This window comes from Ranitomeya variabilis, chromosome 4 (genome assembly GCF_051348905.1).
Source record: "Ranitomeya variabilis isolate aRanVar5 chromosome 4, aRanVar5.hap1, whole genome shotgun sequence".
NCBI classification, from domain to species: Eukaryota; Metazoa; Chordata; class Amphibia; order Anura; family Dendrobatidae; genus Ranitomeya; species Ranitomeya variabilis.
The window spans coordinates 596311973-596456151 of NC_135235.1; the positions used below are offsets into that span (position 1 = coordinate 596311973).

The following is a 144179-nucleotide window of genomic DNA, read 5'->3' on the forward strand; positions in this document are numbered from 1 at the left end:
TTCTTGAATGTGGTTTTGATCACCTTGAGGGGTACATTTTTTAGAATGGTGTCACTTTTGGGTATCACCTATCATATAGACTCCTCAAAGTGACTTAAAATGTGATGTGGTCCCTAAAAGAAATGGTTTTGTAAATTTTGCTGGAAAAATAAAAAAATCGCTGGTCAACTTTTAACCCTTGTAAATTCCTAACGAAAAAAACATTGTTTCAAAAATTGTGCTGATGTAAAGTAGACATATGGGAAATGTTATTTATTAACTATTTTGTGTGACATATCTTTGTAATTTAAGGGCATGAAAATTCAAAGTTGGAAAATTGTGAAGCTTTCCAAATTTTCAACAAATTTCTGTTTTTTTCACAAATAAACGCAAGTCATACAGAAGAAATTTTACCACTATCATGAAATACAATACGTCATGAAAAAACAAACTCAGAATCACCAGGATCCATTGAAGCATTCTAGAGTTAAAACCTCATAAAGTGACAGTGGTCAGAATTGTAAAAATTGGCCCTGTCATTAACGTGCAGACCACCCTCGGGGGTAAAGGGGTTAAGGGGAAATGTTTAAATGTTTTGAAGTTGCCAGTAAAAACCCAGATCTTAATCCAATGGAAAATTTGTGGTCTGACTTGATTGCTGTTCACTAAAGAAAATCATCTAACTTGAAGGAGCTAGAGCAGGTTTTGCCTTGAGGAATGGGCAAAAATCCCAGTGGAAAGCTCAAAGAGACTTGTCTAAAGCGACTTGCAGCTGTAATTGCTGCAAAAGGAGGCTGACTTTAGGGGGTGAATAATTATGCACACTGAAGTTTTCAGTTATTTTATCCTATTTGTTTGCTTCACAGTAAAAAGAAAACCAAATGGTCACAGTTGTAGGTATGCTGTTTACATGAACTGATGCAAACACTTAAAAAAAGGGGGGTAAATACTTTTACAAGTCACTGAATGTTTCTCGACATCATGCAGTCTGCATAGGCATATCGACAAGGTAACATCAGCTCACACTCCCAGCCAGGACCCCCATTTTCCTGTAGCATGGCGGACGCCATGTTATGCTCTGGCACTTTACAACTTTAGAGTCCCATTCTGCTGACTGGTGTGGGTTGCATCACATTCACTTGTAGGCCACAAGCTTCAGCTGCCTCCATGTATTTGTCCTCAAGAGCCGCCGCACACAATTCAAACCAGTACCCTATAGCAGAATTGAAATGTTGCATGACTCCCTGTGTCATCCGGTGTCCGTCGTCGCCGCCTCCAGGACTCTTTAATTGGGCCAGCACCAACTTCTTATGCTCCTTCTCCTTCTGGATGACCATCGCAACCTACTTAGCTTTAGCGGGGTCCAGGACTTGGGGCTACTCTACCTACACTCTGGGCAAGGGGCCGGGAGCTGTTTTCTGAGCTGGGACTGCTGCAAGCGGCTGAAGTGTACTTATTGCGAGAGCCATCACCATCACCTGCCGCGCTACCCGACAGAAGGGCTACGGCCATACCAACACGGCCTCTTCTGCCTGGAGGTCAGGTTTGGGCTCAGGGACTCGGTGGAGAACCTTGACCTTGGAGTTTCAGGCGCCATCCTCCCGGATGCATTTCCTGCTCCAGTGGCTTTACTTTTCTCTGTCATTCAGCTCATCAGAGCCCTCTACGGAGAGCCGAGTTGTAGAATCACTCCATTGCCTCCTGCTTACGATGCTCTTTGCTCACTAACAATGTTCCAAGGGTATATTCTTTCATGGCTCCCCCCCTTCCTGGGTGGAGCTATTTCCGGCTCACCTGCCCATTTTTCTGGCAGTCTCTACCAGTTTTCCATTGCCTTGCTTCAACGGGAAGAGTTTCTTATTGTTCTTCTGCGCCCATTAGGGTTGTGCAGCACTCAGAGGCATATCTAGGGGGGCAGCCGGGGCATGTGCCCTGGGCGCAGCCGGCAGGGGGTGCAATCGGGCTGCCTATTACGGTGGTGTGAAGCGTCTCCCCCGGCTGCTGCATTCTGCCGCCCCCCTGCACTAGAATTTGGCAGTTCTCTGAGCCAGCTGTCAAGCTGACAGCCGGCACAAAGAAGCTGCAGCGTGCCGGCTCCCAGTATTCTATTGTACTCACATCTTAGGCTAGGTTCACATCGCGTTAGTGCCATTCGTTTAACAGATCCATTAAACAGATGCGCTAATGCTGATGCCCAATATCTTTTTTTTTCTACAATCGCATGGTACCATTGCGTCGGCATGCGTTAGTAATGGAGGTCTATGCACAGCGAACGCGTCCGTTCGCTGTGCGTTAGACCTAATGTACCCGAAAACGCGGTAGGCCGCGTTCAAAGGTGCATCACAAAGTAATGGACCATTGCTAACGCATGCCGATTTTCACATGCGTTAGGATGCGTTACGATAATGGATGGCAATGGGTGCATTAACGGATCCGTTACATTGCACTAGTGCCGCTTAGTAAGGGATCCGTTAAACGGATGGCATTAACGCGATGTGAACCTAGCCTTAAAGACACGAACACAATTGAAGCTCTGACTGCCGGGTCAGCGTGACACCAGCAGCGTGATCATGTCATGTGATCACGCTGCTGACGTCACTTGCCAGCGCTCAGAGGCTCAGATTGGTGGTAACTGGTAAGTGCTCCATGTTAGTGGAGCTGAAGTCACAGAAGATTGAGGTAAGCTATTTACTGTTTGTGGGGGGTATTTGCTGTGTGTGGGGGTATTGCTGTGTGTGGGAGGTATTGCTGCGTGTGGGGGGGTATTACTGTGTGGATGGGTATTACTGTGTGTGGTGGGTATTGCTGTGTGGTGGGTATTGCTGTTTGTGAGAGGGTATTACTGTGCAAGGGGGTATTGCTGTGTGTATGGGGGGTATTGATGTGTGCGTGTGGGGGTATTGCTGTGTACGGGTGGGGGTATCGCTGTGTGCGTGTGAGGATATTGCTGTGTGCGTGTGGGGATATTACTGTGTGTGGGGGGTACTGCTGTGTCAGGGGTTACTGCTGTGTGTGGGGGGTATTGCTGTGTGTGGGGGTTATTGCTGTGTGTGTGGGGTATTACTGCGTGTGGGGGAATTACTGCGTGTGGGGGTATTGCTGTGTGTGTGTGGGGAGGTATGGCTGTGTGCATGGGGGGTATTGTGTGTGTATGGGGGTATTACTGTGTGTAGGGGTATTTACTGTGGAGTGGTGGTGTAACTGTGTGTATATTTACTGTGTGGAAGGGCATTACTGTGTGTATTTACTGTGTGGGGGTATTACTGTGTGTATTTACTGCGGGGGTATTACTGTATGTATTTACTGCATGGGGGTATTACTGTGTGTATTTGCTGCATGGGGGTATTACTGTGTGTATTTACTGTGTGGGGGGTATTACTGTGGGTGTATTTACTGTGTGGGGATTATTACTGTGTGTATATTTACTGTGTGTGGGGTATTACTGCGTGTATTTACTGTTGGGGGTATTGCTGTGTGTGTTTGTGGGGGTATTAAAGTGTGGGGCTAGTACTGTGTGTATTTACTGCATGGGGGTATTACTGTGTGTATTTACTGTGTGGGGGTATTACTGTGGGTGTATTTACTGTGTGGGGATTATTACTGTGTGTATATTTACTGTGTGGGGGTATTACCGCGTGTATTTACTGTGGGGGGTATTGCTGTGTGTGTGGGGGAGTATTAAAGTGTGGGGGGTAGTACTGTGTCTATTTACTGTGTGAGGGGTATTACTGTATTTACTGTGTGGGGCGTATTACTGTGTGTATTTACTGTGAGGGGTATTACTGTCTGTTTCTGGGGGGTATTTACTGTTTATGGAGGGTATTACTGTGTGTGGGGAGACTTACTGTAATGGGCCTGGGGAAGATTTACTTTGATGGGGGCATTTAGTGTAACAGGCCTGTGGGAGACTTATTGTGATGGGGTATTTATTGTAAGGTACCTGGGGAACATTTACTGTGATGGGGGTATTTAGTGTAGCAGGGCTGGAGGACATTTAGGGTGAGGATGATTTGAGGGCACAAGTTTGGGGAGCAAAGAAGGGACATGTGCAGAAAAAATATGGGGAGCCGGTGAAATTTGAAGACACAATATGAGAAGGAAGGGGTGAGATGAGGGGCATGTCAGGGCGCAGACACAATATGAGGAATGGGGGTATGTATGCGGACACAGTGTGAGGAGTGAGGGTGATGGGATGAGTGCAGACACAGTATGGGGAGTCAGAGGGATGTGTGAGGAGGCAGTATGGAACTTAAGAGGGCAAATGTATGAGGGAGGGGGAAATGTGTGAGGAGACTATTTAGAGAAATAGTGCAAGGAGACAGTATAGGGGAAAAAGTGAGTGGGCACAGAATAGAGACTTAGTAGTGTTTGGGGTGACATGGGGGGACAGTGTTAGGACACAGCATACCAAGGAGGGGGGAGTGTGGTGAGGGGACATATTATAGAGACTGAGCTCTATAGAGGACCCAGTGTGAAGAGAGGGCCCAGTATGGAAAGGACAGGGCAGTGTGGAGGGCATGCACCATTAGAGACACCGCGTGGGAGTAATAGTTTGTGCAGGGAATGTACTGAGGAGCAATTATTTATTTAGTGGCTCAGTGTAGGGCAGATATTTTTATTTGTAATGACACTGCTATCTTTAAGGGCATCGTGTGAGGATGTGCTGCAGAGGACCAGAGAAGATGGAAGTCTGCAGAGACGGGCTGTGGATGAGAAAACTCATCATGGGTTCTGGACAAGATGAAGAAAAGAAACCAAACAACTCCAGAAGCAACATGATCTATCAGGTGCCCGGATGTAAATGTATTTTTGTGATGCTGACTAATTCTCATATTTTTATTTGTTAGGACCATTAACCCCTTCACCCCCAAGGGTGGTTTGCACGTTAATGACCGGGCCAATTTTTACAATTCTGACCACTGTCCCTTTATGAGGTTATAACTCTGGAACGCTTCAACGGATCTTGGCGATTCTGACATTGTTTTCTCGTGACATATTGTACTTCATGATAGTGGTAAAATTTATTTGATATAACTTGCGTTTATTTGTGAAAAAAACGAATATTTGGTGAAAATTTTGAAAATTTCGCAATTTTCCAACTTTGAATTTTTATGCCCTTAAATCACAGAGATATGTCACGCAAAATACTTAATAAGTAACATTTCCCACATGTCTACTTTACATCAGCACAATTTTGGAACCAAAATTTTTTTTTGTGACGGAGTTATAAGGGTTAAAAGTTGACCAGCAATTTCTCATTTTTACAACACCATTTTTTTTTAGGGACCACATCTCATTTGAAGTCATTTTGAGGGGTCTATATGATAGAAAATACCCAAGTGTGACACCATTCTAAAAACTGCACCCCTCAAGGTACTCAAAACCACTTTCAAGAAGTTTATTAACCCTTCAGGTGTTTCACAGGAATTTTTGGAATGTTTAAATAAAAATGAACATTTAACTTTTTTTCACACAAAATTTATTTCAGCTCCAATTTGTTTTATTTTACCAAGGGTAACAGGAGAAAATAGACCCCAAAATTTGTTGTACAATTTGTCCTGAGTACGCTAATACCCCATATGTGGGGGTAAACCACTGTTTGGGCGCATGGCAGAGCTCGGAAGGAAAGGAGCGCCATTTGACTTTTCAATGCAAAATTGACTGGAATTGAGATGGGACGCCATGTTGCATTTGGAGAGCCCCTGATGTGCCTAAACATTGAAACCCCCCACAAATGACACCATTTTGGAAAGTAGACCCCCTAAGGAACTTATCTAGATGTGTGGTGAGCACTTTGACCCAACAAGTGCTTCACAGAAGTTTATAATGCAGAGCCGTAAAAATAAAAAATCATATTTTTTCACAAAAATGATCTTTTCACCCCCAATTTTTTATTTTCCCAAGGGTAAGAGAAGAAATTGGACCCCAAAAATTGTTGTGCAATTTGTCCTGAGTACGCTGATACCCCATATGTGGGTGTAAACCATTGTTTGGGCGCAGGGCAGAGCTCGGAAGGGAAGGAGCGCCATTTGACTTTTCAATGCAAAATTGACAGGAATTGAGATGGGATGCCATGTTGCATTTGGAGAGCCCCTGATGTGCCTAAACATTGAAACCCCCCACAAGTGACACCATTTTGGAAAGTAGACCCCCTAAGGAACTTATCTAGATGTGTGGTGAGCACTTTGACCCAACAAGTGCTTCACAGAAGTTTATAATGCAGAGCCGTAAAAATAAAAAATCATATTTTTTCACAAAAATGATATTTTCGCCCCCATTTTTTTATTTCCTCAAGGGTAAGAGAAGAAATTAGACACAAAAGTTGTTGTGCAATTTGTCCTGAGTACAACGATACCCCATATGTGGGGGTAAACCACTGTTTGGGCGCATAGCAGAGCTCGGAAGGCAAGGAGCGCTATTTTACTTTTCAATGCAAAATTGACTGGAATTAAGATGGGATGCCATGTTGCGTTTGGAGAGCCTCTGATGTGCCTAAACATTAAAAACCCCCACAAGTGACACCATTTTGGAAAGTAGACCCCCTAAGGAACTTATCTAGATGTGTTTTGAGAGCTTTGAACCCCCAAGTGTTTCACTACAGTTTATAACGCAGAGCCGTGAAAATAAAAATTCTTTTTTTTTTTCACAAAAATGATTTTTTAGCCCCCAGTTTTGTATTTTCACAAGGGTATCAGGATAAATTGGACCCCAAAAGTTGTTGTCCAATTTGTCCTGAGTACGCTGATACCCCATATGTGGGGGGAACCACTGTTTGGGCGCATGACAGAGCTCGGAAGGGAAGGAGCACCATTTGGAATGCAGACTTAAATGGATTGGTCTGCAGGCGTCACGTTGCATTTGCAGAGCCCCTGATGTACCCAAACAGTACAAACCCCCCACAAGTGACCCCATATTGGAAACTAGACCCCCCAAGGAACTTATCTAGATGTGTTTTGAGAGCTTTGAACCCCCAAGTGTTTCACTACAGTTTATAACGCAGAGCCGTGAAAATAAAAATTCTCTTTTTTTTTTTCACAAAAATGATTTTTTAGCCCCCAGTTTTGTATTTTCACAAGGGTATCAGGATAAATTGGACCCCAAAAGTTGTTTTCCAATTTGTCCTGAGTACGCTGATACTCCATATGTGGGGGGGAACCACTGTTTGGGCGCATGACAGAGCTCGGAAGGGAAGGAGCGCCATTTGGAATGCAGACTTAAATGGATTGGTCTGCAGGCGTCACGTTGCATTTGCAGAGCCCCTGATGTACCCAAACAGTACAAACCCCCCACAAGTGACCCCATATTGGAAACTAGACCCCCCAAGGAACTTATCTAGATGTGTTTTGAGAGCTTTGAACCCCCAAGTGTTTCACTACAGTTTATAACGCAGAGCCGTGAAAATAAAAATTATTTTTTTTTTTCACAAAAATTATTTTTTAGCCCCTAGTTTTATATTTTCACAAGGGTATCAGGATAAATTGGACCCCAAAAGTTATTGTCCAATTTGTCCTGAGTACGCTGATACCCCATATGTGGGGGGGAACCACTGTTTGGGCGCATGACAGAGCTCGGAAGGGAAGGAGCACCATTTGGAATGCAGACTTAAATGGATTGGTCTGCAGGCGTCACGTTGCATTTGCAGAGCCCCTGATGTACCCAAACAGTACAAACCCCCCACAAGTGACCCCATATTGGAAACTAGACCCCCCCAAGGAACTTATCTAGATGTGTTTTGAGAGCTTTGAACCCCCAAGTGTTTCACTACAGTTTATAACGCAGAGCCGTGAAAATAAAAATTCTTTTTTTTCTCACAAAAATGATTTTTTAGCCCCCAGTTTTGTATTTTCACAAGGGTATCAGGATAAATTGGACCCCAAAAGTTGTTGTCCAATTTGTCCTGAGTACGCTGATACTCCATATGTGGGGGGGAACCACTGTTTGGGCGCATGACAGAGCTCGGAAGGGAAGGAGCGCCATTTGGAATGCAGACTTAAATGGATTGGTCTGCAGGCGTCACGTTGCATTTGCAGAGCCCCTGATGTACCCAAACAGTACAAACCCCCCACAAGTGACCCCATATTGGAAACTAGACCCCCCAAGGAACTTATCTAGATGTGTTTTGAGAGCTTTGAACTCCCAAGTGTTTCACTACAGTTTATAACGCAGAGCCGTGAAAATAAAAATTATTTTTTTTTTTTCACAAAAATGATTTTTTAGTCCCCAGTTTTGTATATTCACAAGGGTATCAGGATAAATTGGACCCCAAAAGTTGTTGTCCAATTTGTCCTGAGTACGCTGATACTCCATATGTGGGGGGGAACCACTGTTTGGGCGCATGACAGAGCTCGGAAGGGAAGGAGCGCCATTTGGAATGCAGACTTAAATGGATTGGTCTGCAGGCGTCACGTTGCATTTGCAGAGCCCCTGATGTACCCAAACAGTACAAACCCCCCACAAGTGACCCCATATCGGAAACTAGACCCCCCAAGTCAGGGCTGCCACTAGAAATTTCGGGGCCCCATACTGGCAAAATTTCCGGGGCCCCCTTGAGACTCCACCCAGGCTCCACCCCAGCCCCGCCTCCACGCTCCACCCCTCAAACTGTCCACAGTCCCACCGCTCTCTCTTGGAATATCTCCACTTCTCACCTATCACACATTGACAGTTCCCATCACCAGATCACACATGTAGCCGGCAGCTTTTGTTTTGGCCAATAGATTTTTTTTAAGCCACCAAAATGACAAGGTAGACACTTTTGGCCGGGCCCTACTCTACTGTAACCTATTAAATATTTGTTAAAATATGCAGTACAATTTAGGTATATTTTTATTTTTCAATTTTTAAAATGACCTATAATACCACATACAAGGAACAAATACCACAGCACCATGACCAGACACCATATTATCACCACAGTGACCTATAATACTATCTACAAGGCACAAATACCGCCACACCATGACCAGATGACATATTACCACCACAGTGATCGAATAATATCAAATACAAGGAACAAATACCACAACATCATGACCAGACCACATATTACCAACACATAGTGACTGAATACTACAATACTGATCAATAATAAAAAAAAACACAATACTATCACCATAAGTGCCATTATACACAGGAGATCTGTACTTAGTATGCAGTGTCTGTGTACAGGTAATACAGTGATCACCAGTGACATTATACACAGGAGCTCTGTATATAGTCTATAGGTAATCCACTGATCACTGGTGATATTATACACAGGACCTCTGTATATAGTATACAGTGTATAGTCTCAGTGTATAGGTAACACTGACTCACCAGTGACGTCTCTAGGTGAAGTCCTTCATCTTTCATCCCGCACAGACCACCATCACTTCATGCAGCCAGGACTCGTTTCTGCAGGAAATAACAGTTATCTCGAGTTCCACTTGCAGAACACATTACTTAATTTTCCCAACTTCTACATTACACCACATGAAGAAGGCGACATAGTGTCACTCTACACAGTAATAGGACCGCCCCTCCATTTAAAACAGTGTACTCAAAAAATAAAATAAATACATCACTGCAGTAATAATATCCCTTAATTAACCCCTATGGTAATAATATTCGCCATCCTGGCCCCGTGTGTCTCATTACTGGGGTCAGCCATATGTTCTCCCATCCTGCCCTAATGAGTATCCATCCTGCCCCATATGATCTCCCCATCCTGCCCCATCTGTCTCCATTGCAGGGCCGCCATCAGGGCATTACAGCCGTGACTGGCGTATGGGGCCCGGTGGGCAGAGGGGGCCCGCATCGGGCCCCGTCTCATCTGCCCATCGGGCCCCTACCGGCAGCCGCAGGCTGAACCGGGCCCTTAGCTGCGGCCGGCGCTGCAGCGCTATTGAAGTGCGGGCCCGAGCCCGCACGTCAATAGTTAACAGCCGCCAGCCAATCTGAGGCTGGCAGCTGACGTCAGCCGCAGCGTGCATGTCGCCGGCGTCTGACGTCATTGTCAGTCGCCGGCGAGTGCACGCTGCAGCTGCGTGCAGAGAGCAGGAGCGCTGGAGGTAAGTAGAACTTTTTTTTTCTTTTTTAATTGAGAGCGGCGATCCGGGGGGGGGGGGGGCCCAGGGCAGAGCGCTGGACACAGGAGGGGGCAGAGCGCTGGACACAGGAGGGGGCAGAGCGCTGGACACAGGAGGGGGCAGAGCGCTGGACACAGGAGGGGGCAGAGCGCTGGACACAGGAGGGGGCAGAGCGCTGGACACAGGAGGGGGCAGAGCGCTGGACACAGGAGGGGGCAGAGCGCTGGACACAGGAGGGGGCAGAGCGCTGGACACAGGAGGGGGCAGAGCGCTGGACACAGGAGGGGGCAGGGCGCTGGACACAGGAGGGGGCAGAACGCTGGACACAGGAGGGGGCAGAACGCTGGACACAGGAGGGGGCAGAACGCTGGACACAGGAGGGGGCAGAACGCTGGACACAGGAGGGGGCAGAGCGCTGGACACAGGAGGGGGCAGAGCGCTGGACACAGGAGGGGGCAGAGCGCTGGACACAGGAGGGGGCAGAGCGCTGGACACAGGAGGGGGCAGAACGCTGGACACAGGAGGGGGCAGAACGCTGGACACAGGAGGGGGCAGAACGCTGGACACAGGAGGGGGAGGAACGCTGGACACAGGAGGGGGCAGAACGCTGGACACAGGAGGGCAGAACGCTGGACACAGGAGGGGGCAGAACGCTGGACACAGGAGGGGGCAGAACGCTGGACACAGGAGGGGGCAGAACGCTGGACACAGGAGGGGGCAGAACGCTGGACACAGGAGGGCAGAACGCTGGACACGGGGGGCAGAGCACTGGACACAGGAGGGGGCAGAACGCTGGACACAGGAGGGGGCAGAACGCTGGACACAGGAGGGGGCAGAACGCTGGACACAGGAGGGGGCAGAACGCTGGACACGGAGGGCAGAACGCTGGACACGGGGGGCAGAACGCTGGACACGGGGGGCAGAACGCTGGACACAGGAGGGGGCAGAGCGCTGGACACAGGAGGGGGCAGAGCACTGGACACAGGAGGGGGCAGAACGCTGGACACAGGAGGGGGGAGAACGCTGGACACAGGAGGGGGCAGAATGCTGGACACAGGAGGGGGCAGAACGCTGGACACAGGAGGGCAGAACGCTGGACACAGGAGGGGGCAGAGCGCTGGACACAGGAGGGGGCAGAGCGCTGGACACAGGAGGGCAGAACGCTGGACACGGGGGGCAGAACGCTGGACACGGGGGCAGAACGCTGGACACGGGGGCAGAACGCTGGACACAGGAGGGGGCAGAGCGCTGGACACAGGAGGGGGCAGAGCGCTGGACACAGGAGGGGGCAGAGCGCTGGACACAGGAGGGGGCAGAGCGCTGGACACAGGAGGGGGCAGAGCTCTGGACACAGGAGGGGGCAGAGCTCTGGACACAGGAGGGGGCAGAACGCTGGACACAGAAGGGCAGAAAGCTGGACACGGGCAGAACGCTGGACACAGGAGGGCAGAAAGCAGGACACGGGGGCAGAAACCTGGGCACGGGGGCAGAAAGCTGGACACGGGCAGAAAGCTGGACACGGGCAGAAAGCTGGACACGGGGGCAGAAAGCTGGACACGGGGGCAGAAAGCTGGACACGGGGGCAGAAAACTGGACACGGGGGCAGAAAACTGGACACAGGGGCAGAAAGCTGGACACAGGGGCAGAAAGCTGGACACAGGGGCAGAAAGCTGGACACAGGGGCAGAAAGCTGGGCACAGGGGCAGGAAGCTGGACACAGGGGCAGAAAGCTGGACACAGGGGCAGAAAACTGGACACGGGCAGAAAGCTGGACACAGGGGCAGAAAGCTGGACACAGGGGCAGAAAACTGGACACAGGGGCAGAAAACTGGACACAGGGGCAGAAAGCTGGACACAGGGGCAGAAAGCTGGACACAGGGGCAGAAAGCTGGACACGGGCAGAAAGCTGGACACGGGCAGAAAGCTGGACACAGGGGCAGAAAGCTGGACATGGGCAGAACACTGGACATTGGGGCAGAAAGCTGCACACGGGCAGAAAGCTGGGCACAGGGGCAGGAAGCTGGAGACGGGCAGAAAGCTGGACACGGGCAGAAAGCTGGACACAGGGGCAGAAAGCTGGACATGGGCAGAAAGCTGGGCACAGGGGCAGGAAGCTGGACACAGAGGCAGAAAGCTGGACACAGGGGCAGAAAACTGGACACGGGCAGAAAGCTGGACACAGGGGCAGAGAGCTGGACACAGGGGCAGAAAGCTGGACACAGGGGCAGAAAGCTGGACACAGGGGCAGAAAGCTGGGCACAGGGGCAGAAAGCTGGGCACAGGGGCAGAAAGCTGGACATGGGCAGAAAGCTGGACATGGGCAGAAAGCTGGACACAGGGGCAGAAAGCTGGACACAGGGGGGCAGAAAGGAGAAACAGGGCATGATTGGAGACACGGGGCAGGATGACAGACATGGCGGCATGACTGGAGACACTGGGGCATGACTGGAGACACTGGGGCAGGAATGGAAACAGATGGGGCAGAATTGAGACACAGGGGGCATGATTGCAGAAATGGGGGCCTGATTGGAGACGGGGCAGAATGGTGATACGGGCATGATTGGAGACACTGGAGGCAGGATTGGAGACAGATGGGGCAGGATCCTGGGGCAGGATGTGTCCAGCGCTCTGCCCCCTACTGTGTCCAGCGCTCTGCCCCCTCCTGTGTCCAGCGCTCTGCCCCCCCCCCCCCCCCGGATCGCCGCTCTCAATTAAAAAAGAAAAAAAAAGTTCTACTTACTTCCAGCGCTCCTGCTCTCTGCACGCAGCTGCAGCGTGCAATCGCCGGCGACTGACAATAACGTCAGACGCCGGCGACATGCACGCTGCGGCTGACGTCAGCTGCCAGCGTCAGATTGGCTGGCGGCTGTTAACTATTGACGTGCGGGCTCGGGCCCACACTTCAATAGCGCTGCAGCGCCGGCTAAGGGCCCGGTTCAGCCTGCGGCTGCCGGTAGGGGCCCGATGGGCAGATGAGACGGGGCCCGATGCGGGCCCCCTCTGCCCACCGGGCCCCATACGCCAGTCACGGCTGTAATGTCCTGATGGCGGCCCTGCCCCAAGTAACTTATCTAGATGTGTTGTGAGAACTTTGAACCCCCAAGTGTTTCACTACAGTTTACAACGCAGAGCTGTGAAAATAAAAAATCCTTTTTTTCCCACAAAACTTATTTTTTGGCCCCCAGTTTTGTATTTTCCCAAGGGTAGCAGGAGAAATTGGACCCCAAAAGATGATGTCCAATTTGTCCTGAGTACGCTGATACCCCATATGTTGGGGTAAACCCCTGTTTGGGCACACGGGAGAGCTCTGAAGGGAAGGAGCACTGTTTTCCTTTTTCAACGCAGAATTGGCTGGAATTCAGATCGGATGCCATGTCCCGTTTGGAGAGCCCCTGATGTGCCTAAACAGTGGAAACCCCCCAATTATAACTGAAACCCTAATCCAAACACACCCCTTACCCTAATCCCAACAGTAACCCTAACCACTCCTCTAACCCAGACACACCCAACCCTATTCCCAACCGTAAATGTAATCCAAACCCTAACCCTATCTTTAGCCCCAACCCTAACTGTAGCCCCAACCCTAGCCCCAACCCTAGCCCTAACCCTAGCAATAACCCTAGCCCTATCACTAGCCCTAACACTAGCCGTAACACTAGCCCTAACCCTAGCCCTAACCCTAGCCCCAACCCTAGCCCCAACCCTAGCCCTAACCCTAGCCCCAACCCTAGCCCCAACCCTAGCCCCAATCCTAGCCCTAACCCTAGCCCCAACCCTAGCCCTAACCCTAGCCCCAACCCTAGCCCTAACCCTAACCCTAGCCCCAACCCTAGCCCTAACCCTAACCCTAGCCCTAACTCTAGTCCTTACTCTAGCCCTAACCCTAACCCTAATGGAAAAATGAAAATAAATACATTTTTTAATTTTTTCTATTTTTCCCTAAGGGGGTGATGAAGGGGGGTTTGATTTACTTTTATAGCGTTTTTTAGCGGATTTTTATGATTGGCAGCCGTCACACACTGAAAGACGCTTTTCATTGCAAAAAATATTTTTTGCGTTACCACATTGTGAGAGCTATAATTTTTCCATATTTGAGTCCACAGAGTCATGTGAGATCTTGTTTTTTGCGGGACGAGTTGACGTTTTTATTGGTAACATTTTCGGACACGTGACAGTTTTTGATCGCTTTTTATTCCGATTTTTGTGAGGCAGAGTGATCAAAAACCAGCTATTCATGAATTTCTTTTGGGGGAGGCGTTTATACCGTTCCGCGTTTGGTAAAATTGATAAAGCAGTTTTATTCGTCGGGTCAGTACGATTACAGCGATACCTCATTTATATAATTTTTTTATGTTTTGGCGCTTTTATACGATAAAAACTATTTTATAGAAAAAATAATTATTTTGGTATCGCTTTATACTCAGGACTATAACTTTTTTATTTTTTTGCTGATGATGCTGTATGGTGGCTCGTTTTTTGCGGGACAAGATGACGTTTTCAGCGGTACCATGGTTATTTATATCAGTCTTTTTGATCGCATGTTATTCCACTTTTTGTTCGGCGGTATGATAATAAAGCGTTGTTTTTTGCCTCGTTTTTTTTTTTTTCTTACGGTGTTTACTGAAGGGGTTAACTAGTGGGGCAGTTTTATAGGTTGCGTCGTTACGGACGCGGCGATACTAAATATGTGTACTTTTATTGTTTTTTTTTTTTATTTAGCTAAAGAAATGTATTTATGGGAATAATAATTTTTTTTTTTTTTATTTACACACATGTGGAGAATTTTTTTTTAACTTTTTTACTTTGTCCCAGGGGGGGACATTACAGATCGTGGATCTGACAGTGTGCACAGCACTCTGTCAGATCTGCGATCTGCTGTGCAGGGCTGCAGGCTTACCAGCGCCTGCTCTGATCATATCGTGTTGCTCCGGGGGTCTCAGGGAAGCCCGCAGGGAGCCCCCTCCCTGCGCGATGCTTCCCTATACCGCCGGTACACCGCGATCATGTTTGATCGCGGTGTGCCGGGGGTTAATGTGCCGGGGGCGGTCCGTGACCGGTCCGTGACCGCTCCTGGCTCATAGTGCCGGATGTCAGCTGCGATAGGCAGCTGACACCCGGCCGCGATCGGCCGCGCTCCCCCCGTGAGCACGGCCGATCGCGTATGACGTACTATCCCGTCGGTGGTCATACGGGCCCACCCCACCTCGACGGGATAGTACGTCAGATGTCAGAAAGGGGTTAAAGGGGCTGTCCAAGTTTCTGATGAGTCTGCAGTAATTCTATGTGACTGCAGACTTCTGAATTCTCACAGTGTGCACTGTACACTGTCAGGATTCTCTTGTGCTGGCGATTTGCATACATGCAGTCAAGTGCCGACTAGACATGTGGGGTCTCACTCAACGAAATTGAATTGAGCGAGGCTGGACCACATCTAGTTGGAATGTTGCCAGAAATATACAAGTCTCATACTTGTGTAAGGGAGAATCCTAAAAGTGTACAGTCATGTGCTGTGAGAACTCAGAAGCTGCAGTCACTTATAATGACTAGAGACTTTAATCTCCAACCTTGACGGACCCTTTAATTATAAAATGAAGCCCTGTAGCTAATCTTAACAGCTTGTAATATACTCACTGTCAGGATTCAGCTGTGCAAGTTCCAACAGTCATCACATGGTCACGTCACACATGCGATTTTCATAGGTGATTTTCAGGTGACAACTAACTTGTCTTCCTGCTTCTGTTTTCACTGAACATTGAATTAGAAAGAGCAGCTCGTCGGCACGTGAGTGTACACATCTCATATGTGCTTGGGGGAGGTGCCAAAATTAGTTCTTGCCCCGGGTGCCAGAAAACCTAGATACACCTTACTACAAGCTGGCCTCCCTGGACAAGCCACTTCTTTGGCTGGATGGATTTTTTATGCTCCTTCACTTTGTTTACTCCAACGATAGGTGGGTCTGTCTTACCATTTTGCGCCACTCACCGCCATCTTGCAGTCAATGTTCGGCACCATCTTTGTTTTCACTTGATCCTTTCCCACATCTGTCAAGTTTTTTTGATGCATTGATTGATCCTGCTGACTACACCAATTGTAAAGTGCGCGAGAGTGATAGTCATGACTGAATTGCTGTCCGGTTACGCTTTGGCACTTTACAGACAAACGGTGTCCCAGTGTGATGTCTGGTGTGCGGTAGATCACACTCACTTGTAGGCCACAGGCCTCAGATTCCTTCCTCAGGAGCCGCCGCACACAATTCAGGGGACACCAAGTTCTTTACAACAGGCAGGTGTTTACTGGTCAGTCCAAATTCAACAGGTGTTGACATGTGGGATAGGGCACAGCATTTCACCCACACACATGGGGTATGCAAGACTACTTAAGGGTATGTGTCCACCTTCAGGATGGCCGGCGGTTTGGACGGAGCGGCAAACCCGCTCCGCCCTAAGCGCCGCCCCCTTCTGTGACGCGATGATGCCGGATGTGTTCATTGCACACATCCGGCATCATCGCACCCCACACATAGGGCCCTGTGTTTTACCTTGCGGCGGCGCAGCGTCGCCACAAGGTAAACGGACATGCTGCGATCTTAAAAGACGCGCCGCATGTCTGGAATCGCAGGGCCACCGGGTGCGTGTTACCACGCATAGTGGAGACGGGATTTGATAAAATCCCCTCCACTATGCTGTAACATCTGGACGCTGCGTGTTTGACACTGCGGCTCTGCGCAGCATCAAACACGCAGCGTTTCCTGAACGTGGAAACATGCCCTTAGGCTAGGTTCACACTGCGTTAGCAGCAGCCCGTTCAGCACATACGCTAACGGGCTGCTGTTAACGCAAGTGCCGACGTTACATCGCGCTAGCGCAGGTAGAGCATCTGCTAGCTCTATCTGTGCTAGCAGTGACGGACCCAGAAACGCTGCAGCTTGCGTCTCAGGGTCCGTCACTCAATGACGGCACATGGCTAGCGCACGCCCATTGTGGGCGTGCGCTAGCGATGCGTCAGACATTGCATTCAATGGCGGTGGTAACGGACTACGTTACACCGCGTTATGCCGCGGTGTAACGTAGTCCGTCTAATGCAATGTGAACCCAGCCTATGAAGGCTGTTCCACATTATTAAGCAGCCTACATTTTTTGCCAAAATGGGAAAGAAAAAGGATGTGTCGGCTGCTGAGAAGCAACAAATTGTGGAGTATTTAGGTCAAGGCATGACTGCAATCAACATTGCCAAGACACTTCATCGTGATCATCGCACAATCTAACAATCTAGAAGTATGTAGCTGATTCCCAGCACACACGTGTGCGTGCTGATAAGGAAAAATTGAGAACTCTTTCCAACAGGCAATTGCGTAAGGTTAAAAGAGCAGCTGCAAAAATGCCTTGTCATAGCAGCAGATAAGGTTTTGAAGCTGCTGGTGCCTCCAACCTCCCCAGAACAAGATGCAGAGTCCTTCAGAGGTTTGCAGCTGTGCGTAAGTCATCCTGCCGACCACCTCTATCCACTGCACACAAGCAGAAACGGCTCCAGTGGGCCAAACGATACATGAAGACTGACTTCCAAACTGTTTTGTTCACCGATGAGTGCCGTGCAACGCTCGATGGTCCAGATGGATGGAGTGGAGGATGGCTGGTTGATGGACACCCCATGAAAACACGGCTAAGGCGCCAACAAGGAGGAGGTGGAGTAATGTTTTGGGCTGGAATCATGGAGAGATTGTCGGCCCCTTTATGATCCCTGAAGGGGTAAAGATGAACTCCATAATCTATGTGGAGTTTCTAAAACAACACTTCCTGCCATGGTTCAAGAGGAAGAACCGTGCTTTCCGCAGCAAGATCATTTTCATGCATGATAATGCGCCGTCTCATGCTGCAAAAAACACATCTGCATCTCTGGCTGCTATGGGCATAAAAGAGGACAAACTTATGGTGTGACCACCATCTTTCCCTGACCTCAACCCCATTGAGAACCTCTGGAGCATCATCAAAAGGAGTGTCTATGATGGCGGGAGGCAGTTCACATCTAAGCAACATCTCTGGGAGGGTATTCTGTCCACATACAAAACAATTGAAGCAGAAACCATCCAAAAACTGACAAATTCAATGGACGAGAGAGTTCAGAAGCTTCTTTAGAACAAGGGGTCCTATGTGCATCCTATGTGCAAATGTAACATCACCTAGAATAAAGTTTTCACTTGAAAACTGTTTGATTTCATTTTGTAATAAGCTGATAATGCTTATAACTTCACAATTGACCATTTTTTTGTTCAAAATTAAAAAAAAAGGTTGAAAACTCTGCTGTGCATAATAATTTGGAACATGCATTTTGAGTGTTTATTTTTCTTAAAAAGATACTGTTTTCATAGGTAGTTTGTTCCAAAACATTGCAATTATACTAGAATAGTAGATGACTGGAAAATAACAATGACTGCAATTCAGATAGGTAATTTAGAGAAAATATGAGGAAATATTATTTGCATAATAATTTGGAACACAGTGTATTTACACATACAGACCGCGCTTCATATTCGCCCAGATTGATCTGTGATAGGTATGTATAGGCTGCTATTCTTCTCGGTAGCACAGATGCCGTTTACACAAGAAAATGAGCTGCCAAGAACGATCAACTTCTGTACAGCACAAGAGATTATTTCACCCAACGAATGAGCACTTTGCTTGTTCCTCTGGTGATCAGCAGCCTGTTTAGACTGCCCCATTATCGTGAAAACTTTTAGTAACATTCGCTCAGTGTAAATGGACCTTTACCCTTCTATAACTCAGAGGCTGCAGCCGATAAAGCATAGTCTATAAGTCAGTTGGGGGTCAAAAACCTTTACACCAAGATACATTGAACAAAGCGGATCCAGCCTGTGCGAGCCTGACATGACTGGCAGGAGCAGATTGTTTCAGGTCTTATCTAAATAGACTGAACTATCAGGGCTGATATTATTCCCCATAGTGGCTGACTCCACGCGGTTGCACATGTTTCTTCCATGGATTGATGGACCGGTGGGTAAAATGCGGCGCGAACATCCATCAGTGAAGCCAGGAACAGGATATCCACGCAAGGTGAGAGGTTAATGGAAGAGAGTAAAACAAGTTGTAATGTGTGCTAAGTGCTAATAACAAAGATGTTATCCGCATCATAAAAGTGGAATTAATCATAACTCCCAACACCGGTGACATAAATCACAATGCTGATGTCACTCACTTGGCACTCGCCAGCGGCTGCGAATTTGGATCATGGCTCCTCCAGAAGACAAGCAGACAAGGTTTGTGAAAGGTAATGATGCAGGACAAAAGTAGATAAAGTACAGATAAGTATATAGCTCCGAAACCTGCAGACTCCGAATATCCTAAAATCTCCTGTCTGCACAGCTATGGACACTGGAAGCAGCGAAGCCAAAACAAATCTGGACAAAGGAGCAAACAAAGATACAACTATAACCTGTACAGTTTTTGCTCATGGAGTGTGCAGCAGAATGCTGGGTGGGGGACAAGGGACACAGAAATTAGATCAACAGTGTGATGAGTCTATAAGTATCTAATGTCTATGGACAATATTCAACACACAGGAAAACAGCACTGTACACTGGGGACCTCTAGTGGCCATGTTATGTATCACATGCATTTTAATATGCGTAAAATGCAAAATATATCCGAGCAATCGAGATTGATAACTTTGAATGTCGACTGTATTATTAGAACTGAGTCTTCGTATCACAAGATGAGTTCATCACTTGTTCTCTTTTTGCCAAGTTGTTAAATTTCTTTTTAATAAACTTTTTTTTTTAATACAAATGACTATTTTCTCCAGTCACCTTCCACGACAGTGGACATCGGAGGATGTCTCCCCGCCCTAATAGGGGACAGGAAACAAAGAAGTTAAATATCTCTCTCCTTCCTGCAACCACCAGTGTTTTTCCTGTCCCCTATGGGGCATGGAGAGGTTCCAGATAGTGCTACCGTGGCCGGCGATCGGGAGCACTGTTACCTGTATGTGCCGGGCAGTCGAGGTCGGGGGCTCCGCTCTCCTCCTCCGGTGACTGCTCCCATCTCCGCGTTCTCTGCACGACTTGGGACCCATTATCCTGTCCTTCCTGTGCCTCCTCGCGGGGGTAACGCAGGGCAGTGAAGTGCAAACTGGGGTCCTCCTGTAGCTCCCTGGCATTCTCCTCCCTCCTTGGAAGCCGTACGCGCACAGGAAGTGACATTTCCGAACTTCCGGTTTCGTTCCTATGCGTACCATGCTGGAGCGCACGCGTGCGCCAGCCGGCATTTTTTCCAGCAGCAGCCATGACGGGCGTTTCTGGTTTGGATTACCCCCTACGGACCATGGGGAGGAGGAGCACCAAATCACGCTGGAGACCTCGATGATATATATTCCTGGTTGGGGGAAAGCCTCCAGGTAATGCCCATCTGTCTGTGTCCCTCTGTGACTGGTGACTGACTGACCATATGGACGGCGACAAACCCCTACACTCTGGTTCTGCAGAGCCCAGCGTTCACCCTCCTACTGTAAATAGCGGATGAGGTCCCTTGCAGTCACCAGTTGTAAGGTGACTTATGTTACCTTTCTCTCTCTTTTTAGGGAGTCAAGGTCCCTGCCCCTAAAAAGGATAAGATGCCCAGCCGCAAGTGTGGTGCGTGTGCTTCCAAGCTTCCCTCCACACATAGGAAGAAGCCCTGCCAACAATGCACGGATGAAGTGCTACGTAATGAACAGCCCTCTCTCCTGGACATTATCAGAACCCTCATCAGACCCATCGGCCCTTGATGAAATTTTAGACAAGGCTACATATAGAAAGAAAGCTCTTCCAGAGCAGAGAAGCTCTAGGAAACTTTTTTTGTCCCTCCCATGAGGCAGCTCCCTAGAGGGATTACAAGGGTAAAGGTAAATCAGGTCGGTGGAGTTACCCAAAAAGGGGGTAAAACCAGGAACATCCTTGTCCCCCAACATCAGCGGGTCCCTGAGAAGCAATTGCAGCGCCCCAGAGTCCTGGTCGTTGCAGTACTGTGGCTCCGCCACTAAGGGGAGCCATGGTGCGTTCGATGGCACTGAAGGAGTTCCTCCAATCAGGTATCACAGACACCAATATGTTTCACAGCTGGGCCTCCGGGGGGAGCTAAGGGTGCTATTCATTAGGCCACTCCCCACCATAGTGGGTAAACTGGGGGTCAGGCAGGAAGTTAGTAGAGAAAGCTGACTGGATTGAACGAAGCAACACCTAGTGAGAGAGGGTGTTGTGGAGGAAGAGACAGTAGGGTCTCTGCCAGGGGTGGGACCCTGGCAGAGGCTTGGCATTGAAAGAACGTAACGGGACCGTGCCTGCTCAGAATAGCGGCGGTGCCCTAAGAAAGGATTAGAAGCGAGATAGATTGTGCTGAGTGAGAAACGAGATCAAGCAGAAGGAGAATACCAGCAGGGGTTTTGTTGAAAGAGGCAGCACCTTGCTGAGGCGCATTACCGGTGGCCGGAACGCCGAGGGAGTGGAATAATATACAGCTTTAAGCCATACTCCAAACAGCGGCAGGACAGTCAGTCTCAGGCGGGCTGTCTACCACATATCACCTATGAAGTCTTGGGGGGCAATTGCGGGAGAGGGGCGTCTCTAGGGTCCCGGAAGAACTCCAGGCCTACCTGACAAACGGGTGCCGTTCTTACTGTAACATCAGGAAGGGACGGAAGATTAGCAGAAGATCAGTTAATCGAGTTGTGAGGGAACTTAAGAAACAGACACAACGGTTGTGGGGTACTTTCCGTAAGCACAGCAGGGAAGGACTACAACACAAAGCGCTAAGAAGGAAGGCACTGATTTCCACCTGTGAGGAGAACTCTGGAAGTGCCATTGGACCGGCCGGACTTGCGCAGCCTGGTGGACCGGATTCTGGACTGAGGACCGAGAGATCTCCAGTAAAGAGGTAAAGAGACTGCAACCTGGTGTCCTCGTTATTTACCGCGACCTGCACCCCACAACTGCACCGCTATACCACCGTTAACAGTACCTATTTGCAACGGACGTCCCCCACTGACAGACAGGGCCACGGACCGGGTCTAGCCACCGTGACAACCCCAGGACTGAGATCGCAGAGGCCCGGCTCCGGGTACCCCTCGGCCCTGCGGCGGTGTGGGGGCGCTCCACAATGATGGCTCTCCGGTCGGGGGCCGACTCTCGGGTTCTCTCACCCAAGGGCAGGCCATCACTGCAAACCAGTGGATCCTGCATACCATACAGGAAGGCCTGAGGTTAGAATTTGAGAGTCCTCCCCCTCATCGCTTGACAGTTACCTCCATACAGTCTCCACATCTTCAAGAATCCTTGCTATTGGATCTCCAGGGTCTGCTTCAGGCAGAGGTGATTTCCCAGGTACCATATCAGGAAATAGGGGAGGGTCACTATTCTCACCTATTTTTGGTAAAAATGCCCTCTGGGAAACATCGGATCATCATAAACCTGAAACCCCCTAAATCAGGTGATCAAGTATCGAAGATTCAAATGGAATCGATCAGATCAGCAATCCCGCTTATTGGTCAGGATTGGGTAATGGCTACGGTAGATCTGAGGGACGCATATTATCATATGCCGATCCATCCCGACCACAGATTGCTCCTCAGGCTTGCAGTTTCTTAAGGTCATCGGGTCAGCCATTATCAATTCAAAGTCCTGCCATTCAGAGTCTTGTCAGCTCTGCAGGAATTATATCAGTAGCAGTAATCATCCGACAACAGGGGATCTGTATCATCCCATATCTGGACGATTTTCTTATTGTCACTCCATCCATTCCTCATCTGAATCTGGATGTGACAAAGGTCCTGGACATCCTGAGATCCCTGGGGTGGATTCCGAACTTGTAAAAGTCGGATCTTCATAAGTCTTCGAGGAAGAAATTCTTGGGAGCTCTTCTGGACTCGGTAAAAGAATGTCCTTCTTGCCGAGAGACCGTCAGCTCGACCTCATCCAGAGGATTTCCAGATTCAGAAATCAGAGGACCCCAACCTTAAGAGACTCAATGTCAATTCTAGGCTCATTGACGTCATGCATCCAGGCAGTCTCCTGCCCAGGCCCACACAAGAGTCCTTCAATCCCACGTCTTGCTGCATTCGAAAGGACATCAGAATGCACTAACCAGGAAGATTCCCTTTCCCAGTCACGTGAAATCCTCCCTTTCATGGTGGCTGAACTTTCAAAACCTCCAACAGGGAGTCAGCTGGGATCAACTTCCTCTGAAGGTTCTCACATCAGATGCAAGCCAGAGAGGCTGGGGCGCCGTAGTAGAAGGCTCTCATTTTCAGGGGTTGTGGCCCCCAAACATCAGGTCCAGCTGCTCAAATCTGAGGGAACTAAAGGCGGTAGAGGAAGCACTAAAAGTCGCATCTGTCCTCATTCAGGGTCACCATGTACTTGTATTTTCCGACAACACACAGTGGCCTACATCCGACACCAGGGAGGCACAAAATACGCCAGCCTGAAACTAAAAGCTGCAAGGATTTTTTTCCTGGGCGGAAAATCATCTCTCCATCACAGCAGTGCATATAAAGGGATCAGACAATACCCAAGCGGACTTCCTCAGCAGGAGTGGTCTCTAAACCAAGAGTTCTTCCTGTCCCTGGTTCGGAGGTGGGGAAGTCCCAAAGTAGATCTGTTTGCCAACAGTCAGAACACAAAGTCAAGCACTTTCTTTTCCCTCAACCTCTCAAGCGAAGTGCAAGGGCTGGATGCCTTCTTCCATCCTTGGAAGTTCGGTCTGGCATACGTCTTCTCGCCAATTCCTATGTTAGCAAAAACTCTACAAAAGATCCGGGCAGACCGAGTCACAACGATTCTGGTAGCACCTATGTGGCCAGGAAGAAGCTGGTATGGCACGTTGACAGACATGTCTCAAGAGGGCCCGATACTTCTGCGCCAGAAGGTCGACCTACTTCAGCGGGGACCCCTGCTACACCCAGACTTACACAGGTTGAATATCGCGGCCTGGTTACTGAGGCTGGGATTATGAGAGCCAGAGGTCTCTCAGATGACGCAATACAAACTCTACAAAAAAGTAGGAAACCGGTAACCAACACCATCTATGGCAAGGTTTGGAAAAAAATTTCATCCTGGTGTTTCCCAAATAAGCCCGATCCATTCCATCACAATATTGCACAAATTTTAGAATTTCTCCAGAAGGGACTGGATTTAGGACTCTCACCTAGTACTCTGAAGGTTCAGGTGTTAGTGCTTAGTTCCTTCTTTGATCAGGATTTAGCAGGCCATCGCTGGGTTAAACGTTTCATGACATCTGCAACTAGGATCCGTCCTAGGCTCCATAACCAGACCCCTCCTTTGGATTTGAACCTAGTCCTAAATAGTCTAACCCAGGATCTGTTTGAACCTTTATCAGCCATCATTTCAAAGATGCTGACCCTTAAAACCATTTTTCTAGTAGCAATCACTACCACTAGGCGTACAGGAGAGCTGCAGGCCCTGTCAGTACAGGAGCCATATTTAACCATCACCATGGATAGCATAATCCTTAGGCTAGACCCTTCTTTTATGCCTAAAGTGGTCTCAGACTTCCACAGAAGTCAGGATATCGTTTTACCCTCATTCTGTCCAAATCCCTCTAATCCAAAAGAAGAAGCCTTTCACACCCTGGACGTCTGCAGGGTGGTTCTCTTCTACCTCCAACAGACTGAAAATTGGAGGATAGTCCAAAACCTCTTCGTCCAGTTGACAGGACGAAATAAAGGCAAAAAGGTGGCTAAAAGTACAATCGCTAACTGGATCAAGCAAGCCATTTGTCTAGCGTATTCATCTCAGAATCTTTCACGCCCGGCATTGCTGAAGGCCCACTCCACCCGTTCAGTCTCTACTTCCTGGGCAGAGAGAGGGAACGCATCATCTGAGCAGATATGCAGAGCCGCCACCTGGTCGTCAGTCCATACATTCACCAGGCACTGCAGACTAAATTTCAATAGGGACCTATCGTTTGGCAGACGGGTTCTGCAGGCAGTTGTCCCTCCCTAAGAAATTAGTTGTTGGCATTACTCCGATACTGCTGTCGTGGAAGGTTACTGGAGAAAATAGAATTAGTCTTACCGGTAATTCGGTTTCTAGGAACCTTCCACGACAGCACTAATTTCCCTCCCTAGCTGATATTCTTATTGGATGATTCCTGCACTTAAGTGGTAACTATACATGCTACTGTGTCCAGAGCACTGGTGGTTGCAGGAAGGGGAGGGGTATTTAACCTCTTTGTTTCCTGCCCCCATTATTGTATTTGCACCTTTTTTATTCTAGTTCTTGGTGTTTTTAACTTTTCTTTTGCTACGTTTCCTCGATGAGTATTTGGTAAGTTTCTTTAATATTGCAGACTTTCTGCAGCCTTTATGAACCTATTAGATAAATTGGGTTATTTGCGATTATTCATTGGATTTTTAAGTGTGTTTTTACATCCCTTTTATGGCTTTTTGACACTGCTGTTTTTGTCTCTTTTTGGTCTGTCACACTTTAAATAAAGCTGATTTATTTTTTTATACTAATTCTAAGTTCTTCTTTTAAGATGTGCTTTTTTTAAAAGAATATTTTACACCGTTTCTGTTCCCTTTTTTTATGTTCGCTATCGTGGGCTGTGTTTGGGACTTCCATATATTTTCAGCTGATTTATCAATTGCGACTATTTAAAAAGTTGCAAGATTTGGCACAAATATATTTGTAGTTCAAATTTGGAGTGATTTAATGTAATTCAGATATTTTGGCACAAAATTTGCATCATTATTGCAACTTTTTTGACCTAAAAAACAAACAAAATAGGTCAAAATAAAAAATAAAGAGCATTTTTATTTATTCTACACAAAGTTCAAGAACTGCATATGGCACCATTTTGGAAAATTTGGAGAAAAATACATCCAAAAAAAAAATTAGAACAATGAATAGGACCATATGTCTTCAGATTATATTACAGAATCAGTCCGCAGGCTGGAGAAAGAATCTTGGGACCTTTTCACGTTGCATGTATATTTATACTGCCTTCTTTACGTATATTGGGAACCCTCATCCCACATGCTTCTCATTGCAGTGGTAGACAATTTAGCCTGGACCAGTGTAGTGCTCTGTAACCATGTTATGCTAGGAGTTGTAGTTTTACAGCTATAGTCGCAGGATGTAAACTACTGTACTGAACTGTAGGGGAAGGTTTTTTTTTAGCATGCTAATAATGAGAATGTCTATTTACCTAGTAAAATTTAAAAAAAGACCCCAAAAGTTATACATTAGCAGGAAAGTTCTAAGTACATTCAACCACATAGTTTCTTAGACTCATTCACCAGTCATCTCTATGTCTTTATAACTGGACTGTATGAACTGATTCTCTTATATGACAAAAACTGACAAACACTGAAAAATAAAACTACTGTCAAATCCTTTAAATCCAGTGTCCAATAGAGGCTGTTACTTTTCAGATTACTAGATATCCTAGATGATCAAAAATATACATAAAACTAACTTTATAGAGTTGAGAACCTTCAAGTAGATCAAGAACCAAGATGTAAAGTGACAGATGTTAATTAATCATTGGTTCTCTTCTCCGTCATCCGGTCATCTGTGAAATCCCACATAAGGGCTGAAGCGGTCTTTATTTGTAAGATCTGTTGGAGCCAAACGTATGGCGATATCGTTCCCTAGAAGCAATGCTTTTTATATCTCCCTTAGTCTGATGGAATATGCCACACTTTTCCTGTCAGATTCATACAAAACCCAATTAAAAAAACAAAATCAGATTAATTCATAGATGTAGTAGAGCCCTCATAGACCTTTTAGCTGCCCTATTACACCTTACACAAACCTGAACCATGGAAATTTGTATTTGGTGCAAAGCCACTTCCCTGTTCTTGCCCAGTCCTTTCTATGTGCCAACACAGACATACTGCTCCTAGTAAAAGCAATTAGTGTTTCCACACAGTATGGTACCACTTTCTTCGCCATGCAAATTAAAGTATGATGACACAAACAGTACACTGCCCCACACACTGCACAATGCCCTACAGCCCTCACACACAGTATGATGACCCAAACAGTAGACTCCCCACACACAGTACAATGCCCTACAGCCCTCACACACAGTATGATGACCCAAACAGTAGACTACACCCACACAGAATGATGCCTATCAGCCCTCACACACAGTATGATGACCCAAACAGTAGACTCCCCACACACAGTACAATGCCTCACAGCCCTCACAGTATGATGACCCAAACAGTAGACTCTCCCACACACAGTTCAATGCCCTACAGCCCTCACACACAGTATGATGACCCAAACAGTAGACTCCACCCACACAGAACGATGCCTCACAGAGTCACAGCCCTCACACACAGTATGATGACCCAAACAGTAGACTCCCCCACACACAGTACAATGCCCTACAACCCTCACACAGTATGATGACCCACAGCCCTCACACACAGTATGATGACCCAAACAGTAGACTCCCCCACAAACAGTACAATGCCCTAGAGCCCTCACACACAGTATGATGCCCCACAGCCCTCACACACAGTATGATGACCCAAACAGTAGACTCCCCCACACACAGTACAATGCCCTACAACCCTCACACACAGTATGATGACCCACAGCCCTCACACACAGTATGATGACCCAAACAGTAGACTCCCCCACAAACAGTACAATGCCCTAGAGCCCTCACACACAGTATGATGACCCAAACAGTAGACTCCCCCACACACAGTACAATGCCCTACAACCCTCACACACAGTATGATGACCCACAGCCCTCACACACAGTATGATGACCCAAACAGTAGACTCCCCCACACACAGCACAATGCCCTACAGCCCTCACACACAGTATGATGCCCCACAGCCCTCACACACAGTATGATGACCCAAACAGTAGACTCCCCCACACACAGTACAATGCCCTACAACCCTCACACACAGTATGATGACCCACAGCCCTCACACACAGTATGATGATCCAAATAGTAGACTCCCCCACACACAGTACAATGCCCTACAACCCTCACACACAGTATGATGACCCACAGCCCTCACACACAGTATGATGACCCAAGCAGTAGACTCCTCCACACAGAACGATGCCTCACAGCCCTCACACACAGTATGATGACCCAAACAGTAGACTCCCCCACACACAGTACAATGCCCTACAACCCTCACACACAGTATGATGACCCACAGCCCTCACACACAGTATGATGACCCAAACAGTAGACTCCCCCACAAACAGTACAATGCCCTAGAGCCCTCACACACAGTATGATGACCCAAACAGTAGACTCCCCCACACACAGCACAATGCCCTACAGCCCTCACACACAGTATGATGCCCCACAGCCCTCACACACAGTATGATGACCCAAACAGTAGACTCCCCCCACACAGTACGATGCCTCACAGCCCTCACACACAGTATGATGACCCAAACAGTAGACTCCCCCACAAACAGTACAATGCCCTAGAGCCCTCACACACAGTATGATGACCCAAACAGTAGACTCCCCCACACATAGTACATTGCCCTACAGCCCTCACACACAGTATGATGACCCAAACAGTAGACTCTCCCACACACAGTACAATGCCCTACCGCCCTCACACACAGTATGATGACCCAAACATTAGACTCCCCCACACAGAACGATGCCTCACAGCCCTCACACACAGTATGATGACCCAAACAGTAGACTCCCCCACACATAGTACATTGCCCTACAGCCCTCACACACAGTATGATGACCCAAACAGTAGACTCTCCCACACATAGTACAATGCCCTACCGCCCTCACACACAGTATGATGACCCAAACATTAGACTCCCCCACACAGAACGATGCCTCACAGCCCTCACACACAGTATTATGACCCAAACAGTAGACTCCCCCAAACAGAGTACAATGCCCTACAGCCCTCACACAGTATGATGACCCAAACAGTAGACTCCACCCACACAGAACGATGCCTCACAGCCCTCACACACAGTATGATGACCCAAACAGTAGACTCCCCCCACACAGAATGATGCCTCACAGCCCTCACACACAGTATGATGACCCAAACAGTAGACTCCCCACACACAGCACAATGCCCTACAGCCCTCACATACAGTATGATGCCCCACAGCCCTCACACACAGTATGATGACCCAAACAGTAGACTCCCCCACACAGAACGATGCCTCACAGCCCTCACATACAGTATGACCCAAACAGTAGACTCCCCCCACACAGTACGATGCCTCACAGCCCTCACACACAGTATGATGACCCAAACAGTAGACTCCCCCACAAACAGTACAATGCCCTACAGCCCTCACACACAGTATGATGACCCAAACAGTAGACTCCCCCACACATAGTACATTTCCCTACAGCCCTCACACACAGTATGATGACCCAAACAGTAGACTCTCCCACACACAGTACAATGCCCTACCGCCCTCACACACAGTATGATGATCCAAACATTAGACTCCCCCACACAGAACGATGCCTCACAGCCCTCACACATAGTATGATGACCCAAACAGTAGACTCCCTCTCACAGAACGATGACTCACAGCCCTCACACAGTATTATGACCCAAACAGTAGACTCCCCCAAACACAGAACAATGCCCTACAGCCCTCACACACAGTATGATGACCCAAACAGTAGACTCCCCCCACACAGAACGATGCCTCACAGCCCTCACACACAGTATGATGACCCAAACAGTAGACTCCCCACACACAGTACGATGCCTCACAGCTCTCACAGTATGATGACCCAAACAGTAGACTCCCCCACACACAGTACAATGCCCTACAGCCCTCACACACAGTATGATGTCCCAAACAGTAGACTCCCCCACACACAGTACGATGCCCTACAGCCCTTACACACAGTATAGTATGATGTCCCAAACAGTAGACTCCTCCACACACAGTACAATGCCCTACAGCCTTCACACATAGTATGATGTCCCAAACAGTAGACTCCCCCACACACAGAACAATGCCCTACAGCCCTCACACACAGTATAGTATGATGTCCCAAACAGTAGACTCCCCCACACACAGTACAATGCCTTACAGCCCTCACACATAGTATGATGTCCCAAACAGTAGACTCCCCCACACACAGAACAATACCCTACAGCCCTCACACACAGTATAGTATGATGACCCAAACAGTAGACTCCCCATACACAGTATGATGCCTCACAGCCCTCACAGTATGATGTCCCAAACAGTAGACTCCCACACACAGAACAATGCCCTACAGCCCTCACACACAGTATGATGACCCAACAGTAGACTCCCCCACACACAGTACAATGCCCTACAGCGCTCACACATAGTATGATGTCCCAAACAGTAGACTCCCACACACAGAACAATGCCCTACAGCCCTCACAAACAGTATGATGACCCAAACAGTAGACTCCCCCACACACAGTACGATGCCCCACAGCCCTCATACATAGTAGGATGCCCCACAGCCCTCACACAAAGTATGATGCCTCCACAGCACATTGCCCACCAGCAACATTGCTCCCAGTTATTTCGCCACACACACAGTATGAAACACCTCACAGTGACCCCATACACAGTGTGATTCCCCCACAGCATGATGCCCCCACAGTACATTCCCCACTGACACAATATGTTGCTCCCCCACATACACAGTATGGTGCCCCACAGCCCTCACACACAGTACAGTATGAAGCCTCCACGGTACATTCCTCCAAACACAGTATGATGCTCCCATAACCCACCACACACAGAATGATGTCTCCCACACCCTACGATGCGTTTACACTCTCCACACAATATGAAGCCCGCACCGCCCTCACACAGTTTGATGTCCCCTCACGGTCACACCACACACAGTATGATGCCCCCAAACTGCACACACACACAGTGTGCCCCAATACGCCACATATACAGTATGATACAAACATGAATGTGAGATCCCTGCTCGTTGCTCCTGAGTTATCGGACTGGTCTTTACACTTCCTTCAGGGCATGTGACATTCTTGAAGAGACTGCAAAGACAGGCTGATGAAGCAAAGACCTGTCAGCTCTTACCTGCACCACTTTATACAACTGTATCTGTGTCCTGAGGACATACACTCACCGGCCACTTTATTAGGTACACCTGTCCAACTTCTTGTTAACACTTAATTTCTAATCAGCCAATCACATGGCGGCAACTCAGTGCATTTAGGCATGTAGACATGGTCAAGACAATCTCCTGCAGTTCAAACCGAGCATCAGTATGGGGAAGAAAGGTGATTTGAGTGCCTTTGAACGTGGCATGGTTGTTGGTGCCAGAAGGGCTGGTCTGAGTATTTCAGAAACTGCTGATCTACTGGGATTTTCACGCACAACCATCTCTAGGGTTTACAGAGAATGGTCCGAAAAAGAAAAAAAATCCAGTGAGCGGCAGTTCTGTGGGCGGAAATGCCTTGTTGATGCCAGAGGTCAGAGGAGAATGGGCAGACTGGTTCGAGCTGATAGAAAGGCAACAGTGACTCAAATCGCCACCCGTTACAACCAAGGTAGGCCTAAGAGCATCTCTGAATGCACAGTGCGTCGAACTTTGAGGCAGATGGGCTACAGCAGCAGAAGACCACACCGGGTACCACTCCTTTCAGCTAAGAACAGGAAACTGAGGCTACAATTTGTACAAGCTCATCGAAATTGGACAGTAGAAGATTGGAAAAACGTTGCTTGGTCTGATGAGTCTCGATTTCTGCTGCGACATTCGGATGGTAGGGTCAGAATTTGGCGTAAACAACATGAAAGCATGGATCCATCCTGCCTTGTATGGAGCATCTTTGGGATGTGCAGCCGACAAACCTGCGGCAACTGTGTGATGCCATCATGTCAATATGGACCAAAATCTCTGAGGAATGCTTCCAGCACCTTGTTGAATCTATGCCACGAAGAATTGAGGCAGTTCTGAAGGCAAAAGGGGGTCCAACCCGTTACTAGCATGGTGTACCTAATAAAGTGGCCGGTGAGTGTAGATGCAGTTGAAGTTGGGACATACAGTGGGGCAAAAAAGTATTTAGTCATTCAGCAATAGTGCAAGTTCCACCACTTAAAAAGATGAGAGGCGTCTGTAATTTACATCATAGGTAGACCTCAACTATGGGAGACAAACTGAGAAAAAAAAATCCAGAAAATCACATTGTCTGTTTTTTTATCATTTTATTTGCATATTATGGTGGAAAATAAGTATTTGGTCAGAAACAAACAATCAAGATTTCTGGCTCTCACAGACCTGTAACTTCTTCTTTAAGAGTCTCCTCTTTCCTCCACTCATTACCTGTAGTAATGGCACCTGTTTAAACTTGTTATCAGTATAAAAAGACACCTGTGCACACCCTCAAACAGTCTGACTCCAATCTCCACTATGGTGAAGACTAAAGAGCTGTCAAAGGACACCAGAAACAAAATTGTAGCCCTGCACCAGGCTGGGAAGACTGAATCTGCAATAGCCAACCAGCTTGGAGTGAAGAAATCAACAGTGGGAGCAATAATTAGAAAATGGAAGACATTCAAGACCACTGATAATCTCCCTCGATTTGGGGCTCCACGCAAAATCCCACCCCGTGGGGTCAGAATGATCACAAGAACGGTGAGCAAAAATCCCAGAACCACGCGGGGGGACCTAGTGAATGAACTGCAGAGAGCTGGGACCAATGTAACAAGGCCTACCATAAGTAACACACTACGCCACCATGGACTCAGATCCTGCAGTGCCAGACGTGTCCCACTGCTTAAGCCAGTACATGTCCGGGCCCATCTGAAGTTTGCTAGAGAGCATTTGGATGATCCAGAGGAGTTTTGGGAGAATGTCCTATGGTCTGATGAAACCAAACTGGAACTGTTTGGTAGAAACACAACTTGTCGTGTTTGGAGGAAAAAGAATATTGAGTTGCATCCATCAAACACCATACCTACTGTAAAGCATGGTGGTGGAAACATCATGCTTTGGGGCTGTTTCTCTGCAAAGGGGCCAGGACGACTGATCCGGGTACATGAAAGAATGAATGGGGCCATGTATCGTGAGATTTTGAGTGCAAACCTCCTTCCATCAGCAAGGGCATTGAAGATGAAACGTGGCTGGGTCTTTCAACATGACAATGATCCAAAGCACACCACCAGGGCAACGAAGGAGTGGCTTCGTAAGAAGCATTTCAAGGTCCTGGAGTGGCCTAGCCAGTCTCCAGATCTCAACCCTATAGAAAACCTTTGGAGGGAGTTGAAAGTCCGTGTTGCCAAGCGAAAAGCCAAAAACATCACTGCTCTAGAGGAGATCTGCATGGAGGAATGGGCCAACATACCAACAACAGTGTGTGGCAACCTTGTGAAGACTTACAGAAAACGTTTGACCTCTGTCATTGCCAACAAAGGAGATATTACAAAGTATTGAGATGAAATTTTGTTTCTGACCAAATACTTATTTTCCACCATAATATGCAAATAAAATGATAAAAAAAAACAGACAATATGATTTTCTGGATTTTTTTTTCTCAGTTTGTCTCCCATAGTTGAGGTCTACCTATGATGTAAATTACAGACGCCTCTCATCTTTTTAAGTGGTGGAACTTGCACTATTGCTGACTGACTAAATACTTTTTTGCCCCACTGTACCTCCCAATCTCCCAGGACAGCAACCTAATTTGTGACTGTCTATTTGGATCTGGGATGGTTATGAGGTATGAACATGACTGTATCACTTGGCATCATGTTCAAGAAACAAATGTTGCATTATCTACCTTTCTCGATGATTATATGCTGATTAATGCATTTCTTTGTCTTAAAGTGGTTTTGGCGTTTTCTCAATTGTGGGCAAAGAGTAGTAAACGTTATAAATCTCATCTGCAACAAACCACTGAGGACAGTGATTGTGTGATGTGCATGATGGATTTTCATTGCTAGTACTGGTAAGGACCAGTGGAGCAGTAGCGGATTCAAAGGGAAAGTAATGCTGATTTCTTTATTTTTAATATTCCTGGGATTTCGCCATTTTAAAAAAAAAAAAAAGCACATAATGTCCAGATTCATTACTACATTTGCACCTGTTTTATGTCTAGTTTTTGGTATTTTTCACCCATTCCTAAATCATCTTATAGCTTGCACCTTTTTAAAACTCTACTTTAGGCCTCCTTCACACGTCCGTGTTTACAGCACATGTAGTATCCTTTTTTACCGGACACCACACGTACCCATCAGTTGCGCAACTACCGGGGCAGAGGGGGAAGCACTCCCAGGGGCCCACCTGGGGTTACCCCTACCCTTAACTATATCAGAGTATGCAGCACGCCAATACAGTTAAGCCCTGCAGTAAACCAGGAAAATGGAATCTCCATACCCCACCATTCTCAGTTTTGAAGACAGCAGGTCGCTTTAAGCCTGCAGTCTATAGAACAGCAGGATGAAGCAGTGTCTGAAGTGACGACGCACATGCAGGATGTCAGAGTCCCGGCATTGTGATGTCATCATGCCTCTGACATCCTGTCAGAAGAACTTGTCAGGTTTCTGAATTTGATGAGTATATGATGTTTTTTATTTTAAGTAAAACTTGTGGTGGCATCATAAACAATAGGGGAGGTCCCTCATACATTGTAGAACCTACTGTCGGGGGGGTACTCAAAGTGTGGAAGCCATAATTCTGCATCATTAATGTAACACTGAGCTACATCTCACGGACAAGCCATGAGTTGGGATACTCGACGAGACCAAGTTCAACAGCCAGGAAGGTACAGCATAAAGAAAGGGAAGAGACAAAGGCGTAATCAGGTAATGGTCCCAGGTCAAAATACTTTTTTGGAAAGTGTATCAGAGCAAAGGGGTTTAACAGATGGATGGTCAGAACGAGGTCCAAGATCAGGCAGCGATAGATCAATGAGCAAACGGTTGACAGTTATCTGGGACTGCCAGTTCAGTTAAATAGCTGAGCAATTATGGTAACTGAGAGCACCTGAAAAGAGCTTAGCATCTCCCTGTCTCAGCTGTAAGTCATGAAATATATAACTGTACTGTAATCACTTGTATGGTTCTGCAGGACAAGTATCTATCCACCACCATATGTCACTGTATAGCAGTAATAAGTTGTATTTTCAGCCTAGTCTGCTGAGGTTGCCATATACCTGCACAATTAGAGTGCGCCACCATGATTGTAACCAGAGCCCAATCAGATGTTTCGCCCCCCTCCCAAGCTGAACCTCTAGCTATGCTTCTGATACCTATTATAACCTATGGGGCTGCTCACATGTTCCTGCTTTTACACGGACTGTGTGTCCAGGGACAGACTTGGACTGAAATTTGGCACTGGCATTTGAAAGCACACAACAGCCCATGATGTTCCCAAGCAGTAGATGGGGATATATTACTAACATTACCCTGCCTGGAGGAAATCAAGATTTATTACAAAACAATATTTCTAATAATACCAATAATATTGCTATATAATATTAAATAATAATATTGAAAAATGATATTGAAATATAACAGACAAATACCAACAGACCATAAACAAATATTACCAGCATATACAATATTTATAATATCACCATACTGTTTGTTAAAGGGGTTGAGGTTAAAGTCTATGTAACTTCAAACTTCTGAATCCTCACAGCGCACACTGTCAGGATTCTCTGGTGCTGGCAATGGGAGCGGGGGTTGCAATTGCACCCTGGCCCTGGAGCCTAGGGTGGCCCCAAAAGTCTATTTGGCCTATATGAAAAGACCAGCGCTATTAAAGATTTGCAATAATTGGGAGCCCAATTAGATATTTTGCATTGGGGCCCATGCTGTTCAAGTTATGTCACTGCATAAGTGCACATGATTACCAACGCCCAGTGTCTGCACTGGAGAACCCTCCCAGCACGCGAGTTCTGTGAGAATTCAGAAGTGTGCAATAACATAGTCACTGCAGACTTTAACTTCAAGCTTGGACAACTACTTTAACCAAAACCACTATATTAAGAATATTACCACCATACAGTGGCCATATAATGGTAACATCAGTTTTACACCAGTGCTCTGCAGACCTTTGAGCATAATATGAGCATATTGTGCCGGTTCTCAGCAGTGACGTTCTCGCTGATTGTTGTCATTCATTTTCCCTTCCCCATTGCATTCGGTCCAGACAACCATGACCTCTTCTTCCATCCATAACTCATCCCTGCAAAATATAATGAAGCGGTGCCTGAATGACACCACCAGGCAGGGCTTAAATACAGTGCAATAGATGAGGAGGCAGAAACAAAACATTGGCTTTATTGAAAGACAGAGGATTTTATGCCAGAAAATGAAACTAACGGTTCTTATAATGATAACAACATTAAAAATACAAGGAAAGATAGCTGGAACGTGTCACATAAACAAGGTTGTGGGCTTCAGTGTTCCACCTGGCCAAAGTCAATGCTGTGTGCGGCAGGTAGGGCAAGCTTTAGGGTTATTCTAGGGAGAGATTAGCCCTTAGATACGTTATTATACTTTTCCCTGCTGACCCTCTATCTTGGCACCATTTTCAAGTATTTGTTATGAGGAACCCGGAGGCTGTCGTGTCTGTACAACGGCCACATACACATCTATTTCGCTGAAAAGGTAGACACAGAGGGTCTAGGGGACAGTGATGACATCACCCGACAGGACCCATGACTACTGGCTTGGGACACTGGGTGTGAAGCGCAAGACAGGAGAGGACCAGCGTAGTGAGTCGGCCAGGAAAGGTACATACTAAGGGGGTCCTGGACAAGTGCCCCAAGTTACTGGAGAGCTGGCAGGACCACTAACCCAGAGGACACAGCACCCGGGTGGATACCGTACTCGAACTATGAGTAAAACTGTGAAGACTGCATCCTGCTGTGTCCTCTCCATGATAACACAAGCCCCACTATTGACGGTAAATAAAAACAAGGACACAAGATATAAGTTTTGGAATAAATATTTTCTTGGCCGTGACATTTATTTTTTGAGTAACATGAATAATAATTTAAATAAATTATAACCAAATAAATCTTTATAAAAATTTTCCCATACTTGAATACCAACTGACCATGAACTGTCCAAATCCACCCGAATCCGGGCGATTTTCCCACAAAATTAAACGACACGGCAAGAGGATTAACAGTCGAAAACACGGGAGGGCGGGTGGGATCTTCAAATCTTCTTGTGGTCGACTGATGACAGGACCCAGGAAACAGCTGGTTATATAGATAAATTTCTTCCCTCACAAAACTTGTAAGCCAATCAGGATGCCGCAAAATTGCGGGAAGAACACAGAAAATGAACCTGTAAAAACTGGTTAGAACCTGCTCGTGCCTCACACAGCTGACTGAGAGAAAACATATTAACCCTTTATTGTTTACCACCTTAAAAACACCATTACCTTTATAAAACTGGGGTTGTATCAAACCATCAAATATAAAAATTGGGGGCTGTGTTCTCATGCGACCCCCCTAAGATAAACTCAGGGGAGGGCGTTCATGATAACACAAGCCCCACTATTGACGGTAAATAAAAACAAGGACACAAGATATAAGTTTTGGAATAAATATTTTCTTGGCCGTGACGTTTATTTTTTGAGTAACATGAATAATAATTTAAATAAATTATAACCAAATAAATCTTTATAAAAATTTTCCCATACTTGAATACCAACTGACCATGAACTGTCCAAATCCACCCGAATCCGGGCGATTTTCCCAAACGCCAATCCTCATTGAGGAATGGCCCCCCTTCCCAAACGCCACAGCCAAAGCTCAATAATGGCCTGAAGATCTAAATTAAAGATATCCAGGCCAATATCCGACAAATGAATCCAATCCCTCCTATATAACCCCAGGACAGAATCTTCAAGATTAGAATGCCTAAAGGAAAAACCGTGAATCAAAGGCATGAATTTCTGCATCGCCCTGTTAACCCTTTTTCTGATACGCTCCAAAAAACGAGTATTAGGAAGAAGCCATAAAAATCTGGGAACAATCTCAGAAAAAACAAAAGTTGTATCGAAAAATTCAGTCTTAAGAGAACACATATCCCTTTTAATAGATGCTAACAGATCCAGAGTACCTACTTTGCCTATATCATTACCACCCAAGTGAAAGATGACTAGATTAGGATGGGGTCTTCTCTCCGCTAGTCTATGCAATTCAAAATTTAAGTTCTGCCAAACCATCCCTCTCTTGCTATGCCAGAAAATTTGCAAAGAAGAACTATCAAACGATAAATTCTGCGTATAGCATCTCACTGTAGCCCTCTTCTCTGCCCAATGAATAAAGGAATGTCCGATGATCCATACTGTGAGGGTACCTAGGAATGAATAACATGTTAATGATAATATAAATCTGGTCGGACATACAACTTAAAGCGGTTCGAATCCCATCTACCAATTCTTTTTATAATGGATTCACTCAGGCCTAATTTTGCCGCTTCTGTGGCCGCACCAATGCGGAACGAATGAGAAGAAAAATTCTGGCCCTCTAAATTTAAATGCTTTAATGCTTTCTTAAGGACAAAATTAAACTGAAACACCGTCGCGGGTTGTCCATTCTTATGTATGAAAAATGGGCCAACAGAGTTAGGCCGATGTTCCAACCATCTAGACGCGTTAAAAACTGGACAAACAACTGAATCCGAAACCGAATTTAGCTTTAGAGAACACCCCCTGCCCAGCTGATCCGTCTTAGATCTATTAATAAATAGATGCAATTGGCGATCTCGTAATTGAACATTCTCAAAAAACAAACCCGATGGGGAGGTTTTATTCAAAGAAACGACTTCCGAAACACGCAAAGCTGCAAAAAATGAAAAGGAAAAGGCAGCGGAAAAAAGAAACGCCTCAAATTGATCGTCGCAAACCGAAAAAAGAGCAAGACAAATGTCTCTTAAAATATTAACTGATATTGGGCGGCGACGATCCGGAGAAAAATTAGATTTTTTAAAACCTTTCATAAACTGCTTCACTAAAAAATACTCAGTTAAGGGTTTTTTGCCAGAAACTTTAAGAAAAAATGAGATACCAGCTAAATTCTTAGATATGGTTGAATGAGACGAACCATTCTTAACTAACTGTTCCAAAAAATGTAAAGCAACAGCTTGATCAGACTCGTTAAAGGGGTAACTATGTATTAGGCAAAAATTAACCCATAACTTCCAAGCGGCCGAGTAATCGGCCCAAGTTCTACTCGCCAAAGAATTCTTTACAAAATGCTGGATTAGACCTGAATCAGGTCCCATAACTGTAGAGGACAAAATGCTCTTCCCGTGACTTCTTCTGTAGCTTGATCCAAATGACGATACGCCTGGCGGTGACAAATAAACTGTGCATTATAAATATTAGCATCGTTAGAAAAAACAGCCTTCAACCAGATGTTGAATTTTAAACACACCAGAGTAAGATGTCTCAGGATGGTACCACACTGTTTATTTTTAGATGAGAGGGTGTTCAGCATGAAAACCAGATTATGTTTGTCAGAGCGAAACATAATCCGTTTGTTAGAGAGATGAAAACCCCAGAGATTGACGGCTAAGAAAATGGAAAACAAGTCCAAAAAGGATGGGTTCTTAATGGCCTTGCTAGCCACCCATGACTGGGGCCATTGCTCAAAGGCCCAAAGAGAAGCTAGAGAAAGGCCCAAGCCTAGCTGTTCATGAGCAAAAATAGACAGACCCAGGTCGTCAGCGAAGGTGAAAGGGGTTTGCCATACATTTCTACCGTTAAAGTCTGATAAAAATCTAAGCCAAATCCCCAAATCATCCTTGACCTCTCTGTTCAACTGAATTTGGGCATGAGGAGAAGACTGGCCAGATGTCAATTCATAAAGCCGTTTAGAGAAGACGCGACCCATAGGAATGATTTTAAGCGCAAAATTTAGCATACCCAAAAGAGATTGAAGCTCTTTAAGGGTAACCGTTTCCTTTAACAGGAATAGTTTGATTAAAGAGCATATTTTTGAAATTTTGTCAGATGGCAGGGAACAAGTCATGTCAGCCGAGTTAATATGAATGCCTAAAAATTCCAACGAAGTGCAGGGGGAAACAGTTTTTTCTGTGGCGATAGGAACGCCAAAATGGTGACAAGTTTTTAGGAACCTATCCAGAAGGGAGCTACAAATGTTTGAACTGCCGGGGCCTATAAAAAGGAAGTCGTCCAAATAATGAAGAACCCCACCATCTGAAAGGGAAAACTGGACCACCCAATGTAAAAATGAAGAAAATGATTCAAAATAATAACATGACAACGAAAAACCCATGGGGAGGCATTTATCAAAAAAGAATTTATCGTTGAAGTAAAAACCGAGGGAATTGAATCCGTCTGGGTTCACTGGTAAAAGTCTAAAGGCTGATTTTATGTCCGACTTAGCCATCATAGCATTACTACCGAATTTTTGTAAGATCGAAATAGCCTCGTCAAAAGAAGAATACTTAACCGAGCATAAAGTAGGGTCAACTTCGTCATTGAGAAAGGCCCCTTTAGGATACGATAGATGGTGTATTAAACGAAAGGAGCCTGGCTCTTTTTTTGGAACTACCCCAAGCGGGGAGATCCTGAAATTTAAAAAGGGGGGTGAATCAAAGGGGCCAGCTACCCTACCCGTTTCCAGTTCTTTAAAGATTTTTTCTTTCACAATTAAAGGGAATACAGAAGCTGACGGTAAATTTCGGACTAAAACGCAACCGACCCCTTTAAACTGTGGAACAAAAAATCCAAAGTAAAAACCGCGAAAAATCATTGCGCTAATCTCCTGATTTGGAAATGCCTCGAGCCATGGAACCATGTTTTGTAATTTCACTGGAGTCGAGGCCCTTTGAAACTGGTTCCTTAGAGGGCCCTTGCTGTCCAGACTGAAGCTGCTTTTTGTAACATTTGAACATGGGGTGGCTGTTTCCGCAAAAGGAGCATTCATGCCGAAAACGGCAATTTGACGCCCACTTACAATTGCTTTCATTGAACGCAAAACAAACTCCTTTTTTTGTAGGAGCAGCCACGCCTTGTCTGGATGAAGGGAATTTTTGAGGTAACATTAAATTAATCCATAGACCTATGTCTTTCTTGCCCCAAGCTAGATTGGGGTGCATGGCTAGCTTCTGTCTGAAGGATTCATCATATATAAGCCATGCCATGCCCCCAAAATTTCTATAGGCCTCTAAAATGGAATCCAAATGTTGAAAGAGGCCTGAACATAGGTTAGGGAATTTCTCTCCAAGAACTGCAGCATAGATAGAGAATGACTGGAGCCAATTATTGAACGATTTTGTATAAGAATATTTCTTTTTATCCTCCTGCTCGTCTCTCTTCTCGTATCTATGCTGCTGATCTCTGACAGAAGGCAATAATGAAAAGATGTCAACATAATCCTGATTCCAAATCTGCTCTTTAAGAGAAGAGCTCAGATGGAATCCAAGCGGTGACACCTCACATGTAAGGGACTCCTTTAAAAACACCTCAGGCAAACCCGGTTTATGTATAATATTAACCTTATCTGCAACACATTGTGAAGCAGATGAATTGAGAGTTTTAGAAGGAGACCCTTTGGAAAGATAATCAATAACAGTATCCCTTACAATAGCTTTTAAATCAAAAGAGGGGACAGATAGAGGCAAATTTAAAATCTCACCCCTATCCGTTTGGTCCTGGTCCAATGGAGCAGAAGCACTCAAGCCCATGTTAGAGGGCGAATGCTGCTGCGGGGGGAAATCCTCCATTTCATCTGAGCCAGGTGATCCAGATCTCCAGGCCGCCGCTGCAGCGCCAGCGGCACTTGTTCTTCTTACTGATGCACTTCTAGGCAGATGCGCTCCAGGTGCTGGAACTCCCTGGGCCCTCGCACCTCTTTTATGGGTGTGAGGGCTAGACGGATCCCTGCCAACATCGCCGCTGCCCGCCACAGCTGTACAGCTTCCTCGGTTAACTGTGGCAGAGGAGGCGGCCGAAGAAGATGACGTCGGCAGCGTTGCTTTATGGCCGCCGACAAGCTCTCGCACTGGGCTGCGAGAATTCGGCTGCGGCGGCTTCCTGTTCCTGTTCCTGGCACCGCGGTTCCTGTCAGACGCTCTCAAAGATGGCGGCGGTGATCGGGATCTCTTCTGCTGGCAGTTCCTCACGGAGCTGCGAGATGCTTGCTGAGGTGCTGGGGACACAAGAGGGGCAGCGGGAGACAGCGGAGGCCGAGGGTCACCAGCTGCAAGAACCTCCGGACCGGAGGTAGGTAATATAGCAGGTTTTAAAGCCAAGCAGCTCTGTAACCACTCAGCGCCACCCTCCTCTTCAACCCTCCTCATCAGCTGTTCCATCAATGCTTCCATCTTCAGTCTTCCTATCTTCAAATCTTCTTGTGGTCGACTGATGACAGGACCCAGGAAACAGCTGGTTATATAGATAAATTTCTTCCCTCACAAAACTTGTTAGCCAATCAGGATGCCGCAAAATTGCGGGAAGAACACAGAAAATGAACCTGTATAAACTGGTTAGAACCTGCTCGTGCCTCACACAGCTGACTGAGAGAAAACATATTAACCCTTTATTGTTTACCACCTTAAAAACACCATTACCTTTATAAAACTGGGGTTGTATCAAACCATCAAATATAAAAATTGGGGGCTGTGTTCTCATGCGACCCCCCTAAGATAAACTCAGGGGAGGGCGTTCATTCTTTACTGCATCACCTGCCCTGCACCACCACATCCTCCATTTCAATTAACACCTTTAACTGCCCTGGGGTTAAATCTGCCTGTGGAGAGCTGTAACAACTTTACTGCCTCCCTATCTGCCCCAGAGGACTTGAACTGCAGCGTCGGCTATTTGTGGCCGAGTACCACAGGTGGCGTCACGAACAATCCCCTTTCCTATATAAACCTCATTCCCATTATTCATTCTTCATCTTTAATTGCGCGCCCAGGGCCACGGACCGGGTCACCACCGCCGTGACCAGCCCTTTAAGAACCGGCCGACCTGGTTCTGAGTACCCCACGGCCCCAGGGTGTTGCACTTTTAAAATACATTAAAAAACCTTAATTCTTAGAGGTCTATATTTCTTTTGATGTTTAACAGAGTAGCAAACAAGGAGGTCCATGATTCTGGCATTTGCCGGAATTGCCAGATGGCCAGTCCGGCCCTGCATGTGTCCATCCAAACCACACAGAGACATGTCTCTTATTTACCGTCAGCACAGAGGACAAGGACCAATATAAGTCTATGGGTCTATGAAAAGCACGTACAGTGTGTGCCATCTGTGTTTAGCATTGTAAAGTAGGAGAAGCTGTAAGTTATTTCTTTCTTCATCCATCAGTGAAAAACACTGAAGACACACTGATGGTAAAAAGGGATGCACAGATGACACACTGATGGAAAACACTGATGACACCAGTACTGTTTTTTCACGTACATGTTATATTTGGATGTGTGAAGGAACAGGTGTTTGCCAGTTTTTTCTCATGCTCACCATTGTGAACGCAGTTTGGGATTTCTAGATGTTTCACCTGATTCATCAATTTCAAAAATTACAAAATCACAAAATTTGACACAACCCTAGTTTAGTACCTCCCTGTAGAAATGTTATACAAATCTTTTCAAAAGGTCCCATTTTGTGATATTTTGAAAAAATGCGACTTATTGCTCAAAAAAGTAAAACAAAAAGGTTAATGCCATGAAAGAAGCCCATTTTTCACTTTGCGTGAGATACATGAACCATTTTTATGAATTTGGCGCAATAAACATCAACGATGAAAAAACAGAAAAGTAGATTGAAACTGAAAATTATGAATCTGGGCCTTTAACGTTTCGCAATTCCACGTCAAATATATTTTTGTAAGTTTAAGATTTTTTTCCAAAAATTTGTTGCATATTTGGAACCATTTAGACCAAACCAGAATCCAGTTTTATTGCAGCTAAGAAATAAGAATTCCAATTATTATCAATAGTTATTAGCTGAAAAGTCAGCAGTAAATTTCTAGATGGATCACGTTTGTTTCTGTCCCATTCATGAGCTAATTTGGGGAATCTCTCGTTTATTACGACAAGCATTTGCCTTCTGTCTCGGTGAAGCAGAGGGGTGGTGGAGAGCTGCGCACCTTGTCACTTCTTGTTGAAACATGCCATGTGGCTTTGAAGTTCAGTTTTCACATTCAAATACAACGTGTTTGTGCTCCTGCTTGTGAATTATAGATCACTCTCCGAGCTTCACCTGCTTTCCAGGGAAGATGTAAATGGGGCCGACTAAGGGACCGAGCAATGACAATGGATTACCTACAAAGCTAATTCCAGTCTATAACTCTCGCATGCACTGCGACTAATAGAAACCTGCAGGGATGACAAGGCTCCATTTCTCTGCAGTGACATTTCTGCCTTCACATTCCTGGCTGTTTTTCAGCTCCTAAAGACGTTTTGTGTTTGCAGCTCTCCCCGGAGCCCCATAAATGCTGCTGTGTCAGTGGTTCCCATTGTAGCAGCTCACGTATGACAGTTTATCAAACTATAACGAGTCATTGAGTGATGCTTTATTTTTTTGGGTTTAGCTCCATGAGGGGAAAATTTCAGAGAATAGAACTGAGGATTAGCGACAACAGCAATTTCCTTCTCAGCCCAGGAATCTATAATTTATTAATGTGAGAACGCTCGGCTTAAGTGTTTAGAGTAGAAGTCTGTTATACAAATCTGAAGCTCCGTCTCCTCGTAGATTTATTGCTGAGAGTTTATGAGATCAGGCGCTAAAGAGTCAATGCACCCCATTACCTGACCCCTGACATAGCGCACCCTTGTATGACTGTATCGTTTTGAACCAATAAGACAGAACGTGGTGCAACTTGTCATTGCAACTAATCCTTATAGCAACATGCAGTTAATAAAACTCAATAATAATCGCCATTGCTTACTGTAAGGACGCAGTCAGAAATTGGACCGGGATCCGACTGCAATGCACCAGTCAGGCCGGCGGCTCTCTCGACCCAAGCGCGAAAGCTGCCTACAAACATATGAAGCTGTCACACTTAGGTTGGGAGAACCGCCGGCCAGTTCGAGCATTGTGATCCGATCTCAGTCCGATTTATACCGCTGTCTGACTGCACCGTGTGGCTACGTGCACACGACCAAAATTTTGGTTCAAGCGCAGTCCATGAAAAAAATTCCCAACACTCGGACCATTGTTATTTAATAAGGCTGTTCAGGCTGTTTTTTTTGTCCACGATTTGGATGAGACACTCCTATTCAAGTCTATCAGTGCACACAAAAAAAAAAAATTAGATCCCATATGGATCAACTGTATAGAATCTGATTTTAAAAGATAGTGTTGACAATGTAGAAAAATGGTTTTCTGGATGAAAATCAGATAATTTTTTTTATATGCAACTGTTAGAAGATAACTACTGGAAAAGATTATTTAAGGCATTTATAAAACGTACTCACTGCTAGTACGTAACCCCTTTCTCATGTACAGCACCATGGAATTAATGGTGCTATATAAATAAATAATAACAATATTCCTCTCTTTCTAAAGGGGTGGTTTCAAGTTCTTAAATGAATAAACTGGCTAAATGCTTGTAAAAAAAAAAAGCAAACTTGTTTTTTACCTTTTATTCAAAATATTCTCGATTATCAAGAATGGAAGGATTTTTCGTTTTATAGTCTACAGTCAGTTACCTATTTAAACGGAACCTGACAGTTAAGACCGGCGTCACACTCAGCGTAAGACCATACGGTCTGTTTTTTACGGCCGTAATACGGCCGTAATACGGAAAAATGTTCCCAAAATAGTGGTCCGTATGTCATCCGTAGGCAGGGTGTGTCAGCGTATTTTGCGCAAGGGCATCCTCCGTATGTAATCCGTATGGCATCCGTACTGCGATATTTTCTCGCAGGCTCATTAAGACACATATATATATTCTGTATTTATATTTAATTCAGCGCGATATATTTGAAAAGCCGGTAAATCAATTGCCGGCTTCTCATTTCTCCTTCACAAACCCGACAGGATATGAGACATGGTTTACATACAGTAAACCATCTCATATCCCCTTTTTTTTGCATATTCCACACTACTAATGTTAGTAGTGTGTATGTGCAAAATTTGGGTGCTGTAGCTGCTAAAATAAAGGGGTAAATCGCGGAAAAAATTGGCGTGGGCTCCCGCGCAATTTTCTCCGCCAGAGTGGTAAAGCCAGTGACTGAGGGCACATATTAATAGCCTAGAGCGGGTCCATGGTTATTGGCCCCCCCTGGCTACAAACATCTGCCCCCAGCCACCCCAGAAAAGGCACATCTGGAAGATGCGCCTATTCTGGAACTTGGCCACTCTCTTCCCACTCCCGTGTAGCGGTGGGATATGGGGTAATGAAGGGTTAATGTCACCTTGCTATTGTAAGGTGACATTAAGCCAGATTAATAATGGAGAGGGGTCAATTATGTCACCTATCCATTATTAATCCAATTGTATGAAAGGGTTAAAAAACACACACACACATTATTAAAAAGTATTTTAATGAAATAAACAAACAGGTTGTTTTAGTATTTTATTGCTCTCTCAATCCATCCGGAAGACCCTCGCTTGGCAAAATAATAAACCAACAATATACATACCTTCGGATGAACTGTCAGGTCCCACGAAGTAAATCCATCTGAAGGGGTTAAATCATTTTACAGCCAGGAGCTGCGCTAAAGCACTGCTCGTGGCTGTAAAAACCCCGGGTGCTGAAAGGAAAGCTGGGTGATCTGTACTTACATTGAGTCGCGGTGAGGCGCCCTCTGGTGGATGAACTCATATGAACTCGAGCGTGGGAACTTTTCCAAGGCTCCAGTTCATGAGAACATCCACCAGAGGGCGCCTCACCGCAACTCAATGTAAGTACAGATCACCCAGCTTTCCTTTAAGCACCCGGGGTTTTTACAGCCACGAGCAGTGCTTTAGCGCAGCTCCTGGCTGTAAAATGATTTAACCCCTTCAGATGGATTTACTTCGTGGGACCTGACAGATCATCAGAAGGTATGTATATTGTTGGTTTATTATTTTGCCAAGCGAGGGTCTTCTGGATGGATTGAGAGAGCAATAAAATACTAAAACAACCTGTTTGTTTATTTCATTAAAATACTTTTTAATAACGTGTGTGTGTGTTTTTTAACCCTTTCATACAATTGGATTAATAATGGATAGGTGACATAATTGACGCCTCTCCATTATTAATCTGGCTTAATGTCACCTTACAATAGCAAGGTGACATTAACCCTTCATTACCCCATATCCCACCGCTACACGGGAGTGGGAAGAGAGTGGCCAAGTGCCAGAATAGGCGCATCTTCCAGATGTGCCTTTTCTGGGGTGGCTGGGGGCAGATGTTTGTAGCCGGGGGGGGCCAATAACCATGGACCCTCTCTAGGCTATTAATATCTGCACTCAGTCACTGGCTTTACCACTCTGGCGGAGAAATTTTTTTCCGCGATTTAACCCTTTATTTTACAAGCTACAGCGCCCAAATTTTGCACATACACACTACTAACATTAGTAGTGTGGAATATGCAAAAAAAAGGGGATATGAGATGGTTTACTGTATGTAAACCATGTCTCATATCCTGTCGGGTTGGGGAAGGAGAAATGAAAAGCCGGCAATTGAATTACCGGCTTTTCACTAACACCGCTGCGTATTTCTCGCAAGTCACACTGCTGGTCCGTGTGGAATCCGTATTTTTCTCGCCCCCATAGACTTTCATTGGCGTATTTTTTGCGCAATACGCTGACAAACGCAGCATGCTGCGATTTTGTACGGCCGTAGAAAGGCGTATATTACGGATGCGTTATATACGGCTGATAGGACCTTACCCATTGGGAATAATTGGGCCGTTTGTTAGGCGTATTTTACGGACGTATTTTATGCGCTCTTACGTCCGTAAAAGTCGCTAGTGTGACGGCAGCCTAATACAAACGGCCCTTGATTGAGCAGCATGGATCACACACTGGCTGTATGATATCAGTCAGGTATATGTGACTCCACACGCGGCTTCTCCCTGCGCGCTGCCCTGGAGTGACAGGTCTCTCCCTATATGCAAACGTAGGCAGAGATGTATCAATCCAGGGCAGTGGGAGTAGAGAAGCCGATGGACACCCACCTGTCTGACTAGTCTACCGTTGGCTTTTAAGTTTTTTTTTTTTTAAAAGCCATCGGTAAAAAAAATACTAAGATCATACAGCCAGCGCCTGATACCTGCTGCCCGTGAATTGGGCTGCATGTACAAGCTGACAGGTTCACTTTAAGAAGCGTACAGCGATCTATGCTTTAGGCTACGTTTCCACAATGAGTGTTTGACGTTGATGTTTTTCAACACCATTTCTGCACTTATTAGCTAAGTTTGTTTACTTGAGTTTTTTCATTGCGTTTTTGAGTGTGTTTTTATCCTGCATCTAATGTGGTTCAATGGGGAAAATCCTGCATAAAACTCAGCGTATAGGATAACAGGTGGTAGTGGGTCGATGCCTATTTACTGTACTTTCTCTGTCAAATAAAACTGCATATTCAGAAATGGCAATGTCATTGGATGACGGCAAGATTTCACTAAATGAAACCGGCCCCGTTTCTTGTTATACTGGTGCATGCACAAAAGCAGATGTAACTTGTTGAGGGGAGAACGGAGCACAAGACCATACTCTTAGGTCACGGTCACACTATTAGTATTTGGAGAGTTTTTTACTTCATCTGTAAGTCAAAACCAGGAGAGGAACAATCAGAGGAAAAGTATAATAGATACACGTCACCACTTCTGTATTTATCACCCACTACTGGATTTGGCTTACAAATACTGAGGTAAAAAACTGACCAAATACTTAACATGAGCACCTGGTCTTACTGTGTATTTCGGTGGAATGACCCACATGCAGGTGTGATGGGGCCTAGTCTGCCTGTATATTTTTCTGTTAGTAATGAAATTATTTTCATCAGTCAGGATTCTCGTCCCAGGGGTGAGCGCAGATAAAATCATAACATGGAATGCAACAAAATAATGAAGCTTATTAAGGTGCGATTTATCTTCTGGGATGCTGAGTGTAGGGCCGAGTGTGGCAGCGTAATATCAGTTATTAATATCAGCTAATCATTCTACCACCCAGGTGGAAGAAACGAGTGAGGATGTATTTATTACTACAGGTCTCACAGCTTAACTAAGAAATCCCTTTGCAAACTAATCCACATTTAGAAATGATCCATGGCAATGAACATGATGGACAGGGGAGTAGACGATAGACTTAATAATCTCCAGCGCACAGATCAGAGGCTGCTTAATGTTCATTTACAGCTGGAGTTAATGTGGAAGATTTAGGGCTTGTTCACATGTTGCATTTTTTGGTGCAGAAAAAAACAGGAGTGTTTTACAGTTGCTCTTGAATAGGGACTTCTGCAGAAACTGGCAGCTGACAGAACAACTAGCAGCTGATGGATGAGGGTGCAGAGCGGGGGACTGCCAAAGATTTAGTCCATCAATATCTTTAACCCAACAGCCCCTTTAACGCCCACATATACACATGAAAGTTGTCCAAACCTATGGCTTTCAACAGGATTTTCAGAGCAGCTAATGTGAATGGTGGTCTCCTGCCAGTCCCTCAAAAGATTATTACACGGGGGACATAAACATCAGGAATTTGGAATTTAAAGGGAACCTGTCACCTGAATTTGGCGGGACAGGTTTGCGGTCATATGGGCGGGGTTTTCGGGTGTTTGATTCACCCTTTCTTTACCCGCAGGCTGCATGCTGGCCGCAATATTTGATTGATGTTCATGCTGTGTCCTCCGTAGTACACGCCTGCGCAAGGCAATCTTGCCTTGCGCACACGCAGTATGCTTTGCCCAACTGCGGGCAAAGCCGAAAAGCATTAGTGCGCATGCGCCGGCGCACTATGTCCCGGAAGTATTTCGCTGTGTTCCGCAGTTGGGCAAAGCATACTGCGCGTGCGCAAGGCAAGATTGCCTTGCGCAGGTGTGTACTACAGAGGACACAGCATGAACATCAATCAAATATTGCGGCCAGCATGCAGCCAGCGGGTAAGGAAAGGGTGAATCAAACACCCGAAAACCCCGCCCATATGACCGCAAACCTGTCCCGCCAAATTCAGGTGACAGGTTCCCTTTAATGGCCCAATAATTTTGTTCAGCAGGGAAGTAAGATCATTCCTGTAAATAAAATAGGAATGCTAGGCTTAGCCGGGCTTCTCTGTGTATGATGGAGCTGAGAGAGATAGCTGACATTTAACTGTCAGCTACTCAATGTATATTGTCAGTTTTATAGATTCTAAATGTTTTCTTTAAATCTGACATTAAGATAACACCCCAAACTGTATATATTCTGTATGAGCATGCAGGTTTTAGAAAGCTAAATCCATTGATACCTTTTACATCTTGTATTTGTTGCTGCATTCTTGAGGAAACAACATTTTAATTTGCATTCAACTGAGACGTTAAGTGCTCTGGGCGTGACAGAGCACTTCCTTATCCTTTGCCTTCCAAGCTTGTTTGCCCACCTGTCACCAGTCTATTTAGCTTGATTGATAGTTCATTGTTAGATTTGTCTTCTCTATCAATCAAGCTAAAGAGGCTGGTGCTGGGCGAGGAAACAACATCGGGAGGCAGTGGCTTGGGAAGTGCCCTGTCATTCGCAGGGCATTTAATGCCTCATTTGCATGTGAATTAAAACAGTATTTTTTTTTTGCAAATGCAGAAACCGATAGGTGTCAGCAGTTTTAGCTTGCAAAGACCTGTATGCCGGTATATTCAATTTGCAGGCGGAGGGTTTCTTGCCAACAAATTACCTTTAACTGCCAACAAGCAGAAAACATAAAAATGGTGGTGAAGATTATACACTAAATCTAATACAAAATTGCAACACTTCTCATTATAGAAAAAATTGAACGGTATGTATTAACCCCTTAACAACCAGAGGTATTTTTGGTTTTGCATTTCATTTTTTGCTCCCCTTCTTCCCAGAGCCATAACTTTTTTATTTTTTGGTCAAAATGGTCATGTGAGGGCTTGTTTTTTTGCGGGACAAGTTGTACTTTTGAACAACACCATTGGTTTTACCATGTCGTGTACTAGAAAACGGGAAAAAAATTGTAAGTGCGGTGAAATTGCAAAAAAAGTGCAATCCCACAGTTGTTTTTTTTTGCTTTTTTACTAGGTTCACTAAATGCTAAAACTGACCTGCCATTGTGATTCTCCAAGTCATTATGAATTCACAGACACCAAACATGTCTAGGTTCTTTGTTGTCTAAGTGGTGAAAACAATGCCAAACTTAGTTAAAGAAATTGCGCCATTTTCCAATACCCATAGCTTCTCCATATTTTGCGGGCCGAGCTGACATTTTTATTGATACCATTTTGGTGCAGATACGATCTTTTGATCGCCCGTTATTGCATTTTAATGCAATGTCGTGGTGACCAAAAAAACGTAATTCTAGCATTTTGACTTTTTTTCTCGATACACCGTTTAGCGATCAGGTTAATATTTTTAATATTGATAGATCGGGCGATTCTGAACGCGGCGATACCAAATATGTATATGTTTGATTTTTTTTATTGTTTTATTTTGAATGGGGCAAAAGAGGGGTGATTTGAACTTTTATATTTATTTTATTTTTTTATATTTTTAAAAACATTTTTTTTTTTAACTTTTGGCATGCTTCAATAGTCTTCATAGGAGACTAGAAGCTGCCATAACCTGATTGGCTCTGCTAGATACAGGTGATGATCAGTTCTACTGTATGTAGCTGAATTACTCACTTGCTATGAGCGCCGACCACTGGGCGGTGCTCACAGCAAGACGACAGTGACAACTATAGAGGTCTCCAGGAGACCTCTGGTTGTCATACCAACCCATCGGTGACTCGCGATCATGTGACGGGGTCACCGATGGGCGGATTTCTGGCCAGATTGCTGGAAGCGCATGTTAAATGCCGCTGTCAGCGTTTGACAGTGGCATTTAATGGGTTAATAGCCGCAGGTTGACTGTGATTCCACCCACGGTTGTTCCGGGCACATGTCAGCTGTTCAAAACAGCTGACATGTGCAGGGAAAGATGACGGCTCACCGCCGGAGCCCACATAAAAGAGAGGGTGTCCGACATCGACATACTATTACGCTCAATGCCGGAAAGGGGTTAAAGTTTTCCATAAATATCAATGGCGCCTGTGACTTTCTCTCCAAACACCGGTTACTTTTATATGACAATATAATAAAGCTTCCATTCTGTAACAGGAGAACTTTTAGTGCCCCACTCTCAGAACTTGTTATGTTTCATATACATAAAAACATGCATTTTTTTTCCCTACAGATTGGTTTACAAATGCATAAGATAATTGCTCAGTAAATAGTGTCTGAAACATTAAAAGGATTTTAAAAATGAATGTTATAAAATACATCTACAATTACTAAACTACAACAATCCCTTTACTGCCGACTTTTATTCTGCAGTAATATTTTCTGTCCCTGACTAAATATTCTCCCAGCCTGGTCATTGTAATATCATCCTATCCCCCAGGAAAAAAAGGCTCCAAATGACTGGAATTAAAATGTTAATCCTCAGGGTAAACTAGACTAAGGCTATAGAGAATCGGAAGAAGGTTAGTGCCTACACTTTCTGCATGGATCCTGTATGGAGGTGCAGGGAGTCAGTTCCCCTACAGAGTCCCTTATGTCAGCCATTGCAGAGCGCTTCTCTAATAAAAGACTTTTACTCTGGAGATGGAAACAATCAGAAGAGGCTTTAAACAAATGGGATTTACTCTAACTGGACAGGCATCTTAGAGATGCCTTCACAACATACAGACAGCCGGAGATGCCGTTTCTCATCTGCCTATATTCAAATGTATTAGCGCCTTTCAAACGGAATACATTTGGGAACTTTGGTGCAAGGGCAGGGGCAGAGCAGGGCTCATCTGCGCACATGTCGCCGGCATATGACGTCACTGCACCAGGGCATCCGTGCCTGAAATGGATGAGGAGACCATGGTCAGGTAAGGAGAAACTTTTTTTTTTACTTTATTGTACTAAAAGCCGTAATAAGATGGCAGGATGGGAGACACTTGGAGCAGGATGGGAGATCATATCAGGCAGGAAGGGAGACACCTGGGGCAGGATGGGAGATCATATGAGGCAGGATGGGAGACACCTGGGGCAGGATGGGAGATCATATGAGGCAGGATGGGAGACACCTGGGGCAGGATGATGACACCTGGGAAAAGATGATGACACATGGGGCAAGATGATGACACATGGGGCAGGCAGGGAGGCACTAGGGGCAGGATGGGAGTCACCTGGGAAAGGATGGTGACACCTGTGGCAGGATGAGGACACATAGCTCAGGATGATGACACCTGGGGCAGGATGGGAGATCATGTGGGGCAGGATGATGACACATGGGGCAGGATGATAACACATGGGGCAAGATGATGACACTTGGGGTAAGATGATGACACTAGGGGCAGGATGGAAGACACCTGGGAAAGGATGATGACACCTGTGGCAGGATGAGGACGCATAGCTCAGGATAATGACACCTGGGGTAGGGTGATGACACCTGGGGTAGGATGATGACACATACACATGGGGCAGGATGGGAGACACCTGGGGCAGGATGTGGGACATTATTACTGTAGGTGTTAATTAATGGATATTATTACTGCTGTGATGTATTTTATATAATTCTGTTTTCAGTAGGGGGATCCTGTTACAGTGTAAGATGACAACGTTGCTTTTTTTCATCAGCTGGCGCAGTTTAGAAGTTGGGAAAAATTGGGGAAAGTCCTCTGTGTGTTATATTCTGCAGAGACGAGTGATGGCTGGAAGAAGTGATCGCGGTCTGCACTGGATGAAGAAGCAAAGCAAAGGTGAACATTTTCAACTAGAGAGATCACTGTATTACCTGTATACTATATGCAGAGCTCCTGTGTATAATGTCACTGGTGTTCACTGTATTACCTGTACACTGAGAGTATATACAGAGCTCCTGTGTATAATGTCACTAGTGATCATTGCATTACCCATACACTTGACACTACATACAGACTTCCTGTGTATAATGTTACTGTGATCACTGTATTACTTGTACACTATATACAGAGCTCCTGTGTATAACGTCACTGGTGATAACCAAAATTAATCAGAGTACTAAGTCCACAAATACGTAAAAAGGTATAAGTTTAATTAAATACATAGTACAAAGGCATTACTTCAAAAAGTCAACACAATGTACAAAATTATTCCAAGAGACACAAAAAGTAAAAGGATCAGGTAGATGATGGCTACTGTGTCCTGGCTATAAAGGGCATGAGCATAATAAAAGTGCTAGTGCTTGTCAATCAATCATGGAAATAGAGGGGATGGATATATATTTTAAACAAGTCATCATTTTAGTGCAAGTATAATCCATAAACCCTATGCTACTCCATCTCCTAAAGGTGCTTACCCATGCTGCCGTTCAGACAGGACACGCCCACTCCGCCACCGACGCGCATTTCACGTAAGCTTTTTCAAGGTGCGGTAGTGTCATGTGTGTCAGGCTGGCATTTATATATCCCTATTCCAGTTGTCCTCCATATCGGCACATGTATCCGGAATACTCGCCGGAAATTGCATCACTTCTGGCAAGGTGAAACAATGCTGCGGGTCACAGTGTCTGTCGTGTTGACGTCACTGAACCGCATACGTCATCACCCGGAGCCACTGGCAATGCTTCGGATGGCAGTAAACCGGAGACTTGCTCACAAGGCACCTGTGATCATGTAAGTGAAAAACAAAACTCCCTAAAGTCAATCCCAAAATTAGAGGTTGCCATCCATAACGCGAGGATCAAAAAAGAAAGACTAAGTGTATCACTATATATAAGCAAAATAAATAATGAAAAATAAAAAATAAAATGAAAACGTGCTTAGTTACAATATATCCCCATACGTACAACCAAATCTTCTAATTGCCACACTAAAAATGTGGATAATACTGCAAACAGTATATATAAATAAATAAAAAACCTATACACTGCAAAATAAACCGTATATAAGTGAATAATAACAGCAATAAATATATATTAGTACATGCATGAAATACAGAGATGTATATATAATCTATCGATATAATCGTCTAAGGTCCACTTCCGTCTGTTTGTCTGCCTGTCTGTTTGTCTGTCACGGAAATCCCGCTTCGCTGATTGGTCGCGGCCGGCTGGGCGCGACCAATCAGCGACAGGCACAGTCCGGCCACGAATTGGCCCCTCCCTACTCCCCTCCAGTCAGTGCCCCCTCCATACTCCCCTCCAGTCATAATAATAATAATAATAATAATAATAATAATAATAATAAAAAAATCATTATATTCTCACCTTCCGGCGTCCACGGAAGCCTTTCCCGCTCCCACTACATCATCACGTGTTATTGCCGCAAGGCATTACTGGGAACGGAGAGTCGCGAGGTGCATCGCTAAAGGCCTGGGCTGGATACGGGGGCCGCCGGAAGGTGAGTATATAACTATTTTTTATTTTAATTCTTTTTTAACAGGGATATGGTGCCCACATTGCTATATACTACGTGGGCTGTGTTATATACTACGTGGCCTGTGTTATATACTGCTTGGGCTGTGTTATATACTGTGTGGGCTGTGTTATATACTGCGTGGGCAGTGCTATATACTATGTGGCTGTGCTATATACTACTTGGCTGTGTTATATACTATGTGGGCTGTGCTATATACTATGTGGGCTGTGTTATATACTGCATGGGCTGTGCTATATACTACGTGGCTGTGCTATATACTACGTGGATGTGCAATATACTATGTGGCTGTGCAATATACTACGTGGGCTGTGCTATATACTATGTGGCTGTGCTATATACTACGTGTCTGTGCAATATACTATGCGGCTGTGCAATATACTACATGGCTGTGCTATATATTATGGGGCTGTGCTATATACTACATGGCTGTGTTATATACTATGTAGCTGTGCTATATACTACGTGGCTGTGCTATATACTACGTGGGCTGTGTTATATACTGCTTGGGCTGTGTTATATACTGTGTGGGCTGTGTTATATACTGCGTGGGCAGTGCTATATACTATGTGGCTGTGCTATATACTACTTGGCTGTGTTATATACTATGTGGGCTGTGCTATATACTATGTGGGCTGTGTTATATACTGCATGGGCTGTGCTATATACTACTTGGCTGTGTTATATACTATGTGGGCTGTGCTATATACTATGTGGGCTGTGTTATATACTGCATGGGCTGTGCTATATACTACATGGCTGTGCTATATACTACGTGGATGTGCAATATACTATGCGGCTGTGCAATATACTACATGGCTGTGCTATATATTATGGGGCTGTGCTATATACTACATGGCTGTGTTATATACTATGTAGCTGTGCTATATACTACGTGGCTGTGCTATATACTACGTGGGCTGTGTTATATGCTACATGGGCTGAGACTCTTTCGCCGGGGGCCCTCAAAAACCTGGAGCCGACCGTGGCTTCACTGATTGGTCGCGCCCGGCCACGAACAATCAGCGACAAACACAGTCCGCCCTCGAATTGGCGCGGGATTTGAACCACGCTTCGCTAATTGGTTGCGCCCGGCTGGCCAAATCCTGTGCATTTATTGCATTATTCTGAAATCTTCATAAATAAACTACATACATATTCTAGAATACCCGATGCGTCAGAATCGGGCCACCATCTAGTCAATTATAAACATGTACTCATTATAGTCTATGGGCATGCTCACATGTCCAGCTTTTTTATAGATAAATTGATGCTATCCGTGTGGCATCATAATGCTGTCCACTTTTCACTGTCAAATAGGTAGAAGTTGGAAAATGTTGATCTTTTTCAATCCTTTCAAACAAAAAACACACTTATGGTAAAAATGTACATCATGACCAAAAAAATGACAAAAATCGTTTAAAAATCATTGACCAAAATGTATCCATATAAGGGGATAGATATGATTTCTCATTGCAGTTCTTGAAGAGAAACACATCTTATGATCCCAGATTCCTACATGAACCAGACACCTAAATAAACTCTGGAAGAAATGCTATAATATCTGGCGGCATCACAAAATGTGTCAACTGAAGGAAACTAAATTTTAAAACACATTCCTCTTAATATATTGCAATCATCATATAATACGGCACTGCGTACTTACAATTGCTCATTTTTCTCTTCTGCCTTTCATTTTTCCCTTCTTCCCAGTTAATTATTTCTTTTCTATTAGGACTATTACATCAAGTGAGTAAAAACAGACTAGCTGAATCCTTCTAAGCTCTATGTAGAAACAGGAAGCCTCTCTTCCCTGCATGAGTCATCATTAGAACTACAATTCTACATCAAATGATATAGAGCTAATGGAAAAGAGAAGAATTAGCTGGGTAGAAAAGCAAAATGAGCAATTGTTAAGTACACAGTGATATACAATATGATGATTGCAATATACTGTATTAAGAGGAAATAAACTTTCAACAAAGTTTCCTGAATAAATGAAATTCCGTGCTGTCAACGTAGCATTTTTCGGTGCCATCAGGATACTATGTAGGTCTGTTACTGTTTTACAAATTGCATTTCTTGCATCAATGAAGTAACTCCGGATGGGTGCTTTATGTTCCTGATTTAAATGCATGGAGTAATTCATTGCTCTGTGTTACACCCTTCCCAATTTGCTGTCCAGGAAGGAGGCGCTGATGCCTCTTGCCCACAGCCTGCAGTTGCACAGACACAACAGTCAGCAACCACGTCCAGCCAGCGTTCAGTTGTCCCTTGTCAGCATATATGTCTGTTCACAAATTGTTAGATAGGGCATATACAGTATATTGGTTAGCACTTTACATTGTCCGGTGCTGGACAAAGACCATTGCTGGCTTTTAGAGGCTCCTAAAGGAGACTTGTCATGATTCCCCAATGGCATGGGAACATCAGAAACACAAAAATAACAGACTAGCTCTCGGGTGATGGAAACTCAAGCTGACCGTGACCTAAATCTACCACACAACTAACAGTAGCCAGGAAGCATTCCTACGGCTGCCTAGATGCCATGCGCCAGCCGGAGAACTAATTACGCCTGGAAGAGGAAGGAACAGACCTGGCTTACCTCTAGAGAAATTCCCCAAAGATGATAGTAGCCCCCACGTATATTAACGGTGAGTTCAGAGGAAAAGACATACACAGTATGAAGGTAGATTTAGCAAAGCGAGGTCCACTTACTAGATAGAGGAAGGATACAAAAGAGGACTTCACGGTCAGCTGAAAAACCCTTTCAAAAACCCATCCTGAAATTACTTTAAGACTCCTGTGTCAACTCATGACACAGGAGTGGCAATTTCAGTCCACAAGAGCTTCCAGTAACAGGAAATGACAAAACTGTAAACTGGACAAGAAAAACAAAACAATAAGGACAAGAGTCCACTTAGCTGATCAGCAGACTAGTAGCAGGAACATGCAACTGAATGACTCAGGTTACAATGATGACCGGCAAGGAAGTGACTGGAGAGCAAGGCTAAATAGGGAACTCCCAAAACTGATGGAAGCAGGTGAGCTGAGGCAGAAAAGCACACACAAGTCTCCAGTACCACCAGCCACCACCAGGGGAGCCAAAAAGCGGATCACAACAGAGACTTGTGTCTCTTTATTAAACTGTTGCTTCCCTTACATTTTCTAAATTTTGGTCAAAAGTTTCTGTACATTTTAAGCAGCTCTAAGTCTGGGTTAGCCACTAGAGGGGGGCATTATAGCACACTGAGATTAGAGATAGGAACTTAGGAACAGTAACAGATAACTTAGGAGGGGGAACTGTGGGTAAGATTGGCAGGATTTCCTGGTTTTGGACCAGTTAGGCTAGGGAGCCCAGGCAGGTCAGCTGGGCCTGGGGGCCCCCAGCTAAGCAGTGGGCCACGTAACAATAAGTGCGAAGCCCAGTCGTCCAGGACAGCAGAAGTGAGAGCAGCAGGACAGCAGAAGTGAGAGCAGCAGGACAGCAGAAGTGAGAGCAGCAGAAACAGCAGAAGTGAGAGTAAAGGTGATAGCAGAAGTCACCACAGAACAGAAACGCAGGTCACTCCAAAATGTGGCAGCTTTCTACTTGGGCAGATGCCCTTATGTCTGGTGTAAAACGGACAAGGGAAAACCTGAGCGTATCAAAGCTGAACAGGGAGGATGCTGCAGTACTGGTCGAGACGGGACAAACCAGGTACAACCTAAAGGACATAGGGAAGAGCACCGGGAAAGAGAAGAATGTGAACTGTGCAGAACTCTGTGTTGATCCTGTAACTGATGTGGACATGTTGCGATTGGAAACAAGCAAAGTTCTACGTTTTAAGTTGGAATTGGACTTTGTCTCTTTATGTGAAGAAGTGTCCCTGCATCTAAGGGAGGCCTCTGAGAACCAGGCAAGTGAGACAGTGGGACTGTATATATGTGATGCGGGTGTTCAGGACACGCTAAAGCAGACACTTATATGAGCCATGACTACGGCCCTGGCTGCTGCTCACAATACAGCGCTTATTCATATCCGTGGATTGTTGGTTACTGCACGGTATAACAGCCATCTGGAGGCAAGAGCAAGACATGTTCTCTGTAACCACACTGACCTTGAGGATCACAGGCAAAGGACACCCCTATATTCCTTAGTATTCTTCAAGATACCATATCAAAATGTTTTGTTTTGAGTTTTTTTGTGCACTTTTTTCTTAGCTGGACAATCTCATAATTTAGACCACAAATTCTATCCCATTGGCAGCAGACTTGTCTCTCATCTCTTGCCAGACTAGGTTATTTGTGTTTCTTCGTTACCTTTTGAGTGTTTTTACATGTTTTTATTGCATTGTTTCACTTTTGCTCTTGCTTCGTTTTGAATATAACTTTTTAATTAAAATTAATTTGTTTTCTAAATTTCCTGTTTGCTGAGAGCTTTGATAATGCTTTATTGATAATGTTATGTGTGCATGTGGATTACATCCAATTTTTTGCTGCTGAAATGTAATAACCCATATGAATTTTTTATACGCGAATATTCGGCATCTCATTAAAGTGTATGGGGAAATCCCACAAATAAAACACATATAATTCGCAAGATTTAAAAAATTCAACACACCTCAATTTTTCTAGTATTAAAAAAAGTAAACAAGTCCAAGAACGGTAAAGGATCCAGCTTTCAGAATATAATTTTTTAATTTAATCCATTAAAAAAGAGAAAAAATATACAAACTTTGCAAAAGGTTGAAGTGAACACTTTCTATAAGAACCAATACATTTCAACTACGTTCTTAATCCTGGTTCGAAATATGTCGTTTTTTATAAAGGGTATTCAGAAAGTGAAATCTCTGTTCCCCTGTTCTTTACACAAGCTCCCCTGCTCCAGAGCTGAATCTCTGGTGCCACCCATGGTGTAGGGTTTGTGGAACTCCTAAGGTGAACCCGGTGGACCGCGACAAGGAACCTCCCAAGGGTGAGCTGGCCTGGTAAACCACCCCCTATTCAGGAGCGTTAGGGGCAGGCCCAAAGGAGACTATTGCCGCGGACGCTGATACCCGGGGACAGGACGTAGGAGAAGCACGAGAGGCAAGCGAGGAAAACAGGAAGCGGAGGCAGGAGATAACAGGAGGGACTGATATGGACCAGACAGAGGAAGACGGATGGAGGACACTCAGGAGAGACTGGAAAACGGGGCAGATAAGGAGAGGATAGGGACGGACGGAAGGCACAAAGAGAGCACTCTGAGAGGTAACAAGGCAGGGGAGCACAAGATAAGAGACAGTACAAAATACTGAACTGACTGGCAGAAAAACAGGAAAGCTCAAGGAAGCAAGGGACCTGAATCTAGCGTGAAGCACAATAGACAATCAGACAAAGAACAGGGGGAGAGGCTACTTGATAAAGGAAGAGTACCGCAGAACTTCCGGGTCAGGAAACCTCCAGGATCATGAAAAGGAGGAACAGGACCAGCCTGTGGGAGTGCGCGTGCGCCGCTGGAGCCGGAAAGTGGAGTGCGCACGCGCCGCCACCGAGAATCAGAAGCCAGCGAGGAGACAGAAAGTGAGGAGGTCAGGTGGCGCGCGAACACACCGGGAGCGCGCAGGGTCGGACAAGCACATTGGGAGCCAGAGGAAGACTCAGCAGAAGCTGCAGCAGTGGCAGAAGCATGCCGGGACAGGTAAGTATGTCGAGAGCCAGGGGGAGGTACGGCAGGCTTGACACATGGTATCTGTTATTGTCTGCAGCGCTGACTTCACATCGACAGCGCTGCAGATAAGTGAGCTCAGCAGCTTATGATGTCAACTCAAGCAGAGTCACTAAGCTAAGTTACTGACTGCAGCGCTGTCATCGATGTAATGATGAAGTCAGTAAGGATTTACAGCACTTTTACATGGTGATATTTTGCATCAGTATTTATTAACAGACTACAGGAGTGGATCCAAAACACAGAAGAGGTGAAAGTGACTCAGTTATTATTTTTCTCAGTGTTTTCTCCTGTCTTTTTTTTAGCTGACAAATACTGATGTAAAATACTGGCCAAAATACTCACTGTGTGAATGAGGTGAGAAAGCTGCTTGTAATCCTGCAGTAATATAAGTCCTTATTAAATGATGAGTGCACACTTGCTTGTCTTCTCTGCTCCATGATATTCAGCAGAGCAGGAGCAACACCTGGGGCAAAACTGTGGCCGGCAGATATCTGGCCCTCTGACACAGTGACATGTGATGGACCCCGACTCCCAAACAAAATGAATCACACAGGCGCACACAAAATGAATACACTAAACATTGTAATTAGGTGTCAAACGTTCTCAATTTTATTTACATTCTCATGACACCAAAAATGGCACAACCCCCGACTCACGAAATGTCACCCTCCAGCACTCAGGAGAGGAAAAAACCCCTGTGGTGGAAACCTCTAGGAAACCATGGCTGGAGGATCACCCTTCCCTTGGGCTTAGAGAGCTAGTGGCAATATATAACAGATGTAACAAGTTTTAACATTTGTACTTTTTACCAGATTTAGAGAACGACCTAACAAATATAGACTATAAATGTGATAAACTGGAGTTGGGAGAGATCTGACTGTGATATCGGTCACCACATTGGTTGTTAGACCCAATTTAGTTGGTCTGATTGCTCAGATGGATGAACCATTTCTTCCTTACAGATCCAGGTCCACCTCTCATAAATTTAGACTTTTGGTTGCAGGGATTGTTCATAATGGATAACCCCTAATGGGAGAAATACCCCCTCCCCCCTTCTCCCATCCCAATTTATCACCCATTAAAGTCATAGGTGCTTCCATGAACTCCCAAACGAGAGCAGCTCTTTGTAGAGGGTAACAGAAAGGGATCCTGTGCTGGGGACCCCCCTTGGTTACCTTCCCATGCCCTGGGGGTGTCTAAAGCAGACAAACCCTTTCCCTGCTAGAACCTCCAAATTTCACCAAGGTCGGCACATTACACGGGGTGGTCAAGCTCAACATCCTCAGACGCATCAGTAATGGCACTGATCGTGGCATCGCGGCCTTCTATTTTGGAATCTTCTTTATCACACTTGTTTATGACCTCATAACAGTTGTCATGGTTATTGCAGGGGCTATTACCGATGCAGGACCCAAGTATTAACCCTTTCATAATTGGTAATTCACTTCATTATAGAGGCAAATAACTGCACTTGTTACCAAGCAGGCGCCTATCATTATGGCTTCCCTTAGGCACCATAAGAAATACAGATTAAACGTGCAAGTGTTTCAAGGTTTTGCACTTTTTAAATCCAGAGATTGGATTTATAGCTAGCACTTTACACAGAAAAAATAAGGGGAAATTACTTGTAAAATAGTATTATAGGGAATTACATTGCAAGCATTTTCCTAATGTACAGTTCACATAATTACATAGGTTGAATAAAGACCTAGGACCATCAAGTTCAACCTATCTTCAAAGTTATATATTTTATATTGCTAGATTATTTATAACTCACGTCATGTTTTGTTAAAAAAGCATCCAGACCTTTTTTAAATGTTGTTATAGTAACTGCCATTACTAGCTCTTGTGGTCAGCATTCCAGTCTGATTGCTCTTACTGTAAAGAACCCTTTCCTATTTAGCTGCCATAATTGTCTTTCCTCCACGTGTAACAAACAGGCTCGGACTGGCCCACAGGGTAACAGGGGAATCCCCCTGGTGGGCCCCGTGTAGATCTGGGCCCCCAATCCCATTGAATGGGCAGTACTTGGCATTTTTCACTTGATTCACTCTGTACAGAAAAAAAGCAGCATCTAATCATTCATTAACCACGCTACCCAGTTTATTATTATACAGAGATATAGGTAAATTTGTGAACGAAGGTAGTGTAATATTTGCATGCAGGTGAAAAGTGAGCCCCCCAAAGTCAATGTTATTGGTGGGCCCTTGTCAGCCCAGTCCGACACTGAATGTGACCTATGGAGCTGTGGAACACAAAGCATGATACAATCCGTGATGGCACAAAGGACACACCACTCCACGTAATATATAATGGTTGTCTATACATGTCTGTCGTCCACTCCTGTGGTTTGGATTCCATTCTGGTACTGATGTTAACAGTTACAATTGTTGTGCAGCGTTGCAGAACATGTTAGCGCTATTTAAGTAACTTTAAATAATATATAGTATAATCTATGGACAATATGCATTGAAATCAACCAGTGGGTTTTGTTTATATGAATTACCAGACTTTCATTAGAAAATGTCAGAGCACAGGGGAAGAGCTACTAAGAAGCACCATAAGTCTGACTTAAATTGGGGCAGAATCCTGGGGAACATGCCATGTGTCACATTTATTTAGGCTTTTAGACACTTTGCACCTCACTAAATACTTATAGAACAATTCTAGAAAAGGAGGTACCATCAAAAAGATTGTAAAACACAACATTTACTAAAAGAGAGATCCAATATTTTTTTGTTTAAAATGTGGTGGAAAAGTAAAGTAAAGGGTGGTGTAAACTAGGGGAACAATTTATTAATGATTTTTATGGAGTGTTTTGTAGTTCTTTTTTCTATCACACTTATTATTGGTTAGTTCACTTTTTTGGTCATCCTGTTCCACCATTTTCTTTCTATTATCTATTATCTTTTTATTGGGATGTCTGTTTTTTGTGATTTATCAATTGATACATTTTAAAAGTTCTAAAATGAATCCCCAATTTCACTCCACTAGATAGCATAAAAACCAATACAGAAACATTCTTGCACACCGAGGTTACATTTATCAAGATTTTTCTTTTTTTCTGCTCTATGCAACAATGTCATCAGATTAGGCAGCTGGCGATTAACTTTCTTTACAGTAGAAATATTTATGTATGAATAAATTGTGCACACAATTTTAGATAATAAGTTTATGCAATATTTCATAATACAATGTGCTCACAAGATAGCGCAGCTTCTGACTGTTCGGAAGTCAGAAAGTACGCCACAAGAGCGCTATGCAGAGAGAGCCAGAATGAGGCACCTAGTCTTGTATTGTAAAGTGACCTTCGCGACGATCCCTGAAACACGGGAGCTGTGAGCAGGTCACTTTTAAACGGAGACCAAAAGAAGGGGTGGCGAAAAACCACCGGAAGGAAAGTATGAGACAGGAGGCAGGAGATTTACATTTAAAGCACCACTCCAGCGGTGCAATAAAAATAAAACACAGGAGTTGTGCTTTAAATGCATGTAGTTTGGGATAAAAATTATTTTTTAGTTTGGTTTCATTGAATGGATTCTATAACTAGGTATTTGCCACCTAATCTATAAGCAGCATGATGTAGGGGCAGAACCCCTGATTCCAGTGATGTGTTACTTACTGAGCTGTTTGTTGTAAACTTAAAAAAATCACTGATTTATCAGCAAGAGATTATAACTAGAAGACTAGTAATCCTGATGCCATGTAGTCCTCCATATTCAGGAGCTGTACATAACCCTGCCACCCTCCTCTGATTGTCAACAGTGTACACAGAAAGCTGTCATCAGTGGTGTGGGTGGGGTTATACAGAGCTCAGCATTCAGAGAACTGCTAGATCGTCCAGATATTTTCAACTTTTTCATGATTTACAACTTTAAAAAAAAAGAAAAAAATGTGTTTAAATTGTAATCCAGTCCCCCAGTAGTGATTTTATGCAAACCAGAAACATTAGCAAAAACTTTTCCAAAATTTTAGCAGATAATGTGACCTTTTTACATTAAAAAAAATCTTAAAGACAGGTTAAATTGGTTGTCCACGACTAGGACAACCCTTCCTTGATTTAAATGTTTGGCCCCGATAAAATTAAAAAGTCTATACTCACCTTCCGTTTCTTTTGGCGGTCCTGGGGCTCTCGTGCGGGTGTTGTGATGCGTAACCCTGGCGCCCAATCAGCACTGGCGTCACTGTCTCCACCTTTGTACGAATTGAACAGGAAGAGGAAGTCCGGGCTACAGCTGCTCTTTGACTTACTCTTCATGTTCAATTTGTTCGAAGGCAGAGACATTGATGCCACCGCTGATTGGGCCCTGGGATTATGTGTCACAATAACCACAAAAGAGTCCTGGGACCGTGAGTACTGACACCGCTGAATGGCGTCGGCACGGGAGGTGATTTATTATTTTATCGGGGCCATACATTTAGATCAAGAAGCAGTTGTCCTAGAAGTGGACAACCCCTTTAAAGACATAAAGGGCGTTTTTGATTTTGCACAAAATTCATGAACTGCGTGCGCTATTTTGTAGAATTTGGCGCAAACAAGTCAATGAATACAAGACAAAAAAGTGAGGTAAAACCAAAGAAAAAGTGATGAATCGGGCCCTGAGTTTGCACAGTCGATTAAACAGGATTAGTAAATGTGTCCTCAGTCTCCTCTAAACACAAACAGCTCTGCTGCATGCGCCTGCTCTTACACTATTCATTATTTGTCTCGTTTTTGGTGTTTTCAGTTGCGCCTAATTCTTTCTTTTGATTTGCCCCTCTTTGGCCGGCGTCACACTCGGCGTAAGACAATACGGTCTGTATTTTACGGCCGTAATACGACCGTAATATGGAGAAATGTGCCCAAAATAGTGATCCGTAGGCAGGGTGTGTCAGCGTATTTTGCGCATGGCATCCTCCGTATGTAATCCGTATGGCATCCGTACTGATATATTTTCTCGCAGGCTTGCAAAACCGATATCTAATGGATTTATGTGCTCAAATGTTCGGGAAAACATATATACAGTATATATACACTCACCGGCCACTTTATTAGGTACACCATGCTAGTAACGGGTTGGACCCCCTTTTGCCTTCAGAACTGCCTCAATTCTTCGCGGCATAGATTCAACAAGGTGCTGGAAGCATTCCTCAGAGATTTTGGTCCATATTGACATGATGGCATCACACAGTTGCCGCAGATTTGTCGGCTGCACATCCCAAAGATGCTCCATACAAGGCAGGATGGATCCATGCTTTCATGTTGTTTACGCCAAATTCTGACCCTACCATCCGAATGTCGCAGCAGAAATCGAGACTCATCAGACCAAGCAACGTTTTTCCAATCTTCTACTGTCCAATTTCGATGAGCTTGTACAAATTGTAGCCTCAGTTTCCTGTTCTTAGCTGAAAGGAGTGGTACCCGGTGTGGTCTTCTGCTGCTGTAGCCCATCTGCCTCAAAGTTCGACGCACTGTGCATTCAGAGATGCTCTTAGGCCTACCTTGGTTGTAACGGGTGGCGATTTGAGTCACTGTTGCCTTTCTATCAGCTCGAACCAGTCTGCCCATTCTCCTCTGACCTCTGGCATCAACAAGGTATTTCCGCCCACAGAACTGCCGCTCACTGGATTTTTTTTTTTTTTCGGACCATTCTCTGTAAACCCCAGAGATGGTTGTGCGTGAAAATCCCAGTAGATCAGCAGTTTCTGAAATACTCAGACCAGCCCTTCTGGCACCAACAACCATGCCACGTTCAAAGGCACTCAAATCACCTTTCTTCCCCATACTGATGCTCGGTTTGAACTGCAGGAGATTGTCTTGACCATGTCTACATGCCTAAATGCACTGAGTTGCCGCCATGTGATTGGCTGATTAGAAATTAAGTGTTAACAAGAAGTTGGACAGGTGTACCTAATAAAGTGGCCAGTGAGTGTATATATATATATATATGTCATTGAGACACATATATATATATATATATAGTCTGTATTTATATTTACTACAGCGCGATATCTGTGAAAAGCCGGTAATTCAATTGCCGGCTTCTCATTTCTCCTTCCCCAACCCGACAGGATATGAGACATGGTTTACATACAGTAAACCATCTCATATCCCCATTTTTTTGCATATTCCACACTACTAATGTTAGTAGTGTGTGTATGCAAAATTTGGGCGCTGTAGCTGCTAAAATAAAGGGTTAAATGGCGGAAAAAATTGGCGTGGGCTCCCGCGCAATTTTCTCCGCCAGAGTGGTAAAGCCAGTGACTGAGGGCAGATATTAATAGCCTAGAGAGGGTCCATGGTTATTGGCCCCCCCCTGGCTACAAACATCTGCCCCCAGCCACCCCAGAAAAGGCACATCTGGAAGATGCGCCTATTCTGGCACTTGGCCACTCTCTTCCCACTCCCTGTAGCGGTGGGATATGGGGTAATGAAGGGTTAATGCCACCTTGCTATTGTAAGGTGACATTAAGCCAGATTAATAATGGAGAGGCGTCAATTATGACACCTATCCATTATTAATCCAATTGTTTGAAAGGGTTAAAAACACACACACACATGATTTAAAAGTATTTTAATGAAATAAACACAGCGGTTGTTTTAATATTTTATTGCTCTCTCAATCCATTTGCAGACCCTCGCTTGGCAAAACAAGAAACCCACAATATACATATCTTCTGCTGACCCGTCACGTCCCACGAGGTAATCCATCTGAAGGGGTTAAAATAATTTACAAGCAGGAGCCCTGCAAATGCAGCTGTGCTCATGCTTGTAATTCCCCGGCGAATGAAGGAAATGTAGGTCATTGACCTATAGTTACCTTCAGTTGCGGTGATGCGCCCCTGCTGGATGTTCTCATGAACTGCAGCCTGGGAACTTTTTCCCACGCTCCAGGTCATATGAGGACATCCACCAGGGGGCGCATCACCGCGACTGAAGGAAATGTAGGTCAATGACCTACATTTCCTTCATTCGCCGGGGAATTACAAGCACGAGCACAGCTGCATTTGCAGGGCTCCTGCTTGTAAATTATTTTAACCCCTTCAGATGGATTACCTCGTGGGACGTGACGGGTTAGCAGAAGGTATGTATATTGTGGGTTTCTTGTTTTGCCAAGCGAGGGTCTGCAAATGGATTGAGAGAGCAATAAAGTATTAAAACAACCGCTGTGTTTATTTCATTAAAATACTTTTAAATCATGTGTGTGTGTGTTTTTTAACCCTTTCAAACAATTGGATTAATAATGGATAGGTGTCATAATTGACGCCTCTCCATTATTAATCTGGCTTAATGTCACCTTACAATGGCAAGGTGGCATTATCCCTTCATTACCCCATATCCCACCGCTACAGGGAGTGGGAAGAGAGTGGCCAAGTGCCAGAATAGGCGCATCTTCCAGATGTGCCTTTTCTGGGGTGGCTGGGGGCAGATGTTTTTAGCCACGGGGGGGCCAATAACCATGGACACTCTCCTGGCTATTAATATCTGCCGTCAGTCACTGGCTTTACCACTCTGGCGGAGAAAATTGCGCGGGAGCCCACGCCAATTTTTTCCGCCATTTAACCCTTTATTTTAGCAGCTACAGCGCACAAATTTTGCACATACACACTACTAACATTAGTGGTGTGGAATATGCAAAAAAAAAAGGGGATATGAGATGGTTTACTGTATGTAAACCATGTCTCATATCCTGTCGGGTTTAGGCAGGAGAAATGAAAAGCCGGCAATTGAATTACCGACTTTTCACTAACACCGCTGCGTATTTCTCGCAAGTCACACTGCTGGTCCGTGTGGAATCCGTATTTTTCTCGCCCCCATAGACTTTCATTGGCGTATTATTTGCGCAATACGCTGACAAACGCAGCATGCTGCGATTTTCTGCGGCCGTAGAACGCCGTATATTACGGATCCGTAATATACGGCTGATAGGACGAGACCCATTGAGAAGCATTGTGCCGTATGTTATGCGAGTTTTACGCACGTAGTTTCTGCGCTCTTACGTCCGTAAAACTCGCATGTGTGACGGCAGCCTTTGAAAGTTTATTTTATATATGTTCTCCTGTTGTTTTTTTTTGTATGTTCACCATTGTGTGTGAGGTTTAGTATTTCCAGTTATTTTCATCTTATTTGTCATGTACAACTTTTCAAAAAGTGACAAAATTTTTGCGCAAATGTCCTCAAGTGTATGATTTTATGCTCGCCTGAAAGCTCTTTTGCTTGATTTTAAGTTTCTCTCTTTTTGCTCTACAAAAGGAGCAAAAAACTAAAGAGCAGATTTTTGCGGAAAATGTTCAGCACAAAACGACAAGACAGTAAAATAAAAAAAAAAAAAAGAGAGGTAACCCACCTTACCCTACCCCAAAAGATGAATTGGGCCTCTAAGTTCATGCTGTCTATTAGGCCTGTCCCACACGTCCAGATAATTCCGGTACCGGAGTTATCCGTGTCCGTGTGTCCGTGAGCTCACGTGGCACATCAGTGTGGCACACGTGCGGCAGCCGTGTGCCGCCCGTGTGCCAACTGGGTACCACACGGACCGTGCAGGAGACAGCGCTACAGTAAGTGCTGTCCCCTGCTTTGGGTGCTGAAGCCGCCATTCATTTCTTCTCTCCAGCAGCGTTCGCTGGAGAGAAGAAATGAAAAATCATTGTATTTTGTTTTTTTTGCGGTAGAAATAAAGATCTTTGTTCCCCCCCCCCTCCCACCCCCTGTGCGCCTGACCGCTGGCAAGAAAATACTCACCCGGCTCCCTCGAAGCTTCCTCTCCGCGCCTTCTCCTGTATGAGCGGTCACGTGGTGCCGCTCATTACAGTGAGGAATATGCGGCTCCACCTCCCATAGGGGTGGAGCCGCATATTCATGACTGTAATGGGTGGCATCACGCGACCACTCATACAGGAGAAGCTGCGGCGCGGAGAGTACGCTTTGAGGGAGCCGGGTATTTTCTTTCCAGCGGTAGGGCGCACAGGGGGTGGTAGAGGGGGGGGAACAAAGATCGTTATTTCTACCGCAAAAAAACAAAATACAATGATTTTTCATTTCTTCTCTCCAGCGAACGCTGCTGGAGGGAAGAAATGAATGGGGGCTTCAGCACCACGCTGGGGGGACAGCGCTTACTGTAGCGCTGTCTCCAGCACAGCACACGGACTGCACACGGACAGCATCCGTGTGCGGTACGTGTTTTACACGGACCCATTGACTTTAATGGGTCCGTGTGATCCGTGCGCTCCCACGAACACTGACATGTCTCCGTATTTTGCACGCGGACACACGGTCCGCGAAAACACGGACATGTGCAGAGACACATTGATTTTAATGTGTCTACGTGTGTCAGTGTCTCCGGTACGTGAGAAAACTGACACCTCACGTACCGGAGCCACTGACGTGTGAAACCGGCCTTAGACAGGATTAGTAAATCTGCCATCTCTCGTAAGCGCACACAGCTCCGCCTCGTGCAGTCTCACATGCTGCTTTTCTACACATGGATTTCACTAGGACAAGTCTTGGGGTGAGTTCAAGGTGAGGGGGGGGGGGTTTTAGCAGTTTTTGGAGAGTTCTCCAAAATCCTCAACAAGTCAAAACTCCTCCTAAACTTGGAGCTTCTGCTCAGTGTCTGTGCACATGGAGTTTTTCAAGGAGGTTTAGGAGCAGAACTCTGAGAGGAAACTCTTCAAATCCTCCTCAAAAATGCAAAACTCCTCAACAACTTGGAGCTTCCCCTCAGTGTCTATATGCACACAGGGAGGTTTTGGGGTAGAAACTGAGAAGAAGCTCTTCAAATTCCCCTCAAAAATTGAAAAATCCTTAAAAATGTGGAGGTTCCAGTGTTTATATGCACATGGAGTTTTTTGGGGAAGTTTTGGAGCAGAAAAAGAGTGGAAGCTCTTCAAATTAGCCTCAAAAATGCAAAACTCAAAAACTTGCAGGTTAAACTAAAGTGTTCATATGCTCATGGAATATTTCTGGGAGGCTTTGGAGCAGAAACTGAGAGGAAACGCTGCTAATCCTCCTCAAAAATGAAAAACTCCTGAAAAACCTTGGAGGTTCCTTCCACAGTGGAGTTTTTTCGGGTACGTTTTGAAGCAGAAACCGAAACGCTTGAAATCCTCCTCAAAAATGCAAAACTCCCCTTAATCTTGGTTCTCTATGCACTTGGAGGTTTCTAGGAGGTTTAGGAGTGGGAACTGCTAAGAAACTCTTCAAATCATCCTCAAAAATGCAAAATGCCCCAAAAACTTGGAGCTTCCCATAAGTGTTTATGTGCACGCTAAGTTTTTCAGGGAGGTTTTGGAGCAAAAACTGAGAGGAAACGTCAAATTCTCCTCAAAAATGCAAAACTCTTCAAAAACCTGAAGGTTCCTCTCAGTGTCTATCTGCACACTGAGATTTTTGGAGTAGGAATTGAAAGGAAACGCTTGAAATCCGCTATGAAAAGGCTCGGTTCCTGCTCCAAAAACTCGGCATTACAGACTGACACCTCACAAACATATATCAGCAGCTGCTGCCCCGGAGCCCTCCCACCCATGTGACGGATCACATGAGCCTGACATCATTGCAGGTCCTTCATGCTTCTCGGATCTAGCATCCAGCATTAATAACAGCTATGTGTGGCCTTCCAGTCCCCTGACACTCTCCTATAACGCCCCACAGTACACAGCAGCGAGTCCAGGGGGGCAGCCATGAACCCCGGCGCAGCCGCAGAGGGATTTCCCACTGTTCAGTGTGAGTATTGGGTGAGCGTGCAGGTTCCAGGGCGCCGCTCTGGGCACAAAGTGTTAACCCTGGAACATGGCTGCAGTTATAAGGGAGACCTGCTCCAGACTGATAAAATGTAACAAGGCAGCTCCCAGGGTGCTGTGTGGGGCGTCTGTGCAGCAGGGCGGGTAATGGGGGGATGCAAAGTATCTGTGTGTTACTGAAGTGTGCACGTGGAATTCTTAATGTAAAAATAGTCAGGGTCTTATTCATTACTTCTTTTTTATTTTTTTGTCTTGTATTGGTTCGTTTTGCACCAAATTTTTCAAAACAGAGCATGCGGTTCACAAAATTTGTCAGTCATAAAATGCCCCTTATTTACCTTTTTTGCTACTTTTTCACGTTTCGGTGCAAAAAATTACACCAAAATGACTGGGGGGAAGGGGGATTTACCTCAAAATGTAGCAACTTCTTGAAAAGTCAGAATTGATGAATCAGCAGAAAATATCTGGAAACCCAAAAGTTTAACTACAGTACCGGATATATAAAAGGACAGGCGAACATAAACTACAGTAGACGTAAAAATGGAGTAAATGAAAAGCTGAATAAGGCGGAGATGCGGTAATCACACCCTTTGTGTTTTTACCTTTTATTTTTTGCACTTCTTTAGAGCAAAACTGATACATCATCCTATAAAATATTCTTGCTTTTAAAAAAAAGTTCCATTTGGAGTCGATTCAATTTTGCTTTCTCCCCTTTTATTGTCTTGATATGTGCCTCTTTTTATGTGTTGTTCACCTGTTTTGTTTTTCTTTTAATTTGACATGCAAATGTTTTCGCCTGGTTCACTTGTGATGTCCCAGGATAGGACAATGTAAGGCTACGTTCACATTTGCGGCCAGCGCTGCAGCGTCGGGCGCCGCAGCGGCGCCGCATGCGTCATGCGCCCCTATATTTAACATGGGGGCGCATGGACATGCGTTGTGCTGCGTTTTGCGCCGCATGGCCGCAAGCGTTGGACGCAAGAAACGCTTCAAGTTGCATTTTTTTTGCGTCCAACTTTCGGCCAAAAAGGACGCATGCGGCGCAAAACGCAGCGTTTTAGCGTGCGTTTTGCCGCGGTTTTGTTTGCGTTGTGCGCTGCGGCGCCGACGCTGCGGCGCACAACGCAAATGTGAACGTAGCCTAAAAAAGTAAGAAAAAAAAAATATTTTTAAAAAAATCCCCAAATAAAGAAAAAAAAAAGACACAATTATTTATCCAATAAATAAATTTATGTAAATTAAGAAATAAACAATAAAAGTACACATATTTGGTATCGCCGCTTCTGTAACGACCCACTGTATAAAACTGTAACACTAGTTAACCCCTTCAGTGAACACCGTTAAAAAAAGGCAAAAAACAATGCTTTATTATCATACCACCAAACAAAAAGTGCAATAAAACGCGATCAAAAAGACAAATGAAAAAAAAATGGTGCCGCTGAACAAGTAATCTTGTCCCACAATAAACAAGCTGCCAAACAGCTCCATCAGTGGAAAAATAAAAAAGTTATAGCTCTCAGAATAAAGCGGGGCAAAAATAATTATGTTTTTTATAAAACAGTTTTTATTGTGCAAAATCGCCAAAACGCCAAGACATAAAAAAAACTATATCAATTTTGTATTGCTGTAATCGTACTGACCCAAAGAATAAAGTTGTCTTACCAATGTTATCACACGTGGAAAAAAATAAAAAGCAATTCCTGAATTGCTATTTATTGTTCATTCTGTCTCCTAAAAATCGGAATAGAAAGCGATAAAAAAGTCATGTGCCCAAAAATGGTACCAATAAAATTGTCAACTCGTCCCTCAAAAAACAAGCCCTCACATGACTCTGTTACCCGAAATATGGAAAAATGATAGCTCTCAAAATATGGTGATGCAAAAACTATTTTTTGCAATAAAAAGTATCTTTTAGTGTGTGACAGCAGCCAAATATAGAAACCTGATATAAATCTGGTATCGCTGTAATCCCACCAACCCGAAGAATAAAGTCGCCTAATCACTTATACCGCACAAGGAACGGCGTAAAAAATAAATAAAGCCAATTCTTCACTTGCCATTTGATGTTTTTTATTCTGCTTCCCAAAGATCGCAGGCTCACATTTATCCTGCGCTCTGCTTTGAACGCTTATACCGGGGTTTCCGTGTAAATCTCTGAAATACGTGATTCAGATAGAACCTCTCGCAGAAGATTCCCTATAATGAGGCAGATGGAAGCACTGTGGATGCTGTAGAGCTCCGGATAAATGTGATCCAAAACGTTACGTAAAATGTTCGCAATAAAAGCTTCAAGTCAATCCACAAAACAATACAAGCCCTCACTCAGGTCCGTCATCTGTTAACAGGAATATAGGGGGCTTCCACGTTACCGGTAACACAAAGGCTCTGGAAAAGCTAAATGGCTCCTCACCAGCCAAAAGAAATTCAGCAAATTCTGTGCTCCCAAATCCAAATGCCCCCCTCCCTTCTGAGCCCCAGTGTGCCTAAACAGCATTTAGCATCCATGTGTTTGGCATTTCTGTAGTGATGAGAGCCTGTCTAATTTACAGGTGCGTGTCTCCAGAAGCATAAGCTGGGCACAATGTACTGGTCACTACAGCGTACTGGTCACTACAGCGGCAGTTTGCAATTTTCACTCAGCAACATCCACTGCTGCCTGTTTCTGGAAGACACCCATGAAGTGAAAATTGTCACTACATCTGTAGATTAATTCCCAAAGGGGTATCATTTGCAAAATGGGGTCACTTGAGGGGGGATTCTGCTTTTCTAGCACTTACGGGCTCTGTATATGGAGTCCGCAAACTACTCTAGGAAAATCTGTGCTCCAGGAGTTAAATAACGCTCCATTCCTCCCGAGTCTCTCCGTATGGCTTAGGCTTCCTTCACACTTCCGTCTTCCAAATCTGCACAGGATCCGTCAAGACGTTGAAATGACGGATCCTGTGAAGATTGTGGAAAACGTGTGCACTGGGCCCGTCTTTCTGACAGATCCATCAAGGCTATGTGCACCTGTTGTGTATGCGTCTTCACAGCGGTTTTCCACTGCGAAAACGCATACACAACACAAACCAGGTTAAAAAAATAAAAAATTGCAGTATTCTCACCTACCGGCATTCCCGCGCAGCGATGCTCCCAGCAGCTAGCGTTCCTAGTAATACATTGCAAAATCTTGCGAGAAGTCGCGGTCTCACGAGACCGAGACTTTTTGTGAGATTTCGCAATGTATTACTAGGAAGTAACGCTAGCTGCCAGGAACATCGGTGATGCTGCGCGGGAATGCCGGTAGGTTAGAATATTGCGATTTTTTTTATTTTTTATTATTTTTCACATTCTATCTTGTTACTATTGATGCTGCATAGGCAGCATCAATAGTAAAAAGAGAAATAGAGCGAGAGAGAATTTCCCTGACGGGAAATTCTTCCACGCATGCTCTCTTTGAAAAGGCGGAACCCGTCGCTGGATTCCTGCTTTTCACAGTCAGCGACGCATCCTGCGCCCATAGGTTACTATTGTTGCCAGTGACGGGCAGCGCAGGATGCGTCGCTGACCGATTTTCCGACATGCAGATAAGGCCTCTTTCACACTTCCGTCTTTCAGCTTCCGTCACAATCCGTCGTTTTTGAGAATGCAGGATCCTGCAAAAAAATTTGCAGGATCCTTCCTTTTCTCATAGACTTGTATTAGGCTACGTTCACATTAGCGTTAAGCTAATGTGCGTCGGGTTTGCGTCGGCGACGCAGCGGCGACGCATGCGTCATGCGCCCCTATACTTAACATGGGGGACGCATGCGTTTTTTTTGTTGCGTTGTGCGACACATGCGTCTTTTTTGCCGCAAGCGTCGGACCAAGAAAACGCAACAAGTTGCATTTTTCTTGCGTCCGATTTTCGGCAAAAACCGACGCATGCGTCGCAAAACGCAGCGTTTTTGCGTGCGTTTTGACGCGTTTTTGCATGCGTTGTGCGTTGCGTCGCCGACGCAACGGCGCACAACGCTAGTGTGAACGTAGCCTTAGCGATGGATTGTGACGGATGGCCATCCGTTTCATCCGTCTTTCACTGGATCCTGCATAAAAAAATGGTCCGTCGGGCAGAGAAAACGTTCAGAGGAACATTTTAAGTCTGTAACACACCTGTGGTGTCAAGATGATCACTGCACCCCTAGATGAATTCATTGAGAGGTTTAATTGGTAAAATGGGGTCACTTAAGGGGTTTTCTGCTGTTCTGGCACCTCAGGGGCTCTGCCAATGTGACATGACACCCTCAAACCAGTGCAGCAAAATCTGCACATTAATATGGCGCTTCTTCCCTTCTGAGCCTCAAAAGTAGTTTTCAGCCACATATGGGGTATCGGTGAACTCAGGAGAAATTGCACAACAATCTTTGGGGTCCATTTTCTCCTGTTACCCATGTGAAAAATACAAAATTTGGAGCTAAAAAAGATTTTGGTGGAGAAAACGTGACATAGCATCCGCTAATTATTCCAGTAAATTTTACATTCAAAAAGTCAAATGGCGCTCCTTCCCTTCGTCCTCTACGTTATAAACTTCTGTGAAGCACCTGTGGGTTTACGGTGCTCAATACACTTCTAGATAAGTTCCCTGAGGGGTCTTGTTTCCAAAATGGTGTCACTTGTTGGGAGTTTCCACTGTTTAGGCACATCAGGGGCTCTCCAACATGACATGGCATCCGCTAATTATGCCAGCAAATTTTACATTCAAACAGTGAAATGGCGATCCTTCCCTTCCGAGCCCTGCCGTGCACCCAAACACTAGATTTCCCCCACATATGGGCTACCGGCATGCTCAGGAGAAATTGTACAACAAACTATATGGTCTATTTTCTCTTACCTTGCAAAGGTAAAAAAAAAAAGTAGGTCTAAAGGAACGTTTTTGTGAAAGTAAATGTTTATTTTTTCCTTCGACATTCCAAAAATTCCTGTGAAGCACCTAAAGGGTTAATAAACTTCTTGAATGTGGTTTTGATTACCTTAAGGGGTGCAGTTTTTAGAATGGTGTCATTTGTGGGTATCTTCTATCTTAAAAGCCCATCAAAGTCACTTCAAGTGTGAGGTGGTTGTAAAAATGAGAAATCAAATTTTAACCCTTATAACACTTATAAACACTGCATTTTATTAGAGGAGAAAAATGCAGCAAAAATGCAACATGTGAACAGGCACTTAATGAGTATATTGAGCTATAGACGTAAAAGCAATAATGATAATTGGGATTCTAGATTTCACCATGTGCAGCAGTCAGGTCACGTCTGGTTAGTAGATGTACTAATTGCCTTTCTATCATATTTAGTTTCAGGAGGAGCCACAGTGCTGGTGGAGCTGACGGCTGACATACACATCTGTGGTCTCTGCAAGAACCAGTTCAATAACTTGGACGCTTTTGTGGCACATAAGCAGAGTGGCTGCCACCTGACCAGCACCTCCACCGGAGGAGCGAGCTCCGTACAGTTTGTATCAGCAGAAACAGTGACTCCATCTCAGACATCGGCACGGACCATCACATCAGAGACTCAGACCATCACCGGTGAGCAAATCCACTCAGGGAAGGGTTTCTCTGATAGTGGGGAGAGGGGAAAAGAAGAATGAGGTGCGGACATATCATTGGTGCAATCTGGGCAGCCGAACAGGGGCCCAAGAGGTAAGGGGACCACTACCACCTCCAAAGCAGGTGGAATTGTGCAGTATGATAACCTATTGGATGGAATAGAGCCCATATACTGTTCTTGCACAGGGACCCTCTTCTGTCTGTGTCCACCAGAAATGTTATAATCCACTTTGGTGTTTGCTGTCAGCAAATAGAATTTTTTTTTGTTCATACAGAACAGACCAACAGTTTGGACACAGCTTCTCATTTAAAGATTTTTCTGTATTTTCATGACTATGAAAATTGTACATTCACACTGAAGGCATCAAAACTATGAATTAACACATGTGGAATTATATACTTAACAAAAAAGTGTGAAACAACTGAAATTATGTCTTATATTCTAGGTTCTTCAAAGTAGCCACCTTTTGCTTTGATGACTGCTCTCTTGGCATTCTCTTGATGAGCTTCAAGAGGTAGTCACCGGGAATGGTTATCACTTCGTGGGTGTGCCCTGTCAGGTTTAGGCCGGCGTCACACTTGGCGTAAGACAATACGCCACGTATTATACGTCCGTACTACGGCCGTAATAAGGAGAAATGTTCCCAAAATATTGTTCCGTAGTCAGGGTGTGTCAGCGTATTTTGCGCATGGCATCCTCCGTATGTATTCCGTATGGCATCCGTACTGCGAGATTTTCGCGCAGGCTTGCAAAACCGACATCTAATGGATTTATGTGCTCAAATGTTCGGGAAAACATATATACAGTATATATATATATATATATGTCATTGAGACACATATATATATATTCTGTATTTAGATTTCATTCAGCGCGATATCTGTGAAAAGCCGGTAATTCAATTGCCGGCTTTTCATTTCTCCTGCACAAACCCGACAGGATATGAGACATGGTTTACATACAGTAAACCATCTCATATCCCCTTTTTTTTTGCATATTCCACACTACTAATGTTAGTAGTGTGTATGTGCAAAATTTTAGCGCTGTAGCTGCTAAAATAAAGGGTTAAATGGCGGAAAAAATTGGCGTGGGCTCCCGCGCAATTTTCTCCACCAGAATGGTAAAGCCAGTGACTGACGGCAGATATTAATAGCCAGGAGAGGGTCCATGGTTATTGGCCCCCCCCCGTGGCTACAAACATCTGCCCCCAGCCACCCCAGAAAAGGCACATCTGGAAGATGCGCCTATTCTGGCACTTGGCCACTCTCTTCCAACTCCCTGTAGCGGTGGGATATGGGGTAATGAAGGGTTAATGCCACCTTGCTATTGTAAGGTGACATTAAGCCAGATTAATAATGGAGAGGCGTCAATTATGACACCTATCCATTATTAATCTAATTGTTTGAAAGGGTTAAAAAAACACACACACATTATTAAAAATTATTTTAATGAAATAAACACAGCGGTTGTTTTAATAATTTATTGCTCTCTCAATCCATTTGCAGGCCCTCGCTTGGAAAAATAATAAACGCACAATATACATACCCTCAGCTGAACCGTCACGTCCCACGATGTAATCCATCTGAAGGGGTTAAAATAATTTACAAGCAGGAGCCCTGCTAATGCAGCGGTCTGCTCGTGCTTGTAATTCCCCGGCGAATGAATGAAATGTAGGTCATTGACCTACATTTCCTTCAGTCGCGGTGATGCGCCCCCTGGTGGATGTCCTCATATGACCTGGAGCGTGGGAAAAAGTTCCCAGGCTGCAGTTCATGAGAACATCCAGCAGGGGCGCATCACCGCGACTCAATGTAAGTACAGATCCAGCTTTCCTTTCAGCACCTGGGGATTACAGGCACGAGCGAGTGGTTTATCGCAGCTAGTGCCTGTAATATTAGTTAACCCCTTCAGATGGATTACCTCGTGGGACGTGATCGGACATCAGAAGGTATGTATATTGTGCGTTTATTATTTTGCCAAGCGAGGGCCTGCAAATGGATTGAGAGAGCAATAAATTATTAAAACAACCGCTGTGTTTATTTCATTAAAATACTTTTAAATCGTGTGTGTGTGTGGTTTTTTTAACCCTTTCAAACAATTGGATTAATAATGGATAGGTGTCATAATTGACGCCTCTCCATTATTAATCTGGCTTAATGTCACCTTACAATAGCAAGGTGGCATTAACCCTTCATTACCCCATATCCCACCGCTACAGGGAGTGGGAAGAGAGTGGCCAAGTGCCAGAACAGGCGCATCTTCCAGATGTGCCTTTTCTGGGGTGGCTGGGGGCAGATGTTTGTAGCCACGGGGGGGCCAATAACCATGGACCCTCTCCTGGCTATTAATATCTGCCCTCAGTCCCTGGCTTTACCATTCTGGCGGAGAAAATTGCGCGGGAGCCCACGCCAATTTTTTCCGCCATTTAACCCTTTATTTTAGCAGCTACAGCGCTGAAATTTTGCACATACACACTACTAACATTAGTAGTGTGGAATATGCAAAAAAAAGGGGATATGAGATGGTTTACTGTATGTAAACCATGTCTCATATCCTGTCGGGTTTGTGCAGGAGAAATGAAAAGCCGGCAATTGAATTACCGACTTTTCACTAACACCGCTGCGTATTTCTCGCAAGTCACACTACTGGTCCGTGTGGAATCCGTATTTTTCTCGCCCCCATAGACTTTCATTGGCGAATTTTTTGCGCAATACGCTGACAAACGCAGCATGCTGCGATTTTGTACGGCCGTAGAAAGCCGTATAATACTGAACCGTAATATACGGCTGATAGGAGCAGCCCCATTGAGAATAATTGTGCCGTTTATTTTGCGAGTTTTACGGACGTAATTTCTGCGCTCTTACGTCCGTAAAACTCGCCAGTGTGACGCCGGCCTTAATAAGTGGGATTTCTTGCCTTATAAATGGGGTTGGGACCATCAGTTGTGTTGTGCAGAAGTCTGGTGGATACACAGCTGATAGTCCTACTGAATAGACTGTTAGAATTTGTATTATGGCGAGAAAAAAGCAGCTAAGTAAAGAAAAACGAGTGGCCATCATTACTTTAAGAAATGAAGGTCAGGCAGTCCGAAAAATTGGGAAAACTTTGAAAGTGTCCCCAAGTGCAGTGGCAAAAACCATCAAGCCCTACAAAGAAACTGGCTCACATGAGGACCGCCCCAGGAAAGGAAGACCAAGAGTCACCTCTGCTTCTGAGGATAAGTTTATCCAAGTCACCAGCCTCAGAACTCACAGGTTAACAGCAGCTCAGATTAGAGACCAGGTCAATGCCACACAGAGTTCTGGCAGCAGACACATCTCTACAACAACTGTTAAGAGGAGACTTTGTGCAGCAGGCCCTCATCGTAAAATAGCTGCTAGGAAACCACTGCTAATGACAGGCAAAAAGCAGAAGAGATTTGTTTGGGCTAAAGAGCACAAGGAATGGATATTAGACCAGTGGAACTCTGTGCTTTGGTCTGATGAGTCCAAATTTGAGACCTTTGGTTCCAAACGGTGGTTGGTCTTTGTGCGCAGAAAAGGTGAACAGATGGACTCTACATGCCTGGTTCCCGCTGTGAAGCATGGAGGAGGAGGTGTGGGGGTGCTTTGCTGGTGACACTGTTGGGGATTTATTCAAAATTGAAGGCATACTGAACCAGCATGGCTACCACAGCATCTTGCAGCGGCATGCTATTCCATCCGGTTTGCAATTAGTTGGACCATCATTTATTTTTCAACAGGACAATGACCCCAAACACACCTTCAGGCTGTGTAAGGGCTATTTGACCAGGAAGGAGAGTGATGGGGTGCTACGCCAGATGACTTGGCCTCCACAGCCACTGAACCCAATCGAGATGGTTTGGGGTGAGCTGGACCGCAGAGTGAAGGCAAAAGGGCCAACAAGTGCTAAGCATCTCTGGGAACTCCTTCAGGATTGTTGGAAGACTATTCCCAGTGACTACCTCTTGAAGCTCATCAAGAGAATGCCAAAAGTATGCAAAGCAGTCATCAAAGCAAAAGGTGGCTACTTTGAAGAACTTAGAATATAAGACATAATTTCAGTTATTTCACACTTTTTTGTTAAGTATATAATTCCACATGTGTTAATTCATAGTTTTGATGCCTTCAGTGTGAATGTACAATTTTAATAGTCATGAAAATACAAAAAAACCTTTAAATGAGAAGGTGTGTCCAAACTTTTGGTCTGTACTGTAATTATTCCTGGCCTAGTCCTGCTCACACACACCTGCTGCTATTGTAGCACTGAAACCGCATCGTCTACTCGTTACTACCACTGATTCGTTTTTGTGAGATTGTAACACACACTCAGCCATGTGAGACTTATTAGAGCTCAATACATTTTCAGCTTCTGGGTGTAAAGAACAGTGTTCTCATTCACTGGCAGTAAGCAGAGGTCTCGAAAATGTTACGGAATTTAAACACCATTTCTTCCTTACATTATTCACCGATTATTTATAGGGAATTTTTTTGTTTGTTTTCATGATGTTTTTGTGGAACTCTGTTTTTAAGCGTCATATAAAAAAAAAATCAGGAAAGTTTCAGGGGTCACGGACCCACATATTGGATGGTGAGGAGGTGCAGGGTTGGACGGGATCGTCTGTGGGAGCACAGATGGATTGGAGGTTTGCCAACATTTGCAGAAAATCTTGTCACTTATTTATTTTTCAGTTTCCGCTCCAGAATTTGTCTTTGAACACGGATATCAGACGTTTTTGCCAAGTGAAGGTCCGGTGTCCCAAAGCGTCTCCATAGCCACAAAGTGTCGCTCCAGAAAAGTGTCTGCGTCCTTGTCCCAGAAGAAGCAGAGCTGCCACTACCCAGGTGATGGGGGCTGATATTCAGAGGCCTGGGCTATATAGTCTTTACAGGCGCAAATGCATTATATTAATCCCATACAGGGCTCTGTGCGTCCCCTCATGCAGGTGCTCAGAGCTAATCAGTTTTTTGGAGTGGTCCTTGGGGGTCTCAAGACCTGGACAATAGCCCACCTGCTGCACAAGTTGAACAAAGAAAACAATGGCTAGGTACTAGATTTGTCACATGTTAATTACTACTGGGGAGTTTCAGAGCAGATTTTAGCCTGCATGGAGTAAAGGCCCCGTCACACATAGCGACGCTGCAGCGATACAGACAACGATGCCGATCGCTGCAGCGTCACTGTTTAGTCGCTGTGTGGTCGCTGGAGAGCTGTCACACAGACCGCTCTCCAGCGACCAACGATGCCGAGGTCCCCGGGTAACCAGGGTAAACATCGGGTTGCTAAGCGCAGGGCCGCGCTTAGTAACCCGATGTTTACCCTGGTTATCAGTGTAAAATGTAAAATAACAAACAGTACATACTCACCTTCGCGTCCCCCGGCGTCCGCTTCCTGCACTGACTGAGCAGTCAGTCAGTGCAGGAAGCGGACAGCAAGGGACCTGACGGACACCGGAATGTGAGTATGTACTGTTTTTTTTTTTTTACATTTACGATGGTAACCAGGGTAAACATCGGGTTACTAAGCGCGGCCCTGCGCTTAGTAACCCGATGTTTACCCTGGTTACCAGTGAAGAGATCGCTGAATCCGTGTCACACACACCGATTCAGCGATGTCAGCGGGACCTCAACGACCAAAAAAAGGTCCAGGCCATTCCGACACGACCAGCGATCTCACAGCAGGGGCCGGGTCGCTGGTACGTGTCAAACATAGCGAGATCGCTACTGAGGTTGCTGTTGCGTCACAAAACTTGTGACTCAGCAGCGATCTCGCTAGCGATCTCGCTATGTGAGACGGGGCCTTAAGGGTACTGTCTCACAGTGGCACTTTGGTCGCTACGACGGCACGATCCATGACGTTCCAGCGATATCCATACGATATCGCTGTGTCTGACACACTACTGCGATCAGGGACCCTGCTGAGAATCGTACGTCGTAGCAGATCGTTTGGAACTTTCTTTCGTCGTCAAGTGTCCCGCTGTGGCGGCATGATTGCATCGTGTAACAAAGGTTGTATACGATGTGCGCACAGTAACCAACGGCTTCTACATCGCAAATACGTCATGAAATTATCGCTCCAGCGTCGTGCATTGCGAAGTGTGACCGCTGTCTACGACGCTGGAGCGATATTGGAGCGACGCTGGAGCATCACGGATCGTGCCGTCGTAGTGACCAAAGTGCCACTGTGAGACGGTACCCGTACCGTCATACTCAGCGACGCTGCGGCGATATAGACAACGAGCCAACCTAACTAGATCGCTGGAGCGTCGCTGTTTAGGTCGCTGTAGAGACGTCAAACACAGCAACTCCAGAACGATGCAGGAGCGATCCAGTGACGTAACGGCGACTCACTTCTCGTTCTCGCTGGTTGTTAGCTCCATGTCAAACAGCCGGAGTGTACCGACTGGCTAGAAGGAGACGCTGCGACGCCCCCTATGCTCGTTGCTGGCGTCCTTGCTTTTGATGTCAAACATGACGATACACGCCGACCTGGCGACGAAATAAAGTTCTGGACTTCTAGCTCCGACCAGCGATATCACAGCGGGATCCAGATCGCTGCTGCGTGTCAAACACAACGAGATCGCTATCCAGGACGCTGCAACGTCACGGATTGTTGTCGTTCTCTTTGCAAAGTTGCTGAGTGTGAAGGTACCTTAAAATCCATGGCAAATCCAGTCCACATCTATAGATCCACGTAAAAAACATGCACAAAGGGTAACCACTCAGTGATCTGGTCTGTACTGGGCAGCTGGGTAGCACGGTGGCGCAGTGGTTAGCACAGCAGCCTCGCAGCGCTGGAGTCCTGGGTTCTAATCTCACCTTGGACAACATCTGCAAAGAGTTTGTATGTTCTCTCCGTGTTTGCGTGGGTTTCCTCCGGGCACTCCGGTTTCCTCCCACATTCCAAAGACATACCGATAGGGAATTTAGATTGTGAGCCCCATCGGGGACAGCGATGATAATGTGTGCAACCTGTAAAAGCGCTGCGTAATATGTAAGCGCTATATAAAAATAAAGATTATTATTAAAAAAAATAAAGATTATTATCGTAAGCTGATCACTGGATGATCCTGATGGTGGGGTCCACAGCAGTCACTTTTTAAAGCCCAAGGAATGAGTGCAAAGTACTCACTTCTGGGTTACACAGGGCCCTTTATTGTCAATGCCAGTAGTAGCTTCCTGCTCGGATACACCCCTTTTTGCCCATAATAAATATATAATAATATAATGTTATTTCAATTAAAAAAAGGGGTGCTCGCATACCTGAGCAGGAAGCCGCTTCAAAAAACCTATATAGGTTGTATATAGACTTATAAGAGATGGTCAGTAAATTAATGTGCACATTTTCTTCCGTTAACATCTCTAAATCTAGGCTGTCCGTTCAAGACCGCCTATGGAATGAAAGACATGGAGCGTCACTTGAGGACCCATACAGGTATTAGTGGAAAATGAGGTCAGACAAACCTTCATTTATCTTTTATTCTAACACTGGACACGTTTAGCCATAGGCTGTCTTCCAACGTTGAGGTTGTTTAACCCCTTTTTTTGTACCTTACTATATAAAACCTTTGTGTTTCACTGCTATTTTGTGAAGATGGTGGCAAAAAAATAATATATAACCACATTGTGCAAAAGTAGCCTCAGGACGCCTTCACTATTGTGCGTGAAAAAAATATTTTTACACCGGTAATCATGTTTTTATTCACAACTACCCTTTGATAAATGCGTGGCTCTAGATCTGCCGTTTTTAGGCCATAGAAGTCAATGAGCTGAATAGAACATATTCTTGCCACATTACAAATACAGCAAAAAAAAAAAAGAAAAGTTAATCATTTGTCAAAAACAAAATACTGATAAAACAGAAAACAAGTTGGAACAAAAAACAGAATACAAAACAAAATAGAATAGAATACAAAATAGAATACAAAACAGAAAGAAATGTTAGAAAATATCCATTATTATGGATCCGTAATACAGAAGTGTGAAAGGGGTTTTCCGGTTTGAGAAAACTATTCTCCTCAGGTGCAGATTATTTAAAAAAAAAAAAACAGAACAAACTGTGCTTTACTCACCCTGCCCAGGCCCAGCACTTTATCTCTGCCTCTGCTCCCGGTGTCTGGCTGCAGCTCTGTAGACAATAGCAGCGACTGTGCCAGAGTTGGAGGCACGCACGAGCCGCCATGCTTACTGATTGACTGCAGACAATATCAGACTCCAGGAGCAGTGATGGGGACTCAGTTCTGGACAGGGGGAGAGTGATTAAAGCAAAGTTTTTTGTTTTTTTAAACAAACATCGGGGAATAAGTGTTTAACCAGAAAATCCCTATAATATAGCATTTTTGTAGAATTGCAACCAAAATATTTTATTACTAGTAGTAGTGATGAGCGAACGTGCTCAAATTAGGAGTTATCCGAGCATGCCCAAGTGTCTTCGGCGTGCTCAAATAATATGTTCGAGTCCCCGAGCCTGCATGTCTCACAGCTGTTTGACAGCCACAACACATGCAGGGATTGTCTAACTAACAGGATATCCCTGCATGTGTTGCGCTGTTGAACAGCCGTGAGACATGCAGCTGCAGGGACTCGAACATATTATTCGAGCACACCGAAGACACTCTGTTAGCACCCGAGCATGCTCAGATAACACCTTAACTGAGGACAGTGGCTCATCAATAATTACTGGTAATCAAACACTCAAGTCATGTTTGGCACTTTTAGAAGATCATATGGAATTTTTCTATATATGGTGTAAGTGATTTAGATATAATAATATGTATCGTTTTTGTTTTGGAACACACCCCCTCCTTCCACGCACCAAAAAGCGATTACTGACATCGAGAAGAGCCATCTGGCTACTATCTCTAGGCACAAAATGCCAGTTCCCCTCTATACTGGGTCCACAAATCAACCCGATGGCTGCCAGCTATTGAACACTAAAGGCCCCCATACAAATTAGACAAATTTTGTGATATCTGTGAGTTTGTCCGACTGTTTAATGTGTATGGGGCCACCGGCCAACAGATCACTGGGAGAGATGTTGGATCGGACATGTCCAATTTCGGACTGCTGTCCGCACTGTTCTTCCTGAGATAAGTCACCGGACGAGTGTCAGTTGGTGGCTTTTTCATAGAGAATACAGAAGCACTCAGCTAAACGAGTGCTGCTGTGTATGAGACAGTTGGCCGAGAAGCATCGTTCAGCCGACAGGCACCTAATGTGTATGGCTGGCTTAACTCGCCTGCATTATATATGTATTATATATGTATTATCAGTTTCCTTCCTTGTATAAGTAGGAGAAATCCATCCACATAGCAGAGAAGCACCAGGAAATTCCATCCTCAGATCCTGGCCATTTTCTGGTAGTCGGTGTGCCTGATTCATTATTGCATTTGTGCTTACTTTTTGTCTAATTTTTGTTGTTTTTTCCAACTATTTTTCATTTGCACCTTATTCTTCTCCACTTTATACTGTTCACCTCCAGATGTTCAGTTGCTTCATCAATTGCCTCTTTTTAAACAGTCATAAAATTTGTCACAAATGTGCTATAATCACCCCCCCCCCCCCCCCCCGGAGAGATTTTATATGCACTAGTTATTTTGTCCCAAATTCTGCGCTATTTTATGAAGCATGTGACTTTTTGCACTTTAAAATTACCAAACTCGTCAAAGGGGAAAAAAGTCCATTAGTTTTGTTTTCTGCAAAATTCATTAACCTCATGCACCATTTTGAAGAATATGGTGCAAAAAAATGCCAATGAGTGCCACATGACAAGAAATGAAGACTTGGCTACATGCTGGTAGAGAATGCGATGTCCTCACTGCTGCCTGCTCAGGGATCAGAAACCTCCTGCTGACTAAGGCAAATAAAGTATTAAATATAGAAGAATTGCTGTAAATCTCTCATTCCAACGTTCTTCTCATTTGTCCTCAGGAGCCAAACCACACAAGTGTGAGACATGCGGGAAGGGCTTCAGCCGGAAGGATAAGCTTAAGACGCACATGCGGTCGCACACCGGAGAGAAGCCGTATAAATGTAAGGAATGCGACTACAGTGCAGCAGACAGTAGCAGTCTCTGCAAACACCAGCGTATTCACACAGACGAGCGCCCCTTCAAGTGCCAGATCTGCCCGTACGCCAGCCGCAACTCTAGCCAGCTGACTGTACATTTGCGCTCACACACCGGTAAGAACCTCTATGTAACCTGAAGATTCAACTCTTACTAAATAGTCGACACTAGCTTAAAGAGTAACCGCCATTGGATTTTTTTTTTCTATAAATTAAGAGTGCGTGTGAAAAGAAATTTTATAATATATCTTATTAGAGAATTCCGATTCTTTCTCTTCCTGAACAGATCATTCATTCTCAAAATTCTCAAATCACAGATAAAATCTGTCTTCTATGATTTTCCCTTTACTGAGAAAGCAGATGACAGTTGGTGCTCATAAAGTTCTATGGAGGGGGAGGAGCTTGAGGCAGACACAGACATGCTGCTGCAGGTTCTCCTCAGGGCAGCCTGAGAGGTGGGCGAGTCTGGTTGCCCACATATCCTACCCCTGGGTATGGTTCACATGATAAAATGGAGTCTGTTTGTTTGACACATGGTCTATATCTGGAGGTGAGAAGACCTTCTGTGTGATGTCTCCAGACTGAGCCAGTATACTGGATGCTATCGGACCTAGGTGTCCTGGACTGTCTCTCAAGTGACTTTGTTTAGAACTGTTTAGTTTGTTTTGCCAGCATTGAAAGGCCCTTTATTTTTCTTTGTTTCTGGCATGTTTTATGAAGCACCAACAAACCAGCCTGGTCATTTAAGTGGAAACAGTGTGGTACTTCACCATGCTCCCAAGTGAGCAGCATTCCCACAATGTCTATGGGATTGCTGGAAAGAAAGCATGCTGTCCTCGGCTACCTCCATCAGTCCTATGTAAAATATATTTGCCATATTGCTCCCGCTGCTGGCATTAGAGAATCCTGACAGTACACGCAACGCACTGGGCTCTGTGAGGATTCACAAGTCTGCAGTCATGTAGAGTGACTGCAGATTTGTACCCCAAACCTGGACAACCCCTTTAAAGCAATGACCTTCCTAGCAAGGTAGATCAATGTAAAACATTTTTTTTTACACTTGTCACCTCTCAGAATGCTGTAAAATAATAAAATAAGTAATACTCCTTTTCACGAACCCCCACAACTCCTGTTCTGGTGCTTCCGGGTTACCTGCTAGTCTCTGAATTTCCTGCTTGGTCTGAATGGAGATGTGAGCTTGAGGCTATGACAAGTAATCGACTACAACGGTCACATATGGATATTATTTAAACATATTGCAATGTATAAAAAGTGAATAATTGCTAGCAGGGATGTACATAGAAATCAGTGTGCCCCAGGGCGAAAGTCCTATTTGGGACTCGTATCTCCTCCAAAACAAAAACATACTGGCATAATATGCGGGGTCACGGCGTATAGGCTCAATCACAGAAGGTCAAATCTCCCAACTTTTATAGTCAAGAGAAATGGACAATATATACAGCAATTGTACCCCTACTGAGGCCTTTGGTGTTCTCACCCACTGTGATATCCCTTTCATGGCCCTCACAGAGTATGATGTCCTCTACACACAATATGATGGTCCCACAATTAATTCCCCCCCCGCAACATGTACAGTATGAAGATCCCACAGTGCCCCAACATTGTATGATGACCCCCACACAGTATGATGATGCCACAATTCTCCCACACACATCATAAGACTCCCACAGTGTCCTGCAACACACTTTAATGTCCTCACAGTTCCCCCACACAGTGTGAGGCCTACAAGTTTCGTCACACACATTGTGAGGCCTCACACAGTATGATGGCCCCATTTACTCTACAGTATGATGTGCTATGTGACTATTTCATACAGTATGGTGCCCCCTGCTCCCCTCCTAAACACATTTAAGGCTTCCAAAATATGTGACTGATGTCAGAGGCTCCTCTTTTAACACTGCTTCCCTGTTATTAGCTAAGCACTTTAGGATGACTGCTCCTTTTTAAGCTCCTGTAATTCTGCCCCTCGACTGGGACAATCGGGCACCTTATTTGCATGTCATCATCATTGTATATAATGCTAATCCCGATTGCTTAGCTCCTTCACATTGGGTCAGTCTTTGGTCAGTACTTCTGTATTATGGAGCACTGCAGTTTGATATGGCAATATGCCACATTTATAGGATCTTGTCTGCTCTTACATTTATCACCACTAAAAACTATGAAAAAAACAAGAAAAAGAAACAGAATGGGCATATTCCCTATAGAAAGTAAATAGAAATAGTACATATAAATGACATAGGGTACCCATTTAGATTAAAAAAAAGCGCTAACAATATCCCACCACGACAAGGTGTACCCAATCAGAACAGTATACCCAATCAGAACAGTACTATCCTGTCTCTAGTATTAAAACCTTACCTTAAGTCATCCAACCTCAATGTGAATAAGGGCTGAGCAGGAGCCCCCCAAAAATATAAAATATCTGAAGTATATCCCCATTTTTCAATTGATGTCGCTACCATGGACATAAGGTCCATTGATGGCTGTAGTAGGTCATCTCTCATCATGATTAACATTTCTGTAAATGCCCGATACCACATAATCCAGTTTTTCTGAACTGAAACATATATACTTGTTTTTGGAACTTGTATTTTTATCTTTTGCAAACTCCTTAATATAAAAAGCTGAAGAGTTAAACTGTTAGAAGAAATTGCATTTAACATTGCCGAAACTGTTCATCCAAATTTTTCATTTTTCATTTTATTTATTTTTTTTTTAGGGGAAGGAAACCACTTAGATGGCACATATATACATTTCTATCTACCCCCCTGATTTGAGGAGGATAATAATCTAAATGCATATTGATGTGCGCCTGATCTGCATAGCGAAGCTTTTAGTGCGATTAAGTGTGAAATTCAGAATACAGCGAGCGCACTGTTTACAGGGCTGAGATATTCTTCTTTATTAGATGAATACATTTCAGGGATAAAAACAAAAAGAAAAAAAAAGTTAAAACGTAAAGGAAAACAGCAAATTGGTCTCCTACTGATATCTTAATTAAATGCACTTTGAATGTATATAGAGGAAAGCGTAGGATGAAAACATTCATCAGTTATATAGCAGCAGTGCCTGTGGGGAGGTTAAGAGTTTACTCCGCCAAAATTAACAAAACCCAACTTATATCAGATTCCTCAAACCTCTCACCAAGTTCATTGGATCTGAGAAGGTCGTCTTCCCGATAATGGCCCCTATAAATGAATATCTTAGTGTGCTGTCACATTGCGTTTTGGCACCAGTTTAGTGGTCCCATCTGAACTTATGTCTAAGCCCCCCACGAAGCAGGATTCGGATGTACTGTATGTGCTGATGGGGCTATAGACTATAATGGTGGTGACAGAGCGAATGTACGTTCTTCCGTGCATCATTTTTGGTTGTATACACCTACTGGAGGCGGACATTCAGACGTAGTAGACTGCTTCTCGGTGGTTGCCTCCAGTAGGCGTATACTACCGAAAATGATGCACATCAGAGTGCACGTTCGCTCTGTCGGGACCGTTATAGTCTGTGGCCACTTTGTTGCATACGTCCAAAGCTCATTTTGCTAGGGGTTCAGATGTAAGACGCAATGGGGCCACTGAACGGGTGCCAAAACGCAATGTGAAAGCACCATCACTATGGGCAGGTAGGCTAATAGATGGTTTTCTCCATGTCAACAAAGACTGAGGAGGCCACAGCTATGATTTCTTGGCTCTTTATACAGAGAGTGGAGTGAGCCACTGTCCGACCCATCTGGCATCGGCTTATCAGCCTGAAGAACAAAAAATCAAGGTGATTAAATACACGCTGCCCAATCATTATCTCTAGAGCCGGCGCCAATCGATTCACATAACCTTGTGCATTGGCGACATCAGTAATCTGTGGCTGCTGGACTGGAGAACCACTGCCTTACCTGACGGCATGAGCAGTTCTTCTTTGATAAGCTGGCTTGGTGCGACGTCATCGTTACGGCATGACACACATGCAACAGTCACACCAGCTTGGTTAATCAAAAGAAGAATGGTGGATGCTCTCAGGGAAGGGGAGATTCTCACATTTCTCACAATTCCCATCCTGATGACTGTTGTGGATGATGGACCAGTTTCAACTTTATCTTTTGTAACAGACCTATAACCCATTATATTATATTCTCTGTTTTGACAGCCATATTAAGTAATAACTTCTTACAAGCCTCGCAGAAAGGACATAAATGATGTACTTGCACTTGTAAGAACGTGAGCATCAATCCACTGGACTGATGAAGAACTGCAAACATTGGGGGCCTAGATAGGGAATCATCTTTCAGGAAGCTCTTCTCTGATTTTGTGCCTCATTGCCAGATTTTTTCATTGATTGTTTTCATTGGAACCTTTCGGCTATGTTCACACGCCGTTTATTTTTTTTTCTGCAGCCAAAATCTACTCTGCTGCATTTTTTTGTGCAGTTAAAGTTAGTTTTATTCACCAAAAACATCTCTAGGTTTTTTCAGCGTTTTTTCATTTTCTTATTGCTTTCTATGGGTGAAAAAAAAAAACGCTGCAAAAACGCTGAAAGAATTGACATGCTGCTGATTAAAAAAAAAAACGCAATTCTCAAATTCAGCCAAGAAAATAACAAAAAAGCGTGTCCACGAGATTCCTGGCCCCATAAGATGCTCTATAGAAACATTTGCCCCATATAATGGTGCACAAAGGTGCATTATGGTCCCATAAGATGCTCCATAGAAACATTTGCCCCACACAATGCTCCATAAAGGTTGATTATGGCCCCATAAGATGCTCCATAGAAACATTTGCCCCATATGCTGCTGCTGAGATTTTTAAAAATTACATACTCACCTCTTGTCCTGAGCAGGCGGGGATACCGGCACTTGCGATATTCACCTGTCCCCGTTCCACCGCCGTGCGCTGCTCCGTCTTCCGGCTCTCTGCAGTGACTGTACAGGCAGAGGGCGCGCACTAAACACGTCATTGACCGGAACGCCACAGCCAGAGGATGCGGAAGATGGAGCCCGGCGGTGGAACGGGGACAGGTGAATATCGCAAATGCTCACCCTCCCCTGTAATACTCACCCTCCTCGCGGTCCCTGCTTCTCTGATGCGATGGTCTCTCCGGGCGCCGGCAGCTTGTTCCTGTGTTCAGCTGTCACTGGTACCGCTCATTAAAGTAATGAATATGCGCTCCACCCCTATGGGAGTGGAGTCACCTCCATATTCATTACTTTAATGAGCGGTGCCACGTGACCGCTGAACTCAGGAAGAGCTGCCGGAGACCATCGGAGAAGCGGGGACTGCGCCAGGAGCAGGTGAGTATGATGTGACAGAGAGACGGACCGGGGAGAGGGCAGACAGACCGGTGGGGGTGACTCGAGTATAAACCGAGAAGGGCACTTTCAGCCTAAAAAAATGGGCTGAAAATCTCAGCTTATACTCGAGTATATACGGTAATCTCTATATTAGCATTTTCTAATATGTTTCAATTTAAAAAAAAATCCCTACTTTCCCTTTCTGCTCAAACTTCCTAGTTTTATTTACATTTCATTTGAGTCTTCCAGGCTAGCATGCACTGGGGATTCTCAAGCAAGTCATCAAATTTGTCATCGGTGGACGGTGCTGCGGTCACTGTCACATCTGCTGTCCCCATCCTGATACGGATCGTCATCAGGGATGATCCTTTCAGGGACTGGGCTAGTCTCTACTATATTGAGCATGTGTCGGTTGTAAAGTCCACGGCATGCTCAGTATGCTGTCCCTGCTCAATGCTGTGTTACAACTGCGCACTGGCAGTGAACTCCCTCCCTGACTCCCTGAGAAGTGACAACCTGGTAAGAGAGCACTATCTAACTTGCTTGTCACTGACAGTGCACTTCTATGCTGGGTATAAAGAGAAGTGACATGCTTGCAGCTCATCACTTCTCTTTAGAGCCAGCAAAGGAGTGCACTGTCAGTGACAAGCCAGCAATATAGCGGTCTTTTGAAAGTTCATCGCTTCTTTTTAGAGCTGGCAAAGGAGCGCACTGTTACTGCACAATTCAAGTAACGCTGTTGTGAGCAAAGACAGCATACTGAGCGTGCTTTAGTATTTACAACCAGCGCATGCTCAGTACAGTAGGGAATAGCCCAGTTAATGACGGTTGTCATTGATGATGGTTCGATTCTGGGTCGGGGCAGCAGCGGTGAAAGTGATGTCTCACTTGAAAATCCCCAATGCATGCTGAGAGACTCAAGCGAAACATCATTAATTGTAAGGTAAAAAACACTGGTGGAGAAAGAGTAGAGAAGGAATGGGAAGGATTTTTTTATCAAAATATATTAGAAAAGTGTTGTTTTTTTTTTTTACATTAAATGGGAATGATCATATTAAATTCAATTAGGTTTCAGACAACCCATTTAATAGTATGATTTGTGCAATGGACACCACTGGTCTAGTGAGTGTCATCTTTATCAGGACATAGTGCCTCTTGTTTTCAGCGGTAAACCTGTGAGTTGCACCCTTACAAATCACACAATGGGTAGTCTAGAAATATAACACCAATGTAAAATATATTCTAATATTCCCTTTATAGTTTTGGAATTTAAATGTTTTGCACATCTCTCCCTCCTGTTCTCTTGTATTTTAGGAGATGCACCTTTCCACTGTATCCTTTGTAACTCCAAGTTTAAGATAAACTCTGACTTGAAGAGACACATGCGAGTCCACACAGGGGAGAAGCCATACCGCTGCGAGTTCTGTGACTTCTATTGTGCGATGAAGGGTAATTTGAAGTCACACATACGGATGAAGCACAACACCGAGAGCACGTTTAAGTGTGATCAGTGTGAGTTCCATTGTGGCAACAAAGCCGATCTACGCCAACATTTACGCTCCCACTTACCGGATCAGCCAGTTAAATGCCTTGAGTGCAGCTATTCATGCGCCAGCAGAGCCGCTTTAAAGGTCCACGAACGGATTCACTCCAATGATCGACCATTTAAATGCCACTTCTGCAAATTTGATACAAAGCAGCGCAGTAATCTGACTACTCACATTAAAAAAGTGCATGGAGACCAAATCAAAGAAAAGTCTGACCCACAAAAATCAGAAGGCAATTTTCAGAGGCACTCCACAGCACGGAAAAACAACAAAGTGGAAGCCAAGAAAACCTTTAAGTGTGACCTCTGTGATGCTTCATTTGTCAGAGAGGACTCTTTGCGCAGCCACAAGAAACAACACAACGAATACATCATACAGAAGAACCAATCCTTGTCTGTGCTGCAGCTTTCAATCGATCCATCAAGAGAGAGTGTCGATCAGACGGCAGAGGGCCTTTCAAAGGTCAATCCAGAAATTGCGATCATAACAGGGAAAGTGAATCTAGGGCAAAGGCTTCAAGACAAAGACCATACAGAGACTTGTTTGGAAAATGCCACAAATACAGATAGGAAAGTGACCAACAACCAGCTCCAGATGTTGAGTCGGGTCAATTTAATGGCATCTCCTCCCATGATCGCCTCTCAAAGTAATGACGTAGAAATGGCCATACATATTTCACCAGTCCAGGCCGATAGTGACCCGATAAATAAGGAACTAATAGGGAATGATGCAGACCACAGTCAGGGATCACCAGCTAACCCGACTTTTATCAATGCTGCAGGCATGACCTGCTCGGACCTGGAGGGACTTAATGTCTTAATTCAAGAGCAGTCAGTTGACGTGACTGTGGTTAGTGTGGGAAATGGAGACTCTGGTGTACCCAACGCTACGTCCTCCCCACGTTATCCATCACCTCCAGCAGTCTCGCCTAAGGAAAAGTACATAATCATCCAGGACGATGAAAGGCCTGATATCCTGTGCCCTGCGGATGCCATACCTGACTGACTGGATGTACCTTGAAAGATGGTGTCTGTTACGTAAAAACTATGCACTGGCATGTAACGTTCTACATACAAGGTCACCAGCATGTGTGGATCTCAGACTCTTTAAGTTGTGCTGAATAAAGAGGAAAGCTAATTTTCTGAGCAGCCAATGTACTGGAAAAAAACTGGAATGACCACACAAATACCACTGCCTCCCGCCAGCTTACACCAACATACAAGCCTCTCCTGAGGAGATCGCTTCTAATTTACATCTACAATCTACTAACGAACTGGAAAGAGAAGAGCGGCGCAAGTTCCATACAGCAGGTCCAGCCTTACATCTGTGTGATCTGTTACACTAAGCATAATAAATGTTCAGGTTTATTGTAGGTCTTTGTCTGGGAACAGAGTTATTAATGAAGAAATAGTTGAGAAGATTTATTGATTCTGTTTCAAATTGTGCCAAAAGCATAGTAGGCAGTATACACCAAATTTGAGACGCTTTTTCCACCTACTTAGTTTTGCACATTGGCACCAGTTTTATAATAGATGGGCACCATTCCTTGGCACAATATTGGTACCAATGTATGCCAGTCATGAGGTGGCATAGTGAAGATTAAAGTCTAACATTTATGTTGGGTTGTGCCAAATTTCTGTCACGTGTATGTTTGGCATAAATTTAGTGCAATATGGTACCATCTTCACTTGTTAAGGTTCTGAAGTCTGTTAAGGTCCCTATCCAAAGTAGATAGTTGTGGGCCAAACAATCATTTGGCTTACAGCCTTCTCTACAGGCTCCATCTTATATAGGAACACTCAACCAGGTGTTCGTGTGCACTCTGTAAGAGAGCCACTGCCAAACTCCTCCGGCTGCAGCTTACCTTCAAGGAGAATGAAAGGATCAGTCCAACGGGCCCGATTATTAATCTTCCATCATCTATCCGGGGAGAGTAATGAGACCCCCATATGCTTTATGCCGTCAGCTAATCTGGAGTAAAAGCGCTACAGCACTCAGCTGACAGCTTTAGCAAGGCTGGTTATCAAGAATAGAGGGGTCCCCACGCTATTTTTTTAAAAAAATTATTTAAATAAAAACAGTGGGCAGTCCCCCCATTTTTGACAACCAGCCAAGCTGAAGCAGACAGCTGGGGGCTGGTATTCTCAGTGACTTCTTTCCCAGCTGGGCCCCTGAACTGCGGTGATCTCGGTAAGATCATTGCTATCACAGTGAGAAAAAGACTGTTGTTGGTGGCAGCAGGCGCAGGCTGATAGGAGTAGTAATTCCATCAGCTGACGCCAGTCACCAAAGGTAAACTTTTTACCTCTGGTCACAGCTGCAGGATCACTCTGTCATCTGACAGTGTGCGAATGGCAGCTCTCTGATTGCTGGTAATAATCTTACTGCTGACCAGAAAGTCAGTGTTCAGGGTCTGTGCCAGAACAGTAGGTGTTCTTTACAGACCCCAAACTTTACTGTTCGGGTTCGCCCATCTTTATTCCTGGCTCCTGGCTTTCCCATCCACAGACTGCAAGAACCCCAGCAGTGAAGACTGCTGCCTGAGTTCAGGCCTTGGTGGTTCTAGCAAAGCATCCAGTTCCAGACTACAGGCTCCTGCCACCTCTGCTGTCATTCCAGCGTTGTCTGGCTCCAATATTCCTTTGGTCACTCCTTCAAGAGTCTCTCGTGATTCTGCCATCTTTGTTGCCCATTCAGCATGTTACACTGCATGGATGACTAATTGAATTCAGAAAAAAAATTACAGCTCTTTTTTTACCAGCAAAATGTACCACAAAGCATGTAATACTGTATGGATGAGTAATTGAATCCAGAAAAACATGTCAACGTTTTTTTTGGAGCTTTATACAACACAGAAATCTACCAGAAAACACGTAATACTGTATGGATGAGTAATTGAATGCAGAAAGCTTTTTCAATGCTTTTTTGGGATGTAATATAACACAGAAATTTATCACAAAGCACCTAATACTGTATGGATAAAAATATAATTAATTTTTTCACCCCTCCCTCCAAATAAATGTGCAGTAGATATATATTTAGCAACGGACTGCAAACTCTAAGCCCTGCCTAGAAACTGTATTCTGCCACTCTCCCTGCTCCTGCAACTGTCCCTCCTTAGGCTAAATGCAGAATGTACAATTAACCAGGGAAAAAAAGCGATCAAAAGGAGGCCAAAATAAAAAGTAGAAAAACTTTATTATACAAATAATTAGCAGGAATAAACAGTGGGTACCACAGCAAGGCAATGTGCAATCTAAAAACAAGAAACGCGGGACGCAGACTGGTAACGGCAAAAAGTCATAATGCTTATATAGCAAAAGAACCAAGTATTGCATATATCATCCCTCATAGTGAATATGGTAATAGTGACCAACATATATTTATGGCATTTTATGGTAGCTCAAAAGAGTCACCCAAGGCCATATAGGAGACCATATGACGATATATCAAAGTAGAAACTATATAAGTGATAAAGCGTTCATAGATTAAGAGGGACTCATACCTATATAACTACACCAGTGTCACCAAGAGATGAGGGAGCCGTCCAACCAGTCCGCGTCACCCCGACGCGTGTTTCGGCAAAGCCTTCGTCAGGGGGCATAGCTAGAACTAATAATGCACGTTTTTTATAGAGACCCGGAACCTATCAACAACAACCCGGAAGTTTTATCCCGTAACTATAGTAACCTAATGCATTCAATGAGCAGCCGCATATACGCTAATAGTGTGCCGTAACTTCTTGCTAAAATGTAGAAATAATCCAAGATGCGGTATATAACATTGAAATGCAAAAAATTTTGCATTTCAATGTTATATACCGCATCTTGGATTATTTCTACATTTTAGCAAGAAGTTACGCCACACTATTAGCGTATATGCGGCTGCTCATTGAATGCATTAGGTTACTATAGTTACGGGATAAAACTTCCGGGTTGTTGTTGATAGGTTCCGGGTCTCTATAAAAAACGTGCATTATTAGTTCTAGCTATGCCCCCTGACGAAGGCTTTGCCGAAACGCGCGTCGGGGTGACGCGGACTGGTTGGACGGCTCCCTCATCTCTTGGTGACCCTGGTGTAGTTATATAGGTATGAGTCCCTCTTAAACTATGAACGCTTTATCACTTATATAGTTTCTACTTTGATATATCGTCATATGGTCTCCTATATGGCATTGGGTGACTCTTTTGAGCTACCATAAAATGCCATAAATATATGTTGGTCACTATTACCATATTCACTATGAGGGATGATACAGGTCCTTCTCAAAAAATTAGCATATAGTGTTAAATTTCATTATTTACCATAATGTAATGATTACAATTAAACTTTCATATATTATAGATTCATTATCCACCAACTGAAATTTGTCAGGTCTTTTATTGTTTTAATACTGATGATTTTGGCATACAACTCCTGAAAACCCAAAAAACCTGTCTCAATAAATTAGCATATTTCACCCGTCCAATCAAATAAAAGTGTTTTTTAATAACAAACAAAAAAACCATCAAATAATAATGTTCAGTTATGCACTCAATACTTGGTCGGGAATCCTTTGGCAGAAATGACTGCTTCAATGCGGCGTGGCATGGAGGCAATCAGCCTGTGACACTGCTGAGATGTTATGGAGGCCCAGGATGCTTCAATAGCGGCCTTAAGCTCATCCAGAGTGTTGGGTCTTGCGTCTCTCAACTTTCTCTTCACAATATCCCACAGATTCTCTATGGGGTTCAGGTCAGGAGAGTTGGCAGGCCAATTGAGCACAGTAATACCATGGTCAGTAAACCATTTACCAGTGGTTTTGGCGCTGTGAGCAGGTGCCAGGTCGTGCTGAAAAATGAAATCTTCATCTCCATAAAGCATTTCAGCCGATGGAAGCATGAAGTGCTCCAAAATCTCCTGATAGCTAGCTGCATTGACCCTGCCCTTGATGAAACACAGTGGACCAACACCAGCAGCTGACATGGCACCCCACACCATCACTGACTGTGGGTACTTGACACTGGACTTCAGGCATTTTGGCATTTCCTTCTCCCCAGTCTTCCTCCAGACTCTGGCACCTTGATTTCCGAATGACATGCAAAATTTGCTTTCATCAGAAAAAAGTACTTGGGACCACTTAGCAACAGTCCAGTGCTGCTTCTCTGTAGCCCAGGTCAGGCGCTTCTGCCGCTGTTTATGGTTCAAAAGTGGCTTTACCTGGGGAATGCGGCACCTGTAGCCCATTTCCTGCACACGCCTGTGCACGGTGGCTCTGGATGTTTCCACACCAGACTCAGTCCACAATCTTCCTCAGGGTCCGGTCACCTCTTCTCGTTGTACAGCGTTTTCTGCCACACTGTTTCCTTCCAACAGACTTACCATTGAGGTGCCTTGATACAGCACTCTGGGAACAGCCTATTTGTTGAGAAATTTCTTTCTGGGTCTTACCCTCTTGCTTGAGGGTGTCAATGATGGCCTTCTTGACATCTGTCAGGTCGCTAGTCTTACCCATGATGGGGGTTTTGAGTAATGAACCAGGCAGGGAGTTTTTAAAAGCCTCAGGTATCTTTTGCATGTGTTTAGAGTTAATTAGTTGATTCAGAAGATTAGGGTAATAGGTCGTTTAGAGAACCTTTTCTTGATATGCTAATTTATTGAGACAGGTTTTTTGGGTTTTCAGGAGTTGTATGCCAAAATCATCAGTATTAAAACAATAAAAGACCTGACAAATTTCAGTTGGTGGATAATGAATCTATAATATATGAAAGTTTAATTGTAATCATTACATTATGGTAAATAATGAAATTTAACACTATATGCTAATTTTTTGAGAAGGACCTGTATATGCAATACTTGGTTCTTTTGCTATATAAGCATTATGACTTTTTGCCGTTACCAGTCTGCGTCCCGCGTTTCTTGTTTTTAGATTGCACATTGCCTTGCTGTGGTACCCACTGTTTATTCCTGCTAATTATTTGTATAATAAAGTTTTTCTACTTTTTATTTTGGCCTCCTTTTGATCGCTTTTTTTCCCTGGTTAATTGTTCAATAGTAGTTGCGATTTGGCCTAGTATCTGTCCATCTTTTTGCGGCTATTTGATATGGAGGGACTAATGGTCTCTCTCTCTGACCTGGGTTAAAAATATAAAAATGATTCCTGGTAAAATGCTGCTTAATTATTCATTAAGATTATTTCTTAAATGCAGAATGTAGCTGATAAAAACAGCAAAGCACGGATTTTGCCCTTACATGGGCTGTTAGTATGATGGTTCAGAATCGTTCAACTGTGCACACAAAGGCCTGGACAAGCACTATCTCCCTCCAATAAGAACAGAGCTGTGCAATGGTGTCAGTGCTGAGCGCGGGGCCGCCTGTTCTTTTATAACCTCTGATGATGTCATACAGCCAGTTAATTACAGTAATGCCACTACCAAGATGGCTACGGCATTACTGTGACTTGCAGGCAATCCTTGCATGCTTATTGGCTGTGTAACAGATGCCAAACATGCGGGACAGGTATTCGAGTTTGAAATGAGCACCAGCTAATTTCAATGCCCAGATACTCAAAGTATCACTGAAAACATTCGCTCATCCCTAAATATAAACATTTGGAAGCTCGAACCTTGATAATCGTATACCTCAATGCTTCACCAGGTAGAAATGAAAATTCACATCCCATCTCCAGGCACAGCACCACTGTACTGTGCCAAAAGGGAGGCAAGGTGCAAACAACCAAAGTAGGTTCAAAAAGCTGTACTGGCACAAACAGCAGATAAAAAGTATCATATATCTTCTGCGTTAAGTGTTTTAAGTCTTTGTAGTTTCAATCTGGGGAGATTTTTGGCAGCACCACAGAAAAAAATCCAACTCAACATTAGATGGCTATTAATTGTCTACCAATAAATGATAGTAGAATTATATATATTTTTCAGATCTGCTGCACAGCCGCAGCACATCCCAGGCAGAAATCTGACTGTCACTCAGATTTCTGCTAGGTATCTTGTAGCAAAACACATGTTGGATTTGCAATGGGCTAATCTGAATGTGCCTATGATGGAGCTTAGTAGAAATCCTTGCTCAGTGTCCGTAGCCTAGTCTGATTCTGACTGACCACATCCACCACCAGTAGAGGGCGCAAGATGCACACGTTCAATACAAATTCTATCCATCTGGTAGTTTTCTTGGTTATAAATTATTATAACGCTTAACAGATATCATCGCTGTCCCCATTGGGGCTCACAATCTACTTTCCCTATCAGTATGTCTTTGGAGTGTGAGAGGAAACTGGAGAACCTGGAAGAAACTCACACAAACACAGGGAGAACATACAAACTCCTTGCGGATCTTGGTGATTTGAACCCACATGACAATTTCCCTTTGTATACTTCACTTGCGTTAAACCTTTAGAGCTTATTCACACACCCGTTTTTGGAGTACGAATGCTATCCGTGGTTTTCTTGGATAGCACCCATACCACCATACAATAGAGAATCACATCTGTGATTTTTTTTTTTTGTTGACTGAGCAGTCCTTGCAAAATCACGGAGACAAGTTGGATCAAAACTGTCAATGCAAATATATGGATCCGTGAAAAATTGGACTGCTCTTGGATGACATGCGAGTGCAGTCTGATTTTCATGGACTGTTATGGGAAGCTAGAAAATATTTTTATTCCACATACCAGAAAAACCGATGAACTCTAAGTTTTTCTTGTACATGAAAAAGGTATGTGAATGCGCCATTAATGCTATATGACGTATGTGTTAGTTACTGCGATGGTTCCCATGGGTGGAGGGTTTTCAGGAGATGAGCTCCCTCCACACGTGGCTGATACTGGCTATATTAAATAGCCGGTATCTGAACCTAAAGGTACCGTCACACTTAGCGACGCTGCAGCGATACAGACAACGATGCCGATCGCTGCAGCGTCACTGTTTGATCGCTGGAGAGCTGTCACACAGACAGCTCTCCAGCGACCAACGATGCCGAGGTCCCCGGGCAACCAGGGTAAACATCGGGTTACTAAGCGCAGGGCCGCGCTTAGTAACCCGATGTTTACTCTGGTTACCAGCGTAAAATGTAAAAAAAACAAACAGTACATACTTACATTCGCGTCCCCCGGCGTCCGCTTCCTGCACTGACTGAGCGCAGGCCCTAACAGCAGAGCGGTGACGTCACCGCTGTGCTGTACTTTCACTTTCACTTTACGGCGCTCAGTCAGTGTGGGAAGCGGACGCCGGGGGACGCGCAGGTGAGTATGTACTGTTTTTTTTTTTTACATTTTACACTGGTAACCAGGGTAAACATCGGGTTACTAAGCGTGGCCCTGCGCTTAGTAACCCGATGTTTACCCTGGTTACCAGTGTAAAACATCGCTGGTATCGTTGCTTTTGGTGTCAAACACAACGATACACGCCGGTCTGACGACCAAATAAAGTTCTGAACTTTATTCAACGACCAGCGATATCACAGCAGGATCCAGATCGCTGCTGCGTGTCAAACTAAACGATATAGCTAGCCAGGACGCTGCAACGTCACGGATCGCTAGCGATATTGTTTAGTGTGAAGGTACCTTAACAGTTGCAGTCAGAGCTAATCTCCGGCCTCGACTGATAACACCACTGTGAATCTCTGACAGCAGAGTTTAAATGTAATGCTTTCTGGTGTTTGCGCTTCCATCCGCGCCATGTGATGTGATCGTGGAGCGTCAATGTATTACCATGAGAGTTGAGGGCTTGCTGGAGGCCCTTGTCACCGCCATCGCAATTTCAAGTCCCTTAAAAAAAGTAAAAAAAAAAAAAATGTTAAATATACAAAAATTAAATAGAACCGTTCAACATTTCCCCATTAAAAATGAAGAAATAAAAAAAAATAAACCTATTTGTTATCTCCATATTTATAAATAACTGTAGTCTAAATCATGACAAGAAAAAAATCAAACCACACAAACTGTTTTTTTTTTTTCCGGTCACCACTCCTCCCTAAAAAGAAAAAAAATGCAATAAAAATGCATCAAAACATTGTATCCATTCCAATTTGGTATATAAAACCGTCAGCTAATTACACAAAAAACAAGTCCTCACGCAGCTGAATCCTTGGAAACTTCTGAACTTCTGAAACTTTTTTTCTACACTTAAATGAAAAAAAAATCTATACAAGTTTGATGTCGCCGTAATCGTACTCACCTGGAGAATCTTGATTCAGTAAAATGTATGTCATTTTTAAATAAAAAAAGTGGATTTGTATTTCTTTATTCACCGCACTTGGATTTTTTTTCCATTTTTCAGTACAATAAACAGTACTGTTTCATTAAAAAGTACAACTTGTCCCATATAGAAGCATATGTTCACCCCTACAAGTATCTGAAAACAGAGGTATATTCTTCAATAGATGTTTCTCTAAAATTGGAAATCACTGATAAGTGAAAAACTTTAGTGAAGGCAGCGAACAGTCCAGAACTAAACTGTACAAGAGACTGCAGTTAGCAGAGTGGCAGGCAGGTGGCGTAAGACACAAAGATTAAAAATGTAATTCGATGAGGCTGAATCATTTTTAAGACAGGAGGTACAAGTGGAGGTGGGCGCACGGAAGGGCAGAAGTGGGGGGCACCGTCACACTTATCATAGAAAAAAGTTTGATATTGCTTTATGGGTTTTTTTTTTTTTAATAAAAGAAGCAGTTATATATTTACATTTTCATTTTTTGTTAATGTCATTTTATTATTACTTATTATTATTTATCTATTTTCATTATTTTATTTTTTTTACATGTTATTAAATCTCTTAGTGCAAAACGTGTTCATCTCCTTCTCTCCTGCTTCGGCCCTTACTCTGGACTCCTCCGATCAGTCTATTTACAGCCTTCATTTCATCCTTTAGTTTTTTTAACTTATCATTTTTCTTTTTTCTTATGGAAATCGGCAAATATTGTTATGGAAATCGGAAATACACAGCAATACCTGCTACCAGTGTTTTTCTGACATATAAATTCAGAATTTTATTATGCATATGACATTAGGCTTATACTAAATATTAGTGATATTATTTTTGCACATTAATCTTGGAGCGTGAGTTATTTACTTTTATATGGCCACTGAACCACAGATTAGAACTACTACTACCATCAGCCATCATACTACTTTGCAGAAGCCTTTGCCACTATTTATCTGATTGTTTAGTTTTTATGGGATTTTGGCATATATGTGACGTGTCCTGATCATATGCTGGGGAACCAACCTTAGTGACCTAATATATCTCCACTTTTTATATGTTTTTGAAATAATATTCTTTTTATTTAGGGATTTTTACAATATAGGGGAAATGAAAATTAAAATGTTATATACTATTACATCAGCCTCCAGAAAACAAACTTGTAACTTAGAAAATACAAAGAAGAAAGCAAGAAAAAAAATCGGAGGTGAAGAAGGAAAGAAAAAGGAGAAAAGGGGAAAGGAAAAGATGGACTTAAAGGAAGGGGTAGGGATAAAGGGACATAAAAGAAAGAACATCCATATTCTAATCATAGTTATAACTTATGTATTGAAATAAAGTAATATCTATATATTTTCTGGCTAAAAATAATATTTATGTAAAGAGGTTATTCCGGCTTGGGGAATAATATTTATTCCAGGAAGAGTTGTTTCCTAAAACCAAAGAATATTCAAAAGAATTGAATTACGAGCGGACATTTTTTTCTATAATATCTGAAGTAGTAGGAATATCAATAGACTTCCATTCAGATGCAATAAGTGGTTTCCTTATAGCAAATATGCGAATTGAAATATATTTTATCTTCCCGGGGAACAAGTTTGAATAGAGAGAAAAAAGAAATAGTTGACCGAGTTATTGATTATATTTAACAATTTAGAGATTTTTTTTCCATATTGTTAGAATTTTAGGACATGATCAAAAGATATGTCGAAGATTTGCTTTCTGTCCACAATTTCTCCAGCGAGAGTTGGAATGTTTCGAGAAAGCTTTAAGTCTAACTGGCGTAAAAAACCGGCATGATAGCATTTGAAAGTAATTTTCATGAAGCATTGATGTTGGATTTGTATGTTACGTCACTTTTTATATGCTTTTATCTTTTATTATTATTTAGAAAAAATTATTTGCATTTGCTGCCGGGCGTCAGATTTCTCTTTTTCTAGTAGATGTTTACAAAAATGCCTATAAAGTTGCAAAAATGTTACCAAACTTCAGCTTTCACAAAACGTTTTGTGACTTTTCAAGCATGAATTGCTTGATAAATCGGAACCAGTGTGCTCGTACATATATTGTGTCCCCAGTTTTACATAAGAGTAAGGCTACATTCACACAAGCAGTTTTAATTTTGAAGCTAACAAAAAATGGCCCTTTTCTCCCATTTGTCATCATTTTTGTCTCCGTGTTGCATCCGTTATTTTCTGTTGGAACTTTTTTTTATAAATTCACTATTAGCAATGGATCAGTTCAAAAAATGGATGAAACGCTGACATATAAAGGATGTCTTTTGTTTTTTATCCATAAGGGCAGCATGGTGGCTCAGTAGTTAGGAGTCCTGAGTTCAAATCCCACCCAGGACAACATCTGCTAGGAGTCTGTATGTTCTCTCCGTGTTTGTGTGGGTTTCCTCCGGGTTCTCCGGTTTCCTCCCACGCTCTAAAGAAATTACTGATAGGGAATCTAGATTGTGAGCCCCAATGGGGACAGTGATGATAATGTGTGTAAAGCACTGTGGAATTAATGGTGCTATATAAGGGAGTAAGATAAAGATACATTTTTAATGGATCACCATAGACTTTATTGTCTGAGTTGGATCCGCATGAGCATATGACATGATCTGAGGCACAGATTTTTTGTTTGTGCTGTCCGTTTCTTAATCCTTCATTGTAAATCATCCATACTTGCCACTGCAGCCAGACATCAAAATCTGTGAAAATTAAGGCCTCCATACACATTTGGTTAATGTTAGACAAACCCACTGATATCATTGAGCTCGCCGACAGTCTGTTGTGTATGGAGAGATAAGCATCCGGCATGTCCTATTTTTGCTTGATGATACTTTTGTTCTCGGTGAGATAAGTCACCTCCAGAGTCTTTGATCGGTTCTCTTGTAGAGAATACGATTGCTTGGTTGAGCAGGCACTCGTGTATGGGAGACTTGGCAGAACTATGGTTTGGCCAATCATTTGGCTGGAATCTGTAAGGGACCCCTAAGGCTAGTTCACATTAAAAAGGGGCGTCTTTCAGGACATTTTGAGGTTTGACTAGAACTTGATTAAAGCGTTCCATCTTTTGGAATTTAAAGGTTAGCAAGTATCAATAGTCCCATTGTACTCAATGCTGTGGGAACATCATAGCGAACATTGGGCCTTGTACAGACGCACTTTCTATTGAATAGTTCGGCTGGTTGTATGTGACAAGTCTGGAAATTAGAAAATTAGTTTAGTATCTCGTGTATAGCATATGCATATGGCTTTAAGGAGTTGTCCACTCTTTGATATTCATGAGCTGTGCCCGGGATAGATCATGAATATCAGATCGGTGGAGGTGCAACACTCATCACTAGGGTTGAGCGAAACGGATCGGATAAATTCAAAAATCGCCGACTTTCGGCAAAGTCGGGTTTCATGAAACCCGACCCGATCCTAGTGTGGGATCGGCCATGAGGTCGCCCATCTGCACGCAAAAGTCGCGTTTCATATGACGCTTTCAGCGCCATTTTTTAGCCAATGAAGGAGGACGCAGAGTGTGGGCAGCGTGATGACATAGGTCTCGGTCCCCACCATCTTAGAGAAGGGCATGACAGTGATTGGCTTGCTTTCTGCGGCGTCACAGGGGCTATAAAGGGGCGTGCACGCCGACCGCCATCTTACTTCTGCCGATCTTAGCATAGGGAAAGGTTGCTGCAGCTTCATCAGAAGAAGGGATATAGTTAGGGAGGGAAGATTAACCCCCAAACTGCTTGTGCTGTAGCGATTTCCACTGTCCAACACCACCTTTTTTTTGCAGGGACAGTGGAGGCTATATTTTTGTGCATCAGCTCTGTAGCTTATTAGGCTGCCTTATAAGGCTCCCTGATAGCTGCATTGCTGTTTGCACGCTGCTGTGCAAACCAACTGCTTTTTTAAAAGCAAAAATCCTGTTGCTCCTTTCTGCACAGTTATCTTGTTTATTTGTCCACACTTTTGTGTGCAGCAGTCCTTTTTATTGCTGGCTGCCATACTTGTCCTGAGATCATTGTAGGGAGATTGAAATTGTAGTACAGTCCTTGTATTTTTTCATATATCTTCCAGCCACTTTCTGTCACTTACATTGTGTTGTTTTATACACTGGGCCTGAGTTTTGGTTCAGTCTCCAAAAAAAAAGTGAGATTCAAATTCTCACAAAGTGGATATACTTCAGTACTGTTAGTTTGTCGTATATCAGCCAGCCACTTTCTGCCACTTAGATTGCGTTGTTATATACACTGGGCCTGAGTTTTGGTTCAGTCTCCCCCCAAAAAAAAGGGAGATTTAAATTCTCAACAAGTTTATATACACCTTCTACCTTGTTTTACAGTACCATATAACGGTTGTTATTTTGGTTAGATTTTCCAAAAAATGAGGAAGACTGGTGGAAGAGCCCGTGGGCGGTGGTTGCCAGCTGGTACTGATGGTGGTGGTGGTGGTGGTGCATCTGGTGGTAGTGGCAAAAGCATCTAAAATAGACACCTGGCCTGAACTGGCAGAATATGCATTACAGGAGCTCGCTTGCCCTGCTGCTAGTGTGCTATCAGAAAGAGTCTTCAGTGCTGCTGGTTCAATACTGACCGAAAAAAGGACACGTCTGGGTACCCAAAATGTTGATGATCTAACCTTTATTAAAATGAACCAATCATGGATTTCAAATTATTTTGCCCCACCTTCCCCTGCTGACACATAGCTTGCCTGAAAAATGTCTTGCTTTTGGCCTCCTCTTACTGACTGCTCCAATTCCTCCATTTGCAGCTGCTGAATGTCCACCATAGGCCATTTTTATACCTCCCTAAATGGGCTGACTCCCCCCACAGGGCCGTGGTCACCACCTGGCGCAAGCACCCCTGCGAGTGCCGTTTGCCTGGACAGGTGGGTGGGCCCACTCTTGGGCGACGGCACTGGCACAGGGTCCCTCATAGTACAATGAAGTGTCTCTGACGGTGGTGGTGCACAACCAACGTCAGACACACCGTCGTAATATGAGGGGCCCTGTGCCAGTACCGCCGCCCACGAGAGAGTGTTCCCCCTCAGGTCGAACAGTGCTCTACCACTTGCAATACTTACCTCTCCCTGCTCCACCACTGTGTAGTCTGTGCTGTTAAATCCTTCAATGGCACTGCCAATACAAATTTGTTGAAATGATAGTTAAAATATACAGGGGCCCTGGCCTCCATTTAGACCAGTTAATACTTTGCGCTTACTACCACTGTCTGCTACTCAGCAGAGGAGCCCACCCCTGTACCTAGCTATGCCACCTGTTTATTTATGAACAATTTTTTGGCAGACATTTAGCCCACTTTATTATTTGGGCCTACTAACTGTGTCAGCCACTCATTACAGTTTTCCTCCACTGAATAAAGCAATGCCGCCTGTTTAGTCCTGTTACCACATTTGAACTGCATTTATCCCACTTCATTATTTGGGCCTACTAACTGTGTCTGCCGCTCATTACAGTTTTCCTCCACTGAACAAAGCAATGCCGCCTGTTTAGTCCTGTTACCACATTTGAACTGCATTTAGCCTACTTTATTATTTCGGCCTATATCTGTGTTTCCTCCTCATCCTGCCCATTGCCCAGCCACTGCTAGATGAGTCTGCTGGTACATTGACCCAGACCACTACATCCCCCTTGCACTCTACACAGCCAGAATCTGACCCTGCTGAAAGTCAGGTTCCCCTTCCCGCATACTATACCACCTTACACGGGGACAAAGAGGAAGGTGCAGATGAAATAGCAGGTTCCTTCATCAGGTAGGGGGGGGGCATACTCGTTGGCGACGTCACTGGCACAGGGCCCCTCATAGTACGCAAAAGTGTCTCTGCCAGTGGGAGGCGCCACCCGGCGTGCAAACACACCGCCGTACTGTGAGGGGCCCTGTGCCAGTGCCAACGAGTGGGCCCCCTGCTTGCTCAGGATCCCAGCACTTGCAAAGTTGAAATACTTACCTCTCCCTGCTCCACCGCCGTGACGTATTCCGCATTTCCTGGGCCCACGAAAATCTTGAGCCAGCCCTACCCCCCCACAACTTTAGCCAAATGACCCCCAGTTTTCAATGCCTAACTATTATTATAAGGTAAATTAAGATTGACAAGCTTAAGTAATAAGAATTGATGTTTTTGGCATTAAAATTGGCACTGTAGGTGTTTTCCTGTCCTCCACTCACTGCCGACTTTGATTCCCCATTGACTTGCATTGGGTTTCGTGTTTCAGTTGGCCCCCGACTTTTCGCAATTATCGGCCGATTTCACCTGACCCGACTTTTGACAAAGTCGGGTTTCGCGAAACCCGACTCGATCTGAAAAAAGTAATCTCATCACTCCTATGTTATCAGTTGTGGAGCCTAACGGCACAGCTCCGTCAACTTCATGGTTGCTGCTGTAGGGTACTGTAAAGTTGCTGAATTCCTGGGTAGATGTAAATACCTCTCTTCAAAGTCTGATTTTATGGCTAGGTAGGGTACTGCAGCAGTGTCCTACCTACCCATAAAATCAGACTTCGGTCTTAGAGAGGTATTCACGTTTGACATGTTAGGACCCATCAGTTTTCAGACCACCTTGCTGTTGGTTGCTAGACATGCATGAATTGGCCAAATTATGTGCTAAGCGTCTCATTTTCTCCTAGTATCCAGAAGCCGTATTGCTATTCATATTTCATATATTTCACATTGACACGCTTTAGCACTACAGAGTGCAACTTTTTTGTTTACTGTATATGGAGGTAGCTGCTCCTAGTTGGCACCTGTAGACATTGGCTTGGAAGTGCCAGCCAGTCTTTGTCTTTGTATATTAGCTGTCTGACCGAGCACTCCGGCCTTCAGCATGTGGTGGGCTTAAAGGGAACCCGTCACCCCAAAATAGAGGGTGAGCTAAGCCCACCAGCATCAGGGGCTTATCTACAGCATTCTGGAATGCTGTAGATAAGCCCCCCGATGTATCCTGAAAGATGAGAAAAAGAGGTTAGATTATACTCACCCAGAGGCGGTCCCGGTCCGGTCCGATGGGTGTCGCGGTCCGGTCCGGCGCCTCCCATCTTCATCAGATGACGTACTCTTCTGGTCTTCACGCTGCGGGTTCGGTGCAGGTGTACTTTGTCTGCCCTGTTGAGGGCAGAGCAAAGTACTACAGTGCGTTGGCGCCGGGCCTCTCTGACCTTTCCCGTCGCCTGCGCACTGCAGTACTTTGCTCTGCCCTCAATAGGGCAGGGAAGACCAGAAGAGGACGTCATCCTATGAAGATGGGAGGCCCTGGACCGCCCACCAGATCGGACCACCCGCCCAGGTGAGTATAATCTAACCTCTTTATCTCATCTTTCAGGATACATGGGGGGGGGCTTATCTACAGCATTACAGAATGCTGTAGATAAGCCCCTGATGCTGGTGGGCTTAGCTCACCCAGACATGGAAGAGAGGTTTTCACATCTACCCAGGTATTCAGACTTCAGTCTTAAGGTACCGTCACACTCAGCAACTTTGCAAAGAGAACGACAACAATCCGTGACGTTGCAGTGTCCTGGATAGCGATCTCGTTGTGTTTGACACGCAGCAGCGATCTGGATCCCGCTGTGCCATCGCTGGTTGGAGCTAGAAGGCCAGAACTTTATTTCGTCACCAGGTCGGCGTGTATCGTCATGTTTGATATCAAAAGCAACGACGCTACCAATGGATGTAATGGAGCTCACAACCAGCGAGCACGAGAAGTGAGTCGCCGTTACGTCACTGGATCGCTCCTGCATCGTTCTGGAGTTGCTGTGTTTGACGTCTCTACAGCGACCTAAACAGCGACGCTCCAGCGATCTAGTTTAGGTCGGCTCGTTGTCTATATCGCCGCAGCGTCGCTGAGTGTGATGGTACCTTTAGAGAGTTATTCACATTAAACACGTTAGGAGGACCCATCAGTTTTGAGACCACCTTGTCGTTGCTTGATAGGCATGCATGAAATTATGTGCTAAGCGTCTCATTTTTCCTAGTATCTAGAAGCAGTAATGCTATCCATATTTCATATATTTCACATTGACATATATGACACATTGCACTACATAGTGCAACTTTTTTTGTTTATTGCACTCAGATGACATTTGAGTACAGCCTGATTTCCATAGACTGACATAATAAAGAAGATGGAGAATTTTTTTCTCCATGTTTTCCAAAATGGTTCACACTCTGATCTGAATTGGATTTAAATATGATTTGCATAATCAACCCAAATTCTCCAGAATGAGAAATATACTCGTGTGACTCCAGCATTACTGTTATTAATGCTAACGTGCTGTTATAAATAATCTCAGAATTGCTTCTACCAGAGACCACATTATGGAACATCAGAGACTATTTCTTCAGCGGGGGGCTACGTTGTGGAGGTATGTTCACATACACCCTCGTTCGGTCTGTTCCTGATCTACGAGACTGAAAACCACGTGCGCTTGTTTAATATCTGATAAAAGGCAGCGTAACCACCAGAACAACTCGCCTCACTTTCCTCCCGAGACGCAGCAACTGACAATAGTTTTATCTAAATTTTTATCGTCTTCTAAAGCAAAGAATTGTTTACCCTAAAATAGGAAACCGGTAGATTTTACTCATTATAACGCGGCCGCGGCGCACTGGTCCTTGGCTTCTATTTCAGATGAACAGGAAAGATAAGACGTATGGTTAGCCCGATCTTATGAAAGAGAGAAATCTTTCCTAGTGAGATGAGGGGAGACAGATTTTTTGTTTAACTTTTTTTTTTCTTTTTAACAAATGTAATTATTTTGCAGCAATGCGTGGCCTGTCTGGAGATGTCACTGCTGCCGCTGCAAAGCATTACTAATTATAGCCATAAAGGGGTCATTGTGAGGCTCTCGTCAGATGGGATGTGACTCCAGCCTGGTAATGAGGAACACCAGCAGCTATTTTTACAATGAAATTCATCCTGTTTTAGGGTTTAACAATGCAATTATTAAATGTTAATATTATTGGTACTGAGTATGATACTATTTTATTACATTGGAGAAATATAATATCCCAGAAGATTTCTGCGGGATGGGAATATTATTTATTTTGCTTATATATAGTATTTATTTTGCTTTGCTTATAATGTTGCCATCATATTCCTTAGCGATGTACATACATTATCATCACTGTCCCCAATGGTGCTCACAATCTGAATTCCCTATCATTATGTCTTTGGAGTGTGGGAGGAAACTGGAAACTAAAGATGTGGTCTTTAGGGGGGATTTGAACCCAATACCCCAGCACTGCAAGCTGCAGTCAGTGACATACTAAGAATCCAATGAGCAAACTTCGGACCTGCTCCCCTCCCCCTGTATGCTGCTCAGTTGTATGGACCCTTGTAGCATTCTATGGAAACACATGTTGCCCTCTCATTATGTAGTAATGTACCTGTAATAATTTCCGCCATCCTGTGCCCTTCCTGGTATATATGTCCCTCAATCTGTGCCTCTTTCTGGTAGATATGCCCCCTATCCTCTGTTCCTTCATTTTATATGTGTCCTCCATCCTGGTATATATGCTCACCATCTTGGATTCCTTCCTGTTATATATGTCCCCCTTTCTTCCACTGTTTTCTAACGCATTAAAAAAAACATTTCTCATACCTTCCCCTGCTCCCACGACACACGGCATCATCTTCTATAGCCGGCGCAGAGGTCAGCAGCTGACATTGGCGTGCCTGTTATTGGCGACATATGACATCACTACCATGTAACGCCGGTGGCGTGTTTTGCGGTGCTGGGACCCAGGGGGTCTCTGTGCCTAAATACATTTCAGCTGAATGTGTGTCCTCGGCCAACGTGCTGCCCTGGAATAAAGGGTTCAGTATATTAGTGTACTTTTAGAATATACTTAAAGGGAACCTGTCACCACGTTTTTGGAAGATGGGATAAAAATAGCGTTAAATAGGGGCAGAGGTGGGCGTTACATTAGTGTGTTTGTTATGCGTTTATTACCCACCTAAGTTGCCGAAATACCTTTGCAAAGTCTCCGTTTTCGCCTGTCAATCAGGCTGGTCTGGTCAAAAGGGCGTCTTGTCTTCCCCCAGATTTTGCGTAGTTTTCCGTTGGTGGCGTAGTGGTGTGCGCATGCCCAAGGTCCCGAATCCTCTGCCAGGGGATTTAAAAGAGCGCGCTGTTCGTTATTTCATTGGTGATCGGTGGGCGCGGCCATCTTCCTTTGGCCGCGCGTGCGCAGAAGCGGCGCTCTGCTGGCCGCGGCTTCAGGAAAATGGCCGCGGGATGCCGCGCGTGCGCAGATGGAGATCGCGGCGGCCATTTTCCTGAAGCCGCGGCCAGCAGAGCGCCGCTTCTGCGCACGCGCGGCCAAAGGAAGATGGCCGCGCCCACCGATCACCAATGAAATAACGAACAGCGCGCTCTTTTAAATCCCCTGGCAGAGGATTCGGGACCTTGGGCATGCGCACACCACTACGCCACCAACGGAAAACTACGCAAAATCTGGGGGAAGATAACACGCCCTTTTGACCAGACCAGCCTGATTGACAGGCGAAAACGGAGACTTTGCAAAGGTATTTCGGCAACTTAGGTGGGTAATAAACGCATAACAAACACACTAATGTAACGCCCACCTCTGCCCCTATTTAACGCTATTTTTATCCCATCTTCCAAAAACGTGGTGACAGGTTCCCTTTAATAGATGATAAACAAAGGCTTTCCTATGACAGAGCTGTGGCTTTCAACCTATGAATTTGCAACACTACAAATCCCAGCACACTCATACTTTAAACAGTCATTTCCCAGCATAACTTAACAGCCTGTACTGATCCTGAGTTACATCCTCTAGATATTTTATTCTAAAAATAATAATAATAACAACAGAAACATAACAAGAATATTAGCCAGAAAATAATCAGCATAATGAACACTGGTCCAGCCGCTCAGTCTCTCCTCACACACATATTATACAGTATATACAGAATAATAACTACTTTCACCTTCTGGTCAGGTCACCAAACAAAATAATAACCACAAACAAAATAAACAATTGCAAACCAAAACTAAATATATATAAACTTTTTTTTTATAATTTTTTTATTCATAATATATATATATATATATATACATACAGTTAGGTCCATATATATTTGGACAGACAACATTTTTCTAATTTTGGTTATAGACATTACCACAATGAATTTTAAACAAAACAATTCAGATGCAGTTGAAGTTCAGACTTTCAGCTTTCATTTGAGGGTATCCACATTAAAATTGGATGAAGATTTTAATGATTTTAGGAGTTTCAGCTCCTTAACATGTGCCACTCTGTTTTTACAGGGACCAAAAGTAATTGGACAGATTCAATAATTAAAAATAAAATGTTCACTTTTAGTACTTGGTTGAAAACCCTTTGTTGGCAATAACTGCCGGAAGTCTTGAACTCATGAACATCACCAGACGCTGTGTTTCCACCTTTTTGATGCTCTGCCAGGCCTTCACTGCGGTGGTTTTCAGTTGTTGTTTGTTTGTGGGCCTTTCTGTCTGAAGTTTAGTCTTTAACAAGTGAAATGCATGCTCAATTGGGTTGAGATCAGGTGACTGACTTGGCCATTCAAGAATATTCCACTTCTTTGCTTTAATAAACTCCTGGATTGCTTTGGCTTTGTTTTGGGTCATTGTCCATCTGTAGTATGAAACGATGACCAATCAGTTTGGCTGCATTTGGCTGGATCTGAGCACACAGTATGGTTCTGAATACCTCAGAATTCATTCGGCTGCTTCTGTCCCGTGTCACATCATCAATAAACACTAGTGACCCAGTGCCACTGGGAGCCATGCATGCCCAAGCCATCACACTGCCTCCGCCGTGTTTTACAGATGATGTGGTATGCTTTGGATCATGAGCTGTACCACGCCTTTGCCATACTTTTCTCTTTCCATCATTCTGGTAGAGGTTGATCTTGGTTTCATCTGTCCAAAGAATGTTCTTCCAGAACTGTGTTGGCTTTTTTAGATGTTTTTTTTAGCAAAGTCCAGTCTAGCCTTTTTATTAATGATGCTTATGAGTGGCTTGCACCGTGCAGTGAACCCTCTGTATTTACTTTCATGCAGTCTTCTCTTTATGGTAGATTTGGATATTGATACGCCGACCTCCTGGAGAGTGTTGGTCACTTGGTTGGCTGTTGTGAAGGGGTTTCTCTTCACAATGGAGATTATTCTGCGATGATCCACCACTGTTGTCTTCCGTGGGCGCCCAGGTCTTTTTGCATTGATGAGTTCACCAGTGCTTTCTTTCTTTCTCAGGATGTACCAAACTGTAGATTTTGCCACTCCTAATATTGTAGCAATTTCTTGGATGGGTTTTTTCTGTTTTCGCAGCTTAAGGATGGCTTGTTTCACCTGTACGGAGAGCTCCTTTGACCGCATGTTTACTTCACAGCAAAACCTTCCAAATGCAAGCACCACACCTCAAATCAACTCTAGGCCTTTTATCTGCTTAATTGAGAATTACATAACAAAGGGATTGCCCACAACTGTCCATTAAATAGCCTTGGAGTCAATTGTCCAATTACTTTTGGTCCCTTTAAAAACAGGGTGGCACATGTTAAAGAGCTGAAATGCCTAAACCCTTCATCCAATTTTAATGTGGATACCCTCAAATGAAAGCTGAAAGTCTGAACTTCAACTGCATCTGAACTGTTTTGCTTAAAATTCATTGTGGTAATGTCTATAACCAAAATTTGAAAAATGTCTCTGTCCAAATATATATGGACCTAAGTATATATATATATATATATATATATATATATATATATATATATATATATATATATATATATATATATATATATTATGCTGATATGATATATATATATATATATATATATATATATATATATATATATATATATACATATATATATATATATATATACATATACACACACACACTGTGGGGAAAAAAGTATTTAGTCAGCCACCAATTGTGCAAGTTCTCCCACTTAATTAGATGAGAGAGGCCTGTAATTGACATTATAGGTAGACAACAACTATGAGAGTCAAAATGAGAAAACAAATCCAGAAAGTCACCTTATCTGATTTGGCAAGATTTATTTTGCAATTTTGCAAATTATGGAGGAAAATAAGTATTTGGTCATTAACAAAAGTTCATCTCAATATTTTGTTATATATCCTTTGTTGGCAATGTCAAACGTTTTTTGTTAGTCTTCACAAGGTTGGTGCAGACTGTTGGTGTGGTTTGTTGGCCTATTCCTCCATGCAGATCTTCTCTAGAGCAGTGAAGTTTTGGGCCTGTCATTGGGCAACACAGACTTTCAACTCCCTCCAAAGGCTTTCTATGGGGTTGTAATCTGGAGACTGGCTAGGCCACTTCAGGACCATCATATGCTTCTTATGAAGCCACTCCTTCATTGCCCTGGCAGTGTGCTTGGGATCATTATCATGCTGAAAGACCCACCCACATTTCATCTTCAATGCCCTTGCTGATGGGAGGAGGTTTGCAAAATCTCACAATACATGGCCCCATTCATTCTTTCATGTACACGGATCAGTCATCCTGGTCCCTTTGCAGAGAAACAGCCCCAAAACATGTTGCCACCCCCATGCTTCACAGTAGGTATGGTGTTCTTTGGATGCAACTCAGCATTCTGTCTCCTCCAAACACAACAAGTTTTGTTTCTACCAAACAGTTCTACTTTGGTTTCACCAGACAATATGACATTCTCTCAATATTCTTCAGGGTACTCCAAGTGCTCTCTAGCAAACTTCAGATGGGCTCGGACATGTACTGGCCTAAGCAGGGGGACACCTCTGGCACTACAGGATCTGAGTCCCTGGCTGCATAGTGTGTTACTGATGGTAGCCTTTGTTACGGTGGTCCCAGCTCTATGCAGCTCATTCACTAGGTCCCCCCGTGTGGTTCACTGTTTGCTCACTGTTCTTAAGGCCCCGTCTCACATAGCGATTTACCAACGATCACGACCAGCGATACGACCTGGCCGTGATCGTTGGTAAGTCGCTGTGTGGTCGCTGGGGAGCTGTCACACAGACCGCTCTCCCCAGCGACCAACGATCAGGGGAACGACTTCGGCATCGTTGAAACTGTCTTCAACGATGCCGAAGTCCCCCTGCAGCACCCGGGTAACCAGGGTAAACATCGGGTTACTAAGCGCAGGGCCGCGCTTAGTAACCCGATCTTTACCCTGGTTACCAGCGTAAATGTAAAAAAAAACAAACAGTACATACTCGCCTTTCGGTGTCCAGGTCCCTTGCCGTCTGCTTCCTGCTCTGACTGAGCCGCCGTACACTGAGAGCAGAGCGCAGCGGTGACGTCACTGCTGTGCTCTCACTTCTCACTGTACGGCCGGGAGTCAGTGAGAGCAGGAAGCAGACGGCAAGGGACCTGACGGACATCAGAAGGCGAGTATGTACTGTTTGTTTTTTTTTACATTTACGCTGGTAACCAGGGTAAACATCGGGTTACTAAGCGCGGCCCTGCGCTTAGTAACCCGATGTTTACCCTGGTTACCAGTGAAGACATCGCTGGATCGGTGTCACACACACCGATTCAGCAATGTCAGCGGGGCCTCAACGACCAAAAAAAGGTCCAGGCCATTCCGACACGACCAGCGATCTCGCAGCAGGGGCCTGATCGCTGGTACGTGTCACACATAGCGAGATCGCTATGGAGGTCGCTGTTGCGTCACAAAACTTGTGACTCAGCAGCGATCTCGCTAGCGATCTCGCTATGTGAGACGGGGCCTTTATGATCATTTTGACCCCATGGGGTAAGATCTTGCGTGGAGCCCCAGATCGAGAGAGATTATCAGTGCTCTTGTATGTCTTCCATTTTGTTATTATTGCTCCCACAGTTGATTTCATCCCACCAAGCTGCTTGCCTATTGCAGATTCAGTCTTCCCAGCCTGGTGCAGAGCTACAATTTTGTTTCTGGTGTCCTTCGACAGCTCTTGGGCTTCACCATAGTGGAGTTTGGAGTGTGACTGTTTGACGTTGTGGAAAGGTGTCTTTTATACTGGTAACACGTTCAAACAGGTGCCATTACTACAGGTAATGAGGGGAGGACAGAGGAGCCTATAAAGAAGAAGGTACAGGTCTGTGAGAGCCAGAAATCTTGCATGTTTTTAGGTGACCAAATACTTATTTTCCTCCATAATTTGCAAAATAAATCTAGCCAAATCAGACAAGGTGATTTTCTGGATTTGGCTTCTCTTTTTGACTGTCATAGTTGTGGTGAACCTATGATGTCAATTACTGGCCTCTCTCATCTTTTTAAGTGGAAGAACTTGCACAATTGGTAGGTAACTAAATACTTTTTTTCCCACTGTGTATATATATATACACATGCTGTACATACATGCACACATACTGTACAAACACAAACTATACAAATATACCGTACAGTGTATACAATACTAAACTAACCGTCACCCCACACTCAAGTCCACCATTCCCAACCCCCTCACTGACCTGAGAGCTGGTCCTGCTTCTCATTCCTCCATCCATATCCAATGTCCATAGGCCAGATCCGGAGTGCTAGTTTTTCCCCCAAACAACCCCAGTGTCCCATAGTCCAACAAGAAGACCACACCTCCCCCCTTTTCCCACCACCCAGTCTAACACCTACACCCAAATCTATATCCCTATATACAATATATACAGAAATAAACTCTACAATATCCACAAATCACAAAGCCCAAGTTCAGTGCCTGCAGCCCTACATCACTGTATACTGATCAACAAAACAAAAATCTACAGTGTCAGCAGCAGCCCACCACCAGGAAAGAAGATGATCAAACTAGGGCACACTAAATAAAAGCCCCTCCAGAGGAGAGCGGCCCTATATGTGCCCAGTCTCTCATACTTCAGAGAGCGCCCCTTCACCAGGTCACCGAGTATGGTCCTAAACACATCATCCACTGGGAGGATTTTCCATTGTGTCAATACTAAGCACCGTGCGTTCCACGTTTTATGCCTAACCACTGTGCTAAATAGAAATAAGGTGCAGCGGTCCCGGACACCCAGGTCTCCGAATGTTCCATAGGCCCATTCTGCATAAGCGAGACCGGCCAGCCGAGACCAGCCATTGGAGGTGTCCACCCTGCTGTACACCCCTGTGTTAAAGGGACAACGAAGCACGAAGTGGTCCATGCTTTCCAGCACAGTACCACAATGCTCCCGAGGACAGTTCCTGTCCTCAAAGCTCCTACACTTCAGATTGTCCCTCACACACAGTTTCCCAAGTTTCCCATGGAAACAGCACCAAGCCAAGTCCCAAAACTTTGAGGGGTTCCTGATAGAATTCAAAAGATGCAAACTCACCCCAAGATCTTGACTTGGGCAATCCCAGAGCCCCAGAGGCCTCTGGAAATGGGTCAACCAAACCCTATTATCAAGGAGTTTCCTTGGCAGAGTCCTGACCTCCCACATTCCCAGACCCCACTGGTGAATTACCTTCAGAACCAAGGTAGCGTAACCCGGAAGATGTCCATGCGGTGTGTGAAGATCCTTCACTTGCCTTTCTGTCTCCCATTCCTGGCTGAAACCATTCACTACAGGAGAATACCCATGGAGGAGCCCTCTCTTTCCAGGGGTTTGCAATATTGATCTTAATGAAGGTATCCACAGGGTTGACCATACCCAATCCTCCTAGTCTCCTCCCATTGTAAGTAACCTCTCTCTTGACCAGGTTCAGTCTGTTCCCCCATAATAGTTGGAAGAACAAACTGTAGACCCGAGTCAAGAGAGGCTCCGGCAAGATGCAAGTTTTAATCAGGTTTACCCTTTCCCTTAGGGTCAAAGACCAACCCTTCCATTAGTTCACCTTCTGAGTGGCGATCTCTAGCCTGCTGTCCCAATTTTGTTTGGGGTAATTCTCCTGGCCAAATCCGATGCCAAGGAATTTTGCAGAGACTTTGGATCCTGGAAGGGTGTCCGGGAGATTAAAACCAGGATCTCCTCCTCCCAGCCAGAGACTCTCACTCTTATCCCATTTGGTCTTGGACCCGGATGCCTTCGAGTAGTGATCTACCTCTGACATCAGCCACCCTGCCTCCTTGTGAGAGGAAACAAAAACAGTGGCATCATTGGCATATGCCACCACCCTCAGAGTGGCTTCTGGTGCTGCCCCATCCATCCCGATCCCGGCCAACGGTCCACGCTCCACCCTAAGAAGTGGGTCAATCACAAACACATATAGCAGCAGGCTCAACCCTGGTGAACACCAGATCCAATCTCAAAAGAGCGGCCAATCCAATCGTTCACAAGCAGGAAACTTTGCCCCACCGTACAAGGTCTTAAGCCAATCAACAAACTCCCTCGGCAGGCCATATCTCAGAAGGACAGACCAGAGGTTCTCGTGATTAACTTGATCAAATGCTTTTGCCTGGTCCAGTGACATGTACCTCTTCCAGTGACCAGCCCTACCCTGCTCCACTGCCTCTCACACAGAGAACAGCAGCTGATTAAAAGCACCTTTGCCAGAACCTTCCTGTCTGCATTGAGAAGCGCTATCGGACACCAATTCTCAATGCAAGATGTGTCTTTACCCTTTGACAAGAAGATCAGGTCAGACCTCCTCGTTGACTTCAGGAGAGTACCCAAGGAAAGACACTCATTGAATACCTCAGTCAAGAGGGGAATCAAAGCGTCCTTAAAGGTCTTACAGAATTCAGGTGTTAAGCCATCCGGACCAGGTGATTTTTTTTTTTTTTTTGGGGGGGGCAAGCCCTTCAATCACCAACTTAACTTCCTGTTCCCTGATCATTTCTCTCAAAACGTCGTGAGGGATCTACCCCTGATTCGGGGATGGCGTCAGCCGACATTTCATCCCAATCAAGATCCCTCTTCCCCAAGAGGTGTGAGTAGAAGGATCTGACAACCTCCAGGATCCCTGATCTGGATCGCCTCAGGGACCTCGCAGTGTTGACCAGTCCTGTAAATACTTTACTATTCACTGGAATCTTGAAGTTTTTGTAAGGGTTGGGCAAGCGGTACTTCCCGAAATCCCTCTCAAAAACCAAAGATTCTTGTCTATCGTACTGACACCTCATAAGCAAAGACTTCACTCTGGAGATCTCCTCGCAGCTATCTCCAGTTGAGACAAGAAGCTCGAGTTTCCTCCTCAGACCCTGATACAGGCGGTACCTGCTTAGACTCCTGAGGATCGAGAGCTGGCGGAAGAATCTCACCACCCTTTCCTTGAACATCTCCCACCACTCTGACTTCCTACTACAAAGATCCAGTAAGGGTACCTGGCTCTGAAGAAAATCCTCAAAGTCTTGACCCTTCATGAGGACATCTAAGATTAGGCACCTCCCCATTTCTAACTCAATAACCCGTCGGCATTCCACCATTGCAGTATAAAGGACCGCCACTGCGCTATACGGCTCAGCTGCAAAAAATTCTCTGATGTGCAGGCAGGTTGCTGGTTTATTCTGCCCCCCCCCCCCTCCCGCCGTAGGCTTGGTCCGGGAAACAGAAGCCTGGGACTTGGCTCCTTCACTCATCCCAGGAAACCCACTCCCTCCCTGGGTAAGAGAGAGCAGGTCCCCCGGCGGAGACGTGGTGCGTCTCAGAGCTTAGGAGCACACAGCAGCATCAGCAGCGAACACACCCACAATTACCACAACGAGCAACAGCTGAACAGAGCTGCACTCACTATTCTGCTGGTGAAGTCACTCTGTATATACATTACATTACTTATCCTGTACTGATCCTGAGTTACAGCCTGTATTATACTCCAGAGCTGAACTCATAATTCTGCTGGTGGAGTCACTGTGTACATACATTACATTACTTATCCTGTACTGATCCTGAGTTACAGCCTGTATTATTATTATAATTATTATTATTTATTTATATAGCACCATTAATTCCATGGTGCTGTACATGAGAAAATGGTTACATACAGAATTATAGATATAGTTTACAGTAAACAGATTTACGATGACAGACTAGTACAGAGGGGAGAAGACCCTGTCCTTGCGGACTTACAATATACTGGATAATAGGGAAGAGACAGAATGTTGGGGGTGCAGCAGCTCTGGTGGTGATGAGGCGGCAGCTTGGGTGGTGCTGAGGCTGCAGAATGGTTATTGCAGGCTGTAGGCTTTCCTGAAGAGATGGGTTTTCAGGTTCCATCTGATGGATCCGAGGGTGGTGGATAATCAGACGTGTTGAGGTGTGGAATTCCAGAGGATGCGGGATACTCTGGAGAAATCTTGGAGGTGGTTCTGTGAGGAACGAATAAGTGTGGAGGAGAGTAAAAGGTCTTAGGAGGATCGAAGATTACGTGAGGGAAGATATTGGGAGATTAGTTCAGAGATATAAGGAGAGGACATGTTGTGGATGGCTTTGTAGATCAGTGTTAGTAGTTTGAAATGGATTCGTTGGGGAATTGGGAGAAAGTGGAGGGATTTGCAGAGGGGATAAACAGGGAAGTAGCGAGGAGAGAGGTGGATAAGCCGGGCAGCAGAGTTGAGGACTGACTGAAGTGGTGCAAGAGAGTTAGTGGAAAGGCCACAGAGGAGGGAGTTGAAGTAGTCGAGGCGGAAGATGATGAGGGCATGCACAAGAGTTTTAGTAGATTGTGGGCTGAGGAAGGGACGGATTCTGGCAATATTTTTGAGTTGGCAAGAGTTTGGACGTGCGGTTTGAAGGATAAGGATAAGGCAGGGTCGAGAGTTACCCCGAGGCAGCGGATTCCAGGCGCAGGAGAGAGCGTGATGCCGTTTACCATAATAGATAGATCAGGTAGGGGGATACACGGGATGGGGGAAAGATGATGAGTTCGGTTTTGTCTACATTGAGTTTAAGGAAGCGAGAGGTGAAGAAGGAGGATATGGCTGATAGATACTCCGGGGTTCTGGACAGCAGAGAGGTGACATCTGGGCCAGAGAGGTAGATCTGAGTGTCGTCATGCAGGTGGTACTGGAAGCCATGGGACTTTATGAGTTGTCCTAGGCCAAGGGTATAGATGGAAAAAAGTAGGGGCCCCAGGACAGAGCCTTGAGGGACTCCAACAGAGAGAGGGCGGGATGAGGAGGTAGTGTGGGAGTGGGAAACGCTAAATGTGCAGTCGGAAAGGTATGAGGCAATCCAGGACAGGGCAAGGTCTTTGATGCCAAGGGAAGAAAGAATCTTTAGCAGTAGGCAGTGGTCGACTATGTCGAAGGCAGAGGACAGGTCGAGAAGAGGGAGGATGGAGAACTGACTGTTAGCTTTGGCTGTGAGTAAGTCATTAGTAATTTTTGTCAGGCAGTTTCGGTGGAGTGGTGGGGCGGAAGCCAGATTGGAGGTTGTCAAGGAGAGAGTTAGATAAGAGGTGAGAGGAAAGCAAACGGGAGCAGTGATATGGGGCGATAGCTGGGCATAGCAGTTGGGTCAAGGCTAGTTTTTTTGAGGATGGGTGTGATGGTGGCATGTTCGAATGCAGAGGGGAAGGTACCAGAAGATAGCGATAGGTTGAAGAGATGGGTTAGGGATGGAATGAGCATGTTAGTGAGGTTGGGGGCAGGTGGGAAGGGATGGGGTCATGTGCACAGGTGGTGAGGTGTGATTTGGAAAGGAGGTGAGTAACCTGTCCTTCAGTGATGTTGGAGAGGGAGGTTACGAGGTCTGGTATATGGAGTGGTTGGGGTGGTGAGCTGCACTCACTATTCTGCTGATGCAGTCACTGTGTACATACAGTACATTACATTACTTATCCTGTACTGATCCCGAGTTACATCCTGTATTATACTCCAGCGCTGCACTCACTATTCTGCTGGTGCAGTCACTGTGTACATACATTACATTACTTATCCTGTACCGATCCTGAGTTATATCCTGCATAATACTCCAGAGCCGAACTCACAATTCTGCTGGTAGATGTCATTACTTATCTGTGCCAATTTTAAGACTGCAGCATTCTTTACCAGAAATCTCTCATAAGTAAGGTCAGGGTTGTTCTGTGGGGTGTGGAAACCTGGGTAGTTGGTGAATACTATCATCTGTCTATACCCAGCGTCTCCCATGTGGGCTCTATAATAATGTCAATGAATCAATGACTTCTCGCTAACAATATGCTTACAATGTAATTTACTGCAACCTTTTACCAGCCAGGCTCCTTTCACATTGGCAGATAAATTGCCTGTATGAAGTGCCGATTGACAATCTGTACAGTAATATATATGTTTGAATACTATTACGTGTTTTTTTCATTAACAAAAATATTTATACTGCAAATAAAATTCTTCTAAAATTCTTTTTCTCATACAGTTGTCAGTACAAGTGAAAGGCAAATACTGTGTGTACGAGGGTATGTGCTCGCTATAGGGATGCAATCCAGTACATTATTGTTCATCGTTTTATCACTAGACTGGCCAATGACTGTGGGCGATCGTTAGGGCAATTATTGCTCCATGTAAAAAGAATGTAGTATATAATAAGAGATTGTCCCTGAATCTAAATAAGAGGTGGATTTGCAAATGGAGCGCCCCCATGGTAAGGGCAATGGGGTACTCGGTACCGGGTCCTTCTCAGTTCTGGGGATGTCACGGTGGCCCGACTCGGTCCGTGGCCCTTTTGAGGGACCTCCAATTAAAGGTGTAGTTTGTACAATGTTCGTGACACCACCTGTGGTATTCGGTCAGGGTGACCGACGCTTCTTAGGGGTCCGCTGGGGTGATGTTATGGCAGCTAGATGGTATACCTTCCCACAGGTGAAGTGTATCCCCCGGTTCTTCCCAGAAGTGTAGATGGTGGATGGTGTAAGGCGCGGTGAATAACGAGGACACAAGGTTGCAGTCTCTTTACCTTTTACTGAAGGCTTCAGTGTCCACAGTCCCAGGCACTGGATCACGGGGTTCGCAGAGTCCGGCCGGTCCGAAGGCAAATCCAGAGTCCCCTTGTTCAGGTGGAATGCAATAGCCTTCCTATGCGCACAGTAACACAGTAGGTCCTCACTTGCTTATGCTCTAATAAGGTCCTCCTCACTGCTGTTCCTCTTCTCTCTGTTCCCCGTGGTCGGATAGAACAAACCCCTTATGACTGGGATGGCCTGAGGCTTGTTTATAGGGACCCTAGAGACGCCCCGACCCCCACAATTTGCCACTGTGTCTTAGGTATTTTAGGTTGGGCAGCCAACTTGGAATTGACTGTCCTGCCAGTCGCTGAAGTAATGGCGTAGAGCACTTTACTCCCTCGGTATCCTGGCTACCGGAACGCGCACCACTTGTAACCACTTGTTGCTATGCCTTCGTTTCTCACTCACTAGAACACGCTTCCTTTTAATGTCTCTTTTCTAGGATGCTGCCGCATGGGGTGCAGGCGCAGCTCCGTGTACCCTCGTCCTCCTCAGACCAAAGTCTGGATCTGCTGGAGATCACTCCAGACAGCTCGGCCTGGAGACCTTTCTCTCTCGGTCTCCAGCCAGGAACACCCTAACTTTCTAACCAACCCACCAGTTTTACCTAACTGTGAGGAGTGGCCTAATAGATAGAACCTTTGCTCCCCCTGGTGGACTGGAGTGTGAAGTGTGTGGTGTGGCTGTGATACCTGAACAGGAGATCTCCTTTATTGCCTCCAGACGTAATATCACTCCCCCTGGTGGAGGAATAATATTACTGCAGCAACCAGGATTCTGCGGCGCTGCACTCCCCAAAGTTAAATCCAGCACTCCCGAGCTGGGAAAAGAAAACATCAATACATTAGCAAAAAGACATACAAAATTTTTGAAATGCTATAAACAAATTAATTTAACAGTGCTTCCCTTTATGGGAGGTGAGAACACTTGAACGTTGCAAACAATTAAGAACATATTTATATTGTGCGTATGACTTTAAATTAAGTAAACAACAGTTATAAATTTAACTAACTATGAACGACTATCACCCATACGGGTATGCTCTCTACTAAGTGCAAGTACAAAACAGTATCTTTCTTTCTTTAAGTGCGAGTACCCTCTAAGGGCATGCTATAAAACTTCAAAGTGCAAACCAATATGCTATTCTCACTCTTTCTTCATATACAGGACTATCTGTCTGCCCCTCACGGGCCTACTGCATTTTTTTTTCTTTAATCTACTTCTACAAAACTAGCAATTACTTTAACTTCAATTTTATTCAAAGTACATCATTAAACATTTTACTCTTGGCTACATACTATCACTATGTAAAAACATTATTACTATCTAACTACTTAAGGCAACATCATTACTCTTTAGTAAGGTGCAACAACTAACATTCCCTTTAAGAGGAAACCAAGTCTTTTCTGAGGTAGTGCAAACAATCAATTTGCAAGTCAGTTATCAATTTGTAAAACAGCAAGAACTTTCACGCTGTCATCAGGAACAGTCTCTTCGCAAAGCTCTTCTTTGTAAAACCAGTAGGAAGCACCTTTAAGAAGGTGCAAACTATATACAGGAACAGTTTGTGAATCATTCACCGTCTATGATTCCAATGTTCTTTTGAAAAAGTAGAAAACTCGTGCAAACTTGAAACAACAGGGATCCCGGGTAAACAAAGAGATCCCTTTAAGAGTTAACCCTAAACGGGTTTTAGCAGCAAGGAAACAAAGAACAGGAAAAGTTTTTAAAGAGAACTATTTACATTCCTTCTTCAGGGTTTCGAGGTTTATTTGGATAGCTTCCAGGGCTTCACCTGGCACATAACCCTTCTTGGCCTGGGAAGGGTAGAATCCAGGGTCACACCTGGCTCGGGATAAGCACCATTGGTTTGTCTTTCGTGGATTGTCATATCTTGAGTATGGGCATTTGCTGCAGCAAAGGTAGCGGCTGCTGCAAGATCAGTCACTGGAACGGAGTCAGTAGCGGTGGCGCGAGCAGTCGCTGGAGTGGTGTCGGTCATCAGGGCAGGGTCGTTCTTCATACCTGCTTCAGATGCGGTCCCTCCGGTGCCGGTCTGCTCCGTCTCCGATGGGGTCTGGAAAGCTGGCTGCAGGGCCTTGTGCTGCTGCGTTGTCATCTCTGTTTGCAGCATCTCGCTTTCCAGCAGGGCCTTGCTTTCTGGCTTCGGAGCGCTGGAACTTCTTTCTTGCTCCGGACCAGATGAGGGTGCCAACAGATGTCTGGTGAGGCTCCCGATGAAGGTCTTCTTCCACCCGGCCACATCTTCCAGCTCCTGGAGCACAAGCTGGCAGGTGCGTTCTTCCTCTTCTTTCCGCAGGAGGTCCGGATTCATCGTCGGTGAAGGGTACAGTTCTTGCAGGCCCTGGCTGGGAGAGTCCTCGTGCTCCATCCCATGCTCCGGGGTCCGCTCACCTCCCTCTGCCATGTTGACTACCGGTTCTCTACGGCCACACGCGCTCGCTGCTCCTCCATTTTCTCGGGGTGGAGCTCCTTCTTGCCCTGGTTCCCGCCGTTGCAAATCAGGGGGCGGTCCTCCTTGTCTCCTGGGCACGTCGTCATCCCGTAGCAGTAGTTGGAGGGGGTGGTCATCACTTTTGGCGCCGCTTCGGCAGTCTCCTCCCATGGCACGCCCTTCTTCTTCTCCTGCGCTCCTCGTGGCTCTATAATGGCGGCAATTTTGGCGGTAAAATGGCAAAACACAGTCCTTAAGCAAATCACAGTTCCAATACAGTTCCTAGGCACACATGACCCGATTCTTCAGGCTTAAGTACATCCTGTTCGTGATGCCAAGATTTGGAGCGCCCCCACGTTAAGGGCAATGGGGTACTTGGTACCGGGTCCTTCTCAGTTCTGGGGATGTCACGGTGGCCTGACCCGGTCCGTGGCCCTTTTGAGGGACGTCCAATTAAAGGTGTAGTTTCTACGATGTTCGTGATGCCACCTCTGGTATTCGGTCAGGGTGACCGACGTTGCTTAGGGGTCTGCTGGGGTGATGTTATGGCAGCTAGATGGTATACCTTCCCACAGGTGAAGTGTATCCCCAGGGCTTCCCAGAAGTATAGATGGTGGATGGCGCGGTGAATAACGAGGACTGTCATGATTCCCCAATGGCATGGGAACATCAGAAACACAAAAATAACAGACTAGCTCTCGGGTGATGGAAACTCAAGCTGACCGTGACCTAAATCTACCACACAACTAACAGTAGCCAGGAAGCATTCCTACGGCTGCCTAGATGCCATGCGCCAGCCGGAGAACTAACTACGCCTGGAAGAGGAAGGAACAGACCTGGCTTACCTCTAGAGAAATTCCCCAAAGATGATAGTGGCCCCCACGTATATTAACGGTGAGTTCAGAGGAAAAGACATACACAGTATGAAGGTAGATTTAGCAAAGCGAGGTCCACTTACTAGATAGAGGAAGGATACAAAAGAGGACTTCACGGTCAGCTGAAAAACCCTTTCAAAAAACCCATCCTGAAATTACTTTAAGACTCCTGTGTCAACTCATGACACAGGAGTGGCAATTTCAGTCCACAAGAGCTTCCAGTAACAGGAAATGACAAAACTGTAAACTGGACAAGAAAAACAAAACAATAAGGACAAGAGTCCACTTAGCTGATCAGCAGACTAGTAGCAGGAACATGCAACTGAAAGACTCAGGTTACAATGATGACCGGCAAGGAAGTGACTGGAGAGCAAGGCTAAATAGGGAACTCCCAAAACTGATGGAAGCAGGTGAGCTGAGGCAGAAAAGCACACACAAGTCTCCAGTACCACCAGCCACCACCAGGGGAGCCAAAAAGCGGATCACAACAGTACCCCCCCCTTAAGGAGGGGGCACCGAACCCTCACAAGAACCGCCAAGGTGACCTGGATGAGCCCTATGAAAGGCACGAACCAAATCCGAGGCATGAACATCAGAGGCAGTTACCCAAGAATTATCTTCCTGACCATAGCCCTTCCATTTAACCAGGTACTGGAGTCTCCGCCTGGAAATACGGGAGTCCAAGATCTTCTCTATAACGTACTCCAATTCACCCTCAACCAGCACAGGAGCAGGAGGCCCAGCAGAAGGAACCACCGGCACCTCGTATCTCCGCAACAACGACCGATGGAACACATTATGGATAGCGAAAGATGCCGGAAGGTCCAAACGAAAGGAAACAGGGTTAATAATCTCCAAAATCCTATAGGGACCGATGAACCGAGGCTTAAATTTAGGAGAAGAAACCCTCATAGGGACAAAACGGGAAGACAACCACACCAAGTCCCCAACACGAAGGCGAGGACCAACCCGACGCTGGCGGTTAGAAAACCGCTGAGTCCTCTCCTGGGACAAATTCAAATTGTCCACCACTTGTTCCCAAATCCGATACAACCGATCCACCACAGCATCTACTCCAGGACAATCCGAAGACTCCACCTGACCAGAAGAAAAACGGGGATGAAACCCCGAATTGCAAAAGAAAGGGGAAACCAAAGTGGCAGAACTGGCCCGGTTATTAAGAGCAAACTCCGCCAACGGCAAAAAGGCAACCCAATCATCCTGATCCGCAGACACAAAACACCTCAAATACGTCTCCAAAGTTTGATTAGTTCGCTCCGTCTGGCCATTAGTCTGAGGATGGAAGGCAGACGAAAAAGACAAATCAATGCCCAACCTGGCACAGAATGCCCGCCAAAATCTAGAAACGAACTGGGTACCCCTATCAGAAACGATATTTTCAGGAATACCATGCAAGCGAACCACATTTTGAAAAAACAAAGGAACCAACTCAGACGAGGAAGGCAACTTCGGCAATGGCACCAAATGAACCATCTTAGAAAAACGGTCACACACCACCCAGATAACAGACATCCTCTGAGAGACAGGAAGATCAGAAATAAAGTCCATCGAGATGTGCGTCCAAGGCCTCTTCGGGATAGGCAAGGGCAACAACAACCCGCTAGCCCTAGAACAACAAGGCTTGGCCCGAGCACACACATCACAAGACTGCACAAAAACACGCACATCACGAGACAGAGATGGCCACCAGAAGGATCTAGCCACCAAATCCCTGGTACCAAAAATTCCAGGATGACCTGCCAGCGTAGAAGAATGAACCTCCGAGATGACTCTACTGGTCCAATCATCCGGAACAAACAGTCTACCAGGTGGACAGCGATCAGGTCTATCCGCCTGAAACTCTTGCAAAGCACGTCGCAGATCTGGGGAAATAGCGGATAATATCACCCCATCCTTAAGGATACCTGTAGGTTCCGAATCACCAGGGGAATCAGGCTCAAAACTCCTAGAAAGGGCATCCGCCTTCACATTCTTAGAACCTGGTAGATATGAGACCACAAAATTAAACCGAGAGAAAAACAACGACCAGCGCGCCTGTCTAGGATTCAGGCGCCTGGCAGACTCAAGATAAATCAGATTCTTGTGATCAGTCAAAACCACCACCTGATGTCTAGCACCCTCAAGCCAATGACGCCACTCCTCAAATGCCCACTTCATGGCCAAAAGCTCCCGATTACCGACATCATAATTTCTTTCGGCGGCAGAAAATTTTCGAGAAAAGAACGCACAAGGTCTCATCACTGAGCAATCGGAACTTTTCTGCGACAAAACCGCCCCCGCTCCGATCTCGGAAGCATCGACCTCAACCTGAAAGGGGAGAGAGACATCGGGCTGGCGCAACACAGGGGCAGACGAAAAGCGGCGCTTAAGTTCCCGAAAGGCCTCCACAGCGGCAGAGGACCAATTGGCAACATCAGCACCCTTCTTAGTCAAATCCGTAAGAGGCTTAGCAACACCAGAAAAACCAGTTATAAATCGACGATAAAAATTAGCAAAGCCCAAGAACTTCTGAAGACCCTTTAGAGAAGTAGGCTGCGTCCAGTCACAAATAGCCCGAACCTTGACAGGGTCCATCTCAACAGAAGAAGGGGAAAAAATGTACCCCAAAAAGGAAATCTTTTGAACCCCAAAAACACACTTAGAACCCTTTACACACAGAGAATTCTCCCGCAAGACCTGAAAAACTCTCCTGACCTGCTGAACATGAGACTCCCAGTCCTCAGAAAAAATCAAAATATCGTCCAAATACACAATCATAAATTTATCCAGATATTCACGGAAAATATCATGCATAAAGGACTGAAAAACTGAAGGCGCATTAGAAAGGCCGAAAGGCATTACTAAATACTCAAAGTGGCCCTCAGGCGTATTAAATGCGGTTTTCCACTCATCCCCTTGCTTAATTCGCACCAAATTATACGCCCCACGGAGATCAATCTTGGAGAACCACTTAGCCCCCCTTATGCGAGCAAACAAATCAGTAAGCAGCGGCAACGGATACTGATATTTGACAGTAATTTTATTCAGGAGTCGATAATCAATACAAGGCCTCAGCGAGCCATCCTTTTTAGAGACAAAGAAAAACCCAGCTCCTAAAGGTGATGAAGTAGGACGAATATGTCCCCTTTCCAGGGACTCCTTAACATATTCTCGCATGGCAGCATGCTCAGGTACAGATAGGTTAAACAAACGACCCTTTGGAAATTTACTGCCTGGAATCAGATCTATGGCGCAATCACACTCTCTGTGGGGAGGGAGAGAACCAATTTTAGGCTCTTCAAAAATATCCCCAAAATCCGACAAAAATGCAGGAATCTCAGAGGGAATAGATGACGAGATAGGAACCAAAGGTATGTCCCCATGAGCCCCCCGACATCCCCAGCTTAACACAGACATAGTTTTCCAGTCCAGTACTGGGTTATGAGATTGTAACCATGGTAATCCAAGCACTAAAACATCATGTAAATTATACAACACGAGGAAGCGAATCATCTCCTGATGGTCTGGAGTCATACGCATAGTCACTTGCGTCCAGAACTGTGGTCTATTACAAGCCAGAGGTGTAGAATCAATACCCTTCAGAGGTATAGGAACTTCCAGAGGCTCCAAATCAAACCCACAGCGCCTGGCGAAGGACCAATCCATGAGACTCAGAGCGGCGCCAGAGTCCACATAGGCATCCACGGTAATAACTGATAATGAACAAATCAGAGTTACAGACAGAAGAAATTTAGACTGTAAAGTGCCAATAGAAACAGACTTGTCAACCTTCCTAGTACGTTTAGAGCATGCTGATATAACATGCGCGGAATCACCACAGTAGAAGCACAAGCCATTTTTGCGCCTATAATTCTGCCGCTCGCTTCTTGACAGAATTCTGTCACATTGCATTTTCTCTGGCGTCCCTTCAGAAGATACCGCCAAATGGTGCACGGGCTTGCGCTCCCGCAAACGCCGATCAATCTGAATCGCCATTGTCATGGACTCATTCAGACCTGTGGGCGCAGGAAACCCCACCATGACATCCTTAACGGCATCAGAAAGGCCCTCTCTGAAATTTGCCGCTAGGGCACACTCATTCCACTGAGTAAGCACAGACCATTTACGAAATTTTTGGCAGTATATCTCAGCTTCATCTTGCCCCTGAGACAGGGCTATCAAAGCTTTTTCAGCTTGAATCTCCAAATTAGGTTCCTCATACAGCAACCCCAAAGCCAGAAAAAACGCATCCACATTGAGCAACGCAGGATCCCCTGGTGTCAATGAAAATGCCCAATTTTGAGGGTCACCTCGCAGTAACGAAATCACAATTTTAACCTGCTGAACAGGATCTCCAGAGGAGTGAGGTCTGAGAGAAAGGAATAATTTACAATTACATTTGAAATTCAGAAACCGAGATCTATCTCCGGAAAATACCTCTGGTGTAGGAATCTTAGGTTCAGAAATAGGAGTACGTATAACATAATCTTGTAAATTCTGAACCTTCGTAGCAAGATTATTTAAACCTGCAGCCAAACTCTGAGGGTCCATCCTTAAACCGGAGAGATCAGAGCCATTCAAGGATTAGAAGGAGAGAAAGGCAAGGCTGTAAATAGAGCAGAAATACAACTGAGCCAACTAAGTAGCAAACATGAGAGGAAAAAAAAAAAAAAATCTACAGACTTCTTTTACTCTCCTTTCTTCTGCCAATTACTTTAACAGTGGCCGGTCATACTGTCATGATTCCCCAATGGCATGGGAACATCAGAAACACAAAAATAACAGACTAGCTCTCGGGTGATGGAAACTCAAGCTGACCGTGACCTAAATCTACCACACAACTAACAGTAGCCAGGAAGCATTCCTACGGCTGCCTAGATGCCATGCGCCAGCCGGAGAACTAACTACGCCTGGAAGAGGAAGGAACAGACCTGGCTTACCTCTAGAGAAATTCCCCAAAGATGATAGTGGCCCCCACGTATATTAACGGTGAGTTCAGAGGAAAAGACATACACAGTATGAAGGTAGATTTAGCAAAGCGAGGTCCACTTACTAGATAGAGGAAGGATACAAAAGAGGACTTCACGGTCAGCTGAAAAACCCTTTCAAAAAACCCATCCTGAAATTACTTTAAGACTCCTGTGTCAACTCATGACACAGGAGTGGCAATTTCAGTCCACAAGAGCTTCCAGTAACAGGAAATGACAAAACTGTAAACTGGACAAGAAAAACAAAACAATAAGGACAAGAGTCCACTTAGCTGATCAGCAGACTAGTAGCAGGAACATGCAACTGAAAGACTCAGGTTACAATGATGACCGGCAAGGAAGTGACTGGAGAGCAAGGCTAAATAGGGAACTCCCAAAACTGATGGAAGCAGGTGAGCTGAGGCAGAAAAGCACACACAAGTCTCCAGTACCACCAGCCACCACCAGGGGAGCCAAAAAGCGGATCACAACAGAGGACACAAGGTTGCAGTCTCTTTACCTTTTACTGAAGCTTCAGTGTCCACAGTCCCAGGCACTGGATCACGGGGTTCACAGAGTCCGGCCGGTCCGAAGGCAAATCCAGAGTCCCCTTGTTCAGGTGGAATGCAATAGCCTTCCTATGCGCACAGTAACACAGTAGGTCCTCACTTGCTTATGCTCTAATAAGGTCCTCACTGCTGTTACTCTTCTCTCTGTTCCCCGTGGTCGGATGGAACAAACCCCTTATGACTGGGATGGCCTGAGGCTTGTTTATAGGGACCCTAGAGACGCCCTGACCCCCACAATTTGCCACCGTGTCTTCTTAGGTATTTTAGGTCGGGCAGCCAACTTGGAATTGACTGTCCTGCCAGTCTCTGAAGTAATGGCGTAGAGCACTTTACTCCCTCTGTATCCTGGTTACCGGAACGCGCACCAGAAGGATGCAGCTCCTCACGTCTACTATCCTCTCTGGTATCCACTTGTTGCTATGCCTTCGTTTCTCACTCACTAGAACACGCTTCCTTTTAATGTCTCTTTCCTAGGATGCTGCCGCATGGGGTGCAGGCGCAGCTCCGTGTACCCTCATCCTCCTCAGACCGAAGTCTGGATCTGCTGGAGATCACTCCAGACAGTTCGGCCTGGAGACCTTTCTCTCTTGGTCTCCAGCCAGGAACACCCTAACTTTCTAACCAACCCACCAGTTTTACCTAACGGTGAGGAGTGGCCTAATGGATAGAACCTTTGCTCTCCCTGGTGGACTGGAATGTGAAGTGTGTGGTGTGGCTGTGATACCTGAACAGATCTCCTTTATTGCCTCCAGACGTAATATCACTCCCCCTGATGGAGGAATAATATTACTGCAGCAACCAGGACTCTGGGGCGCTGCACAAACATCTCTAATCTGAGGAATGAGCGTAATTTAATTACAAGAATGAACAAATGGAGCGCCCCCAGTAGGGCTGTGGGGTACTCGGTAACGGGTCCTTCGGTTCTCAGTGGGGATGAAACGGTGGCTGACCCGGTCCGTGGCCCTAGGGACGTCCATTGGAAAATGGGGGAAAGGTCTTTAAAGGGATAATGTTCATGACGCAACCTGTGGTATTCGGTCAGGGTGACCGACGCTGCCTTGGGGTCTGCTGGGGTGATGTAATGGCAGCTAGATGGTATACCTTCCCACAGGTGAAGAGTATCCCCAGGGCTTCCCAAAGTGAAGATAGTGAATGGTGTGAGGCGCAGTGAAGAACGAGGACACAAATTTGCAGTCTCTTTACCTTTACTGAAGGCTTCAGCATCCACAGTCCAGGGTACAGACCACAGGGTAGGCAGAGTCCGGCCGGTCTGAAGGCAAATCCAGAGTCCCTTTATCCAGGTGGAAATCAGTAGCCTTCCCCTAGCGCCTGGATGTTTTAGTACCTCCCTGCTGAGAGTCTCGGTAAGGTCCTCACAACTGATGTTGGTGTTCTAGATGTGATGTCTTTCTCTCTGTCCCCCTGATGGAATGGATAGGACAAACCCATATGACTGGTGGCCTGAGGCTTTTTACAGGGACTCTAGCACGCCCCAGCCCCCACAAGTTGCCACCGTGCCTCCTGGGTATGGGTCGGACAGGTAACGTGGAATTACCTGTCCTGCTGGTCTCTGGAGCAAGGCTTGGAGACATTGACTCCCTCGGTGTTCCGGCTACCGGGTCCTGCGCCTCAGAAAGAAGGCAGCCTTTTGCAGGGCAGAACTCCTTCTGGTTTCCTCTCCTTTTGCTATGACTTCGTTTCTCACTCTCTACAATACAATTCCCTTCTAATGTCTCTTTCTTAGGATGCTGACGCACGTGGGGCAGGCGCAGCTCCGTGGCCTTCCGTCTAGGCCTCTGACAGGATCTCACCCCTGTCAGGGACCCACTACCTGAGTGCAGCTCACTCGGTGAAGCCCAGCTTGCTTCTGCCTAACTTCCTATCCAGCCCACCCATTTACCTAATTGTGAGGAGTGCCCTAATAAATAGGAGCATAGCTCCCCCTAGTGAACTGGAGTGTGAAGTGTGTTGTGTGGTTTGTGATACCTGGTAAAGAGATCTCCTTTATTGCCTTCAGACGTAACATCACTCCCCCTGGTTGAAGAACGACAATACTGCAATGACCAGGACTCTGGGGCGCTGCATAAACACCAGTCATTCAGCTCTGCCTCCTGTGTTGGGGCATTAATTATCGGAGATAAAATCAAATCCTTTCTAGTATATTATTCTGATCACAGATTACTGCTCCAATAGGATTTCATTACTCTGGCAAAACTGCTAACAAAACTATTCTGCAGCAATGAACTTCTGCAAAGTGCTCTCCATCCAGCGTGCCATTGATTAGCTTTCAGGAGTAATGGCTTCATGAGCTATTCTCAGGATTGTCCGGTTTTACTCCCCATGTAAATCGTGAGACTGTGACAGAGCAGGAGTTAGGGTAAAGTATCTGGCTGCACTTCTGTATCCAATAAATGGCCGTAAAACAAGAAATATAGCGGCTGCAGTCCAATATTCCAGAAGTGGTGCTGGGCAGACTGACATACTGGAGCGGTTGGGAGGACAATATGACAGCTGGTCACCCTGATCAGTGCAGTATCCTTGCACAATTAAGAGCCCCCAAATTATATTTTTTTAAAATAACGGAAAAAAATGTAATCATCAGTTGAATGCAATTTGCTTTTCACCTATCTATAGACAGATATTTCAGGTCTCTCATCAGTTCAGGGCAGGTTGGTTGAATTCTGGTTTACTAAGAGAATCCGTCTCCAGGTTTTTGCTTCCCCATCTGAGAGCAGCATGATGTAGGGACAGAGATGTCACTTACTGAGATGCTTTGGTGCAGTTTTGTGAAAAATCATTGTTTCATCTGCTGCAGATCTGCCAGGTCTCTGAATACTGAGCTCTGTATAACCCCACTCACACCACTGATTGGCTGTTTTCTGGGAACACTGTGCAAAGGCAGACAGCTACCGTTCAGTTTTGAGGGTGGGGTTATACAGGGCTTATGAATAGCATGGCAGCAGGTTTACTAGTCCTCTAGTGATAATATCCTGCTGATAAAACCTTGAATTTATCGAAACTACAACAAGCAGCCAAGTAAGTGATACTTCTCTAGAAACGGGGTCTCTGTTCCTTAATCATGATTCTCTTAGATGGGGGTATCAAAAATATGGTGGCAGATTTACTTTAAGGCACACTTATTAATAGTGATTTCAGTTTTCATGCATTGTCTATTACAATCTAAACTTTGGTCCTATACTTTACACAGCAGCTTTGCTTATTCAGATTGGCTGCTATGTATACACACAAGCTCAGGAAAAAGTAAAGCTCCTCATACACATTATGTAACTGTCAGGCTAATAATGGCCCGAGAGCTCTGTTCCATGACATCTCCATGCACACTAACACTCGTGATGGGCGAACTCAAACTGTAAAGTTCGGGAACCGTACCGAACACCTACTATCTGGGCACGGACCCTGAACACGGACTTCTCCAAGAAGTCCATGTTACTGTTTGGATTTGGCACCATGGACATTGGTTGTTTCCCACGCTGTCATCTGCACGACAGTGCGAGAAACACCGGTGGTTTTGATCGGTGGTTATATTATTACCACCAGTCAAAGAGCTATGGTTCCCATTCTGCCAGATGACAGCGTGAGCCAGCAGCTGTGACTGGCAGTAAAAAGTTCACCACCGGTCACAGAGGCGTAAGCTGACAGGAGTACTGCTGTCATCAGTCTACGCCTGCTGTCACTGATAAGCGAGGGCAGGCATCGATGATGGGAGTATTCATCTGCCTGTACCTGCACTATAAATATATATATTATTTTTTAAATGACATGGGGTCTGTTCTATTTGTGTAACCAGCATGACAAAACTTACAGCTGTCGGCTGGTTGTCAAGTATAGAGAGGTCCCCATGCTGTTTTTTAAAATTATTTAAATAATAAATAAATAATTTAAAAAAATGTCATGTGATCACCCTCCTTTCATTTTTTACAACCAGCCAAGCTGAAGCAGATAGATGGGGACTGGTATTCTCAGGCTGGTATGGGGCCATGGATATTGGCCCCAGCCTAAAAATATTCAGTGCGCCAATTCTAGTGCTATGCCCGGCTCTTCCCACTTGCCATGTGGCGGTGGCAAGTGGGATAATATTTGTTGGGTTGATGTCCCCTTTGTATTGTCAGGTGACATCAAGTCCAGTGGTTAGTAATGGAGAGGCGAGTGCAAGACACCTATCAATTACTAATCCTATAGTCCTATTGTAATAAAAAACACCCAGAATAAAGTCCTGTATTTACTTTATTTGAAATAAAAATAACAAATAAAGTTATACTCATCTCATGTATGCTCGTAGCTGTGATGAGATATTGTGTAATACTTCTTCTTCGGTTCATGTTCTCAGGATATTGGTATAAAACCAAAATGTCATAGCACAATTAGTTGCTCTGAGCCTCTGACACTTCTGAGAATATTATGCATAAACATACTATCACCATAACAGATCTGAGGTGTGATATGTGGTTCATATGTAAAAAGATCATTTATGTAGAAAAACCAGGCCAAAAACTAATCCAGGTTTCTATCTTGCTTCATAGATATTATAATTACTGTGTAACAAGTATAGACTAAACTTTATAACTGTGGAGTTTTTTTTATTTAAGGGATGTTTATACCATTTTTGCGTTTTACAGGCAATTTGTCAGCAAGTTTTTACATGTGTCAACAGTGGTATAGCTGTATATGCATTTTTTCCCCAATAAAAATAATTTCTTATATGTAGAGATTCGATCTTATCCAGTTATGAGATTTCTAGTCTAGAAGCTACCTATAAATCAGGCTGGAAGTGCACTGGGGGCATGTCAGTGCACTTGGAAGAAGCTGTCCATGTATGGTCCTTGGGGAAAAAAAATGAGCCCAATATGGTTTTCTGCACTGCTGGTAGGCAATGAAAATCCCAATAGAAGTATAATGAAGGATTTTCTATTTCAGGTTTTTTAGTCCACGCGTTTCAAAGTAATTCCATACTTCTTCCTCATGTACGGTCCTCTCTGTTGCCCAAGTGTTAGTGTCTTCAATGCTGAGCTGATTAATACAGTCAGATACTTTTCCATTATGCAAAACGATAAAGGAGGCTTCTGATTGGCTCCAAATTTATTTATTCTCAAATTTTTGTTTCCCTGTTAATTGTACAATGTACAAAGGTTCTGACTTTGATAGTTGCCCAAAAATATTTTGATATAATAGATATCAAAGTACAAAAGTAAATTCACTGTAAGAAATGGGGCTGTTGATTACATCCAACTAAGTAACAGCATGTGTGAAAAAGCCTTGGGTATACTAATAGATCACAGGGCAGCACGGTGGCGCAGTGGTTAGCACTGCAGCCTTGCAGCGCTGGAGCCCTGGGTTCAAACCCCACCAATGTTTGCTTGGGTTTCCTCCGGGTACTCCGGTTTCCTCCCACATTCCAAAGACATACTGGTAGGGAATTTAGATTGTGAGCCCCGTCGGGGACAGCGATGATAATGTGTGCAAAATGTGTGCTTTACAGTGTGCAAAACTGTAAAGCGCTGCGGAATATGTTAGCGCTATATAAAAATAAAGATTTATTATTCTCACAGACTGCACATGAGTCAACAGTGCGCTGCAGCAGCAAAAAAGGCAAACACATTTCCAGGATGTATTAAGGGAAACATGGAGTCTAGATCATGTGAAGTAATTATCCCCCTCTACTCCTCCTTGATCAGGCCTCATCTGGAATATTGTATCCAGTTCTGGGAACCATATGAGTGAGGGACAGGGTGGTAGTCTTGGCTAAGCTAAAAGTCTCTTGCGCACCCTGACCTCCCGTCACACACAAATCACAGGTCTCCGTTCCGTTAGGCCTCTTTAACACTTCCGTCTTTTGTCTCACGTCGAAATCCGTAGATTTTTGAAAATGCAGGATCCTGCAAAAAAATTTGCAGGATCCTGCATTTTTCCATAGACTTGTATTAGCGACGGATTGTGATGGATGGCCATCCGTTTCATCCGTCGGAAAACAGCGGTCCGTCGTGGAGAGAATATGTTCAGAGGAACCTTTTTTCTGCACGTCGGAAAATCGGTCAGCGACGGGTCCTGCATTGTCCGTCGTTGGCTATAATGGAAGCCTATGGGTGCAGGATCCGTCGCTGACCGTTACACACAGGAATCCAGCGACGTATCACGTTTTTTCCCTCTGAGCATGCCCGGAAGGATTTTCATGGCAGGAGAAAATTCTCTCTCTCTCTCTCCGTCGTATCACTATTTTATCGACATCCGTCAGCATTAGGATGGGACACTGCCGAAGGAAGTGTGAAAGAAGCCTTACCTGTCACGTTCTCCAGCTCCCTCTTAGGGCTTTCTGCACTGCACTGCACGTACTCCTCAGACGATGAAGAATTAACAGATATACAAAAAAAGGTTGCACTCTATCATGCTAAAGCATGTCAATTTGGAATATGTGAAATTTGAATAGCAATACGGCTTCGGAAGAAGTAGGAAAAAATATGACACGCTTAGCATAAAATTTGGCCAAATAGTATGTGCCCATCAACCATCGTCAAGGTGGTCTCAGCCTGATGGGTCCCTGACCAGTGTGAATACCTCTCTAAGGCTGATGACTAAATTCCTGGATGAATGTGGACACCTCTGTCAGCAAAGCCTTAAATTAAAGCTGTGCTCTGAAACACTATAGTGTGTAACATTGAATATATTTAGTGATGAGTGAGTGTACTCATTGCTCGGGTTTTCCCGAGCACGCTCGGGGGATCTCCGAGTATTTGTTAGTGTTCAGAGATTAAGTTTTCATCACTGCAGCTGAATGAATTACAGCTACTAGACAGCTTGATTACATGTGAGGATTCCCTAGCAACCAGGCAACCCCCACATGTACTCAGCCTGGCTACTAGCTGTAAATCATTCAGCTGAGGCGATTAAAACGTGATATCCGAACACTAACAAATACTCAGAGATCACCCGAACGTGCTCGGGGAAACCCGAGCAACGAGTACACTCGCTCATCACTAAATTTATGAAATTGGAACTGCATTACTGATGTAGAAAACTTGTTAGAAAATTAAAATACTTAACGCACAATTTGGGCAATTCGAGTGAGCCCAACAACCAGCAACAAGGCGTACCCCTTTGTTGAGACCCTAAATCTATTATGATGCCTCTCCTTGGTTAAAAGCCTGCAATTATATGGGCAGGTAGGGTCAAGCTCTATTTAAAAACACAGACGGCGAGTACTGCAAATATAAAAAATACATCATAAATATAGATCATAAAATATACAAGAAGGATCATGTATAAAGTTTTTCCTGTAGTGTTTTATGTATTGCAACATCTACTATATAATTGTCTAAGGGTCACTTCCGTCTTTCTGTCTGTCTTTCTGTCTGTCTGTCTGTCACGGATATTCATTGGTCGCGGCCTCTGTCTGTCATGGAAATCCAAGTCGCTGATTGGTCGCGGCAAAACGGCCACGACCAATCAGCGACGGGCACAGTCCAGCGGCAAAATGGCCGCTCTTTCCTCCCAGCAGTCAGTGCCCGCTCCATAATCCCCTCCAGTCAGCACTCACACAGGGTTATTGGCAGCGGTAACGGACCGCGTTATGCCGCTGCTATTAACCCTGTGTGACCAACTTTTGACTATTGATGCTGCCTATGCAGCATCAATAGTTAAAAGATCTAATGTTAAAAATAAAAAAAATAAAAAATCATTATATACTCACCGTCCTTCGGCCCCCGGATCAGGAACAGGCCTTCCCCGCTCCTCGCGACGCTCAGGTGACCGCTCCATGCATTGCGGTCTCGCGAGATGATGACTTAGCGGTCTCGTGAGACCGCTACGTCATCTTCTCGTGAGACCGCAATGCACTCTTGGGACCGGAGCGCGTGAGGAGCGTGGGTAACCGCTTCGCCTGCATCCGGAGTATATCACCATTTTTTATTTTAATTCTCTTTTTTAACAGGGATATGGTGCCCACATTGCTATATACTGCGTGGGCTGTGCTATATACTACGTGGGCTGTGCAATATAATACGTGGGCTGCTATATACTACGTGGGCTGTGCAATATACTACGTGCGCTGTGCAATATACTACGTGGGCTGTGCAATATACTACGTGGGCTGTGCAATATAATATGTGGGCTGTGCAATATAATACGTGGGCTGCTATATACTACGTGGGCTGTGCAATGTACTACGTGGGCTGTGCAATGTACTGTGTGGGCTGTGCAATATACTATGTGGGCTGTGCAATATACTATGTGGGCTGTGCAATATACTACGTGGCCTGTGCTATACACTAAGGGGCCTGTGTTATACACTACATGGGCTGTGTTATACACTACGTGGCCTGTGTTATATACTATGTGGCCTGTGTTATACACTACGTGGGCTGTGTTATACACTACGTGAGCTGTGTTATACACTACGTGGGCTGTGTTATACACTACATGGGCTGTGTTATATACTGCATGCGTGGGCTGTTATATACTACGTGAGCTGTGTTATATGCTACGTGGGCTGTTATAAACTATGTGGCTGTGTTATATGCTATGTGGGCTGTTATACACTCCGTGGGCTGTGCTATATACTACGTGGCTGCACTATATACTCCGTGGGCTGTGTTATATACTACGTGGCTGTGCTATATACTCCGTGGGCTGTGCTATATACTACGTGGCTGTGCAATATACTACGTGGCTGTGCAATATACTACGTGGCCTGTTATATACTACATGGCCGGCGGCGAACAATCAGCGACAGGCGCAGTCCGGCTGCGACTTGGCACGGGATTTGAACCACGCTTCGCTAATTGGTCGCGGCCGGCCGAATCCTGTGTATTCAATGTATTATTCTAAAATCTTCATAAATAAACTACATACATATTCTAGAATACCCGATGCGTTAGAATCGGGCTACCATCTAGAGTATTAATAACTTAATAAATCTGCTCTCTGGAGAAAGGAACGAACTGAATCATTCCTAGAGGAGAGGAAAGCAGGAGAAAATTACTACCAGCGGTGCTGTATCTGCTGATCTTTTTTTATTTTTCCTATGCTTCTAAATGTCTGTATGTATAAAATAAAATAAATATTACTAAATGACCCAGGCAATAATAAGGAGACGCAGAACATTACTTATTTTAGCCACAAGGTGGTGCTCCCTTTATTTTTTTTATATGGAAACAATTGCCATAAAAAGTTGTGCGCCCCGCTGTTACCCCAATACGTTCTCATAATATAAATCCTTCTAGGAATCCTGCATTCAGATGTAATAGGATGTATGTGAAGTAGAGAAAATCACGATGGAGGAAAAAATATTGATGAAATATTGTTATCAATATTATAATCATTCTTTGTAAGTGATGATATATTACATAACATTTTCAAATTACATGATAGAGAAGGCATAATTTACAGTGTAAGACAGTAATAAAATGTCATCAATATTTGGTCCATGTTTCCTTTTTTACCATCAGTGTTTTTCACAGCTAAATAAATAAATAAAAAACGGATCTGTTTCCATGAGTTTTGCACAGAGACACGGGCCGTGAAAAAAATACGGACATGTGAACAGCCCTAAAGACTATAATGGGAACATGTTCTAAACGTGAAAAATACAGATCCTACAATCTATGAGAATATCTCACAAATGATAAGAAAAGAAGACAATCTATGAAATTAACCCCTTTACCCCCAAGGGTGATTTAATAATAATAATAATAATAATAATCTTTATTTTTATATAGCGCTAACATATTCCGCAGCGCTTTTACAGGTTGCACATATTATCATCGCTGTCCCCGTTGGGGCTCACAATCTAAATTTG

The 144179-nt window shown here is 44.7% G+C and overlaps 1 protein-coding gene across 2 annotated transcripts; it reads left to right on the forward strand.

Annotated features, from left to right (window-relative positions):
- The first annotated feature begins 34609 nt into the window (after nucleotides 1-34609).
- Nucleotides 34610-95856, forward strand: ZFP64 (ZFP64 zinc finger protein). Of its 2 annotated transcripts, XM_077253209.1 has the most exons (7): nucleotides 34610-34867; nucleotides 53868-53928; nucleotides 77301-77534; nucleotides 82248-82400; nucleotides 84928-84990; nucleotides 87486-87737; nucleotides 94240-95856. In XM_077253209.1, the coding sequence occupies exons 1-7, from the start codon at nucleotides 34784-34786 to the stop codon at nucleotides 95475-95477; spliced, it is 2085 nt and encodes a 694-aa protein (XP_077109324.1). In that variant the 5' UTR covers nucleotides 34610-34783; the 3' UTR covers nucleotides 95478-95856. The 2 variants fall into 2 exon arrangements, with proteins under 2 accessions (XP_077109324.1, XP_077109326.1); XM_077253211.1 differs by lacking the exons at nucleotides 34610-34867; nucleotides 53868-53928 and adding an exon at nucleotides 71749-71978 and having other exon boundaries at nucleotides 94240-95855.
- The last annotated feature ends 48323 nt before the right edge of the window (nucleotides 95857-144179 follow it).

What these genes read in the sequence shown, in the direction of transcription:
- ZFP64 (XM_077253209.1), top strand. Translation starts at nt 34,784, where the DNA reads ATGAGTTGGGATACTCGACGAGACCAAGTTCAACAGCCAGGAAGGTAC. An exon ending in GATGAAGAAGCAAAGCAAAG is followed by an intron (nt 53,929 to 77,300) that starts GTGAACATTTTC and finishes TATCATATTTAG; the next exon opens with TTTCAGGAGGAGCCACAGTG. An exon ending in ACATTTGCGCTCACACACCG is followed by an intron (nt 87,738 to 94,239) that starts GTAAGAACCTCT and finishes CTTGTATTTTAG; the next exon opens with GAGATGCACCTTTCCACTGT.